This window comes from Bos grunniens, chromosome 3 (assembly GCF_055505025.1).
Source record: "Bos grunniens cultivar Pamir isolate PY7600 chromosome 3, Bosgru_T2T1.0, whole genome shotgun sequence".
Lineage (NCBI taxonomy): Eukaryota > Metazoa > Chordata > Mammalia > Artiodactyla > Bovidae > Bos > Bos grunniens.
This window is the reverse complement of record NC_141167.1, coordinates 29182668-29297604: the sequence shown is the minus strand read 5'-3', so window position 1 is coordinate 29297604 and position 114937 is coordinate 29182668. Positions and strand designations below refer to the sequence as shown.

The 114937-nt window shown below is 42.8% G+C and overlaps 3 protein-coding genes, 1 long non-coding RNA gene and 1 other non-coding gene across 22 annotated transcripts; 3 read left to right on the top strand and 2 right to left on the bottom strand.

The window, feature by feature from the left end:
- The first annotated feature begins 15907 nt into the window (after positions 1-15907).
- On the top strand, positions 15908-18062 carry LOC147375383 (uncharacterized). Its single transcript, XR_015161388.1, has 3 exons — positions 15908-16346; positions 16603-16793; positions 17852-18062. It is a non-coding gene; the product is annotated as an uncharacterized LOC147375383 (long non-coding RNA).
- Positions 18063-25856: 7794 nt separating this feature from the next.
- Positions 25857-71325, bottom strand: TCEANC2 (transcription elongation factor A N-terminal and central domain containing 2). 5 transcript variants are annotated; one of them, XM_086389682.1, is made up of 6 exons: positions 70979-71325; positions 69949-70161; positions 68718-68861; positions 52032-52173; positions 34245-34438; positions 25857-26893 (listed from the first exon to the last, which is right to left on the bottom strand). In XM_086389682.1, the coding sequence occupies exons 3-6, from the start codon at positions 68817-68819 to the stop codon at positions 26705-26707; spliced, it is 627 nt and encodes a 208-aa protein (XP_086245808.1). In that variant the 5' UTR covers positions 68820-68861; positions 69949-70161; positions 70979-71325; the 3' UTR covers positions 25857-26704. The 5 variants fall into 5 exon arrangements, with proteins under 5 accessions (XP_086245808.1, XP_086245801.1, XP_086245822.1 ...); XM_086389675.1 differs by lacking the exon at positions 70979-71325 and having other exon boundaries at positions 69648-69956; XM_086389696.1 differs by lacking the exon at positions 70979-71325 and having other exon boundaries at positions 69694-69952.
- On the bottom strand, positions 50000-50129 carry LOC147375382 (small nucleolar RNA SNORA42/SNORA80 family). Its single transcript, XR_015161738.1, has one exon. It is a non-coding gene; the product is annotated as a small nucleolar RNA SNORA42/SNORA80 family (small nucleolar RNA).
- On the top strand, positions 70192-95854 carry TMEM59 (transmembrane protein 59). 4 transcript variants are annotated; one of them, XM_086389642.1, is made up of 9 exons: positions 70192-70401; positions 74278-74310; positions 75323-75428; positions 77221-77315; positions 80317-80469; positions 82531-82612; positions 84271-84352; positions 86658-86766; positions 95212-95854. In XM_086389642.1, the coding sequence occupies exons 1-9, from the start codon at positions 70213-70215 to the stop codon at positions 95365-95367; spliced, it is 1005 nt and encodes a 334-aa protein (XP_086245768.1). In that variant the 5' UTR covers positions 70192-70212; the 3' UTR covers positions 95368-95854. The 4 variants fall into 4 exon arrangements, with proteins under 4 accessions (XP_086245768.1, XP_086245762.1, XP_086245788.1 ...); XM_086389636.1 differs by having other exon boundaries at positions 84268-84352; XM_086389662.1 differs by lacking the exon at positions 74278-74310.
- A 6794-nt stretch (positions 95855-102648) lies between these two features.
- Positions 102649-114582, top strand: LDLRAD1 (low density lipoprotein receptor class A domain containing 1). 11 transcript variants are annotated; one of them, XM_086389579.1, is made up of 8 exons: positions 102656-102784; positions 103775-104054; positions 104571-104625; positions 107229-107357; positions 109433-109570; positions 111308-111355; positions 111722-111850; positions 113266-114582. In XM_086389579.1, the coding sequence occupies exons 2-8, from the start codon at positions 104034-104036 to the stop codon at positions 113412-113414; spliced, it is 669 nt and encodes a 222-aa protein (XP_086245705.1). In that variant the 5' UTR covers positions 102656-102784; positions 103775-104033; the 3' UTR covers positions 113415-114582. The 11 variants fall into 11 exon arrangements, with proteins under 11 accessions (XP_086245714.1, XP_086245705.1, XP_086245734.1 ...); XM_086389608.1 differs by lacking the exon at positions 111308-111355; XM_086389531.1 differs by lacking the exon at positions 104571-104625 and having other exon boundaries at positions 102657-102784.
- The last annotated feature ends 355 nt before the right edge of the window (positions 114583-114937 follow it).

The following is a 114937-nucleotide window of genomic DNA, read 5'->3' as shown; positions in this document are numbered from 1 at the left end:
GTTGAGGTGATGGTGTGTGTGGTGGTGGGGGTGATACGTATGGTGGTGAGGATGGTGTGTGTGGTGGTTGAGGTAATGGTGTGTGTGGTGGTGGAGGTGATGGTGTGTGTAGTGGTGGGGGTGATGTGTATGGTGGTGAGGATGGTGTGTGTGGTGGTTGAGGTAATGGTGTGTATGGTGGTGGGGATGGTGTGTGGGCTGGTTGAGGTAATGGTGTGTGTGGTGGTGGGGTGATGTGTGTGGTGGTGGTTGAGGTGATGGTGTGTGTGGTGGTGGAGGTGATGGTGTGTGTAGTGGTGGGGGTGATGTGTATGGTGGTGAGGATGGTGTGTGTGGTGGTTGAGGTAATGGTGTGTGTGGTGGTGAGGATGGTGTGTGTGGTGATTGAGGTAATGGTGTGTGTGCTAGTGAGGGTGGTGTGTGTAATGGTTGAGGTAATATGGTGTATTGGTGATGGGGGTGATGTGTGTGGTGGCTGAGAAGATGATGTGCTGTGGTTGGGACACAATTGGGCTTTCAGACCACTCAAGTCTACTTCAACCAGACCATATCTACTTGTATGTTTTGTGAGTAGGGTCCTCACAAAACTTCATTTGTAAGGCTTCTGCGGCTCTGAAAGTTTTATGAGGAATCACTGCTCTAATATGACTGGCTGTTCTCCGTTCCTTGTCCATGCCAAGCAGGTTCCCATCTCCATGCTTTTATCCATGCTCCTTGGAGGCCTCCATCTCTGTAGAAATTCTGCCTTCTCAAATGCCCATGCCTCCAAGAAGCTTCCAGGACTCAGTGTCAGGGCAGGACCACTCCCTCCTCTGTATACACTGCCCTGCATCTCTACTTCCTGTGTTTTTGTCTGACTCACATACCTAGGCTGAGAGCTCACCACCTCAGTCATCCCCACGCTAATATTCTCCTTTCTTCTCTGCTGACTCATACACAGAGCTACATAGAACCTCGTAAAGATTTGCCTGCAGCACAAAGTCTGGGAGGCAGGGGAAGACAGACACATAAATGGATGATACTGTGACATGAGTATCATATGATGGAGGGGAGCCCAGAGGCCCTGGACCAGGGACGGGGGAGGGGGAAAAAAGGCTTCTTAGAGAAAAGACTCCTCAACATGGTTTAAAGGATGAAGTGTGAGCCTAGAGAAGTGGGAGAAAGTGTCCAGGCAGAAGGAACAGTGTATGCAGGGGGCCTAGAGCATTAGAGACAATGGTTAGCTGGTGTGGCAAACTGTAACTAGTGTGTGGAATAAAGAGTGTACGTGGGGAGCAGCAGGACACGAGGCCTGGGAAGCAGGTGGGGAGCCGGATCACAGACGGCCTTGGGTACCAGGCTGTGGAGCTGGAACTTAATCCTAAGAACAATGGGGCCTTTACAGGGAATTGAAAAGATACTGACAAGGTCAGATTTACTTAAAAAAATTTTTTTATTGTGGTAAAATACACATAATGGCAACCCACTCCAGTACTCTTGCCTGGAAAATCCCATGGACGGAGGAGCCTGGTGGGCTGCAGTCCATGGGGTCGCTAAGAGTCGGGCACGACTGAGTGACTTTACTTTCACTTTTCACTTTCATGCATTGGAGAAGGAAATGGCAACCCACTCCAGTGTTCTTGCCTGGAGAATCCCAGGGACAGGGGAGCCTGGTCGGCTGCCATCTATGGGGTCGCACAGAGTCGGACACGACTGAAGTGACTTAGCAGCACACATAACATAAAACTTACCATCTTAGTCATTTTTAAGTGTGCAGGTCAGTGGTATTAAATACATTCACATTGTTGTGGACTTTCTGTGGTGGTCCAGTGGCTGAGACTCCGTGCTCCCAGTGCAGGGTCCTGGGGTTCGATTCCTGGTCAGGGAACTAGATCCCACATGCCACAACTAAGAGTTTGCGTACCGCAACTAAGACCTTGTGCAGCCAAATAAATAATTTTAAAAGCCTATAATATAAAGCATTTTTAGAAATATCCACAGGGAGCTCAGCTCTGTGCTCACTGATGACCTAGAGGCCTGGAATGGAGGGTTAGGGCAGGAAGGAGGTTCAAGATGGAGGGGATATACATACACATAGCTGATTCACATTGTTATATAGCAGAAACTAACACAACATTGTAAAGCAACTATACTCGGATTAAAAAATAAATGAATGAATACATTCACACTGTTGTGGAGCCAACACCACCATCCATTGCCCTCTCTCCTTTCATCTTTTAAATCTGAAACTCCACCCATTCACCAAGACCTCCCCATTCTCCCCTCCCCACCAGCTCCTGGCAACCACCATTCTGCTTCTTGACTGTATGGTTTTGACCACTCTAAGTACCTCATACACGTGGAATCATACAGTATTTGCTTATTTCAATCAATGTCCTCAAGGCTCACCCATGTAGCATATGTAGAATTTCCATCTTTCTTTGCTACTGCTGCTGCTGCTAAGTCGCTTCAGTTGTGTCCGACTCTATGCGACCCCATAGACAGCAGCCCACCAGGCTCCCCCGTCCCTGGGATTCTCCAGGCAAGAACACTGGAGTGGGTTGCCATTTCCTTCTCCAATGCATGAAAGTGAAAAGTGAAAGTGAAGTCATTCAGTCGTGCCCGACTCTTAGCGACCCCATGGACTGCAGCCCACCAGGCTCCTCTGTCCATGGGATTTTCCAGGCAAGAGTACTGGAGTGGGATGCCATTGCCATCTTTCTTTAAGGTTGAATAGTATTCTATTATTCAGTATCTGCCACACTTTATTTATTCACCCTCTATGAACATGTGGGTTGCTCCTACCTTTTGGCTATTGTGAATCATGCTGCTTTGAATGTGGGTGTGAAAATCTCTCTTGGAGACCCTACTTCTGATTGTTTTGGCTGTATGCCCAGATGTAAACTTGCTAGGTTATAAGGTGATGCAAGTTTTAATTTTTTGAGAGACCACCATACTGTTTTCCACAGCAGCTGTGCTGCCTTACACCCCCACTGACAATGCACAAGTTTCCAATTTATCTATATTCTTGCCAACACTTGTTATTTTGCTTTTTTGATATTAGCCACCCTAATGGGTGTAAGAAAGTATTTTAAAAAATAATTTACTGAGGTGAAATTCACATAACATAAAATTAACCATTTTAAAGCAAACAATTCTGTGGCATTAAGTACATTCACAATGTTGTTCAGCCAACAACCAATTCTAAAACATTTTCATGACTCCAAAGTAAAATCCCTTACCTGTTAAGCAGTTTCTTCCCATTCTTCCTCCTCTCAGCCTCTGGCAACAATCAATCTGCTTTCTGTCTTTACGGACTTTTCTATCTGGACATTTGATTTATAGAATCATACAATATGAAACCTTCTATGTCTGGTTTCTTTCCCCTTACTTAATATTTTTGAGGTTCATCTGTGTTGTACCATCTATCAGTACTTAATTCCTTTACATGCTGTGCTATGCTAAATCACTCAGTAATGTCCAATTCTTTGTGACCCCATGGACAGCAGCCTGCCGGGCTCCTCTGTCCGTGTGGATTCTCCAGGCAAGAATACTGGAGTGGGTAGCCATTTCCTTCTCCAGGAGATCTTTCCAACCAAGGGATCAAACCCGGGTCTCTCGCATTGCTGGCAGATTTTTTTTACTGCCTGAGCCACCAGGGAAGCCCTCATTCCTTTATATGGATGAATAAATCCCACTGTATGTACAGTTGTCCTTTGGTATCTGTGGGGACTGTTCCAGGACCCCTGTGGATATCAAAATGCACAGATGCTCAAGTCCCTTACATGGTATAGAATGGCACATTTTCCAGTATACTTTAAATCATTTCTAGATTACTTATAATATCTAATACAAAGTACATAGTTGTTAATACAATGTGAGTACCGTGTAAATTCTTGCCAGCCCTTGCCAAATTAAAGTTTTGTTTTTTGGAACTTTCTGCAATATTTTCCTGAATATTCTGGATCCACAGTTGGTTCAATCCATAGATGTAGGACCTGTGGATATAGAGAGCCAACTGTACATACTACAAATTGTTTATCTGTTGATGAACCTTTGGGCTGTTTGGGTTTACTTTTGATCCCTCTAGCTAAGTCCATACAGTTGTTTGGAGGGGACAAGTCTGGATGAGGAAGATGGATGCAAGCATAGGTCACTGACATGGGAAGACAGAAGGGCTGCATTGATTTAGAAGGCAGGTGGTTGTAAGTGCTAGAGGGAGGAGTGAAAAATGTCTCCCCAGTTCATTGCTCTTGAGACAAGCTATAGGGGAAGAGAAGTTTCGGGAGAAGACCATGAGCTTGGTTTGGACCTTGCAAATTTGAGTTGCTTGTGGATCATCAGATGCAAATGCCCTCCAAGGCGTTAGAGATGTGGATCTATGTGCATCTGGAACTCAAGAAAAAGTCTGGGCAGAAGAGGGGTTTGACAGTCATCAGTTTGTAGCTGAGATTATCAGGAGGGAGTAGGGAGGTGGCAGGAGGGAGGAGGCTCAGAACAGGACCCCGAGGGTTCTGGAAGGCAGTTCCTGCTCATCCTGACCATCTTGCTCACCACTGAGTAAGCAGGCCCAGGTGCAATGACGGACACAAACAAGTAGTGACATAAATCCTAGTTGAATGAATGAAACAATCCACAGAGGCCTGAGAGACCTAAGAGGAGAAACCAGAAGACTGTGATGTTGGAAAACTTGAGAGGAATTCAAGGATGAAATGGTCCGCAGTGCCGATGTTGCAGCCGTTATTCTGGGTAAGAACCAGTGACCTTGACTTCTATCTGGGAAAGAGGAAAGCACTGATGACCCAGGCAAGTGACACAGATTTGCAGTGGTGCAGAGTCGGGACAATCCCGAGAGGCCTTGCAGGAGCGGAGCTCGGAGCAGAGAGGGTGAGCTGCAAGGTCCCGTCTGGTCAGCCTAGGCTCTGGTCAGGAAGCCAGGATCTGACTGAGTGACTTGGCTGAGTCCCTTCCCTCTCAGGCATTTGAATGGCCGCTCCTGGAGAATCTGCAATGACTGCTATTCATCCTCACTAGCTGTAACCCCACCTCCCAGAGCCTCCCCAGAACCTCCTCACTTCACAGGTCCCTTGGCTCTGCATAGGGAAGGGCTTATCTCAGGGAACACTAATGAGTCCCTCGTTTTTTTAAATATTTGGCTGCACTGGGTCTTAGTTGTGGCATGGGGAATCTCTGTTGCTGGGCAAGGACTCTCTAGTTGTGGCGGTGAGGGTTTAGTTGCTTTGCAGCATGTGGTATCTTAGTTGCCTGACCAGGGAGCAAACCCACATCCCCTGCGTTGCAAGATGAACTCTTAACCACTGGCCTGCCGGGGAAGTCCCTGGGGTCCCCTGTCTATAACTGGCCCTCAGAAGTATGTAGGTGGAGAAGGGAGAACCAGAAGCTTCTGGCTGCTCGACCAGCATTTCCAGGGTTCCATCACAGTTTTCTTCTCCTTTTTCCGAAGTTGAGGTTTTTCATAAGCCCCAGGCACATCAGATGGGAAGAGGAAAGGTATCTGGGAGAGGCTGAGAGACCCCAGGAACACTGGAAGTTAGAGGGAGGGCTGACCTTGCATCCAGATGGCTCACAGAACACCCCCCACCTCCCCCCCTCCGCCCCCCCCACACACAACTCCCTGCTAGCTCAGAGGAGATGCCCACATAGGTGGTGGGAGATCTAGACACCCGGGGCTTTGGATCTGGCTTCTCTCTGCTTCACTGAGTGACCCTGGGCTAGGGCTTCTCTTCTCCAGGGCTGCTTCTTGGATTCACTTGACTGCCTCATGCCCTGACATTCTAGAGCTTCAAACTGCCATACTGAGACCAATGTGGACACAGTACAGCACAGCAGATCCCAGCCAATGAGGGGCTGATAGACTCTCCAGCTCCCTCACGCCTTGACTGGGACAACTTTGAGGCACATTCTATGTCATAATCCAGAATTCCTTGGTGGAATCCTTGGTTATCAGAAACTTATTTGAGGGCCTCCCTGGGTGGCTCAGTGGTAAAGAATCCACCTACCAATGCAAGAGACATGGGTTCAATCCCTGATCCAGGAAGATCCCACATGCTGCAGGGCAATTAAGCCCAAGTGCCACAGCTGTTGCGTCTGCACTCTAGAGTCCAGGAGTTGCAGCTACTGAGCCGGGGCACCACAGCTACTGAAACCCGAGAGCCCTAGAGCCCGTGCTCCGCAACAAGAGAAGCCACCAGTGGGAAGCCTGCTTACCACAACTAGACAGTAGCCTCCACTCGCCACAACTAGAGAAAAGCCTTCACAGCAACGAAGACCCACACAACCAAAAATAAATAAATCAGAACAAAAAAAATTTTTGTAAAGAAACATTTGATAACATCCTCCTTTCCTTGTCTCATCTTCCAACATGCCTGCAGGTGCTCTCTCTTGTCTCAAATCCTTATTTTAGGGACTGTTCCTGGGGAAACCCAGCCACAGACAGTGCAATAATAGTAATGGTGAAAGTGAAAGTTGCTCAGTTGTGTCTGACTCTTTGCACCCAGTCCTATCAAGTGCAAGGAGTGGACCCCCTTGTGGACTGAAAGCTTGCTTGGGAGTCCTGGGTCAGGCCACCTCCGCTCTGAACCTGAGGCATTTCAACAGAGACATAGAGGTGGGGGTGCAGCTAGTGAGGGTGTATAGTTGTCATTGCAGATTCTCCAGGAGTGGCCACTCAAAGTCCTGAGAGGGAAGGGACTCAGCCAAATCAGTCAGTCAGATCCTGGCTTCCTGACCGGAGCCTAGGCTGACCAGACAGGACCTTGCATCTCACCCTCTCTGCTCCGAGCTCCTCTCCTGCAAAGGCCTCTTTGTGACCCCATGGACTCTGAAGTCCATGGAATTCTCCAGGTCAGAATACTGGAGTGGGTAGCCTTTCCCTTCTCCAGGGGATCTTCCCAACCCAGGGATCACACCCAGGTCTCCTGCATTACAGGTAGATTCTATACCAGCTGAGCCTCAAGGGAAGCCCAGGAATACTGTAGTGAGTAGCCTATCCCTTCTCCAGTGGATCTTCCCGACCCAGGAATTGAACCAGGCTCTCCTCCATTCAGGTATATTCTTTACCAACTGAGCTATCAGGGAAGCAATAACAACAGGAACTGCCGTTTACTGAATGCCTGATATGTGCCAGCCTTCATATTATATAGACCTCATGTGATCCTCCCAACGAGCCTTCCAAGTGGACGTTATCACCTCTATGTCTCTGTTGGGATGCCTCAGGTTCAGAGGGGAGGTGGCCTGACCCAGGACTCCTAGTTGACAAGCTTTCAGTCCACAAGGGGGTCCACTCTTTGCGCTTGATAGGACTGGGTGTCGAGGAACCTGAACCCAGGGGCCTGGCCCTAGTGGTTATCATACCCAGAGCAAAGGCAGTGTGGGGCACTTTCAGGCACTGACACTGTCCCCACGACAGCACCATGAACAGTGGCGGCAGTGGACTCCTTCCAAGGTGTCACTAGCCAAGGATACTGATGAAGATGGAGTCCGAAGCTGGAGAGGAAGAACAGGCAAATATGGTGACTGCCATCGACAGGCTGGCTTGTGGCTACTCTTGGGGATTCCTAGCAACACCTGGGGGACTCTTTGAGAGAGATAAACTCCCATGTATGCAGAGTGAGGCTCAGGATCATCGTCCTTTGGACGAAAATCGGACTCCATTTTGTAATCACAGGTCATTACACTTGAGCAGTGTTTAGGCTGCATCCAATACATTCTTAATGTGTTTGTGTAGACAGACTATGCCTTTGTTTATGGAAGCACAGAGATATTTTGCTTTAGGTTTAAGTTTCAAAGCATGGCTCCATAGTAAATATTTTAATTATATAAAAAGAAAACTAGGGATTTCCCTGGTGGTCCAGGGCTTAAGAATCCACCTTCCAATACAGGGGATGTGAGTTCGATCCCTGGTCAGGGAATTAAGATCCCACATATCACCTTGCAACTAAGCCTGAGCGCTGCAACTAATGGGCCCTCGTGCTCTGGTGCCCGCATACCACAACAAGAGAGAAGCCCGAACGCTGCAACTAAGACTTAATGCAGTCAAATAAGGAAAAAGAAGAAATAAAAATTAAACTGCTGTTATTAAAAAAAAAAGCTATTTGAGTAATAATGAAGTAATACACTCATGTACACTAAAATAAGCTCCCTTGATGGTATTCAGGAGGCTACACTCCACTTCACACTGGGTCTATTTTCCCAAGTGCAGCTCAGAGTAACCCCCCATTTCTGGCCTCAGTTTCTTCACGGGTGGTAAGTGGAGCACCTGGATAAGCCCCAAGCTCTCTGAGGTCCCAGACTTGACAGGGCCGGTGGCTCTCCCTTGGGGCCATTCAGCAAATCTAGGCAGGTTCCTGCCCCCACTGTCTAGCCTAGAAGCAGATCTGTAATTGAGCCTGCAGGGTCACAGTGACAAGCACAGCCGTAAATCTCAGCTGAGGAAGCAGCCCCCAGGAGATAAATTGTACTGCGGCTGGCTCTTCCTGTCTCTGGGGTTAACATGGAGAGAAAGGGAGCCGACAAAACCGCTCCCTGTGGATTAGACAGTCCACAGGCTGTGGGCACCAGGACCCAGGCCACCCATGGCCAGGAGGGAGTGGCTACAGAATGCTGTTTGCTCCTCGGAGCCCTTGAACATGGGCATAGGGTGGTTTAAGCCAAACAGTGACTCGGTCAGAATGAATGCTTTGTCATGGAGTGTCTACATGTCTCTTTCCTCCCCTGGATTCTGCAGCCAGATACTGTGTCTCAGTCAGCTTGGTGTGTCAGCACAGGGGCTGTATGTATTACTGAATACCCACAAAAGATGACAACAATGAGAACTAATATTGAGTGTGAATTCTGTGTCAGCCCTGTGCTTACTGTTCTACACGTATTATTTACTCCTCACAACAGTGCCAAAAGGTACCCTCAGGAGACAGTTGAGAAGACATAGCACAGAGATGTTAAGTAACTCATCTAGCATCACTCAGCTAGTTGGTGGCTGAGCCAGGATTTAAACCCAGGTAGTTTGGCTCCAGAGACGGGGCCCTGGATCACACTGCGAGGTGGTCACAGAGCAGTCATGACAACAACAGTGAAAACGGACAGTCAGGCACAGGAGCCCACCAGGTAGTCTGGCAGTGGGAGCACCGGATTAAAGACAAGGGGCTGAGAATGGCCACTGCCGTTTGAGGAACGACGATACGCTTGGTAGATAATAGGATGTGCTGAGAGATGAACACAGGAAGCTGGGGCCTGATCCCAGTGAGCTCGGGGGCCAAGCTAAGGAACGTGGGCTCTCTCCTGTGGGAGAGGGCAGAGCAGTGACACAGCCAGGCATGAGGACCCCCTCTCACTAGCTCTGTGACCTCGGGCAAGGCACTGCCCCTCTTGGAACCTCGGTTTTCCAAAACTAAGATCAGGGCATTCGGTCCCAATCACTTCACGGTAAATAAAAGGGGGAAAAGTGAAAGCAGTAACATATTTTCTTTTCTTGGGCTCCAAAATCACTGCAGATGGTGACTGCAGCCATGAAATTAAAAGACGCTTGCTCCTTGAAAAGGAAAGCTATGACAAACCCAGACCGCATATTAAAAAGCAGAGACATCATTTTGCCAACAAAGGTCCATCTAGTCGAAGCTATGTTTTTTTCCAGTAGTCATGTACTGATGTGAGAGTTGGAGCATAAAGAAGGCTGAACGTTGAAGAATTGATGCTTTTGAACTGTGGTTCTGGAGAAGACTCTCGAGAGTCCCTTGGATAGCAAGGAGATCAAACTAGTCAATCCTAAAAGAAATCAACCCTGAATATTCATTGGAAGGAGTCATGCTGAAACTGAAACTCCAGTACTTTGGCCACCTGATGTGAAGAGCTGATTCTTTGCAAAATACCCTGATGCTGAGAAAGGTTGAAGGCAAAATAAGGGGGTGACAGAGGATGAGATACTTAGATAGCATCACCGACTCAATGGACATGAATTTGAGCAAACTCTGGGACAGTGGAAGACAGAGGAACCTGGAATGCTGCGGTCCATGGTGTCACGAAGAGTCAGACACAACTTAGCGACTGAACAGCAATAACATTCATTCATTCCTGCTGCTTTCTGCCTCTCAGGGCCTGGGCAAGGACTAATAAGACAAGAGACAAAAACGATTATATAAATTGTAGCAGATCTGACAGATGCAGGTTGGTGGGAGGCATGGAAAGAAGTGAACAGACAGCAGTTGTGAGAGTAGCCAGCTGTTTTCATCTAGAGGCTACCAGATTGCCTCCAACTTTTATTGTTATTAAAAGGAATAGCATTTGCATGAGGCCTTGCTACTGCCATGTGGCTTTTATCACCTCAGTTGAGGGCCCTCAAACCTTTTAAGTTAGATGTAATTATTTATCTTGGGCTTCCCTGGTGGCTCAGACAGTAAAGAGTCTGCCTGCAGTGCGGGAGACCCGGGTTTAATCCTTGGGTTGGGAAGATGCCCTGGAGAAGGAAGTGGCATACCACTCCAGTATTCTTGCCTGGAAAACCCCATGGATGGAGGAGGCTGGTGGGCTACAGTCTATGGGGTAGCAAAGAGTTGGATACGACTGAGCAACTTCACTTTTATTCAGCTTACAAGTGAAGACACCAAGGTGCAGAAAGGTGAGGTGGTCCCCGTACCCGCCAAGCCCTACAGGCCAGGGGCAGAGCTGAGCACAGGTTTGGGGTTCCAGGTGCACAGCCGTGTTCTTTCAGTCTCTCATGTGACCTTCTTTATACTGTCAGCTTGTCAGAGCCAGAGGGCAAACCAAGGGCACGAAGGTACAAGGAGACAGGAAACAGCAAGAACTGAAGACTAGAGGTATTTGAGGTCTCGAGCACTGGTCAATAACCTCGAAGGTCTAACAGGTTATAACTTGTCATTTTACTGAAGTCCAAATCTGAATTCTTTGCTGCAAGACCGATAAGTGGGGCAAAAGCCTGTCAGAGAGGCCATCCGGCTGACTGCCCAGTGGGCGGTTCTCAGCTCAGCTGCCCGGTTTTCTTCCTGGGGGAGGCGGAGAGGCCTGGGGTTGAAGTTGCACAGGGTTAGAAGCAGTCCATCTGGGGAGAAATCCCAGCTCTGCCACTTGAAGCTGTGTGATATTAAGTGACTTCCTGTCTCTGAACTTGTTTCCTGATATGGGATATAAGAATAATAACATCTACTTCCAAGGATGTTGAGAGGATTAAATGAGATAGTCATTCATAGGCTCTCAGGACAGCCAAGGAACTGGGTGGTACAGGGCAGCCTCTGGGAGGGGAAGTGGGAGGCAGGGATGCAGAAGAGGGAGGAAGGCTTACTGCTCACCGTATACCTTTTTGTAATCTCTTGTTTTGTTTTAATCATGTGTAGAGGGTCCCTTTTCAGATATATTAATAGAATTTCAAAAAGCGAGATAATGCATATAAAATACTTGGCACAGTCTTGATGTATATCACCCCATAACTCTTAGCCTTATAGTTATTATATATATTAGTATAAAGTAGTTATTATGAACTCTTTCTTTGTGGACAATGACTCCCTCCTGCAAAGATGAAACCCTTGATGGAGCTGAAAAGGAGGATGCTAAAACAAGGGCTGTTTCTTACCTAGAGTTTCACGGAGTTTCAGGGGGCAAATACTTGCCTTTGACCGGACTTCTTGCTAAGAAAGGTTAGGCTGACACCTGGGCACCTGGAGGTTCATGGCAGCCTCGTTGGAGTAGGAGGCTGGCCTTGAACGTGTGTCAAACCATTGGTCCACAGGTCTGGGCTTGGCACCTGTCTCTGTCATTCACTGGCAGAATAACCTTGAGCAAGTCGCAGAACCTCTCTGAGCCATCAGATTTTCAATTGACAAATGAGGACGGTAAGAGTGGTCTGCCTTGCAGGGCCATTGGGAGGATTTTGAGAGAATTATGTGGTACCTCTCATCATCACGTCTTCATCTTCATCACTGTAAGGCGTCTGTCCTTCATCTGGACACAGCGGGAGCCAGTAAAAGGTTTTCTGCCAGGCGCAGTAGGGTTGGATTTTAGGCATGAGAGGTCACTCTGGAGGTCAGTGTGGACAGGGGACTGAGCAAGGAGGGGACTGAGAAGGATTCTGTGTGGACCCCCAAGCCCACCCCACCTGACCTCTCTGAGCAACACCTTTGGCCATGAATTGTACTCACCCTGGAAAAGGACTGTTCTGGATGTGGCAGGGAAACAAAATCTGATGTAACTAACAGAGCTTTGCCTTATCCACTTGCCTGGGATGGTATTTATGTTAATCCTATTCCCAGCTAAAGCAACTCACTAATAAAAGTGGCGCCTCTGCTCTGGGCTCCACACCATCTGTCAGTTCCGCTCGGGAGGCGCTCTTCCCAGGGAGCAAGGAGCCCATGGCTGGGCTTCATGGGCTCTCGTGGGCCAGCCTAGAGGTCCTGTTTACCTTGCACAAACATATGAAGTCCTGCTGGGGGCCAAGCCCTGGGCCAAGCACTGGGGACCCGGAGGACAGAAAACAGACAAAGTTGCAGGTGCTCCATGAAGCATGCACTCTGTTGCTGCTGCTGCTGCTGCTAAGTCACTTAAGTTGTGTCCAACTCTGTGCGACCCCAGAGACGGCAGACCACCAGGCTCCCCCGTCCCTGGGATTCTCCAGGCAAGAACACTGGAGTGGGGTGCCATTTCCTTCTCCAGTGCGTGAAAGCGAAAAGTCAAAGTGAAGTCGCTCAGTCGTGTCCGACTCTTCGCGACCCCATGGACTGCAGCCTACCGGGCTCCTCCGCCCATGGGATTTTCCAGGCAAGAGTACGGGAGTGGGTGCCATTGCCTTCTCCATGCACTCTGTTAGGAGAGGCAAAAACAAAAACACAAGTAAATAGATAAGTGACTAAGTTCAGATGGGGTTAAATCCAATGCAGAAAAAAAGCCCTCACGTGTCAGAAAGTGGCCTAATGAGAGGGTGAGGGGAGACCTTGTTGAGAAGGTGAATCACCCTGGCCCATCAGAGTGTGCCAGGCAGAGGGAACAGAAGCAGATCCCCCAAGGAAGGGCCACTGTCAGCGAGTTTGAGGACAGAAACCAGAGCACTGGAGCCGGGGTAGGAGATGAGACGGAGCCCGCCAGTGGCAGAGGTCAGGACATGGGGGACCCTGGAGGCTGTGGAAGGACTGTGTGAGGGGAACCACAGGAGGGTTTTGAGTGGCATGACCTGCAGTAGTTTTAGACGTCACACTGGCTGCTGGGTGGAGAGTCCATTGCAGGAGGGACAAGACTGCTCCCAGGAGACAGATAAGAGGTTCTGGCAACTGGAGATGGGAGAGAAGTAAGGCTCGGGGTTCCCTTTGAGGGTAACAATGTGAATAAGATCCAGAGTGTAGTTTACCTAGCACAGCATCTAACACACCTCGGGAGCTCCCTCCATGATGGCTAGGGGTTTGATTATTAATATTTTGATTCTCCTCTGCCGCACAGCTTCTCCAAAATATTACCCTTTAAAAATCCTGATATTTGATCACCTCAGGTACAATGCTATGGGCACTTTCCCTGGCGGGCTGGCCTCCAATCATGTCCCCAGTGGCCACATACGCTGCTGACCTCTGAAGTGACCCTCCCAGGGGCCATGCATTCATTTCCTGGCTCTGAAGCAATCCAACGTTTAGTGCCTCCTCAGGGAGCCTTGCTCTCTGCTTCAGGCAGGAGAGGGTGGGACTCTTGCATACAGAGATTTCGAACCTGACACAATCCCTGCCCTGGAGTGCATATTAAGGTGGAGCGGGAAACAGTGTCTGATGCACTACTCCGTATTTGATGATTCACAGCTACCCACGTCGTAAGCCCCTCCTACTGTACCTATAACTTTACTTGGGTGTCTCCTCATCTCAAAACCTTTAAACTTCTCCAGGTAGAAACTCCCAGCCCAGAATTCAGGCCCTTCACAGACTGGCCCCTGCCTCTTCTCCAGTCTCACTTCAGGCATTCTGCCTCTTCATGCACTTTGCCTCCTGCCACAAGACACTTGGGCTTCCCTGGTGGCTCAGTGGTAAAGAATCTGCCTGCCAATGCAGAAGATTTGAGTTTGATCCCTGGGTCAGGAAGATCCCCTGCAGAAGGGAGTGGCAATCCACCCCAGTATTTTTGCCTGAGAAATTCCATGGATAGAGGGCTACAGTCCATGGAGTCACAAAAGAGTCAGATATGACAGCGGCAGTCCATGGGGTCGCTAGGAGTCTGACACGACTGAGCAACTTCACTTTCACTTTTTACTTTCCTGCATTGGAAAAGGAAATGACAACCCACTCCAGTGTTCTTGCCTGGAGAATCCCAGGGACGGGGGAGCCTGGTGTGCTGCCGTCTATGGGGTCGCACAGAGTCGGATACGACTGAAGCGACTTAGCAGCAGCAGTAGCAAACAACAATAACACACGACACTTCTTATCGTTCCCTGTTCTCTGACATGTCTCTGACTTGCACTACCTTTCCTTGTACCAAGAATATCACTTCTCCCATTCACTACCTGGTAAACTCCTATACATCCATCAAAGCCCAGCTCCAGGGAATTCCCCAGCAGTCCAACAGTTAGAACTCTGCACTTTCACTGCTGAGGGTGTGGGTTTAATCCCTAATCAGAGAACTAAGATTCTGAAAGCTGTGTGGCAAGGGCAAAAAAAAAAGGTTCAGCTCCAACATTAGCATCTTTGCAAAGCCTTTCTGATTGTCTCCAGACTGAGAAACTCAATAGGCAGAGTTGGCCCCCACTCCACGATACTCCCACAGTCTTCCACCCATTACTCTGGCATGCCAGACTGCTATGGATCAGTGATTCAGTCCTTCCATTGGACTGTGAGCCCCTAACGGGTTCATCTCGGTGACCCACAACAGGGCCTAGCTAGAGAAGGGAAGTGGTCAGGAAATAATTTTGTTGGGTGACAAGGATATCGGTGTGGCCACAGTTACAGGTAGATGAGAGGCACAGGCATGAGGCCAAAGTGGCCAGGAGACACCTGGAGGGCAGGGCCTTGGGTGCCAGGGCTTGGGTGGATTTCAGCCACTGGAGAGAAAGATGAGGAAGAAGAGGAAAACCAAATCCCACTTAAAAGACCTGGGAAGGAGAACTATATGGCATTATGATAGGGGATATAAATATTAATTATGTTTACACAATGTTCTCAAAGGCTATTAGCTCTGGGTTCATTGTCCAACATAAATAAGAGAAGATAACCCTTGCCATTAAGAACTTCAAGTCTACTAATAGGTAAAAAAATACCTGTGCACCTATAAACATATAAAATTGTCTCTTTCTTGACCTCTGACTCCATCTCATCAAACATTCCCTTATGCAGATGTAGAAATCGAGTCATGGAGAGTTGAACTAGCTTGTCTAAAACTTGTTAACTGAAGCAACAAGCTAATGACTATTCAATTCAAAGGCAGTCATGAAGTGCTTTGGAGGAAGAAATCTCACCAGTCACAGAACTTGTTTTTCATCCAGTATGGTTGCTTGTGTTTTCTGCCTTATACATGGGTTGATACTCACTGTGAAAAAAACCCAGATTGGATTACAACCCAAAGTATAAAATAAATATGAGTCCATACTTACATAAAATAAATAATAACTAGGGGGGAATGGGCAAGTCTTCCTTAGGAAGAATTCCGAATACTGTATGTAGATACTGCACCCTCCTCCAGGAGGTGGAGTTTGATTCCCATCACCTTTGAGTATGGTCTGGGGAGGAGAGTCTGAGATGGAGATGACCACACAGGAAGTTTATTAGGGGCTGCTCCCGGGTGGAGGGAGGGAAATGGGTAAGATTAGGCAGAGATCAGTTGGGGGATGCAGTAGTAAGACCTCAGCTGGTGCCACAGAGCTGTGAAGCTCCCAGTCCTTCAGAGTCGTGCTGAATTGGGACAGTGGAAATAGGCCTTTATAACCTTGAATCAACCTGCCCTGGGGGAGGGGTCTGACCTGGGGGGAGGTAACTCTCCTCAGCTGAGGGAATTCCCAGCAAGGGGTTGCTGGCTGAGGGGGAATGAGGGTGTCAGTCACAGGGATAAGGTCTGGGCCCACAGGACAGCACCCTCTAGAGCCCACACTTTGTGCCATCCAGCCCCACTTCTTGAGTTCTGGGAGCATCTCTTCTGGGATTCCAGTGGGCCTCTTTTCCTGGGGGAAACTTACAGAGCAAAGTTAGTGAGACAAACTGCCACCCTCAGCACTGTGACTGGTCTGCAGCTGATACTCATCTTCCTCTTCTGTTACCTGTTCTAGATTCCCCTTACCCTTAGCTAGCACCTCTTCTGGGCTCAGTGACCTACGTGGTGGCGTGATCCTGAGAGCCTGTGGTCACCTGATCCTTCTCAGGCCACGGCTCCCACACTGTCTATCTACGGTAAGTATTGGGAAAGGATCCCCTGGAGAAGGAAATGACTACTCACTCCAGTATTTTTGCCTGGGAAATCCCATGGACAGAGAAGCCTGGTGGGCTACAGTCCATGGGGTCACAAAAAGAGTCGGACACAACTGAGCGACTAAACAATCTGCCAAGGGAATGCCAGGGGATTTCCAAATGGATTAGCTGGGTATGAAAGATATACCTCTCTGCTCTCCAGTGCTTAACAGCAGCCTTACCACTTCCCAATGATCAGGGTTAATTATGCTGAACGAATGGTGACTCTGCTTCTTGCCTGCTGGTTCCTGGAAACCAGGATCTCAAAGTACCTGGGTGTCAGACATGGTGAAAAGTTCAATAGTCGTCTTGAGGTTTCTCCAGCTGAAGTGTTGCCTCTTGGGAACCAGACCTCCAACCCTGCAGATGCCAGAGTTGTGGGGAGTGATGGTAAGTGTGAGACCACTCCTGCTTTCATCCTTGGTTTCTGGACCCATGTATTTATTCTCCCTGTTGGAGACAAAGTGCTGTGTAATGGTCTTTGATATACTGCTTCTAGGAGGATGGCATCCTGCCCTCACAGAGTGTTGTTTCTGAGCTGGTGGCTCAGCCGTGCCTTTACAGACAGTTCCAAACTGGCAGCTTAAGGACAGTGCAGTATGTGGAGGGATGAGTTGCCTCCATGGCCATGTGCCTACTGACGTAGAGTCATGCTGGATCCCACACCAGTAGCTTAAACACCCTGTGATCCTTGCAGAATTGTGCAGGATGAAGCCCTACAAAGAAATACCTAGGATATATGTCTATTTCAGGAAGGATGAATCGCAGCTCTTTCCAGGGTAGAAGGGGTTTAACATAATCAAGTTGTCAAGTGGCTATTTTTCTCAAGGAAGGAGATATATCTAAGATTGAAAGTCAGGTTTTGTTACTGGTAGCTTAAACACTTAGCATCAGCCATAGCTAGATGAGTCTTGGTGAGTGGGAACCCATGCTAACGGGCGCATACATTCTCTCTCTCCATGCCATCATGGTTAGTGTTTATTGACACCCCTATTGCCAACACTGGGATGGTCTTATAATGCATATACATGGTTGTTTAATGCTCCCCCTCCCCCCACCCCCGGTCTGGTTGGTGTTAACACAGAATTCAATGACCTTCACACTCGGAGCCCATTTCCATAGGTCCATCCATACGCCTCTAGCCCAGGTCTCCTTGTCCCTGGTTTTCTAATCTTATCCTTCCAGGCCCCCAACCAAGCAGCCAAACCATGCACTGCTGCCCATGAGATCCAGTAATACTCCATCCTTGGGCCCCTTTTCATTCCACAGAGTGGATGACTATGTGTGCTATTCAAAGCCCTGCCCACTGGAATTATTTTCTCCTCCACTGTCTTTCAAGGACACCCCTATGTGAGGCCTGCAATGCAGCAACAGTCTATTTTTGGCTTGCTCACACGTACTGAGCCTACCCACTCATAAACAAATTTTGGCTTTTTTTCCTCCTTCAGCTGGATATAAGGAGCTCTCCAGGCAGCCGTAGGTGAGCAGAGGAAGAGACACTGGTGCAAAGGTGGGGGGTGACAAGGTGTCTGGGCCACCTGTTCATGCAGCTGCCTTCTGCCCTGTGGTCCTGTGACCAATCCCAGCGGTACCACATCTGTCTCATGATGAACTACTGCAGGCCTTGTCTGACCTTCCGACTTGGTGGATCTGATAGAATCCAGCTCACAACGAGCAGCTCTGGCTGTGTGGTCAACTTGATGATGCAGAGTCAGACGATCTAACCTGGTAGCAAATCAGGAGCTGTATTTTGAAGTGTGTCATTCCTGGCTAGAGATGACATGGCCCTGCTCCAGAACCCCAGGGGTCGGGATGGTGATTCTCCTACTAGGCCTTGTCATAAACTCCACAGGCATCTTTTCCCACTACAGCTGCCTCAGATCTGGGTTCTGCCAGATCATATGGTCCACACAGCAAAGCTACTTGTCTTACAGCCTGGACCTGCTGCTGAGTCCCGATCTAAACTCTGGGTCCCGATCTAAACAGGCAGCCCTGGAGGCTTCCCTGGCTCAGATGAAGAATCTGCCTATCAGTGCAGGAGACTTGGGTTGGATCCCTGGTCTGGGAGGATCCCACATGCCATGCAGCAACTAAACCTGTGAGCTGCAACTATTAAGCCTGTGCTCTAGAGCCCAGGGGCCACAACTACTGAGTCCATGTGCCCTAGAACCCTGGAACAAAAGAAGTCACTTTAATGAGAAGTTCATGCACCACAGCTAGAGAGTAGCTCCCACTCCCTGCAACTAGAGAAAAGCCAGCAGTGAAGACCCAACACAGCCAAAAAAACAAATAAATAAAATTACATATATTAAAAAAAACACAAACCCAAACAGGCAGCCTCTGTGTTATCTGATATATGGGAGGATATATATGGGAGGATATATATGGGAGGAAACAGTACGTATTCCTAGTTATGGAATAGGCTGCCTCCAAAACCCAAAGAAACATTGTGCTTCCTTCATAATGGAGGAGTAGATGCAACACTTTTGTCTTTTACTTTGGAGGGAATGTGTCTGGCAAATCCCCGATGACTGGCCCCTAGAAATTTCACTGATATGTCAGATATGCAGATGATACCACTTTAATGGCAGAAAGTGAAGAGGAACTGAAGAGTCTCTTGATGTGGGTGAAAGAGGACAGTGAAACAGCTGGCTTAAAACTCAACATTCAAAGAACTAAGATCATAGCATCCGGTCCTATCACTTCATGGCAAATAGAAGGGGAAAAAGTGGAAACAGTGGCAGATTTTACTTTCTTGGGCTCCAAAGTCACTGTGGATGGTGACTGAAGCCATGATATTAAAAGATGCTTGCTCCTTGGAAGAAAAGTTATGACAAATCTAGACAACATACTAAAAAGCAGAGATATCATTTGGCCAACAAAGGTCCATCTAGTCAAAGCTATGATTTTTCCAGTAGTCATGTATGGATGTGAGAGTTGGACCATTGAGCATTGAAGAACTGATGCTTTCAAACTGTGGTTCTGGAGAAGACTCTTGAGAGTCCCTTGGACAGCAAGGAGATCAAACCAGTCAATCCTAAAGGAAATCAACCCTGAATATTCATTGGAAGGACTCATGCTGAAACTGAAGCTCCAATACTTTGGCCACCTGACGTGAAGAGCTGACTCACTGGAAAAGATCCCGATCCTGGGAAAGACTGAGGGCAAAAAGAGAGGAGGGCGGCAGAAGATGAGATGGTTAGATGGGACCACCAACTCAGTATACATGAATGTGAGCAAGCACCAGGAGATGTTGAAGGACAGAGAAGCCCGGTGTACTGCAGACCATGGATGTCGCAGAGTCAGACACAACTTAGCAACAACATCAGGCTCCTGAATCTTGGTAGTGTTTTCTCCCATTCTCTGCAATGTGTGTGTCTCACTAAGGTTACTTGTATACTTGCTATTTCTTGCTCATCTGTTTCAATTAGCTGATGGGTTTAGTACAATAGATATGTTTGATATTCTGCAAGATACCTAGTTGGTACAGATCTTTCAAGACTAGATTGTACGACAACATGAGAGTTAACAGCCCTGGAGCAAGACTGTAAATATATACTTTTGTCTGTTCCAAGTGAATATGGAGTCTGAGCTTTCTTTCTGATATGGAAAGAAAAGAAAAATATTCACTACATCAGTGGCTACATACTATGTACTGGAGAACATATTAATGTACTCCAGGAAAGACACCACATCTGCCATTAAAACTACCACTTGGCTGATCTTGCTCTGGTTCCCTGTCACCTTCCAAGGTACATCTGATTTTTGTAGGGGACAGACCAGTGAATTAAATAGAGAGATAAAGGGAACACTATTCCTGCAACATTTAGGTCTTTAAGGATGGCATTAATCTTTGCCATTCCCTGATTACCAGTGAGGTTGAGCATTTTCTAATATGTTTATTGGCTTATTTCCTCTTCTTTGAATTCCTGTAATTTGTAATTGTTTACTTTTTAAAAAATGGTTGCTCTATCTTAGTCATCCCTGTGATCCTCAGACTTGGCACATGAGAACTCAACAAATATGCACTGAATCAAAGGTTTTTCTCTCTTTTTCGGCCGTGCTGCCCGACTTGTAGGATCTTAGTTCCCCAACCAGGGATCGAACCTGAGCCTTCAGCAGTGGAAGTGTTGAGTCCTAATGGGAAATTCCCTAAATCAAAGATTTTAACAAGATGAAAAAGTAGCATTTGATTGGACATCCTGGTCATCTGGGATCTTGAAACCAACCTCTTTAACTTATGGGTAAGCCTATTCCTGACAGCAATTGTATCATTTTGGTTGATTTAAAAAGAAAATACAAAGTCATCCAATCAAATCATCTCTCTTCTGAAACCGAGGCCGCGTCACCAAACTAATCGAAGCTCCAAAGCCTTGTTTTCTGGATGGACTCCCTTTGATAGCAATAATGGGCAGTAACAAACTGAGCCCTCAGCCCATCTGGCTGTGATAAACACATCCAAAACACATTACAAATCTCAGAGTGAGGCTCTGAGGCCTGAGGCTGCAGCAAAAGAAAACCAAGGCTGACAGGCACAAGTTTAAAACCCTGATATTTTATAAATGAAAAAAGGCCAGCTGCCTGTTCCTTCACCACTGAACACGGTAAATGAATTATCTGAGCTTCCTGCCATTTTTCAAACCTGGGACTCTCAGATATCATTAGAGTGTATCATCAACTCTAAACTTCATTTGTCCAAAAAAAAAAAAATCTCTAATTTACTGAATCTCTAGTGTTTCTTTCCTTTGCCTTAAATTGTTGTTGTTTTTAAATCATTAAGTTTTTTTCTTATGTATCTGTTTATACAGGAACGTCTTTATCTTTTTAAAACACACATCTTATTAGGTCTCTCACTTCCTCAGAAACTTCTCATGCCTTCCCATGATCTGAAGGCCAAAGTCCAAACTCCTTCACAAGGCCTCCAGGGCCCTATCTACTTTTTTTTGCCCAATTTCTCTCCATTCCTAAGACCCTTAAGCTTCTACCACCCATTTTATTGCCTTTACTGAAAGAAGCCATGCACTTTATACCTCTGTGCTTTTGCACACATACTGACCCCTCTGCTAAGAACTCTGTGTGAAGACTTCCTTTCCCTTCAGTTCAGTTCGGTTCAGTTCAGTCGCTCAGTCATGTCTGACTCTGCGTTAGAATGGTGTTAATCACCACTTTCTCCACTTCCTCAACATTGTACATAAATATCTACAGTAAGCACTTAATATGCTATACTGTAATTATTTTCCTATGTGTTTGTCTCTCCACCAGACTAAGAATTCCTGAAAAGTAGAAACTGTATCTTCATTACTGCAGTTTCCCCAGTGCCAGTCTAGTCCCTGGAACAGAGGAGGTGGGCAACATTTGTTTATTGAGTGAATGAACAGACAAGCTCCCTACTCCAAAGACCAGGACCTCCAATTTAACAACCACAAGAAAAGGATCAATAAGCTGCTGGAGCAGATTCTAAGAGTATTTACTCACCCGAATTTTCTCCAGCAACTGAACACACTCAGAAGACATATTCATGCCTAGACTTACAGGCAACTCAGAGGTCCCAAGAACTTCTCCCACCCCATTTCACAACCTGACCCTTTCATTTTTAAGAGGCTGGAGCTCAGAGGTGCTTCTTAGTGGGTGGGCAAGCTTGGATGGATGTCGGCAGGCTTCCCTTCGGCAAGCACTCAGAATAGGTGCTTCTTAGTGGGTGGGCAAGCCTGGATGGATGTCGGCAGGCTTCCCTTTGGCAAGCACTCAGAATAGGTGCTTCTTAGTGGGTGGGCAAGCTTGGATGGATGTCGGCAGGCTTCCCTTCGGCAAGCACTCAGAATAGGTGCTTCTTAGTGGGTGGGCAAGCCTGGATGGATGTCGGCAGGCTTCCCTTCGGCAAGCACTCAGAATAGGTGCTTCTTAGTGGGTGGGCAAGCTTGGATGGATGTCGGCAGGCTTCCCCTCGGCAAGCACTCAGAATAGGTGCTTCTTAGTGGGTGGGCAAGCCTGGATGGATGTCGGCAGGCTTCCCCTCGGCAAGCACTCAGGATAGGTGCTTCTTAGTGGGTGGGCAAGCCTGGATGGATGTCGGCAGGCTTCCCCTCGGCAAGCACTCAGGATAGGTGCTTCTTAGTGGGTGGGCAAGCCTGGATGGATGTCGGCAGGCTTCCCCTCGGCAAGCACTCAGGATAGGTGCTTCTTAGTGGGTGGGCAAGCCTGGACGGATGTCGGCAGGCTTCCCCTCGGCAAGCACTCAGGATAGGTGCTTCTTAGTGGGTGGGCAAGCCTGGACGGATGTCGGCAGGCTTCCCCTCGGCAAGCACTCAGGATAGGTGCTTCTTAGTGGGTGGGCAAGCCTGGACGGATGTCGGCAGGCTTCCCCTCGGCAAGCACTCAGGATAGGTGCTTCTTAGTGGGTGGGCAAGCCTGGACGGATGTCGGCAGGCTTCCCCTCGGCAAGCACTCAGGATAGGTGCTTCTTAGTGGGTGGGCAAGCCTGGACGGATGTCGGCAGGCTTCCCCTCGGCAAGCACTCAGAATAGGTGCTTCTTAGTGGGTGGGCAAGCCTGGACGGATGTCGGCAGGCTTCCCCTCGGCAAGCACTCAGGATAGGTGCTTCTTAGTGGGTGGGCAAGCCTGGACGGATGTCGGCAGGCTTCCCCTCGGCAAGCACTCAGGATAGGTGCTTCTTAGTGGGTGGGCAAGCTTGGATGGATGTCGGCAGGCTTCCCCTCGGCAAGCACTCAGGATAGGTGCTTCTTAGTGGGTGGGCAAGCCTGGACGGATGTCGGCAGGCTTCCCCTCGGCAAGCACTCAGGATAGGTGCTTCTTAGTGGGTGGGCAAGCCTGGACGGATGTCGGCAGGCTTCCCCTCGGCAAGCACTCAGGATAGGTGCTTCTTAGTGGGTGGGCAAGCCTGGACGGATGTCGGCAGGCTTCCCCTCGGCAAGCACTCAGGATAGGTGCTTCTTAGTGGGTGGGCAAGCCTGGACGGATGTCGGCAGGCTTCCCCTCGGCAAGCACTCAGGATAGGTGCTTCTTAGTGGGTGGGCAAGCCTGGACGGATGTCGGCAGGCTTCCCCTCGGCAAGCACTCAGGATAGGTGCTTCTTAGTGGGTGGGCAAGCCTGGACGGATGTCGGCAGGCTTCCCCTCGGCAAGCACTCAGGATAGGTGCTTCTTAGTGGGTGGGCAAGCCTGGACGGATGTCGGCAGGCTTCCCCTCGGCAAGCACTCAGGATAGGTGCTTCTTAGTGGGTGGGCAAGCCTGGACGGATGTCGGCAGGCTTCCCCTCGGCAAGCACTCAGGATAGGTCCATTAGTGTTCATGGAAATTCTGCACGTGCATCAAGGAGAAAACAGCCACAAATAACACAGCCTGCTTTCCAAATCTCCAAAGCACATCTCTGCAATCATTTTACTTTCCAACTATCACCACCAAAGCCTTTCAGCCATAGAGCGATTTGTCTTCAACTTACTCTGGGCTCCTAAGTTAGCAGAACCCTTTGGCTGTTTATAAATGAAGCTTCCTACTTCCGGCCTCTCTCCCTGCTCCAGCTTCTCTTCTACACAGCCACTTATCCAAAATACTAACCAGTTCCTGCATGGCATCAGTCCAAGTACCTTCACCTGATGCTCAAAAGACCCTTCAAACTTGATCCTGGAAATCTAGGGGTTGACACTTGGGAGACAGGGATGGGCTGAAGATACAAACTGGATTGCCATCAGCATGTAAAAGACGCTTGAAACCATAAGCGTGGATGAAATCAACCAGGGAAGCTATATATAGGCAAATCACCTGAGTTTTGAGGCTTAGATCTGCTATTCACTATCCGTGTGACCTTAAGTAAGTTATGAAACTACTGTGAGCCTTACTTTTCTCATCTTTAATTGGGTATTTTTAAAAATGTCCAGCACAGTGCTGAGCAATTATTATTCAATTTCCCAGAGTTACTAGCAGTGGGAAACTGAACAAGATACTTCTTCTTGGTGAGCCTCAGGGTCTCATCTGTAGCTCCCGCTAGGTATCCACAAGGCACCATGGAATGGGTGCTCAGCAAATGACTGCCGAATAAAAGAAGAAATCTAAAAAAACTGAAACAAAACTTAGTAATAAAATAGATGAGATGATTCAACAGGCTTTTTTAAACTGTATAAAGATCAATGTAAATGCTAATAAATTATCTTAGGAAAAGGATCTAGCACTTAGAAGGTAGACAATGTTAGGCCCTTTCTTTCTGTCCTTGCTTTAAAAAACAAACAAACAAAAAAGTTTCTAAAATAAACAAATCTCTGATAAGCTTAATCCACTATAACAGCAAAAATATAAACACAAGTACATATAAAATCATACAAATACATTCAACATTATTACATTGGCATATTTCATTTTGCTAGACTTTTTTCTTCCCCATCTCCTATTTCCTTTCATGCCATCTTCTGGCTCCCCTCTCTTCCCTAAGGCAGCCAGTGGAAATAGTCTGATACATACCCTTTCATACACTGCTCATATAATCCTGTACAAAGACATATATTCATATATAGGATTCTTTTGCTTCCTTTTTATAAAACTGAATTCTTATTAAAGACATTTCTCTGTAAATTCTCACCCCCACCCCCCTGCCCCCGCACTTAATACATCTTGGTCAATCCTTCAGGTCAATGGATGCAGAAGTCATACTTTCTTTTCAATGACTGACTACTCACTGTCAGTCTTCCTCCTCCCACAATAAAGCTGCACACAATGTCCTTACAAGGATTATGTTCTTTAGGAAACTTCTCTGCTGGGTCAGTGTACAGACGTTGTCTTAAATATGAGTAAATATTGGCAGATTATTTTCCAAGAGGGATGTGGTCATTCATATTCCCACCATCAGTGTAAAAAGGGACCATTTCACCACATCTTCAACAGAAGTTGGCATTTTCATTTTAAATGTTTTCCAGTTTTATTGGTGAAAATGGCATTGTATTGTTGCTTTATTCTTCACTTTCTTGAATATTTTTGAGGTTCCGCATAGCTTATTGTTTATTGTCATTTGTGATAAAGATCTTCGATGTACACAACTTACTATCAAGAATATCAGAAAAAAAACTGTGTATGAGAGAGAAAATGAGAGCGAGACGGTGTCCTTGCTTTTTTAATCTATCTCTTCCTTTTCTGGATTTTAAATTTCTCTTTTTGGCCCAAGCCCCAAGGCTAACAGGACCTTATAGTTCCCTGACCAGGGAATCTGGAACCCCTGCAATGGAAGCAGAGAGTCCTAACCACTGGACCAAACAGGAATTCCCCAAACTTCTTCCTTTCTACTGGCTCCTTCTTTTCAGATTACAAACATGCTCCAGTCTCCCCTGACCTAAAAAGTCTTTTTGGGGTCTCATTCTATCTCCCTAAATTCCTGCCTAATCATTCTTTATTTTCACCAACTATACTCTTTTCTCACCTCAAAACACTTTTCAATGAAAAAGCCATACCTTTGGTTTTAGGGGAAAAAAGCCCCAGTTTATTATTTTTTTAAAAAAAGCAAGTATCAGTTCCATAATTGTTTAAGCAAGCCTATATACAGGTATTTTGTTTTAAAAAAATATGTATATAATTTTTCTCTTACAGTAATTCATTTCAAGAGCAATTCCATTAGGTATCTTCTACAGAGCCCTAAACCGAGGCAGCCAGCATATTCAAATAAACTCCAAGGAGTGGGCACGCTTCAGGCCAGCTCCTCATTAGAAACCCCAGCATGGGGGCTCTGGAGACCAGTGTGCGGAAGGTCTTCCAGGGAGAGCTGAAACGTTCAGATAAGTCAGTTCTGCAAAGAAGGGGTAGCTGGCGGGCTCCAGCAGGCTCACCCCTGGGGTAGCGCAAAGAGAACAGACGGGGGAGTTCTGAGAGGCACTGGCGCTATCTAAACTCGGGGGGATGGAACCGAGTGAGCAGCAGCGGTAATTGAGTTTCAGTTACCTGCAGGGTGGTGAAATAAAGCAGTAACTTCATCCGCCTGACGCGGGGGAAGTTTAGAGGTGTCCTTGGCATACTCACAGTGAAATCCGTCACCCTTTCACTGTGTTGGGCGATGGCAACCGTACTGCGCTTCCTAGTGACAGCGAGCACTCGTCCTGTTAGGCAGCCCCAGCGCACTCCAGCTAATGAAGCATTTCCTGAAGGCCTGTCTCCAGGGCTCTGCATCCTCTGTCTGAAGGAATGGCACCATGGGAAAATTTAGCACAGCCAGCATCAACCATCGCCCAAACTCAAAAGAATCTTTGAATGGCAGAGAGAGGCCCATTTTCCTTTCTGCCCAGCCCAGTGCTGGAACCACCCTCAGGTCACTTTTTGTGGGTCTGTACAAACGTGCCGACTGGCAGCATGCCGCTCTTCACCTGCTCCCGGATTTCAGCTCGATGCTTTAATGTGAAGACCAGGGCTCTCACCGTCCGCCGGTATGGCCCATTAATGAGGCGGGAGCAGAGATGAAACGTTTCCCGTTCAATATTTTCAACCAGTAGGTGATCCATCTAAAAAAACAGAAAAATTATCAAATTAGGGCCTTGCATTGCATAAAGATTAAAAGCAAGAGAGGCTGGAGCACTTTGCTCAGAGGCCTCCATTAATCAACTGAAATTCAAGGACATCTACTTCCTGTCACAAGAGAAACAGGAAGAGCAAATTAATTCCACCCTGGCAATTAAGGAACAAGGCCATGTGCTTTGTGACAGGGACCTCATTCACAACCCCTGCCGGGTGGTAATATTTGCCATTATAACAGGAAACTGGCTTGAACCAAGCAATGGGTTCTGGGCTCTGGGCCCTGTACTTTACCAACCAGGAAACGAAGACCAAGGATAATAAATCAGTGTAAGAGTTTATACTTTTTGTTTGTTTGTTTGAAAGTGCTTTTTAACCCCTTATAGCATTTTTAAACACTGGGTCTGGATCCTAAATGTGTGTTAAGCAGTTTATAAATCACTTTTCACATTTAACACTTAACAACTCCTATTATCTCATTTTACAGATGAGGAAACAGGTTCAAAGGTAAAGAAATGCTCCAGATTTTACAACTATTAAGAGAAGTTGGGACTCTGACTCGAACACTCATGTTTCTTCCCTTTTACCATACTCACTGCCCCCATAGCCTCCTGAGGGACCATGTGAGTTTGGAGAGACCCCGACAGGGTCAGCTAAGCAGAAAAGGGCCGAGAGGATAGGATCTGTGGCTATGCTGGGGTGTGCGCCTCAGGTCCAAGCCCTCCTGAAGCCACAGGCCTGATCAAAGAAGGATAGGTCTGGGACTCTGTCCACATGCTCCAGATGTAGGCCAGACTGGGCTGCTGGTTGGGGACCCCCTCACTCCTTCCTCTCCAGGCGCATCGCTCACTCTTTGCCTCCCTGGTCCTGACTCCAGCCTAGCCTAAGCATGCTCAGTTGCTTTCACACACCTCTACACCTCTGCACAGGTACTTGCTCTCTCAGCAAGACACAATGTCCCAGGAAACACATTCCTATTTGTACGTGTAGCTAAAATACAAAAAGCAAAAAAGCTAATCCTAGTTTAAAGGACTACAAGTTCTTCTCAGGGCTGCCATAATGTCCTGAGCTCCCCGTAGTCATTTTCACAGCAGAATGGTGTTGTCTTCCCTGAGAATGAATTCCTTGAAAACAGGAAACAGATTTCTCTCTCGTTAGCTTTTTTTTCCTTCACTCTTTCCCTCCTACCCAACCATATATTCAGATACTTACTCAGCACTTACTATGTGCTTGGGCTGAGAAAAGAGCAGTGAACAATGTCAATACAGCTCTTGACTTCACAGAGAGCATGGGCCAGCTGGAGACAGACAGGAGCAGACCCTGGCAGTGTAGCGAGGGCTGGGAGAGGAAACAGAAGCAAGTTCTGGGGCACTGAGATACAGCAAAGGGACCCAGCCCAGGAAAGAGTGAGTGCTTGACGTGAGACCTGGAGAAAGAGTAGGATCAGGCCAAGTGACGTGGCCATTTGCTTGGTGATAAATTCAGTGAGCTGTACATATATGTACTGTACTTATACTTTAAAAAGGACAAGTTTAAGAAAAAAATGCACCAAAAATTAAAAAAGGATTATCTGACATTTGATAAAAAGCATCCTAACAAAAAAGAGAGACCAACAGACCAAAATGAATGAAGAATCCTGGAAGAAATGAGACCCAAGCAGGGGAGCAGAATAGGACTGAGAGACAGAGAGAGAGAAGATGAATATCCAGGCCCAGACGTCTGCTTAGATGTAACAGACGAAAGACGTTCAGGGAGGTTTGTGGTCCTGATGACTGACTGATCATCTCCAAGGAGGGTGCTGGAGTGAGTTGGCTTGGCGCCACAGCTCTCTAAAACCCAGATTCCTCGAGCGTTCATGGCCTCCTGGGTGGGCAATGAACTAGCCCCCAGCCTGAGGCAGCCTCCGAACCAGACTACTTTACAAGGTGGTAAGGGTGGCCGGCCGTCTGCCCAGCGTTTGTCCGGCAACATTTGCAAGAGAGGCTCCTCACCCCAATGTGGGGTTCCTCATCCCAGTGTGAGGGTGCTTACTTACTGACTGTTTAGAGATTCACTTGATATAACGGGCAAGAAAAAAGTCTGGTTTTTTTCCTTCGTTTTGAGGGGAGTGGTTGTTCGGGGAAGAAGGGTACGTGCTCCTTTGCAAAAATAAATCATGGCCATTCCATTAAATTATAGTGTGTATATATATATATAAAGAACCTGAGAGTACCTTGAAATTCACAGAACTGAATACTTATTCATACTTCATTCAACAAATAGCTATTGAGTTACCACTGAGTGTGGTCTGATTTAGATATTTGAGACACCCAAGCAGAAAAGACCTGACACCCTACCCTTAAGTCACACCCTAGAAAGGAGAGGTGCGTACACAGAAAACCATGGGGCAGGAGGACCGGAGCTATCCCAGCGATGTGATGGGAAGGAGAAGCAAGCAACTAACGATTCTCATGGATGCCTCTTGTTAAATGAAGGCCAGTCAGAATGAAGACATGAAGAAAAACATTCGTAATACTAAAATGTAAACCATAAAGGAAAGTGATTCATCATGTATCCTTGTGTATAGTGTGTTCACTGCACAAAGTGAAAAACGCCTCTTATAACGCCTTTGGATATTCCAAACCTACCCAAGCTAAGAGTCTTTCCCAGTGGGTCCTAACCTGGTAATTTAGGTAAGCCCCTTTGGGTGAAGCATTGAAGCTGAAGCTCCAATACTTAGGTCACCTGATGCAAAGAGCTGACTCACTGGAAAAGACCCTGATGCTGGGAAAGACTGAAGGCAAGGAGAAGGGGACGACAGAGGATGAGATGGTTGGATGGCATCACTGACTTGATGGACATGAATTTGAGCAAACTCAGGGAGACAGTGAAGGACAGAGAAGCCTGGCATGCTGTAGTTCATGGGACTGCAAAGAGTCAAACACGACTTAGCGACTGAACAACAAGAACAACAACTTCAGGTGAAAGGACCAGAGTCTTACTAAGACCTTGAGAAAAAGGGACTTTGCTATGGGACACACGTATGAATGGGAACAAGAATGCTGTAAGGAACCTAGGGAGATTTATTTATGGGCCAAATCCTTTCTCTGTGTCTCTCGTGATCTGCCTGATCTCTTTTTCACATATTTTTGCTCCTTTTCATTTACCTTACTATCAGTTCTAACTGCCTTATTCTCTCCTCCTGCCATACATCTCTATCCATAGCTTCTGCTTCCTTGAAACTCCTCCAAGATTCCTTCTGTTTCAAAACTTCCGTTGTTGTTTCTTGGTATTTCCTAGGTCAGCTTCCTAGAGACAGAAAATCTGATTTGCCTTCCTTATATATTTGTACCTATGGGTTGAAAATGTGTTATTGAGTTGTCCAATCATGGACAAACTGGGAGAAGATATAAAACACATCCACCCCGAGCTGTCTTATGTCAAGGATTTTGGATTCAGAAGAAATGGGGCCATCATCAATTAGTGATGTCTGCCATGACTGTAAGCTTTTTAACAGCAAGGGAAGAAACTCTTCTTAGTGTGTTTATCTGAAGTGCAGAACTTCCCACACTGTATTATAACTTCTATTTGCCTATTTCCCTCAGAAGATTCTGAGTGCCTCCAGGGCTGATACCATGCTAGATCCATTTCTAAATTCCCCATGCCTAGCATAGGTACTGGCACATATTAAGTGCTCAGTAAATATTTGTTAAATGAATTTCCTCTTTCCCCATGTATACCTCCCTCCTTTTCTGCTCTTTCAGTAAAATCCTATATATAGCAGATGAAATATGTTTCTATTTTATATGTATTTTCTAGTGAGCAAATTCCAACCATTCTAAGGCTAGTTCAACTGCTGTCTTTTCCATGGACTTTTCCCAGATTTCCCCATCAGATTTCACTGTTCTGTCTTTTGTGTGTTTACACCTCTTCCTAGTACCACTATTTCAGACAGATTTCATCTTGCCTCATATTATTTGCAGGCTCTTAGTCAGGAGACAGTAAACTTTCTTAGGATAAGGACTGCAGCTCATCTATGTTCGCATTCTCCGCTGGCACCAGTAGTAGCAGAACTAAACACTTGGGGAATTGAACATCCACTAAAGGAAACTTTGTATGAGTTTTCCAATAGCATGATTGAACTTGTACATATATACCCACACTCCTTTTTGACCATTTGAATACATTTATTAAAGAGCTGGTCAAAACCAGAGGTGCAGTCTGAGGCCATTAAGCAAAGAAAAAACTAACAGTCCCATATGGGGATGTACGCCTGACCTGGGTCTCATTAGCACCATCTGACAGCCAACTGGGCCAACCAGCCAGTGCTTCATAACTCTTAACGATAACAGGCTCACTTTGAGAATCAGATTTATTTTTTTTAATGGCATAATAGGAAAATGATCACAGGCCGTGAGGTAGGAAGGGGAGTGGATAATGAGGAAGGGGAAGTAAGAGAATGACACCACAGGGGACGTTCATATGAGGAAAGATCTAAAATGCAGGGAAGAACAAAGAAGATCTAGAAGGGAGAAAGTAAAGGGGAATGGAGCATGGGTCTCAACAATGAGTTTTTATTCATCTACTCCATTATTCCAAGAACAAGGAAACAATCCACGAATCTGGAAACCAAGATCTGTAGAGTAATAGAGAGATGCACATTGGGGCTGTGTGTATATATTCTTCATCTGTGGCTGTCACTACTTAGACCAAAACAAATATCATGGAAACATTACTTTCTATAAAAACGTAATAAGTAGATTTGAAAAAAAAAACACATGCTAAAATCAAATTGCAAAAGCTTTTAAGTCACTGGGCCAATAACTTACCCAATGGTTTACTTCTGCCTGATAAAATACATTTATGGAGATCTGATGTCTGATATGAATGCACTCAGCATTATTTATTGTCAAAGACCAGATACTGGATTAGATGGTTCATTGATTTACCCTAACATGAAAATGTTTCAGATGATGATGGGTGTTAAGAGTTAACTTTAAAAAGTGTTTGTATTTATCTTTTCTGATGTATCAAACTATATATAAAAATACTATAAAGTGCTGTTTATGCAAGGAAAAGAGATTGACTTTCTTTGGCCAAGAAAGACAGTAAGATGCACGCTTCTAGTTTTTAAAATTTACTCTTTGTGAGCAAAACCATTCAACTATGCTTAATCTGATATTTTTTTCTAATTATATTGGAAAGCACTAACAAATGTATCACTTTTTTAACTTTGCTTTGTAACACTTGAGTGCTTACCACTTGATGTGCCATTTAAAGGATAATTAATGGATAAACTAAAAGGATAATTATTATGGAGTTTAATATAGCAGGCAAACTGCTCATTAATCCTTACAAGCATAGCTTCGTTATTATCATTTACTTAAAAAGATACCATAGGGAACTGGTATTTACCACCACATTAACTACATATTATATATCCACACTCTATGTTTCTGCAATAATTTTGGTTTATTTGAAAAATAAACTTCTCTTAAAATATCAAATATCAAGTCTTGTTGGCTAATCAATGACTCTGGAAAATTAGACTTACGATCTTCATATTTTTTTCTCTCTTCCAAGGGCTTAATGTTCATATTAATGCTTCTTTAGGAAAAGTTAAACAAACTTACAGTATATTAATTCACTGAACCATCAAATAGACAGTAAAAGTTAAAAACACAAAAAGTAGAGATAGATAAAAATAATAGAAAACTATGTACAAGATGATACTGATACTGATCAAGATTAAATATAACATAAAAATAAATAATTGTCAATTTTGTGCAATGTCATTTAAATAATCAATAAAAATACTTTACGGAACAGCTAGCACATAACATAACAGACTCATAATAAACCTGGGATAATCATAACTTGACCACAATTCTTTGAAAAAGCTATAATAATTTACCAACAGGAAATGCACCAAAATGTTAACAAGATTATGTCTGGATAGTAGGTTCAATGGTGACTTTATTTTTCCTTTCTATATTTTTCCATTTTCTATCATGTTTGTATTAAAAACTCAAAATTTTATTTTTAAATAAAGTAAACAATATACACAAATCCATTTGCCTTTCTTTTGTGGATGCATAATTGAGACAGAAAGGTTAAAATATTTTTTTAGAGAATATAGTGACAGATCTAGTCGAGTATTTAAATCAAACTTCTGAATTGCTTCTTTTTTGTTAATATTATTAAATCATTCTTTAAGGATACTTTATTAGGGGTACCTTGAGAGGAGGAAAAAATACCAATGTTATATGTCTGATTTTCCCAGAATACTAACTGAATATAAGATTCATTTGATGATGATGATTGATATTATTGCTAATGAACAAAAATTTCTCTTCCAGCATTTGTACCTCAAACCACTAACACCATCTAACTGCTGGTCCCAAAGATGATAGAGATTATGTCTAGTCAACTGATTATAAGCATTAGAACTTAAGGTAGAATGCGGACAAAAAATGTAGTAGTCTTTTCAAAAAACAGTTATTTATTGTGCCATTGATATTGCATAAGAGTCCATCTCAGAACTTTTGCTTCAGTGGGAAAGAATTTTACTTATTCATTTATTTTTGTTGAAGTATAGTTGATATATAGTGCTGTGCCAGTTTCTGGAATATAGCAAAGTGATTCAATTATATGTATGTATATGTGCGTGTGTGTGTGTATATATTCTTTTCTGTTACTGTTTATTATAGGATATGGAATACAGTTGTCTGTGGTATACAGTAGGTCCTTGTTGTTTATCTATTTTGTATACAGTGGTTTGTTATCTGCTAATCCCAAACTCTAATTCATCCATCTCCTAATCTCTTTCCCCTTTGGTAATCATAAGTCTGTTTTCTATTTCTGCGGGTGTTTCTGTTTTATAAATAAGTTCATGTGTGTCATATTTTAGGTTCCATATATGAATGGTATCATATGGTATTTGTTACGGAAAGGATTTCAAAAATCGGAAAGAACCAACATTCATGAAGTGACTTCTAACCAATAGGCACTATACTATTCTTTTGTACATATAGTTCATTTAATCTTTCCAAAAATTTTAGGTAGTAGGAATTATAATCTTCATTTTACAGATTGAAAAATAAAGTCTTTGAAATGTTAAGAGACTTGCCTAAGGTGTCACAACCAGTACATACGTAAGCCAGTGTTTTAATCCATGTCTTGCTAGTTCCAATGCCTGCACTCCTTACATAACACTGTCTCCCAGAATGTTTACAAATCCAGAATCTTTAAAAAATAAAATCAGAATAGTTATGGTCCTAAAGAGAATGAAAGTTCATTGTGAAAATGTGAAGGTCATTTAACCAAGAATATCTAATAATCACATTCCAACCAAGACATTACCTCTAATTCCAAGGCTTCTGAGAGTAATTTCTGGGCATTTTTCCTAAATGTCTCAGTTTTGGCATCACTTCGGACTTCTATGGAAGGTCTATTGACATGTTTTTCTATGAAAGTTCTCCACTCAGTGTAAACTTCTCTGGCAAGACAAGCCACTTCTGAATCTGAGTGTTGACGCATCTTGTTCACAGTATGACCTGGAACAAGAGAACAGAAACCAAAGGAAACATTGTTCTGTCTTCTGAGAAGTGTAGGACTGGAAGGACTGATGTGTGGCCCTTAGCAAGTCATTCACATACCTAAGGATGTAGAGGCTCTTGTGCAAATGAAGACCTCTGTCTCAAAGGCTGAGCTAATGAGATAATCACTAGGGAAGAACCACTGGGTCAGCTAATGCAATAAGTCATAAAACAGAAGCATGATCAATAGATACTTAAAACGGAACAGTGAAGGTACCAACTCCTTAATCCAAAACTTGCAATGAAAGAAAATGAATTAAGCATTTATCTTGTCTTTTCAGTACATGTTATATTTTAGGACAACCAAACAGTCCCAGTTATTGATAAAATGTTCTTTATTCAGCTAATGAATATGGTAAAATTGACAGTATTTAAAGAAATTTTTGTGGCCCACAATGAAATAATTTATTTAGGTGACAATCAATAGTGGGTGAACACAGTCAATGAAAAATTGATGGGGAAATCTACAGTGGAAGGATGGGCTGTCATCACCTCCACTGATCAATCTCAGCGTCCTGAGTGGGATTATCAGACGGAGGCAGCACTTCACAGACCTACCTACAAAGTAGTCTTGCACTCTCTTTCTGAGGAAAAAATGAACCACAACCCAACTAACTCATCATTCAAAGCTAACCTCCAGTTAAAACAAAATACGTGAGCCAGAGGAGTAAGTTAAATTATAGCACAAGAGACAAATCCAGAATGTGAGGCATTCTGCAGGACAACAGACTGGTTTCTTCAACTGTCAATGACATTTTTTTATAAAAGGCAGTAAGGTTATAGATTGATAAAGATTAAAAGAGTTTTTGAGTTCAAACTATCAAATGTGATGTGCAATCCAAATCCTGAATGGAATAAGCCAATCAAAATACACTTGGAGATAAACAAGGAATATGCATATACACTGGTTATTAAATTATGCCAAGGACTACTGTTGATTTTGTTAAGTATGATAATAGCATTGTGGCTATGTAAGAAAACGTATTTTTTTAGAGATGCATACTGAATGAAGTATGAACTAAAATGACCAAAGGTCTGAGATTTTGCTTTAGAATACTTCAGTAACAGCACAAAAACACAGGAAGGGGAAAGATAAAGTGAATAGGACCAAATTTTAATAGTAGGTGTTCTTTGGAAGGAATGATGCTAAAGCTGAAACTCCAGTACTTTGGCCACCTCATGCGAAGAGTTGACTCATTGGAAAAGACTCTGATGCTGGGAGGGATTGGGGGCAGGAGGAGAAGGGGACGACAGAGGATGAGATGGCTGGATGGCATCACCAACTCGATGGACGTGAGTTTGAGTGAACTCCGGGAGTTGGTGATGGACAGGCAGGCCTGGCGTGCTGCAATTCATGGGGTGGCAAAGAGTCGGACACGACTGAGCGACTGAACTGAACTGGACTGGATGAATCAAATATAGGTGAAAGGCCTATGTGAGTCTGTATTCTTGTCTTTATTTTTGTGACTGTCTGAGATTTTCATAATAAAAATGGAAAAAGAGGGAAAAGGTCGAAAACTACCATAGCAAAAATACTTAGATAGAACTAAACACATAGAAAAGCCAAAAAAAAAATCAAGTAAGTACTTAGAATTAAAAAGTGTAAGAATATCAAGGTAGGTGTATTTTTTAAAAAATCAATAGCTTTTTTATGTTAGCCATAAACAGAATATAATAGGGGGAAAGTCATGCTTAAACTAGTGAAAACCATAAACCACTTAGCAGCACATTAACAAGAGGGGGCCGCATGTGCCCGTGCTTGCTGTTTGTGTATGTGCCTGTCTCCTTCGTAGCTCTGGAACCACTCCTAAGCGCCACCTCCATCACCACGGCCGTTACCGCAGGGCATGTCGCCTCCAGATGACTCCAGCAGCCTGCTGGCCTGTCAGCTGAAGTTTGGAACCCTGAATGCCATCTTCCACACTGCAGCCAGAGTGACCTTTATTTAACTTTATTATTTTCTCTTTCAGGGATATTTTTTCTAAAACATTAATCTGACCATTACACTCCCCCACTTAAATCTTTCAATCCCATACCCAAATTCTTCTCTCTTGTCACACAAGGACCTTCACAATCCGCCACCCTCCCGTCTCCCTCCCAGTTTTGTTTCCAGCTGTCAGCCTGCTGTCGTGTGATATTCTAGCTACTGCAGTTCCTACTGCTACTGCTGCTAAGTCACTTCAGTTGTGTCCGACTCTGTGTGACCCCATAGACAGCTGCCCACCAGGCTCCCCCATCCCTGGGATTTTCCAGGCAGAGTACTGGAGTGGGGTGCCATTGCCTTCTCCGCTGCAGTTCCTAAGACACTTCAATAATTTTCTCACCTCTTTACTTTTGAACATATACTCCAAAGAGCATTTTGTCTGCCTAGAGTATGTTTTCTTCTTTCTTCATCTGGTTAACTTCTATTCTGCTCTAGTTCAGGAGTCCTCTCATCCTCGAAGTCTTAATAACCCCCAATCTTGGTTGGTAACTCTCCTCTGTGATTCCTTAGCATCTTACGCTTCTGTTCATCACAATAACTATTATAATTAGTTATAATTATCTGATCAGTTATCTCTCTTGCCACCAAAGTGAGCTCCTTGAGGGCATGAGCTGTGACACATTCATCTTTGTATCTCCAGCAGAAAACACAGTGGCAGGAAGTAGGGGTCAGGAGAATGGGTGTATGGTAAATGTTGAGGAATGAGAAACCCGTATGAAGAAATACATATGCCTTTACTAAAATATGCAACAGAAAATCTTAATGAAAGAGGAACATATATCATATTATATGATGGAAAGACTAGTACAGAGATGTCAATATAAAAATTAATTTGTAGTTTTAATGTAACTATGATAAAAAACGTCAGTAGGCCACTTTTATTAGAATACATCCAAACAGCTTTACACTCATTTTATTAATTTTTTATTTTATATCTGAGTAGTAGGCCTCTTGAGAAACCTGTATGCAGGTCAGGAAGCAACAGTTAGAACTGGACAAGGAACAACAGACTGGTTCCAAATAGAAAAGGAGTACGTCAAGGCTGTATATTGTCACCCTGCTTATTTAACTTATATACAGAGTATATCACGAGAAATGCTGGGCTGGAGGAAGCACAAGCTGGAATCAAGACTGCTGGGAGAAATATCAATAACCTCAGATATGCAGATGACACCACCCTTATGACAGAAAGTGAAGAACTAAAGAGCCTCTTGATGGAGGTGAAAGAGGAGAGTGAAAAAGTTGGCTTAAAGCTCAAAATTCAGAAAACTAAGATCATGGCATCTGGTCCCATCACTTCATGGCAAATAGATGGGGAAACAGTGGAAACAGTGGCTGACTTTATTTTTGGGGGCTCAAAATCACTGCAGATGGTGACTGCAGCCATGAAATCAAAAGATGCTTACTCCTTGGAAGGAAAGTTATGACCAACCTAGACAGCATATTGAAAAGCAGAGACATTACTTTGCCAACAAAGTCCAAAAGGTCCGTCTAGTCAAGGCTATAGTTGTTCCAGTAGTCATGTATGGATGTGAGAGTTGGACTATAAAGAAAGCTGAACGCAGAAGAATTGATGCTTTTGAACTGTGGTGTTGGAGAAGACTCTTGAGAGTCCCTTGGACTGCAAGGAGATCCAACCAGTCTATCCTAAAGGAGATCAGTCCTGAGTATTCATTGGAAGGACTGATGTTGAAGCTGAAACTCCAATACTTTGGCCACCTGATGCAAAGAGCTGACTCATTTAAAAAGACCCTGATGCTGGGAAAGATTGAGGGCAGGAGGAGAAGGGGATGACAGAGGATGAGATGGTTGGATGGCATCACCGACTCAATGGACATGGGTTTGGGTAGACTCTGGGAGTTGGTGATGGACAGGGAGGCCTGGCGTGCTGTGGTTCATGGGGTCACAAAGAGTCGGACACGACTGAGTGACTGAACTGAACTGATAGCTGATTAACAATGCTGTAATAGTTTCAGAATTTTAGACTTATTTTAGAAAAACAAGAGTATAAAATACTATTTTGAAAAAGAGGAATTCTGAGGTATAATTAGACTTATAAGATACTAGAACATATTATAAAGCCACTAAAATTATATGGACTGGCACCAAAAAAACAGATCGATAGATCTACGAATTAAAAAAACGAAGCTCGGGAGCAAATCCTAGTGTACACAAAATTTAATATATAATAAAAGAGGAATCAATGAACAGAAGAAAATGGAGAATTCAAATTTGAGAAGATGGTCAAAACATTTAGAAAATTTCTCGGATCACGCCAACTGCACAGTTCAACACTCGCTGGATTTATTTACTTCCCACACGTCGACTGAAGGCCTACTCTTCGTATGAGGAACTACACTAGTCGTGTGGGGCTGAATGAGAAACCGTCCCTGCTTTAAAGGTTCTATGAGTAGCATCCTGGAGGTGAGAACAAAATGTAACTTTTAAGGGAAGACAAGAGTCTTTAACTTGTGTCTACCCAATTATCTGTCAAGAATTTTTACCAAGTCTTTCTACTGCCCAGGGAAAGAAGTATATCAACACTCAGTACACAGAGGAAGGGGAAGGGGAGGAATGCGGAGCCCTCGTTAGAAATGGCTCAAGGTGCTTCCTAGCTGGCGATGCTTAGTGAAGTGCTTCTGAAACACATGGCATTTAAAAGTTGAAGTCAGTACTCAACACTTCTTTTCTGGGCAGAGTTCTCCATATTCTTGAGATTATTCATTCGGAAAACAATTTTTTTGTGCTGTTGGTCACTGTTGTGGATGCCAAAAATACCAAGATAAATGAGACACTGCAGGACCTCAAAGACCTAAATTCAGAGCATTTTATAATTTTATTTATTTTTGGCTGTGCTGGGTCTTCGTTGCTGTGTGGGCTTTTCTCTGGTTGCGGCAAGCAGGGGCTACTCTCTAGCTGTGGTGCACAGACTTCAGTAATTGCAGGAAGTGGGCTCAGTAGTTGCGGCTCCCAGGCTCTAGAGCACAGCTTCAATAGTTGTGGCACATGGGCTCAGTTGTTCCACATTATGTGGAATCTTCCCAAATCGGGGACTGAACAGGGGGAATGATCCTGCATTGGCAGGCAGATTCTTTATTACTGAGCTTTCAGGGAAGCCCCAGGGCATTTTAATACTTATATTGAGCACCCACTAACTGCCTGGTGCTGTAGATACACATGAGTGAGACACAGACTCTGGAATTTAACCTACACACAGCCCTGCCAATGTGTGCAAATTAGATTCATGTATAAACATATTCATTACAGTACTGTGTACAGCAGCAACACGCTAAAAACAACCTACAAGCTCACCATTAAGGGTCCAATTTGTTAAATGAAAGGAGTACATCAAGGCTATATATTGTCAGCCTGCTGATTTAACTTACATGCAGAGTTATATCATGAGAAATTCCAGGCTGCATAAAGCACAAGCTGGAATCAAGATTGCCAGGAGAAATATCAATAACCTAAGATATGCATACAGCACTATCCTTATGTCAGAAAGTGAACAGCCTCTTGATGAAGGTGAAAGAGAAGAGTTAAAAAGCTGGCTTAAAACTCAACATTCAAAAAAGCTAAGATCATGGCATCCAGTCCCATCACTTCATGGCAAATAGATGGGGAAACAATGGAAACAGTGAGACTTGATTTTCTTGGGTTCCAAAATCACTGTAGATGGTAACTGCAGCCATGAAATTAAAAGACCCTTGATGCTTGGAGGAAAAGCTATGGCAAACCTTGACAGCATATTAAAAAGCAGAGACATTACTTTGCCAACAAAGGACTGCATAGTCAAAGCTATGGTTTTTCCAGTAGTCATGTATGGATGTGAGAGTTAGACCATAAAGAAGGCTAAGTGCTGAAGAATTGATGCTTTTGAACTGTTGTGTTGGAGAAGACTTTTGAGTCTCTCGGACTGCAAAGAGATCACATCAGTCAATCCTAAAGGAAATCAATCCTGAATACTCTTTGGAAGGACTGATGCTGATGCTCCAATACTTTGGCCACCTGATGGGAAGAGCTGACTTAGTAAAAAAGACGCTGATGCTGGGAAAGACTGAAGGCAGGAGGAGAAGGGGACGACAGAGAACAAGATGGTTAGATGGCATCATCGACTCAATGGACATGCATTTGAGCAAGCTCCAGGAGATGGTAATGGACAGGGAGGCCTGGTGTGCTGCAGTCCATGGGGTCACCAAGAGTCAGACATGACTGAGCGATTGAACAATGAATACTTTGCAGCCACTAAAGACTGCAATAGCTCTATATGTAGTAACGTGGAAAGATGATTACTTTATTCAGGTTCTCAGAAGAGCCTGCATAGTATAAGTCAATATTTATTTTTAAAATTACATTTGTATACACACACACACATACACATATAAATACATATATTTGCTCACATGCAGAGAAAGAGTCTAAAAAACGTTGTAAAGAAATTATTTACGAGGGTCTCTTCTAAGTAGTGGGACTGTGTGTATCTATGCAGTTCAACTCAAAATCTCATGGGTTGGCTCAACCTGTAAGGAATCCTAAAAAAGCTGGTAAATGGTATACTATAGGTGCATTTGAGTGTCTTTGGAATAGAGATCTTTCCCTTCATGTGTTCCCCACCTTATCCTTTTCTCTTCCCAAGAAAGGCACTGTTGATGCAGCTTTCTCCTTGAGAAATGAAGATGCAGAAGTCCCTCAAAAAGAGAGTGCTTCTACTTGTCCACTGGACCTTTTTATCGTGATGTTACTTTATCACTCTGTGGCATCTGGCACTGCTGCCTTCTTCCTTCTGAAATATTCTCTTCCACCTCTTTTTGAGGTACCACCTGTTAATGGTTCTCCTCTTCCTTCTCCATCTCTTCTGCTGGTTACGTGCCTTGCCAAACCTTTAATTACCAGTGCAGCCTAGCTGGGGCATTGTCCTTGGCCTCTTCTCTTCTTTCTTCAACTGTTTTTCCTGAGTAATCTTACCCGCTTCTGGGGCCCAACTACCATCTGCAAGCAGATGACTTCCAAAGGCTCTCACTGAGCTCAAGACCCACGTATCCAGCCCCTGCTGGACAGCTCTACTTGCTTATTTTGCAAGCCACCTCTAGCTCAGCATTTCTAAAATGGAAAGTGGAACTCATCACTTCCCCCTCAGTCCCTCCTCCTGTATTTCATGGCAGTGCTACTCACTCATCGTTTTTATCTCCTTAACATTTCTTATAACTTTTCCTTTTTCTCACTTCCCGCTTTAGTCTCACTGCTGCCCTGATTCAGGTCCTCATCACGTCTTCACCGGTCTACTGCAATGACTTACTAACCAATCTTTGTCCCCAGACTGGCTTTCTCCGATTCATCCTCCATATTAAAGTTAATTAACCTTTTAAAAACACAATTTGATCACATCATTCCCTTACTGGAAGCCCTTCAGTGGCTTTCTCCTCTGTCTTCAAATTAATTTCTCAGTATAGATTCAAGCCCTCAATGCCCTGGAACCTCTTTGGCCATATCTCTTACCATGTCTCTCTCTTTCTTCAGTCTCAACCTTCCTACATCTTGCCTCCCAGGGACAAAGTTCTAGTCATAGAGAACAGTTTGCATGCCCTTGTTTGGGGTCAGGCTGTCTGGCCTTCTTAAATTTCTGTACCTTAGCTCACAGTTTCCTCTGCCTAGAAAGGTTAAATGCTCATTTTTTCCTCTAAGCTTGATGTAAACATCTTGGGGGCAGAACTCCACACCTTACTCCTTACTCCAAGATACATTCCCAGCTCCCAGCACAGTGCCTACCACAAATCATTCAAGAAATGTTTGCTGAACTGAATCAGTTATATTAAAAAAAAAAAAAAAAGTTTACATTTGGCTTTCAAATTGGCTTTGTAGTAACATCTGAATATGGATGCAGCTGATTGGGAAAATCACACAATTGCAAACAAAATAATGGAACTATACTCTAAAGTACTGAATGAAAAGGTTCTAATTCTTACCCACTGCTAAGAATGCTTCTTGTTTACTACTCCAAATTTTATAGGAATTATCTCATTTTTTAATAACTAAAAAATGAATTAAATACTATTGTTATATCTCTTTTTACAAGTGAGAAACTGAAGCTCAGCAAAGCAATCTGCCCTGGCCTCACAGCTAGTAAGCGTGGAAGCCAGAATCTGAGCACAGCTGCCTGACCCTAGAGTCTGCACACTTAACCCAACACCCTGTCCTCCTCAGTCATTAGGGACTGGCATATAGGGAGTGTTCAATAAAGCTCTGTTGAGATAATGTTGTTCACCTTCTTGATATTCCCAAATCAGAAGAGCACAGGTCCTGAGAGGTGGCCAGATGGCAGAAAACGTGGGCTCTCAGGCCAGGACAAGTGATCACTGCTCCTGGCCCGCAGGGGGCAGTATACTCCACAGTGTCCCCCACTGCAGCCCCACCCAGCCTGGTCAGAAGGCTCTCCCAACACCAGGCAAACACTCCAAGCAGGGCAGGTCTAAGGAGAATGGGGGGTGCAAGATTTGCCAGTAACAGGGTGACAAAGGGAGGAGTGTCAGCAGGGAAGGCATTCAGTCTGGGGCAGGAAAAGAGAAGAGAGGAGGCCTAAGGAACCGCCTTCTATAAAACACAAGGCACAGTGAAACTTTAGATCAGAAAATGAATTTCGCGATAAGAATAATGACAGTTAGCCACTGCACTGAACACTCTACACTTAAGTCAATGAACTCTCAGAACAACCCTATGAGGTAGGTGCTATGATACGCTGTTTGACAGGTAAAGAACCTGAGGAACTAAGAGTTTAAGGAACTTGCACAGGACACAGCAAATAAGCAGCAAGGCCAAGTTTCAAATGTAGGCAGTCTGGCTCCAGAGCGCAAGTATTAAACCTATACTGTTGCCTCCAGTGATCATATAGTCCTACCTCCTCCTGATTCAGATGAAAAAATGAGGCTCCATGACCTTTCCCCAAGGTCACAAGTTGGTCAGTAGCTACATCAAGGAAGTTAATGATCTGCAAAAAGTCATTATTTGCTCCATGAAGTTTATGTTTTAAAGCAAGCAGTGCCACTGGCTGGTCTTATGATCTAGGTCAAGTCCCCTGGGTTGAAGAGTATGGGGTTTCTGCATCCCAGCACACTGTTAAGAAAAACTCCCTGTAGGAAGTGGTCTTTTGCTCATTTAACAAACATTATCAAATACTTAGTTAAGTACCAGACCCTGTGCTAGAACTTGGGATAGAATGTTGAACAAGACATAGCCCTTTATTCAAGGAGCTCCACAGAGGTCTAAGCACAGGAGAAGACATCTAAACAAAAACAAATGCAGCCAAGTGTCACAGGTTCTCAGTGTTGAAACGGGAACCCAAAGGAGAGTCAAAAGGACAGAGAAGTCAATCTGGCTGGCAAATGTGCCAGGGAATACCATGCAAGAGGCAATTCTTGTCCTAAGTTTTGACAAGCAGTGGAGTGAACAAGAGCAGAGAAGCTGAAAGAGCAGTGTAATTGGAGCGCTGTGATAGGCAAAATGATGTTCCCAAAGATATCCATGCCCTAAACCTCAGAACCTGTGAATATGTTGCCTTACAAGGAAAAAGGCGTGATTAAAGTCAAGGACCCCAAAATGAGGAGATGAGTCTGGATTACCTAGGTGGGGCCAATCTAATCACATAAGTTCTTAGAGGCAGAAGAGTGGGTCAGAGACATGAGGTGTGAGAAAAATCCAACCCACCATTACCAGCTTTGGAGATGGAGGAAGGGAATCACAAGCCACAGAAAGCAGGTGGCTTCTAGAAACTGGAAAAGGCAATGAAACCGATTCTCCCCTAGAGTCTCCAGGAGGATTGCAGCCCTACTGACACCGTGATTTTAGCTGAGACCTGTACTAAAGGTCTAACATACAGAAATGTAAGATAATAAATCTAATGTTTAAACCATTAATTTTCTGGCTTTTGAATAGTGGTGCTGGGAAAGACTCTTTAGAGTCCCTTGGACAGCAAGGAGATCAAACTAGTCAATCCTAAAGGAAATCAACCCTGAATATTCATTGGAAGGACTGATACTGAAGCTGAAGCTCTGATACTTTGGCCACCTGATGCTAACAGCTGACTCACTGGGAAAGACCCTGATGCTGAGAAAGATTGAGGGCAGGAGGAGAAAGGGGGTGACAGAGGATGCGATGGTTGGATGGATCATCGACACAATGGACTTGAATTTGAGCAGACTCCGGGAGATAGTGAAGGACAGGGAAGCCTGGAGTGCTACAGTTCATGGTTCACAGAGTTGGACACGACTTGGCAACTGAACAACAATAGCAACAACAATTTTGCGGCAGTTTGTATGGCACTATTCCTAGATAATGAATACAGGAGCGTCTCAGTAGTTCAGGATTGCTAAAACAGTGTGAATCTATAGAACAACCTGAGAAAGGAAGGCCGCTGGAAAGTACCTTGCCACTAAGTTACCCTGTGAACCCGGGCAAGTCAAATCACATACCCAGTCATTCATTCACTCACTAACTCATTCACTCACTCAACAAACACTTTTGCTTCACAAAGAAGATTATGTTTCCTCTGGGCCTTAAAGGTCCAAGGTACCCAGCTCAAACACCTTGAGCCTGCCAAGGTGCATCTTTGGGTTTCAGGAGGTGGCAAGACATGGCCTAAGTCCCTCTTAGCTTTGTAGTTTATTTTGTTTCCTGAACTGGGGCAAGTTACATTAAACTCTCTAAACCTCAGTGTTCTCATTTGTAAAATGAGAAAATAATAATATTTACTTTATAGAATTGTTATATAGATCAAATGACGTCATAGTGTGTTAGTCACTCAGTCGTGTCCAACTCTTTGCGACCCCATGGACTGTAGCCTGCCAGGCTCCTCTGTCCATGGGATTCTCCAGGCAAGAATACTGGAGTGGGATGCCATTTCCTCCTCCAGGGAAGTCATAGTGGGGAAAGCATTTTGTAAGTATAGGGTTTTTTGTTGTTAATCAATTATAAATGAAAATCAGATCAATATGATTGACTTAAAACCTTTCCCAGATTATTTATATCTGCAGTATTGCAGAAGTAGAGCATGCTCTCCTTGTAGGCTGGGTGCAAGGCCTAACTACACTGCCTTACCAGCCATTTACTGACACCCCCTGCCCACTGGTTTCCTTTATAATAAAGGTATTCAAGCCACAGAGGCCCGATTAAGAGGCAGATCCAAAGGCTTTAGCCCAGCTAGCCCTCAACTTCCCAGACCACTTGAGAACCGTGAGGCCACTCACTTTCCCTGTCTCTTAAAACACTCTCCTCCTTAGTCCACAGGTCACTGCATGGCCCTGGTTCTCTTCCTCTAATTACACTCCATCCACTTCTTCAGCAGCTCCACTTCCTCTTCCCACTTTCCTTCCACGGATATTCTCCTCATTTCAATCCTTCAGCCCTTTAATCTTTTCTTTTACTCAAAGAATTCATCCACTTAAATGATTTTAAGCAAACGCCTCCAGGCAAATGTGTTCCAAATACAGATTTTTAGTCTAAATATCTCTCATCTGAGTTTCAGTTCTCCATCTCTAACTGCCTATTGGACATTTGGTCCTAGAGAGTTTATGTCAGAGCAAACACTGACTAAAATGAAAATACTAGGAGAAAACTCCCATATGACGTACACGAGAAAAGGCACTAAATTCTGATTTAAAAGAGGTGAGCTTGAGCAGATGGCAGAACCCATAGAGATAGTCCAATAAAATAAAGGCACATATGGCTGGGATTCAGGGCACAATGGCAGTCTGCTAACCAAGAAAGAACACTGCCCCAAGAGACCTGGGTTCTCATTACATCTCCGGTGCTAACCCACTATGTGGCCCTGGATAAGTCACTTCATCTGTCTGAGTCTGAATTTCCTTGTTTATAAATTGAGGTAGCTAAATGGATTTATAAGTTTATGACATTGACATTTATAAAGTTCAAATACAGATAACAAAAATTATAAGATCTCAATAGACAACACAAAAATTCACACAAAGAGGGCAGAATGCCAATAAGCCAATAGAAAACAATCCATTCTATACAGCAAATGAAAACAAGATGTTATTGGAAATGGTACTAATGTAAATTAGAACAGTAATTCTAAAAATCTAAGATTCAGAAATGGATCAGGACAGGAGACGCATATCCAGGAGTTGTCTGAATTAAGGCCTCAGTTAAGTGAAGAAGTGAACAGCCTCTCTGGCTAAGTGCTCTAAAGCAGAGCCAAAGACTGAGGTCTCTGAGCTTTATGGAACAGTCCCCTCTGAGAGGACAGGGGACAAAGATGGAAGAAACAGAGAGAGGCAAGAAATAGGAATACAGAAAGCTAGAAATACCATGGAGAAAACCTTGTTTGATTTTGTCATTTTCATTCATTTGATGAATATATCCTGAGCATAGGCCACATTAATGCTTAAAACACACTGGTGAATAAAATACACAGCATGGTCCTGCTGGCATAGAGTCACTGTAAATAAAAACAACAAAGTAAATAACCAAATAAGTAATTACAAACTCAGACAAGGACTTGAAGGAAATAAACATTGATAAAATAGACAAAGAGTTACCAACAAGTTCAGTGTCATTTATGTTAACAGAAAAGAGAGTAATCAATGGTCTCAAATTCATGGTTCTGGGAAGATGAGAACTGAGACAAGACTATTGGATTTGGATAGGATGAAATCACTTGTGTCCCGAGAGAAGAACAGTGGTTGTGGGTGAAGCCAGCATGGAACGAGAGAGTGGAAGAGCCAGAAACGGGAGTTGCAATTATTAATCACATTGAAAGGAGTCTGACTATATAAAGAGGAAGAGAAACAAGGTATCCGGAAAAGATGACAGACAATTAAAGGAAAAGATTTAAGTGTATGTGAAGGCAGAAAGCAAGCACATGAGGCTATGAGAGGCATCCTGGCATTCTCATTTCCACAGCCAATTCCTGCAAAGTCCGGTCCATTCTCCCTGATTAAGGCCTCCCTACGAACCTGTTGCTCAACAGGTTGGCTTCTCTATTTTTAAAATTAGAATGTTTTTCAATCCCATATTCCTTTCTGATATTGCCACCTCTCTCTTTCAATACCAAACTTCTTGAAAGAGTTGTCTATTTTCACAGTTCATTTCCTTACCTCCTCTTCACTCAAGCTTCTGCCCTTAACCATGCCTTTGAAACTGTCCTTAGCAAAATCATGAATGACCTTACTTTGCAAAATCCAACATGCACTTTAAAATTCGTTTCTTTGGCCTTTGACAACGATGGACAGTGCTGACGAATCCCCTCTCAGAACCACTCTTTCTCTTTCCACAGCAACATTCTCTCCTGTTTCCCCGGTCACACCTTTCCCATCTCTCACAAACCTCTTGCCTGTTGGTGTGCTTCAGGATGTGGGATTTGGCTCTTTGCTTTTCCTACATACTCTTCCCGGGCAATTGCCTTGCTTTCTCACTACATGCTGATGGTGACTCTCAAGTATATATTTATAGTCCCTCCTTAGCTCTAGCCTTATATATCCAACATTCTGTTGGATATTTCCTCTTGGATGTCCCACAATATGTCAAACACAGTGAGTCCAAAATTGAACTTACCATTCCCCCCACCTCCAAACATGCTGTTTCCCATCCTAATGAGTAGTGCTGCCATACACCTATTTGTCCGTATCAGAAATCTGGGCCTCAGCCTTCACTCTTTTCATTCCCCAACATCCAATCAACTTCTAGGTTCACTGGATTTTAATGCATTTATGTCTCTTGATTCCAACCACATTTCTCCATCCTCATGATTACAACTCCTTCCAGGCCACCCTAATTTCTCATCTAGATGTTTTAGTAGCTTCCTAACTGGGCTTTCTGCCTCCAGGTTTGCTTTCCTCAAACACTCTTCCCCTATGGCAGAGACAGGTATTTCTAAACGGCAAATAAGAATTCAAAAATCCTTTGATAACAACCACTTATGATCTTTAGGATCTGAGGTTTTATAGTGGACTAAAGCTACACTTTCACTGCAATACAATTTGATTCTGGATAAAAGTCATCTCAAAAAAAATAAGCGGAGGCTAAAGGCACAGGGTTATCCTAAGGGCCGACTAATAGCAGCACTACTGAAATACTCTGCTTTGGGTCAGTGGTGAAATGAGAGAGCTAATGCGGGGACTCTGATTCTGAGCTAGGATCCTTGAGTGGGGCACTAAAGCATTTCAGATCAGAAGTGGTTCTTGACTACTGGCACAAACAAAAAAAGAAGCTAACCCCCTCTACAGAGAAATGTTTCCAGTTTAGCCTCACAGAATTCCACATATTGAAAGAAAATAATGAGCTCACAATTAAAAATCAACAAACAAGGAATTCTCTGGCAGTTCAATGGTTAGGCCTCTGTGCTTCTGTTGCTGAGGGCCTATGCTCAATCCCTGGCTTGGGGAACTAAGATCCTACAAGCCTCATAGCACAGCCAAAAAAAAAAAAAAAAAAGAAAAATCAACAAGCACAGGGAAAGGCAAACACCAGGAGAGTCAACAGAAACAATAAACACTAGAGTTAAACCCTAAGGACAACAAATATTAGAATAGTCAGATGACTACAGAAGAACTATACACTATATGTTTGCAGAAATAAAAAGGCACAATCACAAGTGTGTACAAATAACATTTAAAAGAGACAGATTTTGGGAAGAAAGAAAGCTTGCAAAAATTTTAAAAAATGGTTTCAGGAAGAAAGAACTCAATGAATGGGTGAGATAGCAAATTAGAGTCAACTGAAAAGAGAATTGGTGACTTGGAAGATATATCTCTGAAGAAATTGCCCACAATTTTATGAGAGACAAGGAGACATATGAGCTAAAGAAAATGGAAAATTAAAGCTCTAACCTATTTCTAATTGTAGAATCCCAAGACAATGAAAAGGAGGTGCTTTGAAGAGATAACCACTGTAAAACTTCTACAAATGAACATAAATCCACAGGTCCAGGAAGAAGAATATATCTAGGTTAAATTTAAAGAAACACATGCTGTGATAGCCAGTCTACAAGACAGCCCCAGTGATCCTCACCTCTTGGTGTTCATAACCCACGTGTAGTTGTCTCCCAAGCTGTACCCAGGTTGGTCTGTGTGATCAACAGAATATAACGGAAGCAATGGTATGTCACTTCCAAGATAAGATGATAAAAGATACTGTGGTTTCCATCTTGGTTATTCTCTCTTGGATCACTTACTCTGGAGAAAGTCAACCATGATGCCATGAGCAGCCCTATAAAGATATAAGCCCAGGCATAGGGCTGATAAGAAACTGAGGCCTTCTATAAGCAATCCTGTAAGTGACCCATTAGGAGCAGATCTTCAAGCCCTGCTCAAGCTTTCAGATGACTACAGCCCCAGTCAACAGCTTGATTGTAACCTCTTAACAGACCATGAGTCAGAAGTACTCAGATAAACAGCTCCCAGATTCTTGACCCTCAGAAAACCTGTGTGAGACAACAAATACTTTAGCTGCTAAACATGGGGGTAATTTTTACACAGAGACAGGTAACTAATACACATGCTAAGACTAAACATTTTCAGTTTTTTTCCCACTGTGCAACCCACTTCAGTGCCTGCAGCCTACAGACAGAGGCCAGGCAATGGTTTGGGGCCAGTTTGCTCTGTCATGGGATGCTATGAGAGGCCTGGGGGACAGCCTGCCATAAACCCAAACTCATGCCTAAGACCAAACAGTTTCAAATGACTTACAAAGAGTCTTTTCCATCTGATCCAGACTCTCTAACTGATTACATTTCAAATATACCAGACTGCTTTTAGTCTCTGCAATGCACCATGCTCTCTCTGTGCAGCTCACATGACATAGTCCTGCATGACACATTCTTTAACATCTTCTGTACTCTCAACACACGTACTCCTTGATCTAACTTCTCCTCATCATCAGAGCACTCACAGAAATCTCATGGGACAGGGACAGGAAGGACTCTAAAGGTGGGAGAATGTAAACATTCTCAGGCAATGATACAAATGAATCTTCAGGCTAGCACCTAACATAACTACAAAGGAACTGAGGAACCCTTATATTCCACACAACCTTAGGCAAGGCCTGGGATAAGGTCAAGACTCAAATGTTGGATGGTTTCCAGGTCCTCCTAAGTCATACCCCCTTGCTGTGGTTTCATTATGATCCTTGAATTGAAATTGCTGAACATCAGACACGCCCATTCTTGAAAGCATACTCGTAATTGTACTTAGCATACTTGCAACTGTACTCAAAGGACAACCAGAAATGATTTTTAAAACTGTCATCTGTTCTGTAGTGTAGGATAATTCCAGTCTATTATGTCGATATTTAAGATCTGATTGTAAGTGTATTTGTGGTGTGCCTAAATATGAACATATATATATACACATATGTACATGTACACATCATAAAATATTAACCACTAGTACCCTCTACTGGTGGAAATACCTTATCTGCTCATATGAATGGTCTTATTGCCCTCTAGTGACCACAACCTATAAAGAGAAAATCCAGCAGCAGATGGGAGAATCTCCTTGGCTATAATGATAGGGTTTTATGTTCTTTAAGCATCTAATTTTCTCAGATTCTGGTTTATATTACAGGGGTGCAACTCTCAAGACTCTTGGGGGAACCTCTGGGGGATTTCACACAGCTCTTGCCAGCTGTTAGCGCCAGTCTGAAGCTACTCTCTCTCCTGCTTCTCATGAACAAGAGGTCAAGGGGATGCAGAGAAGGCAATGGCTGCACGGGTGAGGGCAAGCACAGCAGCTGTGAATGACTACCCTGGACTCCCTGGGGACCTGGGAGCAGCTTGAGGAACACATGTTGGCCCTCCCTCGCATATTATTCACAGTTGTGTACTGTACTAGAACGGTAATTCGATGTAGTTCCTGACTTACCTCTTAAGATAACTCCAATGCTGTAATAAGTGATGTCAGATGCTATCATTTTGCTTTTACAAACCATGCTTTGGAAGTTACTTCTACTTAAGACAGAAAAGCCAAGATTTAAGTGACCTGTTGCCTCTTCTACGGAGTTTTTTCTGAATTCCCCAGATGTAAGACTTCTCTGTTCTCTGTGCCAGCATACACCTTGCACAGATCAGAATGGTACCACAGACATTATTCATGTATTTTAATTTTTAATCTAAACTATTTTACTACTTACACTTGTCTACTTGCTGGTTTCTCCACCAAACCCTAAATTCCTTGACGTCACAATCATGTCTTCTTCATTTTTGCACACCCAGCATCAAGCACACTCAAAACATTACCCACAGATCATGCAATAAGTACAGAAACTGAAGTAAGCATTTAGAAACTTTTATAGTAGTCTGACAAAGTACTTCCACATCTGTTGAATCTAATTTTTTTTAGAAATAGGGCTTGCACTTTGCATATTTTAATTTCATTTAATTGTTAATTTTATTATACTATAAAAGTATTAGTCTACAATCAATGGAGAATTTTTTAAACAATGGTCTCTCACCACAGACAGTTTGAGAAGTACTGATATGATAGATAACTATGTTTGCGAGAGGGAGGAAGGAGGAAGGAGATAAAACAGAAGTACTTCTCATAAAATTCAGAAGGAACATACCTATCTTTGTTGACTTTAACACTTCTCTGGAAGGTATTTTCTTCTTTAATTCTCGTAAGGCTTTGACTAGATTCTCTTTGCTTTGATCAGGAAGCTCCAACATAGTTTTCCATCTTTTTATGTCTTCTATAACCACAACTCTCTGGGAAAAAGAAAAGTCATTTGGAAAATGGAACATTTTCATTAGAAAGACATCTGCCTTCACCTGAGCTAATGGGGCTCCTACTGACATATGAATTATTGATTATGACCTGAACCAAAGCACAGTATATTGATGGCCCCAAATGATGGGTAATTGCTTAAAAGCAGCCCCTGCTTACTGCAAATCAGGAACAGAGTTACATCTATTAGGAAAAGTGCAAGTTTTAATCTTACCATGTCGGACACCACGGGGCACTTAGCACTGAGAGGCAAAAAGGAAGAGAAGAAAAGAAAAACGATGCTGAGGTGAACCAACCCTATAGCTCACTTAAGTGTCTTAATCCATAGGGGAGGACAGAGAGCAGAGAAGTCATAAAGACATAGTTATTTCAACAATAAAAAGCACACTTCAACAGCTTCCTACTTCCCAGACGGTAAAACTCAAACCTCTTGTATGAAGAATTTTTAAAACTTCAAACACAAAAAGTTAGAGTAACTCGACCACTTATAATGAAAGAGTTACATTTTGCCATTTCACATAAAACAATAAAACACTGTATAGTTCAAGTCTCCTTACACCCTTTACCCTTTAATCCCTTCCTTCCATATCTAGAAAAAACTACCATCTTAAAGTTGACATGAATCTTTCCATTAACTGTAAAATATTAACAAGCAATCCAGGTTAAAGGGATGAGGAATGTCTTTGTACTATGTTGCACTTAAAATTATTTTCACTAATAATTTTTTAAAATAAACTGGGAGACAAAAAATAAAGTTGCTTTTATAATAACAAAAAAGTTTTGTTTCTTGTTTTGTATCATTATACCTTGGGGTGGTGGGCCGGTTAGGGTCTGGGAAGGGGCACAGGGGCTTCTGGTTCATGTCCTGTTTCTTGATCTGGATACTGGTGACACAAATGTGTTCTGTGAAAATCTTTAAGATGTACACTCATGATTTGCCTACTTTTCTACATGCCTGTGATAGTTCAATAAAAAGAAACCCCAAAAAGTCTTCATTTACTGCCCTGGGCAGGGTCTAGCCTAGCTGCCTGTGCTGGGAGAAGGGGATGTCTGGGGACTTCTCTATTTCCCCGTCTTTGCTTCTCCTCCTTCCCCAGCTGCTTGTTTGCTTTAGTCTCTGATCCTTCCAGGTTTGAAACTGGGAAAAGGAGGAACAGTAACAGACACAAAAGCCTTACTTTTGGTTGCGATGCTGTGCTCACCAGGTTTCAGTACTCTCTAGACTTGGCAGACAGTCAAAAGCTGACTCTCTCTCGTGAGCTGTTTCTGTGGTCCCATGGCGGCTCCCAGGGTTGAGCTCTCACCTGTGGTATTCCCACAGCACTGGCAAGGTCTCTTCCAGCCAGCCACATACAGGTCTACCCTCAGTCTCCAGCTTCTGGCAAGCAGCTTCATACATTCTCTGAAGGGGTCCCATTACCCTTCCAAGGATCCTTGTGAATCAAGCCCCTTTAATTCAACTCCAGGTTAACCAGTATTATCTCTGCTATGCCTGCATCTTTGCCCTGAAAAACTCTGAGCATAACAGCCTTCCAAATGCAACCACTTCCCTTTCAGTGGCATCAGTAAAAACCTTCTGGTTTTAGACTTTCCCAGGCACAGGTCTGGTCTCTGTCTACCAACGCCAGAAACTGAGGTCAAGTTCTCCAAAAGAAAATACCACAGCCATCCCATTTTATCCAAAGGAATTTTCATTCCTTTCTTTCTTTACCTTCAACTTTCCTTATTACCTAAGATAGGTGATAGGTTCAGGATTCCAAAACCGGTCTTCACATCCTGCCTTCACAAGTTCTGCACAGATGGTTTAGAATAACTTTTGGGAACACCACTTTATACCTAATGCTTTGTTCTCAAGGCTTCCCAGGTGACGCTAGTAGTAAAGAACCCATCTGCTAGTGCAGGAGACCTAAGAGACATGGGTTCGATCCCTGGGTGGGGAAGATCCCCTGGAGGAGGGCATGGCAATCCACTCCAGTATTCTTGCCTGGAGAATCCCGTGGACATAGGAGCTCGGCAGACTACATTCCATGGGGTCGCAGAGTCAGACACGACTGAAGCAACTTGGCATGCACACACACACACTTTGTTTTCAGTCCTTAGGAACCCTAACCAAAACTGAGACAGAGGACTTTTCTATGACCTGTTACAATATAAAATAACATTGGTGTTAAATGGCATGAAAGACAAATGAATGAAGCTAGGTAAGGGATATTTTCGGAGAAGGCAAAATACTGAAGACCCACTCCAGTACTCTTGCCTGGAGAATGCCATGGACAGAGGAGCCTGGTAGGAGTCCATGGGGTCGCTAAAGAGTCAGACATGACTAAGCGACTTCACTTTCACTTTTCACTTTCATTCATTGCAGAAAGAAATGGCAACCCACTCCAGTGTTCTTGCCTGGAGAATCCCATGGATGGTGGAGCCTGGTGGGCTGCTGTCTATGGGGTCGCACAGAGTCGGACACAACTGAAGCGACTTAGCAGCAGCAAGGGATATTTTCAGTAGGAAGTAGATATAAATATATTATGCAACTTGCACTTCTCACTCAATATAGTTTGACTCACCCATACTGATGTGTATAAACCCAGTTGATCCATTTTGATAGTATTGAATATTATTCCATTATTTTTATATACAATGTCTCAGCGTATTAAAATCTATTCCCCTAATGCATATTTAGCATTTTCTCCCCCTCATATTTTTCCTATTATAAACACTGCTTTAGTGAACTCCTGCCTATTATATATTCGTATGTCTTCTATCCTTCACTTTCAACTTTTCTGGGTCATGCTTTAGTAACTTATGGCTGCTTTATTTTGCTCCTCCTTCCCCATCCAATCTGAAAATTTCTATTTTTTAATAGGCATGTTTAATCCATTTGCATTTATCATCATTCCTGATATACTGGACATATTTTCTCTTTGCCTTTTTTCTTCCTTTCTTATCTTTTATTTAACAGCCCAAGTTTTCCTTAATCTTATTTTTCCTCTCATGTCTTGGAAGTTATACATTCTATTTCTATCATTTTAGTGTTTGTCTCTACAATTTTTAAGATACTCAATGAAATCTATACCAAGTCTCTACATTATGGAAAACTCCTGTTAGAAATATATGTGGTCTCTTTGCCTGTCCTTCAAGTCTCTTAACTTTTCTGCCATATTTCTATTTCTGTGGGATGCATTCTAGTGATTTCCTCAGGTCTAGCTTTCAATTTGGGCTTCCTTGGTAGCTTAAATGGTAAAGAATCTACCTGCAATGCAGGAGACCCAGGTTCAATCCCTGGGTTGAGAAGATCCCCTGGAAAAGAGAATGGCTACTCCAGTATTCTTGCCTGGAGAATTTCATGGACAGGGGAGTTTGGCGGGCTACAGTCCATGGGGTCGCAGAGTCAGACATGACTGAGTGATTAATACTTTTTTTTTCAGCTTTCAATTCAGTATTTCTCTCCATAGCTATGACTTTACTTTTAACCTGTCCAATGTACTTGTCAACAAATATGCTTTTTCATTGGACAAATTCTGTTTTTTTTCTCTCTAAATCTGCCCATTTTTTTCATACTATCCTATCCTTACCATTTCTATTCCTTCCTTTATCTCTGTGAATATTTTTAACACATTTAAGATCTCTTTTAGACTGCTACCTATGTTTCCTGGAGTAGAAATTCTATTACTTAAATCTACCTGCTCATTCTCCCTCCTGGTGATTTATTTTACTGTAAGTTTTGTAAGTTTTGACCATGAGTACACTTTTAATGTTTTCCATGGGAATCCTATGTACTCTAGGCTTAGAAGTATCTTAACATGGAAATCTCACCTTTGCCTTTGTCAAGGCCCTTGGATTTCCCTGGTTCTGGACCAGTTTTTATGTTAATTTTTCAGCTTTGTAGACAGTATGAAGTTAAATACACACACACACACAGTAATAATCGTGAGGTTCTAGTTTATTATGGGGTCAACTTTTTTTGAACCCAAACCCTGACATGATACAATCTTCATGCTGATTCCTTAGACTGGTGGATGGAATTTTTCTAGTTCATTTTTCAAAAATATGGTAGCCCTATGTTGACTTCCAGGTCCTTATCTGCTATCCTCATACTGGCCCTAAAATCCCAGCCCCCAAACTCTGTACCTGGTTTCCATAAAACTATATAGAAGCGTACCTTGTATTACTGCACTTCACTTTACTGCACTTTGCAGATATTGCTTTTTTTTTTTTTTTTAACAAATTGAAGGTTTGTGGCAACCCTGCATTGAGCAAGCCTACAGATGCTATTTTTTCCAACAAATGCTTACTTCGTGTCTGTCATATTTTGATAATTCCTGCAACGTTTCAAACTTTCTCCATTATTATTATATTTATTATGACCTGTGATCAATGATCTTTGATGTTACTATTTTAATTGTTTTGGGGGGTGCCATAAACCATGCCCATGTAAGACAGCAAACTTAGCTGATAAATATTTTGAGTGCTCCACCAACGAGTCATTTCCCCATTTCTGTCTGCTCCTTGGGCTTCCTGATTCCCTGAGACCCAGAAACACTGAAATTAGATTAATTAACAGCACTAAAATGGCCTCTAAGTGTTAAAGTGAAAGGAAGAGTAGCTTGACTCTCACTTAAAGTCAAAAGCTAGAAATGATTAAGCTTAGTGAGGAAAATATGTTGAAAACCAAGACAGGCCAAAAGCTAGGTGTTCTGCATCAAATAGTTAACCAAGTCATAAATGCAAAGGAAAAGTTCCTGATGGAAATTAAAAGTGCTACTCCAGTGAACACACAAATGATAAGAAAGCAGAACAGACTTAATGCTGATATGATAACATTTTAGTGGTCTGCATAGATCAAACTAACTACAACATTCCTATAAGCCAAAGCCTAATCTGGAGCAAGGCCCTAATGCTCTTCAAGTCTATGAAGGTGAGGCAACTGCAGAAGAAAAGTTTGAAGCTAGCAGAGGTTGGTTGATGAGGTTTAGGGGAAGAAGTTGTTTCCATAACATACAAGTGCAAAGTAAAGCAGCAAGTGCTAAGGCAGAAACTGTAGCAAGCTATCCAGAGGATCTAAGACAATTAATGAACACTACACAACAGATTTTCAATGTAGATAGAACAGTCTCATACTGGAAGAAGATGACATCTGGAACTTGCATAGCTAGAGAGGAGAAGTCAATGCCTAACTTCAAAGATTCAAAGGACTGGCTGACTCTCTTGTTAGGACTAATGTAGCTGGCGACTTAAAGTAGAAGCCAATGCTCGCTTGTCATTTTGAAAATCCTTGGGCCCTTAATTATGCAAATTACTCTTCCTGGGCTCTATAAATGTAACAAAGCCTAGATGACAGCACACTTGTTTACAACATGATTTACTCAATAGTTTAGGCCCACTGTCAAGACCTATTACTCAGAAAAAAAGATTCCTTTCAAAATATCACTACTCATTGACTAATGAACCTGTTCACTCAAGAGCTCTTACAGAGATGTACAATGAAACTAATGTTGTTTTCATGCCTACGAACACAACATCCATTCTGTTGCAAGGAGTAATTTTGACTTTCAAGTCCTAGAAATATATTTCTAGGATACACACGTGGAGAAATACATTAGAGATACATTTCATAAGGCTATAGCTACCATACATAGTGATTTTTCTGGTGCAAAGTAAATTGAAAATCTTCTGGAAAGAGTTCACCATTCCAGATGCAGTTAAGAATATTCATGATTCACGAGATTAAGTCAAAATATCAACATTAACTGGAGTTTGGAAAAAGTTGATTCCAAACTTCATGAATGACTTTGAGGTGTTCTAAACTTCAGTGAAAGAAGTAACTGCCAATGTGGTGGAAAGTGCAAGAGAACTAGAATTATGAGTGGAGTTGAGGATATGACTGAATTGCTGCAATCCCATGATTAAACTTCAATAGATAAGGAGTTACTTCTTATGGATAAGCAAAGGTTTCTTGAGATGGAATCTACTCCTGGTGAAGATGCTGTGAAGTCTGTTGAAACGACAAGGAAGGATGTAGAATATCACATAAACTTAGCTGATAAAGCAGCAGCAGAGTCTGGTAGGATTGACTTCAATTCTGAAAGTTCTACTGTGAGTAAAATGCTATCAAACAGCATTGCACACTATAGAGAATCATTCATGAAAGGAAGGGTCAATTGATATGGCAAACTTCAGTGTTTTAAGAAACTGCCGCAGGCGCCCTAACCTTTAGCAACCACCACCCTCATCAGTTAGCAGCCATCAATATCTAGGCAAGACCCTCCAAAAGGCAAGACCCAGCAAAAAGATTCCAACTCACTGAAGGCTCAGATGATGGTTAGCATTTTTTAAGCAATAAAATATTTTTAAATTAAGGTATGTTCATGTTTTTAAACATAACGCCATTGTACACTTAACAGATTATACAGTATAGTTCAAACATAACTTTTATATTAACTGGGAAACCAAAAAAATCCGCTTTGTTGCAGTGGTCTGGAACCAAACCTGAAATATCTCTAAGGTTTGCCTTCAGCTCCCACTTATAGCTCTGTATTTGGATTTCCTCTCTCTTCCTGGCACCTGAGGGTTTCTCTTTTTTCTTTTCAATCTCAGGTCCGTTCTGGAGACTTTTTGCTGGTGGTTTTTTTTTTGGTCGCACAATGTGGCATGCGTGATCTTAGTTCCTAACCAGGGATCAAACCCGGGCCCCTGCAATAGAGTCTTAATTGCTGTACGGCATGCCAGGGTAATTCCTGTATTGGATATTTTTTATTGAGCATTTCTACATGGCTGGAATGAGGTTGGGGGTTCCACATCAGATTATTTCAACATATGGAACTAGAGACGTTTAAGCTCTTTAGCATGGCATAAAAAGCCTTACATGACCTGGCTCTTGACACCCTTTTCAGCCTCACCATTGGCTCAACATACATCAAACAATTTGAAACTGCCTAAACAAATCACAGTATTTGACATCCTCTGCCTGGGATGCTCTTTCTTTGCCTGAATCACATGATAAACATCTGTTTATTCTTAAAGACATTAAAGAATCAACTACTATACAAAGACTTTCTTGCCTCTCTCCAACCACATTTAACCAAACTCCCATGGAATCTGCAAAGACATCAATTACTGCATACGTGCTTTCTGCAAATAGTTATCTACAAGGCTGTCTTCTCCACTAGACTATGAACAAGTTGAGGGCCAGAACAATTTCTTATTTCTCTATCCCCAATGCACAGTAGATATAAGAAGAAGAAGTGAAGTTGCTTAGTCGTGTCTAACTCTTTGTGACCCCATGGACTGTAGCCCACCAGGCTCCTCCATCCGTGGAATTTTCTAGGCAAGAGTACTGGAGTGGGTTGCCATTTCCTTTTCCAGGGGATCAGCAGATGTAACTGAACAGTTATTTCTACCCTCAAGGACTAAGTATAGTGGTCTTCAGATCTGAAATATTAGACCAAAAATAGAGAAATATAGCAATTAGTTTCAGAGAAGAATTCCACATACTTACAAAGAATGTTTCTCTATTTCTGTCCAAATATGAGCCCCAAAATAGATACTGCAAGTTCTTATCTGAAATATTTAGAGGAAAAAAAGGGAAGTGGACATGAAATATCAATGGGAAAGCTACTATGAGTAGTGGAACGGTTACTGCCAGAAAGAAAAGGTGCTTCCAAAATCCCATTTGGTCCTACATTTGGTCCTATAGTTGTGGATGGCTGAAATACAAGGTTTGATAAAACCAATGAGGGAAAATGCTTCGCTTATGAGCAATAACATGGGCATCATTCCACTGGTGGGGGCAGGGACAATATTGGCTAGTCAATCCTATAACAGGAGTGAAGGCTTACAGAGCATTCTTAAGTGCAGAACCTAAAATAACAGGCATATTTCAGACTCTTTCAATTTAAAAAATCTCCTATTGCAACCAACAGAAGAAATCACTTTCCCTTAGGGAGTAAGAAGAGATTAACCAAATTAACCTTTACTATTCAAATGTACACCACATGAGCTCTATTGAGTAGCACTTTCATTGACTGTGATAAGGCTATGGCAAAATTACTTCTAATATGCTGATAACAGAAGTACAATGGTCCTAATATCCCAAGATTTTTATACCTCCTTTGCTGGCATTCAGAAACCTCCAATTTTTTTTAGTTCTCCCTATAGGAGGCAGACTGTGGAACCAGATTGTCTAGTTCAAATCCCAGCTCTACCACTGAGAGCTTCATGACTTTGGACAAGCTACTTTATCTCTCTGTGCCTTAGATTTTTTTCATCTGTAAAATATAAATGATAAAAGCATCCATTTCACAGTGCTATTATTAGAATTTAGAGTTATTATGTGTAAAGCACTTAGCACAATGCCTGGCCCATAGGAATAGGCTCAATAAATGTAAGCCGTAATCATTACTATTATCAGCACCATCACCACCATCATTCTCAGCTCTAGGCTTACTACACAAGCCTCTTTTTTTTCCATATAAGAAAAGAGAGAACTACTTATTAGTTTTTATTTTGTGCCAGGCACAATGCTTAGCCCTTTCAACATGCATTTATTTATTTAGCCCTCATAACAACCCTGAAGGTGAGATACTATTTCTGATGTTACTGATAAGGAAATTGAGGCTTGAACATTCAGCAAATTCTTAGCATTAAAACATAATGGTGGTGTGTGGGAAGTCACTTGGAAAAACGTGGATCTAGCTAACTCTCTAGAATTCAAATTTAACTTGTTTTTAATTTGTACTGTGCACACAGGAAAGTAACCATGCGCGCATGCCTAAAGGAAAGGGAATAGGAGGTACAACTTATTGAACGGCTAGATGTCACTAACTTCCCTCTACCTAGCCAAATCTTTCCATCTATTTAAGGTACTCTAACCCCTAAAACAGACACTGAGCTCTCTCCTCTCTTAACTCTTGATCCTTATTGTCTAAACAACAATTTTGTAATGGATCATATACGATTTTGTATCATTACTTATTAATTTCTTATGCTGTCCTAAGAAGAAGTCCCATCAAGGCTTATACTTTTATCTTAAATTTTTCTTATGTTCTTTAGAGTACCTAGCATAGAACTGAGTATAAAGCTGTTTCACAGTAGCATTTGTGGAGGAGCCTACTGTCCAGACCCAGCAAGAACATCCCCAAATAATAATGATTATTGTTTACTCAATAAATCTTTACATACAATGTGGCCGACCCTGTGTTAGGCCTTAGAGCAGAATCAGAACACAGTATGATACTGCAGTCCCAGTCCTAATAGTTCATGATAGACTGGGGAAACTACAGGTAATCAGGCAATTGCAATCCATAAGGTAAGTGCTAAAACAGATATTTGAACCAAGTGCTAAGAGAACATCAAAGAGGGAAAGATTAACTCCCCAGAAAGCATTTCAGCATTCACTTTTTTAACAAGTATTTACTAACCACTTAATATGTGCCGAACACTGTCTTAGGTCCAAGGGTAGAGAGGTAAATAAAACATCCAAGGTCCTTGTATTTATGAAGTTTATAATCTAAGATTCACTTGAGTGGGTTGACAAATGAGTAGCAATTCACTCTGCAAAAGATGCAGGAAAGGGGATCAGCATCAAGTCAAAGCCCTGGAGACATGAAAGAGAGGAACTTAGAAAAAGAAGAGCAAGAAGTGAGGCGTGGCTGGAATGCATTCCTGTTAAAGGGGAGCTATAAGAGATAAGGTGAGATGGCACCTCAGACAGAACAGAAGAGAAAGGGTTTCATATGCCAAGTCCAGGCGTTTAAAGTTTTAGCTCATTTGGTCATTCAGAAAAATGCACTATGGCCTTCTATATGCCAAGTCCCATGACAGTTTCTGGGGCCACAAAAACATTAAGACAGTCTTTCCAGATGCAGACAGTATACCAGGACACACGCATGGAAAGGAACACGTTTCCATCACAATACTGTAAAGTAATTATCCTCCAATTAAAAAAGAAAAACACCTTTTACATAGCACAAGTACAACAAGTGCACTAATGGGGCATGTTAAGAAAAGGGATAGCTTAGAGAAGGGAGTTGTTATATTGGCTCTGTATTTGAGGGACAGAGGGTTGGGGGACAGAGGGTGGCGAGGAAAGACCTTATAACAGAGGAGACTCTTTACTAGGTCACGGGAACAAAAGATTTCATAAAGTAGCTGGTAACAACAAACCCTTACATAGTACTTAGTACTAACCAGGTACTGCTCCAAGCACTTTACATATATTGACTCATTCAAACTTTGCAATGAGCTTATTAAGTAGATGAGGCTTCCCTGATAGCTCAGTTGGTAAAGAATCCACCTGCAATGCAGGAGACCGGGGTTGATTCCTGGGTCAGGAAACTCCGCTGGAAATGGGATAGGCTACCCACTCCAATATCCTTGGGCTTCTCTTGTGGTTCAGCTGGTAAAGAATCTGTCTGCAACGCAGGAGACCTGGGTTTGATTCCTGGGTTGGAAAGATTCCTTGGAGAAGGGAAAGGCTATGGACTCTGGTATTCTGACCTGGAGAATTCCAAGGACTGGATATTCCAAGGACTGCCATGAGGTCGCAAAGAGTCGGACACAAATGAGCAACTTTCACTTCAGTTCAGTCGCATCGACTCTTTGTGACCCCATGGACTGCAGCACGCCAGGCTTCCCTGTCCACCACCAACTGCCGGAGCTTACTCAAACTCATGTCCATCGAGCCAGTGATGCCATCCAGCCATCTCATCTTCTCTCATCCCCTTCTCCTCCTGCCTTCAATCTTTCCCAGCATCAGGGTCTTTTCAGATGAGTCAGCTCTTCGCATCAGGTGGCCAAAGTACTGGAGTTTCAGCTTCAGCATCAGTCCTTCCAATGAATATTCAGGACTGATTTCCTCTAGGATGGACTGGTTGGATCTCTTTGCAGTCCAAGGGACTCTCAAGAGTCTTCTCCAACACCACAGTTCAAAAGCATCAATTCTTCTGCACTCAACTTTCACAGTCCAACTCTCACATCCATACATGACCACTGGAAAAACCATAGCCTTGACTAGATGGACCTTTGTGGACAAAGTAATGTCTCTGCTTTTGAATATGCTATATTTTGAATGTGAATTCCTCAGACAACCATTTTGCCTTTTTGCATTTCTTTTTCTTAGGGATGGTCTCTATCCCTGCCTCTAGTACAATGTCACGAACCTCCGTCCACAGTTCTTCAGGCAATCTATCAGAATCTAATCCCTTGAATCTATTTGTCACCTCCACTGTATAATCCTAGGGGATTTGATTTAGGTCATACCTGAATGATCTAGTGGTTTTCCCTATTTTCTTGGTGATAACTTTTGTTCCAAGGAGTAAGCGTCTTTTAATTTCATGGCTGCAATCACCATCTGCAGTGATTTTGAAGCCCAGAAAAATAAAGTCTGACACTGTTTCCACTGTTTACCCATCTATTTCCCGTGAAGTAATGGGACCGGATGCCATGATCTTCATTTTCTGAATGTTGAGCTTGAAGCCAACTTTTTCACTCTCCTCTTTCACCTTCATCAAGAGGCTTTTAGTTCCTCTTCACTTTCTGCCATAAAGGTGGTGTCATCTGCATATCAGAGGTTATTGATATTTCTCCCAGCAATCGTGATTCCAGCTTGTGCTTCTTCCAGCTCAGCGTTTCTCATGATATACTCTGCATATAAGTCAAATAAGCAGGGTGACAATATACAGCCTTGACGTACTCCTTTTCCTATTTGGAACCAGTCTGTTGTTCCATGTCCAGTTCTAACTGTTGCTTCCTGACCTGCATATAGGTTTCTCAAGAGCCAGGTCAGGTGGTCTGGTATTCCCATCTCTTTCAGAATTTTCCAGTTTATTGTGATCCACACAAAGGCTTTGGCATAGTCAATAAAGCAGAAACAGATGTTGTTCTGGAATTCTCTTGCTTTTTCCATGATCCAGCGGATGTTGGCAATTTGATCTGTGGTTCCTCTGCCTTTTCTAAAACCAACTTGAACATCTGGGAGTTCACGGTTCACGTATTGCTGAAGATCTCTAGTCTTTCCCATTCTACTGTTTTCCTCTATTTCTTTGCATTGATCACTGAGGAAGGCTTTTTGTCTCTCCTTGCTATTCTTTGGGACTCTGCGTTCAAATGGGTGTATCTTTCCTTTTCTCCTTTGCCTTTCACTTCTCTTCTTTTCTCAGCTATTTGTAAGGCTTCCTCAGACAACCATTTTGCCTTTTTGCACTTCTTTTTCTTGGGAATGGTCTTGATCCCTGCCTCCTGTACAATGTCACAAACCTCCGTCCATAGTTCTTCAGGCACTCTATCAAAATCTAATCCCTTGAATCTACTTGTCACTTCCACTGTATAATCCTAAGGGATTTGATTTAGGTCATACCCGAATTATCTAGTGGTTTTCCCTATTTTCTTCAATTTAAGTCTGAATTTGGCAATAAGGAGTTCATGATCTGAGCCACAGTCAGCTCCAGGTCTTGTTTTTGCTGACTGTATAGAGCTTCTCCATCTTTGGCTGCAAAGAATATAATCAGTCTGATTTTGGTATTGACCATCTGGTGATGTCCATGTGTAGAGTCCTCTCTTGTGTTGTTGGAAGAGGGTGTTTGCTATGACCAGTGCATTCTCTTGGCAAAACTCTGTTAGCCTTTGCCCTGCTTCGTTTTGTACTCCAAGGCCAAATTTGCCTGTTACTCCAGGTATCTCCTGACTTACTACTTGTGCATTCCATTCCCCTATGATGAAAAGGACATCTTTTGGGGGTGTTAGTTCTAGAAGGTCTTGTAGGTCTTCACAGAACTGTTCAACTTCAGCTTGTTAGGCATTACTGGTTGGGGCACAGACTTGGATTACTGTGATATTGAATGGTTTGCCTTGGAAACAAACAGAGATCATTCTGTCATTTTTGAGTTTGCATCCGAGTACTGCATTTCAGACTGTTTTGTTGACTATTATGGCTACTCCACTTCTTCTAAGGGATTCTTGCCCACAGTAGTAGATATAATGGTCATCTGAGTTAAATTCACCCATCCCAGTCTTTTAGTTCACTGATGCCTAAAATGTTGATGTTCACTCTTGCCATCTCCTATTTGACCCACTTGCAATTTGCCTTGATTCATGGACCTAACATTCCAGATTCCTAGGCAATATTGCTCTTTACAGCATCGGACTTTACTTGCATCACCAGTCACATTCACAACTGGGTGTTGTTTTTGGTTTGCTCCATCTCTCTATTCCTTCTGGAGTTATTTCTCCACTGATCTCCAGTAGCATATTGGGCACCTACTGGTCTCGGGAGTTCATCTCTCAGTGTCCTATCTTTCTGCCTTTTCATACTGTTCATGGGGTTCTCAAGGCAAGAATACTGAAGTGGTTTGCCATTGCCTCCTCTAGTGGACCACATTTTGTCAGAACTCTCCACCACGAGCTGTCCATCTTGGGTAGCCCTACACGGCATGACTCATAGTTTCATTGAGTTAGACAAGGCTGTGGTCCATGTGATCCGATTGGTTAGTCTTCTGTAAAATTGATTTTCATTCTGTCTGCCCTCTGATGGAGAAGGATAAGAGGCTTATTTTAGGTTATTATAAAATAATGGCTAGAATTCCCTGTGCTATACAGTATATCCTAGTTGCTTATCTATTTATTTGGGCTTCCCTGGTGGCTCAGCTGGTAAAGAATCCGCCTGAAATGCGGGTAACCTGGGTTTGATCTCTGGGTTGGGAAGATGCCCTGGAAAAGGGAATGGCTACTCACTCCAGTATTCTGGCCTGGAGAATTCCATATAGATTATTATAAAATAAAATAATGACTTTCACTTCACACTTCATTTATTAAATAGATATTATTATTAATCCCATTTTACAGATAAGGAAAGACACAAAGAGATTAATTTGCCCAAGGTCACACAGGTAGTTTAAGTGGCAGAGCTGGAATTTTAACACGGGCAGTTTGGCTCCAGAGTCTGTGTTAATTACCACACCATACTGCCTCTAAGACAAGAGAAAAAAGCCATTCAAGGAAAACAGAACAGCATATGCAAAGGTGTAGAGGTATGAAAGAACATATCTTTGAGAAATTGTGAGTGGCTGACACTGGATGGAAGGTACATAAGAAGAGCAGCAGGGCAGGCAGGTACCAGGTCACAGACAGCCTTTGGTGTCATGTAAAGAAACGTCTTTATCGAAAGGTAGTTTAAAAGCACTGAGGGAAGGGTTTCCTTTGGCAAGGAGGTGACCTGGGTAGATTTTTTTTTTTAAGCTTTATTTCTCTGACTTAAGTGTGGAGGTTGGAATGACAGTGGATGCCAAAGTCAGGGAGACAAAGTTAACAGACCACAGAACTGCTCTAAATTCAAAAAGATTTTGAAATGTAAAGAGAGAGATGTAAGGGCAGAAAGGATTCTTAGGAGACAAAATCGAAAATCGGATATAAAGAAAAAGAATTAAGGGTGGTTTCTAAATTTCTAGTCCCAGTTATTTGGCATATGGATAAAGTTAATATGGGAGGTTTGGAAGAAAAGCCATTGCACTGAAGGAGAAGGTTACTTTACATGCTTGTTGTTTATTCTGACTCCACAATCTTCACATGACATACTCTCATCATCACACACAGTGATTCTCAACTGGGGCCCACCTGGGGACACCAAGGGCAGAAGGGACAGGTGAAGGTATATTAGAATCTGGGTGTTTGTATGTTGAGTGTACATGTAGGTCAATTACTACTATCCCTTTTTTTCTTCCAGACAGTCTGATACCACAGTCCTGCCCACCACTGTCTCTGAGAATTATATACAGTAGTGACTGTATACAATATACAGTCTACAATTATTTGTGGATAGTCTGACAAAACAGTTTAAACACTTGAATGTGTTCTGCTGCTGCTGCTGCTAAGTCGCTTCAGTCGTGTCTGACTCTGTGCGACCCCATAGACAGCAGCCCACCAGGCTCCCCCGTCCCCGGGATTCTCCAGGCAAGAACACTGGAGTGGGTTGCCATTTCCTTCTCCAATGCAGGAAAGTGAAAAGTGAAAGTGAAGTCGCTCAGTCGTGTCTGACCCTCAGCGACCCCATGGACTGCAGCCTTCCAGGCTCCTCCGTCCATGGGATTTTCCAGGCAAGAGTACTGGAGTGGGGTGCCATTGCCTTCTCCGAAATGTGTTCTAGGAATTCACAAAACCTCAAAACTAGGGGAGATTTTAAAGATCATCTTGAGCTTAGTAGGTCTCAACTAAGGGCTACTTGTAAATGCATGAGGGCATTTTTGGTCATCACAGTTGGAGGCGCTACTGGCATTTAGTGTCTGAGGGCTTGAGATGCTCAACTTTGTAAAACTCACAGGACGGTTTCAAATGATGAAGAACTGTCTTGCCCAAAAGGACAACAGTATTTGTTTGAAGAAACTCTGACATAGGTCAACCACATTTCCTAGATAAGGACAAAGTGAGATCCCAGTTTAGAAAATGACTTGCTAAAGATCACCCAGCTGCACAGGAGGGCCTAGAACCCAGGGTTTTTGTTTACACTTCCCTATATTGCTTTCTAATCTGGGTCTGGTAAACCTGTGGTATATCTAAAAGTCCAATGGAGTACTTAAGTCAAGTACTCAGAAGGCCCCCCACACCATCACAGTCTTCGTAAATTTTTCTCTAGCCCCCGATCCCACGCTCTTCAGAAACCTAGGCCAGAGGTGCAAGTTTGGCAGTCATCAGCATGGCAAGCCTTAAGATGAATAAGATTACCCTAGCCAAATACATAAAATGTGACAAAGCTCTGTAGAGCACAAACATTAGCAGTCTAATGGAGAAAAGAGGAAGCAAAAAAGGAAATCAGAAAGAAAAAGTCCGTAATGTAGAAGGAGAGGTTCAAGATGACAAAGGGAACTAATTGCAAGCACTTTTCTGCTTGTTTTTAGTGAAGTAACTTGTTGTTCAGTCGCTAAGCCATGTCCGACTCTTTGCAACCGCATGAACTGCAGCACTCCAGGCTCCCCTGTCCTTCACTATTAAGTGAAGCAATAATTACCATTAATTGGGTTCTTACATTCATTGATTCACTGTTGGTTGTCTATACTGTATTCATGATGCCTTGCCTCTTCCTTGCCAACATAAGTCAGACAGTTTGAGGCTGCAAAGAGTCCAGTTTAACAGTCTCTTTTTCAGTCTCAGCTGTGGCTATGAAGGCCACGTGATACAGTTCCGGTCAATATGATATGAGGGGTGGTATCATCATCCAATCTTACTGAGTTTGTACGGGGTACACAAATCATATTGAACATTCCATTTAATACACAAGAACATCTTGCAAAAGAAGAATAATTTAAGATAATATATAATAATAAGATAATAATATATCTTACCAGTTAGTGAAACATACCACAAAGCTAAAGTAATTAGAAGGGTGTAACAAAGGTCCAGAAATTGATAAATAGTGCATGGTGGAAACAAATTTGGAGCAGTCAGGAACACGGTGGGGAGGAAGCACATAGGTCTTCCATAGTAGAACTCCTCCAGACCTCCTTGCCATCCCAGTCATCTCCACTCCCGGATCCCCTCTCACCTTCAGAGATTCAATGGTGGCCTGCTTGTAAATCTTTCCTCCAGGATCTTTCTTCTGAGGACTACTCTGGATTCTGGGTGTTCGAATGACGAATTTATCCATTCTTAGGGGACTCCAACTACCTTCACGTACTTGTACCGTGTTCTGCTCAACAAAGAGGGCAGGTTCTAAAAGGTCATCAGAACTTCAGTGATGTGTGCTCCCTAAAGTGACATAATTGGGTTCTACATACTCTGGAAGCATTCTTGAATTATTAGGACTCGGGTGGAATTTAAAATAAGATTTCCTCTTAAAAATGAAACATCTTCCTAAAACTGAAAATTGTATACAATGATCGGTCTACTTCCTGAATTAAGAGGTACCTAGTGCACACTCGGTAAAGAATCTGCCTGCAGTGCAGGAGACCTGGGTTCGATCCCTGGGTTGGGAAAATCCCCTGGAGAAGGAAATGACAACCCACTCCAGTATCATTGCCTGAAAAATCTCATGGACAAAGGAGCCTGGTGAGCTGCTGTCCATGGGGTTGCAAAGAGTCGGGCACAACTGAGCGACTAACACTTAACTTAGTGCACACTGTAAAGGGGCTACCAGTAGAGGGCCAGGCGTTGAACCTGGTGACTTCTAAAGCCTCTTCCATTTTAGGTTGCGTTGTGGTAGGGTTAGCTTTCCTCCAGGTTCAGTGAAGCTCTCAACTACCCTACTATAGCCACAACCCCAAGGGTTCCCCTTGTAACCAAGAGTCAACAACCTCCTCCAGATCTCAGCAGGGTCCTCACAACAACCAATCATCTCCAGGAAATGCTCCACGGTCAAAGGACCCTAAAGACTGTCCTGCTCTAATCCCATAGCAACGGGAAACACCACCTTCCTCTGCCTTCAGCACTCAGGAGCCCAGGAAGGGGAAGGCTAACGATGGCACGTGAGACCCACCAAGAAAAGCAGCCCTGCCAAGCAGCTGGGCCTCTCCGGCACGCACCCTCTGAGGGCCCAAGCCTGGGCCTTAGGGGGTCGTAACACCTTTCAGGGTTGGCAGTTTCTCGGTAAAAGCTCCGCCAGGCAGCTGAAGTCCAAGGCCAACCAGCGGAGGTTGGGGCGGGCGGGGTGAACCAAACCACATTCCCCAGAATACACCGCGAATGGGCAGGCTCGGGACCGCCTAGGGCAGCTGGTAGTTCCCCGAGACCAAGTTCCCCAACCACCGTGCGCCTCCCGCTTGAAGAGAACTACATACCCCAGCATGCCTCGCAGAGGGAGGAGTCGTTTAGCTCTAGTACTCGCGATGTTTGGATCCACTTCCTCTCGCCAACCTAGAAGTTCGTAGACCTAGAGGTGGGGCGGGAGGCGGCAGTTTCGGACGGGTCAGGGCGGAGCTGAGACGACTACAGAGGCGGAAGCAGCGGCCCGCGGGGCGGGAAAGGGGCTGGTCCCGGAAGGAGGAGGAAACCTTGAAAAGAAAACAGCAACAAGCTGTGCTGCTGTGACAGAGGCAAACAAAATGGCGGTGCCGAAGGGGAGCCTATGGCTCAGGGCCCAACTGGGGATCCCGCCGCTGCTGCTGCTGGCCATGGCCCTGGCCGGAGGCTCAGGAACCGCTTCGGCTGAAGCGTTTGACTCGGTCTTGGGTGATACGGCGTCTTGTCACCGGGCCTGTCAGTTGACGTATCCCTTGCACACCTACCCCAAGGTAGGGCCCGTCCGAACCGGGCTACAACCCTTCCCTGGCCGCCCATCTTTCCGCTCTCCCGCACCTCTGTCGTTTCTGGGAGCCTGACTGTTGAACCCACCCTTCAACCTTTGTCTCCCATCTCTGTGGCCCGTTTTCTTTCCTAATCCTACCCGCATCCCACTCCTCCTGTAATTACCGGAAGTTTGTGCCGCACCTACCCTGTAATAGGTCGGGGACAGAAAAATAAGCAAGACAGGACCCCTTTTTTTTTTCTGGGGCTTTACGGGAAAGGAGGGGGGCGGAGGAGGATCCAGATGATTAACGCAGGGTCCTCACTTTCCAGGGATGGCGGGGCGGAGGGGAGGCAGTTTCAGATACGCCAGTCCTCTAAAAGATTAGTTCTTAACCCCCTCTTCCCTTAGCGCCTCTCTGGGCTGGAAGCCAGCAGTCTGTATAGTATGAAATGTATTAAGGAGTTGGGAGACATCAGGAAGGGCTTTCCGCCTATGTTGAGTAACTGTGTGCTAGGTGCTGACACTGGGATTGCGATGGCTTAGAGAAAAAGCAGTTAGGTTTGTGCATTCAGAGAACTTACCTTTCGGTGCAGCAGAAGACAGGGGATTAGTAGAATGGGAAAGAAACGAGACTGGCGCTCGCCACGGATCACATATTACGAAGAGAGTGGACCCTTCTTCCCCTCCTTGTCCACCCCTAGGTGCAGCCTTTCCTTTAATTCCATTCCACTTCTCAAGTTGTTTTTGCAGCTTTAGAACTGTTGACTGAGCATCCTAAACTGCGTGGTTTGTCCCCCACCCTTCCAAATATGTGATTTCGGTGTAAGCCCCGCCCCGCACACCACTGCCTTTCTTTATAACAGCTTGTGCTGGTCTTTCTACCCTTGTTTTTACTTTGTCTTCCCTATGCTATATACTTAACCATGTGGCTAGGCCTCTTTGCTCTCTCAAACTACAAAGAGACTAGGAGGAGTTTAGGATGTTCCTTATTGGCAAGTGCTTTCAGGCTTTTGAAATGAAAAGTTCTAAATGCTGTTTCTGCCCGTATGTCTGTTTACTGCTGGGTTTTACATTGCTTGAGGATTATCAATCTTAAAGAAAAAGTGTGGGAGAGGGGATTATCAAATTATCAGAGACAAATATATCATTAGCAATCAAGAGAGAGAAAAATGAGGAATTCTGACTTCTAGACTTTTAAATCAATGTGTACTGCTCCTGAATACATTATTTTCTTCTCTTTTTATAAACCGCTCATAAGTAAGAGGATTGTATGAGGAAATTAATAATGATTTGGCCTGGAATTGGGCAGAGATTTATTTTGTATCTTTTTAGTGTTTGGATGTACTGGCCTTCCCTCCCACCCACCCCTGCCCTTTTTTTGAAATTTTCCTAGCATATTTGTAGTTACTTGAGTACATACGTTGGAGAATAAGCAATTTAAAAGATTAGACATTTCGGGAACCTCTGAGTACTTTTATAATATCCACTACTTTCTAACAATTGATGTGATATCTATAAATCTTTCTTTCTTTTTCAGTAAAGCTATTCTCCCTAGGAACTCTAAATCACCTGGTTTCCTGTCCTGGACTTAAAGTTTATAAACTGCCTGCTGTCTTATTAGCCAGTATGATGGGAGATTTACCTCCGTTATCCCTAATTCTCACCCTGCCAAGTTGGGCTTGTCAGCTGAGGAAATCAAGGCTCTGACAGGTTCAGTGCCTAAGTCACATAGCCAAGAAGTAGTGGAGTAGCAGGAATTCAGTCCTAAAACTGGCTACACTGTACGGCTTTCTACTAATAAAGTTGTAGATTAAAAATATTTAATTATTTCATTGATGTCCTTTGGTCCTCCGTCAAATTATTGTGCTTTATGATTTGGAAAAAAGCAGTGGGTGTTACATTATTTAAATTTACAAGCTCCTAAAGCCTCTCTTCGGAGAAGGCAATGGCACCCCACTCCAGTACTCTTGCCTGGAAAATCCCATGGATGGAGGAGCCTGGTAAGCTGTAGTCCATGGGGTCGCTAAGAGTCGGACACAACTGAGCGACTTCCCTTTCACTTTTCACTTTCATGCATTGGAGAAGGAAATGGCAACCCACTCCAGTGTTCTTGCCTGGAGAATCCCAGGGACGGGGGAGCCTGGTGGGCTTCCGTCTATGGGGTCACAGAGTCGGACACGACTGAAGCGACTTAGCAGCAGCAGCAGCAGCAGCAAAGCCTCTCTTGGTCTGATATTTGTGACCAGTAAATAGAAATCTCATTTTAATGACTCTTTTTCAAAATTATTTGTTGCAAGAAAGCATGGTACTTTACTTGTTTGTAGTAGGTACTTAAAAATTATCATATTTCACCCTTTAACTTTCCTCAGAAGTAGAATTGTGTAATTTGTCTGGGTCCAAATATGGGAGACATAAGTCCTGTTAATAATAAAGGTAATTAGAGTCAGCCTGGTCATTTTTAAGAGTGTGGGCTCTGGAACCTTACAAACCTGGTTTCATTCCCAGCCTTACAGTTACATATCTGTGTGTCCTTGATAATCACTTCTCATGACTTCATTTTGTCAACTGTAAAAAAAAATATCTTTTGGAGTAAGTGTGAGGATTAAAGATAATATACATGGGACTCTTAGCACAGTACCTAACACATATCAACAGATAGTTGTTTCCTTTGTCAGATGTCATAAGGCCAGTTTGGTATGTGCAGCATATTAGTAGTGCTGAATAAGAGAGAATAGTTAGCTTGACTTAGCTTAGGATAAGAAAATGTGTGTAAAATCTATAGATAGTAGGGTTCCTTTAAGGAGGATTTGGTCTAAATTAGAGAAGGTATATTTTATACAAGCTTGCCAGTAACTTTGGATGCATAGGGCATGAAACATTGTCTAAAACATGAAACACTGATTTAGAACAAGGATATGACTTAATAGCTACCAGTTGAGTGCCTGCTGTGTGCCAGGTGTCCTATGATATATTGTTAACTCCGTACCTGGTACATTGTGGGTGCTCACAAAATATATGATTAATGTCATATCTGTTTATTAGTATAGCATAATTTTAATGATCCTATGGATATAAAATAATATGTAAATAAAATAATAAAATATAAAATCCTCATCATATTTCAGGATTGACATATAAGTATTGTCACTGTTCTACAACTAAGGAAATTGAGGCTGAGCGAGATTAAGGCCCTTGCCTGAGGTTGTGCAGAATAAGTGATGAGGCTGAGCGACTAACCAGGGCTAATTCCTGAGCCTAGACTCTTTCAGCATGCTACACTCTCTTCTGAAAATCGTACTGGAGGGCTTACTGGATTGGTTTAATAAAATAAAACATATCTGAAAGCGAAATGGCTTGCAGTATAGCTCATACTAATGAGGTCATACTTCTCCATGCCATAGTAGGAAGTATGTGATGCTCCAAAGACATGAGAGAATTCTACTGTCTTACAAAACCTACTCAGGTATAAAATTTACTTTAATGGTTAAAACTCTTTCAATTTCACTGTAACAATAAATGCGTCTAGAACCGACATCCAGAAATGCACTACCTTCAAAGTTGTATAATAAAGATTGTTCAATATTAGACAATTAGGATGAAATGGTTGGATGGCATCACTGATTCAATGGACATGAACTTGGGCAAACTCCAGGAGATGGTGAGGGACAGGGAAGCCTGGTGTGCTATAGTCCATGGGGTCGTGAAGAGTCTGACATGACGTGGAGACCGAACAATAATAAATACTAGACTGCAGCCATCTCCTCTTAACGGATTGTTGCTGCTGCACAAATTTTACTAATCCTGCTGGAAAGAAATGCATAACTTTGTATTCCATTGGTTGCTAACTGGTATATGCACATGCTGTTTCCTTCCTTATTAGGTGCCTGCCAGTTTGTACACAGTGGATCACACAGTAAGTTGAGGGGACTTCCCCACATATACTGGTTTGTTTCAAATACTATACATTTCACCAAAGAAAAGCCTGTTGAAGACATTGTCATTAGTCTTACTGAGCAGTTCACATTTTCTAGCAATGAAGAATCTTTCTTAATCTTGAGCTCTCACACAAATACAATGATGCCTACAACTGTTGTTTTCTCTTTTTAAAATATATTATTATGATTAACACTACTACCATTTATTGAGCACCTTTAATGTTCCGGGCACTGCACTAGGAATAGCTGTCTTCCAGCATTATTGAGGGGTTTAGAGATAATTCATAGCTTTTATTTCCTTTTTGACGTTTGTCAGTAGATAGGTAAAGTAATGTGCATGCTGACCTGAAAGGTTTTAATCCAAGTCTGGCTGATTCCAGTGGCCTTTTCCATGTGTCACATGTTGCCCTTGTTTGTGTTTTCAGTTCAGGTAAACTGAGTTTAAAAAAATCCTTTCATTTAAGCATTTTTCTAAATGTGTACCTCACTTTGTGGGGGCCTTTATAGCACTATCTGCTTTGTAAAACTAGTCATGATATTTTTCCTGATAGGCCTGATGATTTGTATAAATATTTATGTGGCAGAAGTACACCATTGGTCCTAAAGTACTTGTTTTCTCATTTTTGCGTCTATTAAAGTTCTGATTATGTCACTGTTATTTTTATTTTCAACTTTTCCCCCCAAAATATGACTGTGGAATGTAGGAAAAGGGTGATGTTTTTATGCGCTCGGTTTCTTGGTATCACTTATTATTTATTTGTTTTGGATATCACTGTTAAAATAAGAAATTAAAACTTCTTTATATGGCAGACTATATAGTCTTAAGTATTACCTGACTTCTATTATTTTTTCTTTCTTTCAGTTATAAAACTTTTATTGGACAATTTATTATAAACCCTACTAACTTTGCTTTCTTTTGACTTTTTTCCCCCCCCATAAGGGAGAAACGCTATTTTTTTGGTTAATCCTCCCTGTTCTTGACCTCCCTAGGAAGAGGAGTTGTACGCGTGTCAGAGAGGTTGCAGGCTGTTTTCAATTTGTCAGTTTGTGGATGATGGAATTGATTTAAATCGGACCAAATTGGAATGTGAATCTGGTAAGATGCTATGCTAATGACATCAGCAGTATATAACATTGGTGTTTTCTTTGAGTTGTGTTACGCTTTTTATGTATTTTCCTCGGAAAATGACAAGCATACTATTTCAACTAGGCATCAAGCATATTTTAATAATTATAAAGTTGAACTTCTAGTAGCTGCTGCTAGAAATTTCATGGGCTTCAAATTTCATCTATTTGTTGAGACAGTGTTTATTTTGTACTATAGATAGGAACACCTTTGTTTAACCAAGTATTTGGTTTAGACAAATGTAATAGTGATTACCCTTTTCATAATTCATCACCATCCTTTCAGTGGATAGCATAATTTTCCTAAGCCTTTCAATCATAGGCTAGTTGACTTAGCTCCCAAGTTGTTTTTTTTTTACTGAATCAGGCCTTTGACTCAGTATTTAATAGTGTATTCTTTGTGAGTCATGCCAATAAAAGAAGTAACTAGAGTCTTTGTCATCTCTTAAGCCACTATTCTTACCTTTTGCCCAAAGCGATGTGTTTAATAAAAGAAACCTGTAATCAGGACAAAATTGATATTTAGCTTTTTAAAAACCATAATGGACTTTTCTTCATTCATTACCTTACACTGTTTATTCAGTGCAGTAGGAGGTAGCTTTCTCCCTATCACTATGCTACTATTTCCATCTACCTGTGTAGTATCATAACCTCTTTTTTTATGGCTCAGTCTCCTAACTGGCCAACTTTATATGTGCATAATACTGTTCAGTTTATTATCTAGTACCTTCGAGAAGTGTACTACAAATGCATGACTGGGTGGAAAGAAAAATAAAATTGCGGTCTAAAGTGTTATATCACAGGAAAGAAAATGCTCTAGTGAACTAAATGAAGAGTGTACATGTGGTAGAGACTCATTCCAAGTTTGGAATCCTGCTGTAGAACATTTTCAAAGTTCAATTTTCTCAGAATTTAGGATGTTAGACTGTTTTATTTTTCCTTGCCTTGTGAATACCCTTGCTGCTGAACTCAGTGATCCAGTTCTTAACAGTAATATCATATATTTGTATAAATACTAAAGTATATCATTTTGTTCAACCCCATAAAGTAGGTGGTATTAATTCTGTTTTAGATATAATAAAGATCAATAGTCAGAGAGGTTAAATAGCTCTACCTAGGTCATATACACCGGAGAAGGCAATGGCACCCCACTCCAGTGCTCTTGCCTGGAAAATCCCATGGACGGAGGAGCCTGGTGGGCTGCAGTCCATGGGGTCGCTAAGAGTCGGACACGACTGAGCAACTTCACTTTCACTTTTCACTTTCATGCATTGGAGAAGGAAATGGCAACCCATTCCAGTGTTCTTGCCTGGAGAATCCCAGGGACGGTGGAGCCTGGTGGGCTGCCATCTCTGGGGTCGCATAGAGTCGGACACGACTGAAGCGACTTAGCAGCAGCAGGTCATATACACAGCCAACAGATGATGGAGCCAGAATTTCAGGATGCCAATTCATTGTTTTTTCTTTTCTGCAAACCTTAGCTATGAGGTTCACCTCATATGAATGTCATCATAGCCAGAGCCTGAGTGTGTAATTAATAGGTTTATTCCTGAAACATTTGACCTGTGGGAGGCAGAAGATATGGTATTTTAGTAAAATAAAACATTTGCTGTTATTGCCAAATATGAAAATTCATATTAATGAAATACTTTTTAAGTATAATAAATTGCTTTATAAAGTGCTAAATTCCTTCCTTTCTATTCTATCCCTTTTCTTTCTCTCCTTCTCTTTTTTTCTTGTAATTTACTGTTTTTTTCTTCCAGCATGTACAGAAGCATATTCCCAATCTGATGAGCAATATGCTTGCCATCTTGGTTGCCAGAATCAGCTGCCATACGCAGAATTGAGACAAGAGCAAGTACGAAACAATACTGCCCTTCAGAAATGCCTGCTTAGATCGCACTTTGTATTGAAATGTATATTGTTCACATGATCCTATTGCAGTATTATATTTTGTAATTAGTCTTCAGCAAACAAATTATTTTTGCAAATAGAAAGTCAGTTATTTTTGTATAAGGCTTTAATGTTAAGCGGTATGTTCACACCCATAATCTCATTTTGTTTTTTTTCTTAGTCCAGTGACAATATTATCCCCATTTTGCATATGAAAAAACTGAGGCTCAGAGAAATGGAAAGTTCCTTTTACCCTATCTGCCGTTACCTTAGATCAGCATCATTTCTCATCTGTATTACTAAATTAGCTTCCAGTCTGTTTTCCCACTTCAGCCTCTTCTAGTCTATTGTTTAGTCTGTGTCTGGATATTTATTTTCTAAATGGAAATCTCATGCCATGATTCTTCTATCTTATATTCTTTAGTAGCTTCCCATTATATACAGGTTTAAGTCCAAACCATTTATCACAGCCTGGCTTCTGATTGCCTCTTCTATATCATCGCTTAGAATTTCTACCCCTCATACTCTATCCAAGTATTCGGGGAAAAGTTGTTGAATTTTATTAACTTTGGCATAGGAGATACAACCACATGGTACAGAACTCAAAGGGTGAAAAAGAAAAAAATATGTATATATATACACACATACAGTTGACCCTTGAAAAACAGGGATTTTAACTGCGAGACCATTTACACTTGAATTTTTTTTTCTTAATAGTATACTGCACTACATGATCTATAGTTGGTTGAATTCTCAGATGCAGAATCACAAATATGGGAGACCAACTATAATCTGTGTATATTCACAGATTTCAGCACACCTAACCCCTGCCATTGTTCAAAGATCGTTGTATAGTGAAAAGTTTCCTACCCCTGTATCTCTTAGCCACTCCATTTTCCTCCATTAATGTAGCCAAGGTTACCAATGCAGAGGTATTTTATACATATACAAGGATACATGTATTCTTTTCTAAAATATAGTTAAAGACTGTCTACTCATTTTTTTCCAGTACATATATATTTCATTATATGGATGTATGATTTATTTAAGTAGTCCCTTAGACATGTAGGGTTGTTTCTGATGGAGAAGGCAATGGCACCCCACTCCAGTCCTCTTGCCTGGAAGATCCCATGAATGGAGGAGCCTGGTGGGCTGCACTCCATGGGGTCTCGAAGAGTCGGGCACGACTGAGCAACTTCACTTTCCCTTTTCACTTTCATGCATTGGAGAAGGAAGTGGCAACCTACTCCAGTGTTCTTGCCTGGAGAATCCCAGGGACGGGAGAGCCTGGTGGGCTGCCATCTAAGGGGTCACACAGAGTCGGACACGACTGAAGTGACCTAGCAGCAGCAGCAGCAGCAGCAAGGTTGTTTCTGGGTTTGGTGGGCTGCTGTCTATGGGGTCGCACAGAGTCGGACACAACTGAAGTGACTTAGCAGCAGCAGCAGCAGCAGGGTGGTTTCTAATTTTTTAGATGTATGTATAATGTTGCATATTTTTCACATTTATATTTCTAGAATAAAATCATAGGAATACAATTGCTGAGTTAAGTATATGCATTTTTAATTTTGAGAAATAGAGCAAAATTGCCTTGTATGGAATTTCTATCAAGTTTTAAAATTGAGATATAATTCATACTATAAAAATCATTCTTCTGAAGTACACAGTGCAGTAGTTTTTAGTCTATTCCAGACTGTGCAACCGTCATTACTATGTACTTCCACAACGTTTTTATTATCAAAAAAAGAACTCTCTTACTCATTAGCAGTCACTGTCCTTTCCTCCTCCTCCCAGTCCTTGGCAATGTAGTACTTTTATTACAGTTTTAATTTGTGTTTCTCTTACGAGTAACTTTAAACATATTTTCTAATTTTTAAGACCCATTTTTATTTCCCTTTCTCTTAATTATGTACGTACTGAGAAGTTCTTAATGTTTGTAATATATTAATCGTGACATTATTTCTTGTTTCTTCTATTCTGTATCTGCCTAGTGAATCCTTTTGACTCGGGGCAAGTATCATGTCCTCTGTGAAGCCTCCTTCACCACCTCTCACCCCAGTTTGGGTCAGATGCCTCTCCCCCGACACGTGTATCACCCTGTGTTTCACCCCTGTCCTACGTAGATTAAACACAGACACGTGGATAAATAAAACACATGGTTTCTGACTCTTAAAATTTATAATCTCAATGAATGCTTACTTAGTGAACTAAGCAATGAATGATTTCACAGCTTTTAAGTGGGGAAATTAGATCACGAATACAGATCTCTTCTGATTCTAAAAGCTCTTCTCTCTTAATAACCCCATACTGTCTTTCTTTTGAAATATAGCTAGAACCAAAGCTGTCCCTAGAGTTCAGCGAATGGTATCTCATGCTTATTCTCTAGAGGGGCCCACTGCTGTAGAATTAGTCAATGGTCAGAATTAAAGGGGAGGCGATACCAATTAATGTAAAAATCTCATCAGTAGCTTACTGTAGGTAGTCAGCCCATAAATATTCCCCTCACTCTGCCCTGCTACCAGATATCTCACATTTTATGCATACATTGCTTGGATTGATTTTTTCCCTTTTTTCATTGGTGTGTGTTACAGGATGGTTCGTTTTACATGAAAGTATTAAAGATTTGTCCCTTACCCTTCTACCTCTTGAGGCCTTGCTAATCCTTATTTAATCAAAAGAGAAGAATTAAGATTCTCTACATTTTTGGACCTAATTCAAAAGCCTGTTAATTTGATAGAGGTGACAGGTAGCTTATATTGTATTAGGTGATACATTAAAAGATCCTAGGAATTTAAACTCTTATGGTTAATTGCATAGATAATGAAGAGTTTACTCTGATGCTAATGATGATAATAGGATCACTTGTTTTATACTCTGTCCATATAAGGATTTGATTATATTGTTCTTTTGTATATGTGTATATAAAAAATAATATATTTCACCTTGATTTAATTTTTTTTTTTAAGCTCATGTCCCTGATGCCAAAAATGCATCTACTCTTCCCTCTAACTCTGGTAAGATCATTCTGGAGTGATATGGTGGACTCTGCACAGAGCTTCATAACCTCTTCGTGGACTTTTTATCTTCAAGCTGATGATGGAAAAATAGTTATATTCCAGGTGATAACTGTGCTCCATAGATTCATTTAAATACTAGCAGTAGTAATGTATATATTTTAAATGAATGTCTTAGCATAGAATCACATACTTAGTCCCTTACAAATATTTATTGTCAAATAATAATTACTTTTTAGCCTGCATTAAAACCTACATTGGGCATCAGGACTCAATGTGATTAACTCCTCCCTCTGCCCATTGGAAATCTATTTAAAGCCCATTGATGTGTATCTAACAAGATCTCTGAGTCTTCTAAATTTTAGAGTGGTTAATTGATAAAATGAAACCTATAGATATAATAGTGGAGAAGCCAATGGCACTCCACTCCAGTACTCTTGCCTGGAAAAAAGGAGCCTGGTAGGCTGCAGTCTATGGGGTTGTGAAGAGTTGGACACGACTAAGCAACTTCACTTTCACTTTTCACTTTCATGCATTGGAGAAGGAAATGGCAACCAACTCCAGTGTTCTTGCCTGGAGAATGCCAGGGACGGGGGAGCCTGGTGGGCTGCCATTATGGTGTCGCACAGAGTCGGACATGACAAGCGACTTAGCAGCAGATAAGAGAGAGAAGAAAAATTAATGTAGTTTGAATATAAATAATGGTGTGTGTTTATACCACATATGGATATTAGAGAAAAGCAATGGGACATAATTTTTAGTCGTTAATAGTGCTTTTCCTCTTAACTCTGATAAGAGAGCTTGTTGAAGAAACGTCTTGCCTTCTAGAGAGAGAACTTTTCTCCCAGTTCATTGTTTATCATGGGATATGATAATTATAGCTGCTGTCTAGTGAAGGTTCATGTGTACTAGACATTTATGTATATTGTCTCAGCTCTCCAAACAACTTCATGAAGTTGCATTACAGCTGTTTTATTGATGAGGAAACTGTGAAGTTAACTTGTTTAATTAAGGTAACACTGCCAGAAGTAACAGAATTAGGCATCAAACCTGGGTTACTTTAGCTCCAAGGCTCATATACCACCCTACCATGCTGTCTTCTTTTTAATTTGGTTCTTAAGTTTTCGAATTTACCAGCCAACGAATTATGTTATGATGCTTTCTCAGGAAATAATGAAAGTAAACCTTTTAATTATTATTGCCAAGTGAGTGGCTTACTGTAAGCCTAGTATGTGATTTTTAGCATCATCCTGAGTCTTGGGTACCCTGTAATTTGGTAATGTGTGAAACACAGAAGGAATTTTCTCTTAAGTTCATGAATAAGTTCTATTTGCTAAAGCTACTTAAGTTGACTCTTGAAAGTAGAGTCCTTCATTCCTGATTAGATGTACGGTTAACTGTTTTTCTTTTTGTGTCAACTTAAGAATGATTATGATGGAGAAACCCCCTACTCCAGAGCATCAGAGCTACGTGAAGATGTAAAGTATAGAGTTGTTTGCTGTGTTTTTAGTCGCTTAGTTGTATCCGACTCTTTGCGATGCCATGGACCGTAGCCAGCCATGTTCCTCTGCCCATGGGATTTCCCAGGCAAGAATACTGGAGTGGGTTGCCTTCTCCAGAGGATCTTCCCAACCAACCCAGGGATCGAACCCACATCCCCTACATTGGCGGGCGGATTCTTTACTGCTGAGCCACCAGGGAAGCCCTAAAGTATGGAGTATTGAGCTATAATTTATGAGTTACTCATAGGTAGAAAAGAATAGAATGTTTCAGATGAGAAAAAATAGAGATGTCTAACCAGAAATTTTGGCAGTCTGCCACATTATTCCTGATCAGCTAGAGTTAGAACTCATTTTTTACAGGATATGATACTTAATGCACTATGTTGTAATCTATTTTTTTATTTTATTTTATTTTTTTATGTTGTCAGGAAATTAAACTGACTATTCTTGACAATGATAGAAGTCTGTTTCTTTGCAAGACACTGGATCTAGTGTTTAGCACAAGCAGTTAAAATATACTGTAGTTACTGTGTTTTATTTTTTATACCATACTTCTATTACTTTTTCTCAATTTGAATGTCTATAGAGATGATATGTTATAGAACTTGGTACTAAGAAAGGCTTAAGAAGTACAAACGACTTAATTGCTTTCTTATCATTTTAGTCTAAGCCAGAAATCCAGTATGCACCACAGTTGGAGCAGGAGCCTACAAATTTGAAAGACTCATCACTAAGCAAAATGTCCTGTAAGTTTTATTTTCAGTAGCCTAGGATTAAACACATTAGCAGTCAAATCTGATGCTTGTAGAATTGGTTGTATGATTGTTGAAAGGTGAATAAATGACTTAAAACCGTGGTCCTCTGGAGAAGGAAATGGCAACCCACTCCAGTATTCTTGCTTGGAAAATCTCATGGACAGAGGAGCCGGGCAGGCCATAGTCCATGGGATCGCAAAGAGTTGGACATGACTTAGTGACTGAACAACATATCCTATATAGATATACCTAGGGCCTGTATTTAATATCCTCTTATTGTGCAAGTATTTTTAAAAAATATTTATTTATTTGGTTGCTTCAGATCTTAGTTGCAGCACATGGGATCTCTCGTTCTGGCTTCTCTCTAGTTGTGGCTTGCAGGCTTAGTTGCCCTGCAGCATGTGGGATCTTAGATCCCCCACCAGCATTGAACTGTGTTCCTTGCATTGGAACGCAGATTCTTAACCACTGGACCACCAGGGAAGCCCTTGCACAAGCATTTTTATAAAATGTGAATTGTTCTTGTGTGTGTGCTTAACTTACAGAGTAGTGTCAACAACAACAACAAAAAACTGTGGTCCTCAAACTTTACTGTGCATTATGATCTGATGAGCTTATTAAAAGCATTTCTGAGCCCCCCCTCCAAAGTTTCCAATGGACTCAATCTGGGATAAGACATGAGAATTTGCATTTCTAACAGATTGCTGGGTTCTGTTGGTGGTCTGGGGATCACACTTTGAGAATCACTATTCTAAAAACATGTAGTTTTCCTTTAAGGATGTTATGAGTATGAACTAAGGAGATGTTCTGGATTCTTCCAATAAACTAACCAAATAGTGAAACTACCTGAAAATACATTTTTATTCTCTTTTTATTTCTATGCTAGAAGTGAATTTAAACTCATAGAAATATAAAACATCAAGCTAAAACTATGCTTACCTTTTTAAAGCTATTAGCTCATTCCTTATCTTAAATACTGATTTTATTAACTCTTTAATTATTTTGGTAGGTGAATGATGGCAGCACACAGCACAAGGCCATCTTTAACTGTATCTTTTTATTTTTTTAAGATTTATGTATTTATTTTTTAGCTGTGCTGGGTCTTCATTGCCTCTTGTGGGCTTTCTCTAGTTGCAGAGAACAGGGGCTACTCTTCATTGCAGTGTGCGTGTTTCTCTTGTTGCAGAGCATGGGCTCCAGTAGTTGTGGTGTGTGGACTCAATAGTTACGCCCCCAGGCTCTAACGACTGACTCAGTAGTTGTGGTGCATGGGCTTCGTTGCCACGCCACATATAGGATCCTCCTGAAGCAGGGATCGAACGCTGGTGCCCTGCCTTGGCAGGCGGGTGCTTAACTATTGGACCACCAGGGAAGTCCCATCATTAATTTTAGATTTGAACAAACCATTCTATTATTACATTCAGACATAGAAAGCATCAATGTCAATAAAAATTTGAAAATAAAATAGGAAATTCATAATGTTGTATAGTATCCAGTTGGTTTTTAATGTGCCAAAGGAACTTGCATTCGTTATACCAGATTACATTTACGGAAATAACTGGGTACAGTGTGTATATCTAGAAGCAGTCATTTGAGACCCCCTTTTGGAATATAGGATATCGTTAACTTGTACCTTATTATTTCAGCAGATCTGCAAATGAGAAGTTCACAAGCACATAGGAACTATCTTGAAGATGGAGAAAGTGATGGCTTTTTAAGATGCCTGTCTCTGTATGTATTCATCTTCACTTATGTGTACAGAAGATAAAATCTGGCTTATATCAGAGAGATGCAGTCCTTTTTATTATTTTAAAGTTATATTAACTGCTCAAAAGTAAAAAAAAAAATTTTTTTCCATCTTTTCCCTACCAAAACTGTACTTTTGGATATTTTGGTTTGTTTAAAAGGTGATACTCACTCTACTTTAATAAAACACAAGGTTTTTTTCCTGAAGTACAGAAGCACTCTTGTTCTCGATGGGAGTCTTTGATTTATGTTACAATATGCACTTCTTCAGACATCTCAGTTAAGCTTTAATTAATTTAGTTGGAGGGCCAACTGTATATTTATTGAAAAAAATTCACATGAATTTTTTTCAATTAAAAAAACAAAATTTTTAAAAATAAAAATAAATAAATTCTCCCACATAGTTCAAACTTAAGTTGTTCAAGGATCAACTGTATTTACATAGCATTTATGTTTTATTAGGTATTATAAGAATCTAGAGATGATTTAAAGTGTATGGGAAGATGTGTATAGGTTATGTGGAAATACTATGCCACTTATAAAAGGGAATTGATCACCCTCAGATTTTGGTATAGGAGAGGGTAGCAGTCCTAGAACCATTGCCCTGGGAGTACCCAGGGTTGGATTTTCATTTTTATCTCCATGGCCAGACAGGAGGCTAGGGGAGGTGGATAAGGGCTATAGATTAAGGAGGGCTTTGTGTTCTATACTGAGTGTCATCTCCATGCCAAAGATTCTTAAAGGTGGCAAGGGAAGGTGGACTGGCGAGGGTAATGGGTACCTTGTGCCCTCTTGGGAAGAAATATCAAGCTTTCTAGAGTGAGGAGGGTTTTATCAAAGTATGCAACCTTTTACTCCTCCAAGGAGTTCTGATATGAGCCTTCCCCCGACAACCACCTGCAGCCCCTCGCCAAACAAAGGGACAGTAGCACTTGGTGATAGTGGTCTACCGTGCCAGACAGCAGGTCAAGCACTTGAGTAGAGGTGAACAAGTGGACTCTAGTGTCTCCAGTGTAACACTTCAGTAGTCCAAACTGCATGCTTCCTGTAATTTCTTAGAGCAGAAATAGTTTCTTGACAGGTTTTAATCAGATATCAGATACTTTTTATTTTAAAGGCTAGGTAAGAAAATAAGAATTGAACTTCAAAATTTCCCCTTCCTTTAACTTCTAAACCTGCTTTTGATTTTGTACCAAAAAAGGGGAGTTTTTCTCTCATTCAGTGTTTTGGATTTTGTTGCAGTTTGATAAGTTTTATGAAACCTAAGTTATTGCCTAATCTTAAGTTACCATTTATTCTTTTTTTCCTTTTTGGTCACATCACTCAGCTTATAGGATCTTAGTTCCCCAACCAGGGATCGAATCCAAGGCCCCAGCAGTAAGAGCAATGAGTCCTAACTCATTGGAATTCCATCAAAGAATTCCCTACAGTTTATCCTTAATGCTACACTACCTAGCATCTTACTGGTGCCTTACTATCCTAATAACATTTTGTCATTATATGTTATTCTTTTAAATCTAACATTTTAAAAATAGCTTTTTCTTTGAATCTTAATCTATTGTTTGGGAAACAATAGGTCAATTATGGAAAAAACTCCAGTTACTAATTCTTGTAACTAGCCTTCTACACTGAGATATTTTAATCATAAGAAAAATATAACTATCTTTTTTTAGGATATGCTGTGATGAATACAGAATGCCTCATAATAGATATACTCTTGTAAATTGAAATTCAAGTAAATTGTGGAGAGTTAAATATTTGAAATATAGTAGAGAACTTCTGGAAGCCTGTTGTGAATCCTTTTATAAAACAAGTTATTGTTTCATAATTTACCTATTCTGTACCTTAATTCTTTGGGCTATTGGGTTTTCGTAAAGAAAATGTTATCTTAATACCTTGCAAATATATATTTGTATAGGAGTATACAGTTTATAAAACACTTTGATTTGCTTCATCTCATTTAGTAATTTTAAAAAATCCTTAACAGTAATTTGCTTTACTTTTATATATTTAGCAGAAAGCCAATATTTTTTTTTAATTTATAAAAGTTATATGGCCATGTTATAGAAGCTTGAGAAATGGAGGAAAGGACATTATATCACCCTAATATAATAGCTATTATAATGTTTTCTTCTGTATGTTTTTTTAAAATAGTTTTAAGGGTAGTACACATGAAATTTTGTATTATTAAACTAAGTATACAAAATTGATTGCCTTTAATTGTAAAGAACCTTCTGTTCTTAATATTATGCAATTTTAACAAAACTGTTGAATTTTTTTTTTTTTCCAGTAACTCTGGGTGGATTTTAACCATGACTCTTGTCCTCTCTGTGATGGTGTTGCTCTGGATTTGCTGTGCAACTGTTGCTACAGCTGTGGAGCAGTATGTTCCCTCTGAGGTAAATTTAATTCTAACCCTTAGGCCATTTGAAGACATAGCCATATCATTTCCTTTTTTAAATGTTTTGTTTGTTTAACTAGAAAAGCAAAACCTTTCTACTAATAGAATGAGAGAAAATTTGGCGGTTTTAATCACACACATGGGGGTTGGCACACACGAGAATTACAGGTTTGCAGCATAAGCATCACTTCCCAATTTTTTGTCGTGCTAACTACTATAGTGACCAGTGTACACTGGCAGACTTGAGTTCAGTGTCTCTCTTCTCCCTAGGTCTTTTTTTATTTATTTATTTATTTTTTTATTTTTGGCTGTGCCACATGGCTCGAGGGATCCTACTTCCCCAACCAAGGATCAAAGTTTTGCCCCCTGCAGCAGAAGCACAGAGTCCCAACTACTGGACTGCCAGGGAATCCCCTCCATAGGCCTTGGAGACTGAAAAAAACCCATTGACATGTTTCTAAGGTGATATATAAGAAAGAAGGCTTGTGGAACTACTTCACATTTTAAATTTAACATTGCCACAAATGTTAAGGAATAATTGTTGCTTTAGTAGCATCAAGGCTGAAACGTTTGATTTTGAGTAATGTGTTTTGCTGTACTCTGAGAGAGATGGAACACTGTCTTGACTTTCTTGTTAATTAAAATTTAACTGGCCCAGGAATCATAAGGTAAAGGACTTTTGTTTCAGAAGAAGCCTCTAATTTGATGATTCAACTTAGCTTTAAAGGAAGAAAAATTATTTATGTAACTAAACATGAGATAATAAATTTTATTGACATCACATCCAACTGAAATAAACTTTAGTTCTCGTGTGCCTCCAAAATCCAGTAGAAAAAGAGTGAAAAGAAGGAAGGAGGGACATTTAAATAGAATCTGATAATAAGTAGTTAGCATGTCCCTAACATGATGCTTGAACAGTACTCTTATGTTCACAGACTATAAAGATATGCTGTAAGATTTACCCATGAATAATGATTCAGATAATATTTTTCATGTTTTTATTAAAACCATATGGGATATAGGCAGGCAGAAACTGGGACAGGATAATGTTGATAACTAATATTTATACAGTTGTTCAAAATTTACAAAGTGTTTTCATGAATCTTACATGTCCAGCACACCTCTACAGCAGGTTTTATTATTCATTTTATAGATGAGTAAATAGCTTATGAAGTTCAGATAACTTTCCTGGGGTTGCACAGCTATCAAAGTTTTGAGCCTGGAATTAAGCTCCTGTCTTTTGACTCTGCAACTCCTATGTCTTTTCCTATATACCATCTTTCCTCCAGCTGATCAACTATTTAAGTGGCACAAATAATAAATATATGAAGTGTTAAGGAAAGCAGAGAGTATGTGTTGGATTGTTAGGATAGGTCATGAGGGTCTTGACCTGAACTTTGAAGAATGGTATGGATTAGCAGAGAGAGAAAAGTGGACGATTTTTAAACAAATGGATAAAGTTAGATAGGATTGCCTTGAATTGTGGAAATATTAGAGAATGGGTAAATTTCTAAAGAACTCATCTGTTTATGATACCATCTGAACATCCTCTTGCTTATTACCTACTTGTGTTCTTGTTTAGTTCTGATGTCCTTATTTTAATCGTTTTTTTGTTATTGATAAAGTAGAAGTTAGACATCTTACATAGGATTGCCTTTGCCTGTTAACTTACTTTTGAACTGCCCCATGCACTCTAAATCTTCATGGCAGCAAAGCTACAAACCTATAGTAATAAATATTTGTTTTACCCTCCATCACTAGGGAAATTGATAATGTGACTCATATAGGAGCTCATCGTCTGTGTAACCTCTTTGACACTAGGAATTTGAATACTACCAGCAACACATGGTTCATGTTTTTGAGCCAGGATGCTCAAACTCTTACTGAAACAGTTCCTAGATGGACATTTCATAGTTCTTCCTCTCTTAATCTCCTTACTTGACTTACAGAATTGACATCTTCTGGTGTTGTTTGGACATAGCAATGCCTCTCATTGGTGTTTGATTGCATCTTACAGACCTGGGAATCCGTCCCTCCTTTTTAGATGACTTTTGAGCTTTCTCTTTCTTTTAGATGTTGTCTCTGCTGTGATAAATTTTGTCTTGATTGTATAGTTTTAATTCTGTGAGAAGTTCTCTCCCCTTATTTCCAGGTTGCTTGTAGAGCATCTCACTGTTCCTGCATATGCCCCCCACACCCCTGGATCATGAAGCCTAAAGCATTAGAACCACATGTGGAGTCCTATTAGCAGTTACTACATTCCCTCCTGATACCTGCATACGGGTGTCACTTTGCCCCTTTACTCTTGCCTGGAAAATCCCATGGATGGAGGAGCCTGGTAGGCTGCAGTCCATGGGGTTGCTAAGAGTCGGACACGACTGAGTGACTTCAGTTTCACTTTTCCCTTTCATGCATTGGAGAAGGAAATGGCAACCCACTCCAGTAGTCTTGCCTGGAGAATCCCAGGGACAGGGGAGCCTGGTAGGCTGCAGTTCATGGGGTTGATAAGAGTCGGACACGACTTCACTTTCACTTTCATGCATTGGAGAAGGAAATGGCAACATTCTCCAGTGTTCTTGCCTGGAGAATCCCAGGGATGGAGCCCATCTGTGCGGTCGCACAGAGTCAGACACGACTGAAGCGACTTAGCAGCAGCAGAACTCTTCTTCCTGTCCTTAACAATCAAGAATATGGTGACACCCTCAAAGAATATATACTTTTCTAAAATAAATTTTCGAGAAAAATGTATCAAAGACAGCTATTTGTATTCACTGCTTTTAGACTTTACTTTTATTTGAAACCACAGTAGCTAAGTACTAATGTTTTTTCATCTCTATTTTTAATTATGAAAGGTCTATATATTTGACATAGAATTTATAAAGTTATATATAAAGAAGCAGGAAAAAAAATCACTCATCTAGAACTATTTTGTATTGCCATTTTAGTGGATTTCTTTTCAGTAAACTATATCAGTACATATTAATGTTTTTAAAATATTGCAGTATAGATACTCCTTTTGTGATATTTTCTCCTTAATTTACTGTAAAAATAGCTGAGAATTTAAGTCACCTACTTTAAAACTTTACTTTCATAAAACCTTTTCATTGATTTTATTTTTTGAACATAAATTACTTCTGACCCCTCTCCATAGTAACATGAGAGTGCATTTTAACTTATATAAGCAATGAGCAATGCTGTTTATATTTTGTTAATATAGTTTGCATATATAATCCTGTGTGTTTATAGGAAATCAGAAACCTGCTGAAAGAATATGTTTGTCTTCAGTATGGACCTGGTATCTTGAGCTCAAACATGAAATATTAAAAGCTTCCTTTTCAGTCACTACAAATAAAGCTTAAAATGTTTGTAATAAAGGCCAGAAATGTAGTCTTGGAAACTTATGAACAGCTTTGCTCTTCTTATTTAGGAAAGTTGTGAAATAACTTATCTTTAGCCTCTTTTGCACATAGTAAATATTCATCTCATATTATTTAAGAGTAGTGCCAGAAAGAGTAGGCACTGGTTGATCTTAAAGCAGTATCATTTTGAGTAACTTGACTTATAAAGATTTTGATCCTTATTTCTCCGCTTTCCCCCCTGTTCTTTCACATGTATGATGTCATTTTTTGGGAAACATCATGAAATAATGCTTTTCTGTTGTTGAACTATCTATTTAAGATAGTAAAGAATTGTCATTCATAGTGATCCTTGTCAGGCAGGTCAAACCTGACTTATAAAAACAGGGTTCAAGTATTGGATATTCCTTTCTAGAGATCAAGCAGCCTCAGAAAAGTCCCGAAACAACAAATAATCATAGAAATGCTGCCTCTGTTATCTTATTATCTGTTTGCTTCCTTTTTTATTTGTGAAACCCATGATCATCAGATTTCACATGGTCAGTTTAAAAAAGTTTTAAAACACTCCAAATAATATTCATGTTAGTAAATCACATATACTTACTGGTAACATACAGTGTGCCAGGCCTTGTTCAAGAGATTAGAGAGATAATGAAGAATAAGATCACAATGAACAAAGTTAAATGTTAAAGATTTCAAACACTCGTGTAGAATGAAACATGTTTTAAACTATAATAAACATTATTTTCTTTGTCTTAAAAAAAAAGACCAAGAATCTTGCTGTTTCGAATCTAAGTCTCAAGAGAGACAATCAAAATATTTTATAAATGCCAGAGCTACCATAGCTTTTTAATCTAAATTCTGTTAAGAAATTTAGCTTTGCTGTTTTTTGCTGTTTTTTGCTGTTCTTTCTCAAGCCTTTATCGAATGTAGTGTTTTTGTATACATATATATAAAAATAGTATGTATAATATATATATTTTAGAAAACCTATGGATTTTTGCCTAGTTAAAAAATGTATGACATTTTGATTCCACTTGTCTAAGTACGACTACAACTTCTATTCTAAATTTCTAACTTATATTCACTCAAAACTTTGATATAGTTCCATTTTTTCTGGCATCTAATATTATTGCTTGAAGACTAGAAAGCTTATTAGTGTTTTTTTTTTTAAATTGAGGCTTCAAATTTCTAATCCAATTTGAGAATATAAAGAAATACTTGTAACAAAGTAACAAATACTTTTGTTGTAAAACAAGACAAAGCAAAATAGGAAATTAACATGTGATATAGTATTATTAACTAAAGTGTGGATTTTGTTCAGATTTCACAAAATTTTATGCTAGAGTCCCTTACTTGTTTCTTACCTTATTCAGGATTCCATCTTGTATTTAGTTGCATTGAGCAGCTTTAGCTGCATGTAACAAACTCTGATAAATTCAGAATTTTCATTTTTATTCTGTTACAAATATTTCCTAATTGTCCTTGTTATGGCTTCTTAGATACATCCATCATTTAAAAGGGACATTTAATTTCCAAATACATGGTGTTTTTAAAGTATCTTTTAATATTAATTTCTCATTTTGATATTTATTTCTCATTTAAATGCTTGCTTCTCTGCAGTTTTTTCAGTCTTTTAACTTTATTGAGGCTTTTGATGGCTAAGTCAAAGATCTCTCTTGGTAAATATCACTTTGCACTTGAAAATATGTGAGTTATTTTCAGATATCTTTTGATACTGATTTCTAACATAATTCCACTGTGATAAGAGAACAGACTTTGTAAGATTTCGGTACCTTTAGACCATGAAATTTTTGACCTTTGTTTTGTGCCTCTGCATATGTTCCAGGGTCTCCTGGTTTATATCTATGAGAACTTGAATTTGTGTCCTACTGTGTGAAAATTGTATAAACCTTAATTATGTTGACTTAGCTCATAGTTGCTTTTCAGGTCTACTATATCCTTCTACTTCTCTATTCTATTAATTTTTGAGAGTTTGATATTGATACACCAGATAAAAATCTTAATCTGTCTACTTAAAAAATAATTGTAATATATAGTGGAACTATATGTAACTTTGTATTTTCCAAGTCTTCATAAATGTATTATCTTACTTTCATAATTTAAGAAAGAAAAAAAATTGAGTCTAGAAAAAGATCTATGTATGATAACTTGCCTAAGATTGCCAAACTGGTTAGTGAAAAGCCAGGCCTAAAACCCAAATACATATTTAGTAATTAAATTTAAGTTTTAGAAGTAATACATGTGACATAAGGGGCTTCCCTGGTGGCTCAGATGGTAAATAATCCTCCTGCAATGCAGGAGACCTGGGTTTGATTCCTGGATTGGGAAGATCCCCTGGAGAAGGGAATGGCTACCCGCTTCAGTATACTTACCTGGAGAATCCCATGGACAGAGGAGCCTCACGGGCTACAGTCCAGGGGGTCACAGAGAGTCACACGACTGAGTGACCAACAGTGAGCGACTAATAAAATTGATTTCCTCTTCCTCCGTTGTCAGTAAACCAGTCAGTAGTATTAAAACATTTTCCCATGCAGTTGCGTTTTTAAAATTTTCTATTTTTAGCTTTTAATAATTTTAGACTTTTATCTGATGTCCTTCTACTATAGATGAGGAGTTTAGCTCCCTTACACTGCCTCTCACTTCCATCTCTTCACTTGTTAGTTTTTATAATGTGTATTATTTTTTCGCATACTTGTAGTGAATGCTTTATAAATTTCTATTGACTCCTTATTACTGCTTTTCTCTTTCTTCCTGTACTCTTAACTCTCAATTTTCATTAGATCCTTGAGAAATAAAATAAATTCATTCTTCTTATATATACTTTCAGACTCTGCTATTAGTTGATCTGAAAACTTAAAATCCACTAGATAGCATTTACAACATTATAACTATGTAGATATTCAAAATAGAACCAAGTACAGTGGTGGTTAGAGTCACATGAAAGCAAGTTATAAACCTGAATTACTTAAAAGTGTTCCCAGGAGAATCTTCCAAATCTCTCTGCTTAACGGAACGTTTTTGTTTTTGTTTTTGTTCTGGCTTTCTTCCCATAAAAGTCATCTCATTTGCCACTGTTTCTTGTATGTTGCTTTCTTCCTTAGATTCCTCTTTACTTTTGCTGGAATACCTTAAGTAATTTTTTTCATAAAGGATACTTGGACAGTAAACTTTCCAACTTAACACATTTGAAAATACCTTTGTTGTACCCTTGTATTTGATTGATAATTTGGAGAAGGAAATGGCAACCCACTCCAGTATTCTTGCCTGGAAAATTCCATGGATGGAGGAGTTTGGTGGGCTACAGTCCATGGGGTCGCAAAGTCAGACACAACTGAGCGACCACTTTGATTTTCACTTGAGAATACAAAGTAGCCACAAAATCACTAAATGTACTGGTTAGAGGTTATCCATATGCTCCCATCCATTTCTCTGCACAGATTTTACTCTTTCTCCTTATTCTTTTAGATAGCTTCTTCCATACAGATGTTTGAAATCATTTAAAATTTCTGTCACTGTTTCAAGGCTTTTAAATGTTAAGTAGAATTGTGAAAGTTTTTCTTTTATTGTGCCTTAGAGCAAATTATCACCCAAATAAAACCCAAATTATTAATTTGGATTTTAAGGAGCCCTCACTGGATCAAATCCATGTCCAATCCATCAACCATTGAATTTGTCTTGAAAATTTTCTCTTACCTGGAAAAGTATCAAGTACTGGGCCACCTCCTTGTTGAAGGATTATTGTTACCTTGAAGCAGTAGACAGCAGACCACATCAGAAATGTGTTCAAGTAGGCAGCCATCATGAGAATCACTTCTAGAACATTTTCATCACTCCAGAAAGGAAACGTATGCTAGTAGTCACTGCCCATTTCCTCCAAGCGTCTTTACCAGCCATAGACAATCCATATGTCTTTCTGGCCTTTTTCACTGAGCGTTACACTCCGTATTGTTGCACATATTGGTATTGTAGATACTTAAACTTTGAAGGTGCTCTTTATTCAACACCGACTAAAAGCATCTTTCCAACACTAATACTTCTATGTGGTTCTCTGTTTCTTTAAATACATATTTATTTTTTACTTATTTATTTATCTGGCTGCACTGGGTCTTAGTTGTGACATGTGGGATCTTCTGGTTGTGGCTTGTGAACTGTTGGTTACAGCATGTAGGATCTAGTTCCCTGACCAGGGATCAAACCTGGGCTCCCTGCTTTGGGAGTGCAGAGTTGTAGCCACTAGACCAGCATGGAAGTCCCTGTCTTTTTAATATAGTTAGTTGCCCTGTCAACGTCAGCGCTTCAGGTTTTAGCTCACAGAATCAGATTTATTGCCACATGCGTTAACAACAAAATCTACCCCACCTCTTAGTAAAAACTTTTCTTTTTTTACCTTTAGGAGATAGACCTGTACCTAAATAGAGGTACTTCCATTATACTTCAGTGAGTTTTATGACATTTGCCCTGATACTGTTTATGCTTTCCTTCTCTCATTTTAGTATCTTTTTGAGTATGTTAGTAACAATTTGAACTTTTATACATTTATGAAGACCTTTCTGTCAATGTTAGATTATTTCGTGTATATTTTTTGTTCTACTCACAGACTTAAAATCGTACGTACCATTTTCCATATATGTTAATTTAGAACGTTTAGTAGCAGAGGAACTTACTCCAAATCATTTGACCACTTGGTTGGAGAGAGAAGGTCTTAAAGGAACTGATCACTCAAGGCATCAAGCATCTGTAATCCATGCTCCAGAATCAATACCAGGTGTGGTATGACCACACTTAATCCTTTTAAACCTGAGCAGTTTTTCCTGATACTCAGTTGTTAATTTGTAAGTATTTTAATTCAGGACATGTGGAAAATTTTTATTTGACCAGCCCCTGGGAATTGAATCACATATCTATAACACTTTGAGTAAAAGGATTCTTGAGGATGTTTATAGAAATTTTTTTTTTCTTCAACTAAATCTTAACATAATAAATTGCTATTTGAAGCCTTACTTGGAGAAGTTCCTAATTATGCAAATTGCTAATATTCATTGATGTTTTTTTTTGTTTTGCAGAAGCTGAGTATCTATGGTGACTTGGAATTTATGAATGAACAAAAGCTAAACAGATATCCAGCTTCTTCTCTTGTGGTTGTTAGATCTAAAGCTGAAGATCATGAAGAAGCAGGGCCTCTACCTGCAAAAGTGAATCTTGCTCATTCAGAAATTTAAGCTTCTTTTTTTTTTTTTAAAGAAAAGTGGAATAGACATCTAAATTTCCATTCCTCATAAAGCTTTTTAAAATGGTTTCATTGGATATAGGGCTTAAAAAATCACTATTAAATGCAAATAAAGTTACCCAAATCTGTGAAGACTGTATTTGCTGTAGCTTTACCTTCAATTTTTTTCTAGTAATTTAAGAGATGGCTCTTCGGGATTGTATTTTTATTTTACTAATATCTGTAGCTATTTTAATTATTATTTGCATTGTTTTTGTTTGTTTCCTTGCTTAGCCACATTCTGTGAGCTGATCATTGTTCTTCCCTACCGCCTGCCCTGTCAGTCACCTTAGTTAATAAGCTGAATACTCAGTAGGATGTGATGCTGTTGCTCAGAAATGGCCGACAACTTGTAATTTGAAATTTAGTAGAAAATACCCTTTAATACACTACATTTTCAGTTGTATTGAACTGAAATCATTAAAATTTTCTTTGAATAATTATGTGCTGAAATTTGAGTTAATATGCAGCTGATTTTCCAGATTTTCCCTTTCGCCACTGCCCAACCCAGAAAATAAACAGGAAATGTTCTGTGTGTTTATTGCTATATGATCAGGAAGCAAATGAAAGCAAAAATGATCTTCTCACAAGTGTTCTTTATGTTATTTTTCACAGGCTATAGATTTTTCTGTTGGATGGATCTTTCCAAAGAACTGTTTTTCTCTGTTATAAAGCATGTCAAGTATAAGTTATTTCCAAGAACTTCATTTTGACAGTAAGAATTTGACTCTAGTGATGCAGGACTAAGTTTAAATTTCACTTTGCAGAAAATGGTTGTTATTATCATTCCTTTATTATCAATAATACAGATACAGAAATAAGAATGACATCAGGTAACATAATACACTTCAGTCTTACAGTGATTCAGTGTCATTATACCATGAAATCGTAAATGACTTTGCAAACCAATATTTTTTCACTCACATGGGCATTACTGGCAACTGCAGTAGGGCCAGTTGACTAAAGAGTGAGTCACTAACTTCCCTTCAGTCTAGTCGTTAGCTTTCTCTGAGTCAAAAGAAAAAACAATTAACCAAGTAAGGCTTTGGTCACAAGATCATAGGTTTTGGTTTTCTAAATAGTAGGTTGTCTAGATTTGGTAGATAGAGGGTTAGAAAGTATGTGAACACATTCAAATGGGGAAAAGAGAAATTACTAAGTGTTGCCAAGCAGTCATTGTCTCTTTCTTATTTTGTGTCAAAATACAGTTATATAAACAAGAAATGGACTGGATTTACCTTAGGAAAAAAAAAAGAAGCCCAGTTGTCTTATTTACCACTTACGGCACACACTTAACGTTCGTTAATCAGACACAGGTTTAATTGTGGTGCCAAGTGAAGGAAACAGGGATATGTCCATAATGCTGCAGATTTGTAGGAGTCAGCCTACAGTTAGGAAAGCCCTCCCTTATAAAAACAACAATACAAGAGATAACAAGAGCAACTATATGACTGTCCTATATTCTTCAACCTTCCCTTGGTTTTGTTTCTCTCTGCTTCCTGAATGAAGTATGCCAAGACATCCTCATTCCTCTTGAAAGTATTGATCCAAGTTTAGACAAAATTTTCCCCTCTTGTTATGAGACAGCTCCTTATATGTAAAAGTACCCAGTCATTCCTCTATTTGGTAGGCACTCAGATATTTGCGTCCTGTCTTTTTATTTTAGTATGATTAACCAGACATTTTCAAAAACAATTTTACTTTAACAAAAAGAAAAATTACTACCCCCTCCCCCAAATGTATACAGCATTAAACTATTTGACTTGAAAACTCCAACAGAAGCAATAAAACTGGCCCTTTTTCCTAAAGTAACAGTTTGGCCCTTTCGGTGGACCCAACTGTGCTTAGTTTCCCTTAGGTATCACCTTTCCTACCACACAGCATCTTAAGAAGCTTACCTTTGCTCATATGCAAATTATCAAAAACTCTTGAGTCGGTTCAATCCTGCCAGAAGGACTTCCTAAGGTCCTCCTTGTTTCAGGTCCCTGGTCTCAGAGATAGGCTGATTCAGATGATTACAAAGGTGGTAGTAATCCTAAGAATGATCTAGGCCAAAGATTCCCAATCTTTACACAAAACTTCATGGATACCTTCTCAGTACAGTATATTTTTTATCAATCAGGAATGATCAGATTATCTGGTCTATTGATCTTAGAAATCCTTTTGTGTTATCTGCCAATCTGAGCTACGTATTAGCATGTTGAAACCTGGTACTTTGACTCAGCCAAAAGCAAACAACTTTATCCCTTATTATCAGTCTGTGTGGCTTTATTTTAGGTAAATGTGACATTTCCACTGTGATTTTTTTAAATACATAAAATAATTCCCATTATAATTTTTGTGGGCTCTTATGTATTTTAGGATCACATGAGGGGAATCATTAATACAGAAATTTGTAGACCTTTTTTAATAAAGCTAGTCAGCCCACCCACCAACCTTTGGAACAATCTATACAATTCTCAGCTATGTCCCCACTGTCCCCACACCATGGCAGTGATTTTGCCAAGATATCCTATTAGAGATCCACATTTTAACCATTCAACAACCACTTAAGAGCCTGAGTGTCAGGCCCTATGCTGGATTATGGGGCTGCAACAGCAAAGACCCAGTACCCAACTCTGGTTGCTCAGGTTTTAAAGGAGACAAACTTATTAATGTGATATGACCAGATAAGCATGAAGTACTCTGGGAGGACCCCTAACTTCAGTGATACCCAAGCTTAAACCTAGAGGGAAAAGGAAAGCCAGACAAAATACAGGGAGCAGTGTACCAGTGAGGATAGCATGCTCACATCTAGAGGCATCAGGTGGGGAACTGCAAATGGTTTAGAAGCCTGAGATAGCACATGTAAAAATAGCAATAGATGGTGCTGGACAGACCACAAAATAAAGGACCTTAGTAAACCTGGACCTGGTCCTGAGCAAGATGGCAAGCACAGAAAGGTTTTAAGCACGAGAGCTGCAGCGCTGTGGAACAATGCCCTGGACAACGGTGCTCCTGGTAGACTAGAGGGGCATTTGGGAGGACAGCAACATCTTAGCTCTGTAGTTACCTCCAGGATCTGTTAAATTTTGTGTTTATCCAGCCACAGAGAAATGGGAAATCCCATTTGCTTCCCAGGGTTGTTTTTTTGTTTTTGTTTTTTAATGCCCAATAATCCTATTTCATTTTGTTTCACATACATTAATATTTTTGAGCTCTTAAGTATGAGGGTCTCTGTTGTTCCACATTATTGTTTGGATGGTAAGCCTACTCATTGGGTCATAGGCACAATCTGAGTATTGCCAAGCAAACTGGAAGGCTGTCCCATGGACTCCTAAGCTTCTTACCAGACTTCACGTTGGGCTAAATTTTTAAACCACAGTGCTTGGTCTACTTATTATTGTCCTCAAATTCTAGGTGTGCCAGCCCAGCTTCTACTAACCCAGGGTATTCCTGACCCCTTGCCTCCACATTACCAGTTGCAGAGCAGGTTATGTTTGCATTTGAGTATCATAAGTAGAAGCTACCTTTTTTATCTTTCTTTCTACTTCTAGACTAGAGTCTAGGGGTGGTGGTATGTGAAAGAAAGTTACATGGCTCAAAATAGCCTGGAGTTAAAACTCCACTCCAGGTCCTCCCCACCATTCTATGCACAACAAAAAACTCTCTCACCTGAAGAAAAAAAAATGGACATTAAGGTTGATTAGCCCAGCTCCCAGCCGGTCCAGCCTCCAGCCAAACTCCAGAATTCCTTGCCCCAGCCATTTAGAGAGAACTACTCCAAACAACCTTGGAGAAGAACAGGCCCCCTTAAGACAGTAGATTTCCACATATATGCCTATATATACTTACTATTTTCTTAGGTTAGTGCAGCAGCTCACTAATCTGACTCCTGCCCCTTCTCGCCTCACTAAAGGTGATCTGTTCCTGTAAAGTGCCGGTCTCGTTCGCTTTTTCCAAACCTCGCCTTCTCTAACTCCCTTACCCTACAGTATTACAGTGACAGAGACAAAAGATTGAGATAGTGGGAAACGCAGCTTTCTGTGAGAAGCTAGACTGCACAGTTAGTGTAGATTTTCTGACTCTTTGCAATAATTAAGTTCTGAAGTGCTGTTTGTATACCTTCTCTGAAATGTATAATTGTTGAAGTCAGCTTTACTATTTCACTATTAAGTATTCTCTTCCTGTGATGTTAATGAATTATCTGTTTAGAGCAGGCGTTCTTGACCTTTGTCACGCCATGGACCTTTTTGATAATCTGGTGAAGCCTATGGACTGACTCTTCCTCAGAATAATGTTTTCACATGCATAAAACCAAGCATAAAGGATTGCAAAGAAAACTAATCATATTAAAATACAATTGTTATTTTCAAAATTTTCCAATTATGTATATATGTGCTTCTTTATTAACACATAACATAAGGCCTAGTGGTGGTTCTCAGAGAAGGCGATGGCACCCCACTCCAGTACTCTTGCCTGGAAAATCCCATGGACGGAGGAGCCTGGTGGGCTGCAGTCCATGGGGTCACTAAGAGTCCGACAGGGCTGAGCGACTTCACTTTCACTTTTCACTTTCCTGCATTGGAGAAGGGAATTGCCACCCACTCCAGTGTTCTTGCCTGAGAATCCCAGGGATGGGGGAGCCTGGTGGGCTGCCGTCTATGGGGCCGCACAGAGTCGGACACGACTGAAGCGACGTAGCAGCAGCAGTGGTGGTTCTGAAACTACTGGAATTTCAAAGTAATTTCAAATTTTATTTTGAAATCTCGGCAACAACTGGAATATGTAAATATCTGATTTCTATTGGTGATAAAGTCACAGGAACTGCTCACAGTACTATCAATCGTTGACTGTGTTCATAATTAAAGGACATGCTATATTTCAGTTAGAAGTTAGTGAAAATATTTAACTTTTTTCTCTTCCAAGTTACTGAAACTCTGGTTTAGGGGTTGTCTAATTTTACTTTACTTGTTATTTTGAGAGTATAATATTTTTATTTGTTTGTTCACTTCTAAATGATTTGGGCTTATTTTACTATTATATGTTTTATATACTTGAATTGTTTGGCAACATTGCAGCAATAATTGAAGGCTTGGGTGGAAAGAAATCAGCAACTGATTAGAAATGAAAGGTTTCAACAAAAACTCTTGAAAATGTTACCTCAAGAGATACCATCATGCAGTCATTATTGGAGCCCCACATCTGAAAATTTCATAATGCTTAAGTATGTATGTGTCAAATAAAATTTGGTTCATCTGCACTGAGAAATATTATAATGCTATCTTGTAAAAGTGTCTACTTATATATTTCATGGGAGAAGGCAATGGCACCCCACTCCAGTACTCTTGCCTGGAGAATCCCATGGATGGAGGAGCCTGATGGGCTACAGTCCATGGGGTCGCTAAGAGTCGGACACGACTGAGCGACTTCACTTCCACTTTTCACTTTCCACTTTTATGCATTGGAGAAGGAAATGGCAACCCACTCCAGTGTTCTTGCCTGGAGAATCCCAGGGATGGGGGAGCCTGGTGGGCTGCCGTCTATGGGGTGGCACAGAGTTGGACACGGCTGAAGCGACTTAGCAGCAGCAGCAGCAGCAGCAATTTCATGATGAAGTTTGTATATTGATTCCCCATGACTTTTGCAAAGCCCTTTAGAGTACTTTCACTGTCACCTTTAAATGTGTCTTTACAGCATCCTTCTGGGAAAGCAGGATGGGGTTTAACATCTCCATGTTAGAATTGAGGAAACAGAGTCTCAGCGAGGCAAGGCATCCAGCCAGGACTCCCAGAGTTATGGAAGGTACAGTGATAGATGCTGAAGCAGGGACTGAACCTCACCTCTAGGCAGGTCTGGAAGTCGATGTGACAGGTGCCTGGGTCAATCTAGTTGTGGTGCCCACTTACTATTGACCAACCCTGAGCTGCGCCCTGGACTACAAAGTAGTCCCCACCTCAAGCAGATCTCTTTGTAATTATAAACAAACCAAGCCATTCAGAAACAATATTGTATTCTCCCAGGGTGCAGAACACCTTCACTTACGTGCACTTACTTCGTTCTAACCACAAAATTCTGAGGTAAGTATTCTTATCTCCATTTTCAGATAAGGAAACAGAGAGGCTGTGACTTGCGGCCTTAAATTAGATAGGTATTAATTTGGCAGAATCAGAATAAAAACCCAGGTTTCTCTGACAAGCTGAGATTTGCTGATCTTATGGGCAGAGGATCGCCGCTAGCTATAGCCAGGGTCAGATGGAGCCCTAGACCATAAGGATTACGCTGCTGCTGCTGCTAAGTCTCTTCAGTCGTGTCTGATTCTGTGCGACCCCATAGACGGCAGCCCACCAGGCCCCGCAGTCCCTGGGATTCTCCAGGCAAGAACACTGGAGTGGGTTGCCATTTCCTCCTCCAATACATGAAAGTGAAAAGTGAAAGTGAAGTCGCTCAGTCGTGTCTGACCCTCAGTGACCCCATGGACTGCAGCCTACCAGGCTCCTCTGTATAGGGAAAGACAAATCCGAGGAGGTGGGGAGAGTTGGAGAAGGCTTCATGGAATGAGATTATTGCCTGGTTCTGGACAAGAAAGATGGATTTAGAAAGGTGGATGGAGCCAGCAGAAATCACTCTAAGCAAGTGACAAGCTACATACTGGGAGAGAAGTGTTTGATCCATGCCACAAAGGATTCAGATTCAGCATAAAGAAACCCGTAAGTCAATAAGAAAAAGATAAGTCACCTATAGAAAAATGGACAACAGATAGGAAAAAGCCTTTCACCAGGGAAGAAATCCACATGACCAATATATTTTAAAAGGGCAACATTACAGCATGGGCTGGGGCAGGGCTTTTCAAACTGAATATGCATTTGAACCTCCTTGTTAAAATGCAGGTTCTGGCTTGGGTCTGGATGAGATTCCATCTCTCATACATGATGAGGTCCTGCTGGTCTGAGGACCATACATTTAAGAAACGAGGAGATAGGTAGAGGTAATGTGTGAACTTTTCAGTCACCCACGTCTATAATGCAGCTGTGCCTCCTTTCAATTGTGAACCTTGGGCAAGTAACAATGTTTCTGTGCCTCAATTTCCTCAACTGTGAAATGGAGATAACAATAGTCTCCCTCACTTGTGGTCGGGAGGACTAAGTGGGTTAACATATGTAACACGTGTAGTGCAGCATGTGACAAAACAAGTGTTCAATACATGTTAGCAACTGGTGGTGGCCTAGGAGTTACTAGAGAAACGCAAACTAAACCGTAGTGAGATACCATTTCTCACCCACCAGAGGCGGATGTCAGAAAGTCTGACACTTTCAAGACTGAGGAGACAGAAACTCTTGTCACTGCTGATGGGGGTGCAAACCAGTACAGCCTCCAGGAAGAGTGGTCGGGTAATATCCGGTGAAGTTGGGGGGCCCTGCAGGGTGATTCTAGATGTATGTGTATGTGTATTTCTAGAGAGTATGTAAAACCTAGCCACTGGAAGCATACGCGGCATGTTGGAGAAACTGGTTGGCTCTGGGGAGGGAGGGAAGGAATAATACAACTGGGGAAAAAAAGAGGACTACAGTTTTGCTATACTTGATGGAAAGATGACTAAATTTTAACATTATTATCTCTGGATGGTGGGCTTCCCTGGTGGCTCAGATGGTCAAGAATCTGCCCGCAATACGAGAGACCCGGGTTTAATCCCTGGGCCAGGAAGATCCTCTGGAGGAGGGCATGGCAACCCACTCCAGTATTCTTGCCTGGAGAATTCGATGGACAGAGGAGGCTGGCGGGCTTGAGGCCATGTGGTGGCAAAGAGTTAAACAGGACTGAGCAACTCAGCACAGAAACATACACATCTCTGGATGATGGATACATGATTATTCGTTATATTAGTCTTCCAAATTTTTTGTATTTTCTTACGTTTTTAAATTTTGTTTTTCAGGGAAAGAGAGGGGGAAGAAGGGAGACATTAGAGCAAGTGGACTGAGTGGGTCTGGTATAGTGTTGGGCGTTGAGTGGGGAGGACAAACAGATCCATCTACGGGGGCACCACTTTTCTTCAGGAATGAGGGGAAAAGAAGTTTAGAGAGACAGATGAGAAAGCTGAAACTCGGGTTAAGTGACATATCATTTTAGTGGAAAATACATATTCTTTCCACATAGGTTATGTATTTCATTGAACAAACATCAGTGAAAACATGATCCCTGCTTTTTAGCCACTGGAACCTTAATTCTGGGTATTTCTGCCTGGATTTTCATGCAGATGGGGGGACCTCCATCTCATCATCGATGTGGGGAAAAATCACACACTGAAAAATTCCTGAGTTCAGCTTCCCTCTCAACCCCGCACTGTGTGATTCAAGGGCAATTTCTCACTCTCTGAACCTCAGGCTCTTCTGTCACATAGAGAATTCTGGTGTTGGAGCGTGGCTGTCAGCCTGCAGAGGGGGAAGAGGCCAGGCCGGAGCAGGGCCCTCCTGCCCTTTCCTCTTCTTGGGAGGCAGTCTGGGAGGAGCCTGCCCACAGGGAGGGTGCAGCTGGGAGAGGCCTCCTGTCCTTCCTCCTCCTGGCTACCCCTGGTGACAGGCCGGGAACCTGCCGAGTTTTCTGCATTGCCAGGGCTGGAGACAGGAGCTGGGAGCCAGAGACATGAACAAGATCTTCCCCCAGGTAAGAGCTGCCCTGAGACGGTTCCTGACCTGGGGCAGGGGGGCGGGGTGCAAACACCAGGCTAAGGGTGGGCAGTAAAGAGGGGAGACACTGAGATGACTCGGGTCCCCCACCGCCCCGGAGGCTCTCTACCAGGTTGTAGGGAGACGCAACAGGTGAACCAGGTACATGGTTCAGGTGGTGAGAGCTGGGAGGGGACAGGAGGCCAGGGGAGGGAATGATTGACATTAAGGGGGCCGCCTGGCGAGCTTCTCCAAGGGGGTACCCCCTGAGCTGGTTTGAAGGATGAACGTTTGCCAAATGGGCAGTGGAGGAAAAGGCTTTCCAGGAGAAGAGCACAGTACAGGCCAAGGCGTGGGAACATAAAGTAGACACGAGTGTGGAGCAGCCGAGTGGGAGGGCCAGTGTTCCCACCCAAGGCTCTTGGTGACGCTTCTGGGAAACTTTTCAGTCCAGCTCCCTGAGGCTGGACCTCCCCTCCCCTCAGCCCACCCCACATTCTGTTCTCTTGGGCAGGGGGATGCCAATGGCAGTGCTGCTGCTGGAAGCAAAGCCCTCCCTGGAGGGGAAGGTAAAGGCCGGGGGGCCTGGGGCCAGCCCCTCCCCCGCATGGGACTCCCTTGATGCTGGGCTGTTGCTATGGAGACACAGAAGCGGCTCCCTAAGGCTCCCTCTGTCTCTCAGGCCTCGGCCCGTTGTTCATGTCATCCATTCCCAGTGTCCCGGCCATCTGTACCAACAGCCATTTGCTAAATGCATAAGCACATGTGAGCACATACTGTGCGCTGCCCACCCCGCAGACATACAGTGCCCCCCAAACCCATAGAGGAGAGAGCTCTAGAGTCCAGTCCCTGACTCAGGGTGACTCAGGTGGGTCTCCACCTCTGAGGGATAAGGTGGGAGGGATCTCACGTTTATTGAGCACCTACTCTGTGTCCAATCTTGACTCTCACTTGACCACTGAGGGGAGAGACCCAGAGAGGAGCTACTACTAATAACTATCAAGGATCAAGGCCCTACTGTGTGCCCAGCAACATGGGGCCTCTTCTATACCCAATGGTCAGCTCTGAGGAGGTCTCCTGTTAGGTGCAATAGCAGATGAGGCAGCTGAGGTGACGTGAGGTCGGGTGGTTCAGCTGAACTGGGATCCCGCACGGATGGGAGGCGTGAGGCAGGGTTCAAGTTCGAATTAGGGTCCCTTGGCTTGCAGAGCCCCAGTAACTTTTTGCTCCACACTGGCGCTCGTTTATTTCAAGCCTGCTTCATGAAGGGCCTGGTGTGGAATAATGGGCTCCTTTTCCCGTCTGTCCCCAGGGGAATCAGCACTTAAGGGCTTTCAGGCTTTGAAGTGCGACCTTCACCTGGCCATGGCCCCCGAGACGCTTCTGTGACCCCTCCTGCCCAACCTGTGCTGTGCAAATATTTGAGAAGCAGCTGCTTGGCTGACCGACCAGGACGCTTCTCCTTGCCAGCCTTCTCGCTGTCTCCCTGGTTACCCGAGTTTACAAGGGAGCCACCGACCGAGGCTGCAGGGAATGTGGGTTTTAGATTTATGCTGCGTCTCCTCCTCTGTCTCCCTTCCCAAGGTACACCCACCCCAGGCTTCAGCCACACTTGCTGTCCCCCATATGCCATCAGGACCTCTACCCTCCTGCGCCCTCTACCTGGACTGCGCTCTCCTTGCACCTTCCCCTCGCCTGCCCATGGAAATCCCGTCCTCCTTCAAGCACCCAGGACACCTCATTCACCACACTGGTCACCTGGCTGTGCGAGCAGCTGGGGAACAGGTACTGGTCTGACTGATAGACCAGCACAGAGCAGACTGCTCTGAAAATGTGAGTGGACTGTATGGAGTGACCCGATCTGACCTGAAGTGGGTTCTTCCCTGGATCTCTAGGTCAGAACATTCCCAAAGCACCTATTGTGTGCCTGCTGCTGGGCTGACCTCTGAGGACACATGCTCCTGCCCCTTCCCTCAGATAATAGTCCCCGGGGGACAGAGGAGTGCTCACACTCTGCTTTTTATGTGTCCAGACCTTGACTTCTAAGTGCAGCTGCAAGCTTTTGGAGGGCAAGGATCAGAGTTGTGACTGCTTTTATGTCCTCTACAGAGCAGGGCACCTAGTCACTCAGTCATGTTCAACTCTTTGCAACCCCATGAACGGTAGCCTGCCAGGATCCTCCAGGCAGGAATACTGGAGTGGGTTGCCATTTCCTTCTCCAGGGGATCTTCCCAACCCAGGGATTGAACCTGGGTCTCCCATGTTGCAGGCAGATTCTTTACCATCTGAGCCACCAGGGAACTTAGTAGGTCCCCAATAAGATTTTCTTTCATTATTTCACAAGCCAGAAAAAATTCAGGAGCAAAGTCACTTAAAGGTGTCACTATCCTTTCCAGATTGGCACATAGTAGATGCTCAATAAAGACAAATAGTGGCTAGAACCTTCATAGCACTTACTATGTTCCAAGCCCTGTTCTGATCCAGTACCAGCTCAATCCTCTCAACAACTCTAGTGTAGGCATTAGAGCCCCATTTCCCACGTGAGGAAAACAGGCACAGAGAATAAAGTGGCTTCTCAGTGTGGCCCAGCTGAAAAGTGGTGGAGCTGGGATTCCAACCAGCATCCTGGCAGGTTCCAGAATGAACAACTAGTTGACACCGTGGAAAGAGCACCAATTTTGGCAGCAAATAGATGTGGACTGACATAACAGCTCCACACAAGGGGACCTGGACTTTTCCTTCTCTGAGCTTCAGTTTCCTCATCTGTAAAATAAAAGTTGTCTTGAGTAATTAAAATAATGGCTATGAAGGGCCTGCTTTGGTTTCTGCCCTATGACAGGAACTCAGGAAGCAGGTGTCCGTGTCTCCTTCCCTATCTCCTGAGGAGACAGACTCATGGAAGGACATGGGGGTTATGGGTGGAGCAGAGACCTGGGGCCCTCGTCCCGACTGCCACTTACCAGCTGCTGGATGTGGGCCAGGGCCAGGCGTTTGGTGGGGTGGGTCCACAGGCAGAGCTGAGAACATCTCAGTGGGCTTGGGAGCGCCCTTCTCCAGGGAAGCCTGTCCTGCCCCAGCACCCCAGTGAAGAGGGACCACTTGTAGGGGTCAGGGCAAGGGTCCTTGGGCCCCCGCACTGGCTGCTCCATCACTGGTTTCCCACCCCACACAGCGAACTGCAGCCCTTGCTGCTGCTCACGCCGAGGGGCCTGCCTCTCAGCCTTCCTGATGCTCCTGCTGACAGCTCTTGCAGCTCTGATCGCCCTGGTCGCCATCCTTGGACCCCCGCCTCGCACGCCAGGTCAGGGCGGGGAAGAGAGAGTGGGTCAGACTTAATGGGAGGGTAGAGGGAACACAGAGCGATGGGGGAAACTGATCCTGCCTGGCTTCTCCACAAAGTGACGTTTGAACAGTTCCTTGGGGTGCATGTACAGATACACACCGACACTGACACGCACACATCTCTGAGCTTCCATGTGCGCACCTGTAGCTTGAGCTACTGAAGGACCCAGCTATGACGCCACCTCCTCCAGGAAGCCTTCCCCGCCTGCCTTGTTTAGGAGCCTTGTTTCAGCTCCCAGTGCTCTCACACTTCCTCTCCCCCAAGCCCAATCACCCCGAGTGGTGTTGTCTCTCTGCTTGTCTGTCTCCACCACAAACGACGGGGACCTGTCCAGTACATCCCTGAGGCCAGGCAGGCTTCAGCATGAGCCCCAACACCAAATGTGACCTCGTGGAGCTAACAGTTTGCAGAGTGACACGGAGGTTAACCCAATAAGCACTTTAAGGCAGGCTTAGTGGGAGCTCTGAACGTCTGGGGCGGGACTCTGGCCAGTCCAGGGGTCAGGATGGGCACCTTGAGAAGTGAATGGCACTGAAGCATGAAGGGAAAGCGGGATTGGTTGGTGGAGGGGGTGGTGGGAAAAGCATCCAGGTACAGGGAACAGCATGTGTGGGGTGGGAGGAAATATGAGAAGGTCAGTGGACTCGATGGACAGGGCAGCGGGTAGGGCCGGGGGCCCAGGGCCCAGTGCCTTGAAGGCTGCATTGGGGAAGGAGGTCACCATCTAGAGAGCCATGGGAAGGAATTAGCTGGGAGTGGGATGTCACCAGACCTACCTTTCTGAGAGATATCTCTGTTGCCTAACAGAACGTGCTAAGGGGACTCAGTGAGGATAGGGGTAGAATCCACCCTCGTGCCTGTGCATGGACACTGGGGGTAGATGTGAACACATGAAGAGCTGCCTCCATGCATGCACCCATGTGTCTGTGTGTACATGTGTGCAAGCATCCATGTGTATGCATATGTTTGTATGTGCAGGTACATATCTGTGTGTGTTTGCCCTTGTGTGTGCATGTCTGTGTTTGTGCAAGTGTGTCCAAGCGTGTATGTCTGTGAGCAGTTGTGTGTGTGTGACAATGTGTCTCTGAGAGCCAACACCTCACACTAGCTGAGGCAGTTCCTGGAGATGAGCTGTGATTCACATGCGCACAGACCCACATAAACTCGCCCCCACCTCCAACCCCACAAACGTGTGTCTGAGTGCACAACCCACAGAGCTGGACCTCCAGGCTCCTCTGTCAGTTTCTCTCCCCTAATTCTTTGGAGCAGCCCCAGGGCTGGGTGCTCCATGCAGTGGGACAGAGGGAAGGCTCTCAGAGGGACAGACACTCAGACGGTCCCCACCACTCCTGGGCACTGCAGAGGCAGCCCGACCTCAGGAAAGAGACAGGCAGCAGCCTGGTTATTAGCTGTGTGGCCAGGCCTCTCGAACCTCACCAAGTCTTACTTTTCTCATCTATAAAATGGGGCTAGTGATGGCATGTCACAGGAGGGTTCAGGGAAACAATAGAATAAAAATATGAAGGTGTTTGCAGCCTGTACAGCTGTCCCAGATATAAGGACTGTGGCATAATGGTCACTAGCTAGCCCCAGGATGTTGCCTGTGACACCCTCACCTGCACCAGGAGCCCTGCCATGAAAACCGCATCACTAACTCGAGGCCTGTCCTGAGGAGCTTCCCGTGAGATGGTTGTTCAATAGCCATGGGAACCATGACTTTCTCTGCACTCTCTCTAGAGTTATCCACACAAAGACTTTTATATAATCTCCCCAGCAGTCCCACGGGGTTTGTGCTACGCTCCCCACTTTGCAGACAAGGAACCTGAGGCACAGAGAGGTCAGGTCACCTGCCCACGGTCACACAGCCGGCAAGTGGTTGAACTGGGGCTTGCACGCCATCTTCGACGTTGAGCTCAGGGTCTTCCCTGTGGCCCCAGCTCCTCGCTCCAGCTCAGGTGGGGCCCAGGGGGGAGAACTTGGTGATGCCCTTGTGAACACCACCCTTGACCCTTCTGGGGCTCGCCCTGCCCAAGGGGCCCAGGCCTGTGTGACACAGACGAACAGGACGGGCTTCCTGTGCGATGACCGGAGCAGCTGCATCCCGGCCAGCAGCGTCTGTGACGGCGTCCGCGCCTGTGCCCACGGCGAGGACGAGGAGGAGGCCTTGTGCCGTGAGTACCTATGCCAGGGCCCCTTGGGAGTTGCCCCCAACTCCAGCTCTCCCTGCAGCCAGACTGAAGCTCGACCACCCTGAACGTACCAGGCACCCTTGTGTGCTTCTGTGCCTTTGGTTGTATACTGCCAGGAACATTTTCTCCCACCCTGTCCCAGTCACACGCACACACATATGCTCACACGAGGGAATGCCTCCATTCTGGGTCTGGAGAAACTTTATGCAACCTTCATGGCAGAGTTCAAGTGTTAACTCCTCCAAGAAGCCTTCTCTGACTCCCAAACTAGATGAAGTTCCCTTTACTGGACTCTCAGCCCCTGTGCTTACCTGTGTCCCAGCCCCAGTCACATTGATTGTCAATCTCATTTGGCACGTTTGCCACCCCCGTCAGACTGTGAACTCCTCGGAGGCAAACCTAGTCTGCTTGATCTTGGGGCCCAGGGCTGGAACAGGGCTCTGCACAGAGAAATATCCGGAATGATTTGTTGAATAAGTGATGAAATTAGTGAATCAACCAATGAATGAATGGAAAGGTCTAATCCCAGACCTTAGACTTGGAAGTTCTCAAGAGAGAGGAGTGTGGCAGTTGCCACAGAGGAGGGAAAGAGATTGGTGAGTTAGAGTGGGTGGGGTGGGTTAGCTTATGAGAGGAGGGTCATTGTGTCGTGAGCCCTCAAGACCAGAAGAGATCTTAAATTCATCTAGCCTATGTTCCAGCTCATGCCCCAATTCCCTCTGCCACCCAGCCTCTGCTTGCTCACTCCCAGGATAGAAGCTCACTACAACTTGAGGCAGCCGCTCCTATCACTCTGGTTTTCCAATGGGGACGTCTCCCTTGTACTGAGTTTAGGGCTACCTCCCAATAGCACCCTTGACTGGTTCCAACTGTAACCTCGCATCAACCCCTGCCCTCCAAGAACCACACTTCAATCTGTTTCCCATGACGGTGGCACTGCGTGGATTGGAGATTACTTTGTTGTCCCGCATGAGTTTCCTCGTCCCTGAACTACCCTCTGAACTCCCAGTCACCCCATTGTGATTGGTTTTCCCCACCCCACCAGCATCCACAGAACACAAACCAACTGCCCGTGTCCCTCTCCCTGGACTAGCTCCAGAAGCATCTGTGACACTTCCGGCTGGCTCTGGCCAGTCCAAGGAACAAAGACTTTTCCCCTCCTAAGTCTAGGTTATATCTCTAGTGATGTGGCCTGAGTTTGTGTTAATTTTTGGTAGCCCTGTCACACTGCTGTCTAACACAGAACCCACTTTCAAGAAGGGTGCTCTGATTCCCTCTCACAAAACATGTGAACCCACATGCCCTGAGTTCTGGGATCCAAGTGCAAGACTTCACATTTATTCTTTTAAAAAATTATTTATTGTATTCATTTATGGCTGTGTTGGGTCTTCACTGCTGGTCTGGCTTTGCTCTAGTTGCAAAGAGCAGAAGCTACTCTCTAGTTGCAGTGCTCGGGCTTTTCATTGCGGTGGTTTCTCTCACTGTGGAGCATGGATTCTAAGTGCAGGGGCTTTAGCAGTTGCAGTGCATGGGCTCAGTAGCTGAGGCTCTCGGACTCTACAGCACCGGCTCAATAGTTGTGGCTCACAGGCATAGTTGCTCCATCGGATGTAAAATCTTCCCAGATCGGGGATTGAATCGTGTCTCCTGCATTGGCAGGTGATTTCTTTACCGGTTAGCCACCAGGGAAACTCCACATTTATTCTTGTTGTGTTCCAGTTGGAGGAAACTTCCTGGAGGTGAAGGAACTTGAACCTGGACTTGCAGGTGGGATGGTTTTGGACAGGTGTCAAGAAGGACATTTCTGGAGGGAGGAGCAGAGTAAGACATGGTGTGGATGGGAAGGAGCAAGAGCTGAGTAGGACTGAGGAAGGGAGGAGCAGCTCTGGGCATCCTGTTGGATAAACAGGGAAAGAACCCTCCTCTCCCCTTGATTGACCTCCTCCCCAGGAAACCTTCTCCTTGTGCCCTTCCTGGATGCTCAATGACCTTGGGTTTGTCAGCTGCCAGGCTGGTCAGGACAATCTACCTCCTTTTAGCTGTGAGACACCCGCAGCCTGAATGTACCGGCCTGCCCGTACCTGAACTGCAGCCAGATGTGGACTTGCTCCTGCTTCATCTCTCCCTCTGTAGGAGCTGTGCCCCAGAGCCTCCCCGGCTTTCTTGTGGCTCACTGTGGAGACCCTGCTTCCTGGATCTACTCAGACCAAATGTGTGATGGGATCAACAACTGTGGGGACTGCTCAGATGAACTGAGCCCAGGTGGGGGTCTGGGCACAGGCTGGGCTGGGCAACTGGCCAGGCAGCGGCCAGAGGGCAGAAGTTAACCAGAGAATCTCTGAGGTTTCCCCTGCGTCCCCTGTTTTCATTCTAGGAAGATGTTTCCCACTTCTGCTTGAATGCCTCAAGTGGCAGGGTGCTCATTACCACTACAAGTGGTTCCTTCCAGAGAGTTATTCTTCTGTGGTGGGGAGCTTAGTTTCAAGGTCTCAAATGAGGAAGCCAGGGAGCCCAGAGGGCAGTCACAAGAAGAGTACCTACGTGGCCCAACTGGGATTTGAACCTGGGCTTCCCTCATCTCCTCTGCACCACCCAACAATCCTGTGAAGAAAGCAGGGCAGGAATCACTGGCCCCACTTTATATGTAGGTAAACTGAGGCCAGAGGGGAGAAGCGACTTAGTAAAATGAGTGATAAAGAGGGAGCTTGTGTATAAACCCAAGTCTCCCAACTCTAAGATTTGAGTTCTTTCACTGCCCCAGAGTTTGCTTCCAATCTCTTCCCTAGCATTCAACCCACAAATATGTTCTGAGCACTGTTGGGGCTGGCCTGGTGCCAGGTCCTGCTGGGGGACAGCCAGGGGTCAAACATATGTCCTATCCCCAGGACTTACATCATGCTAGTGACTAAAGGTAGTGCCAGGGGTCCTGGAGAGGTTTTTGTTGGAGTGGGGGAAGGGAGAAGAAATCATCAAGGGAGACTTCTCAGAAGAGGCTGTGTTCAAGCTGGCCTTAAAAAATGGACAGGGTTTCACCAGGCAGAGACTGGGTGTGCAGCGGTGAATGCTGGAGGCCCAGGGTCCAGGTTAAAGAAGGGAGGCCTGCAAGGTTCCCTCAGGGAGTTGTAAGTGGGCTGGTGGGACCAAATTAGGGTGAGAGAGGAGGATGGAAGATGACGGGCATTAATATTTGAACACTGACCATGGGCCTGGCACTTGGCCTATCTTTCTTAGTAACAACCTTGAGCAGATGAGGAAACTGAGGCTCAGAAAGGGTGAGAGACTTGCTTGAGGTCACACGCAAAGTCACATAGAAGTTTAGCCCTTCTGGATGGCACACATATGATACATATACACTTCCTGCTGCTTTGGTACCTAAGGCAGATATTACTAGGCTTGGATACAGCCTCAGTGCTTTTCTCAGCTCAATAATCCTAGTGGGGCCCACTGATGGATCACATAAGATGTACATGAGACAGGGTACTTGTCACCCTGCCACAAGGATGCCACCCCAGGAGGCTCTGAGCTGAGTTGGGGAGTCTAGATTCTCTCTTCTGCAGGAAATAAGGAATACAGTCAACCTGTGTCAGATAGGGTAGGGCTGGGGGGCTATGGCCAGCTGCAGGGCTTAGGAGTGCCCCAGTGCATGGGGCATTCCAGCTGTTCTTCTGTCTTCCCAGTGACTACCTGCCCACCCTGCGGCCCTGGGTGGTGGCGCTGCCCCTCGACTGTCTTCAGATATTGCAGCTGTATCCCCAGGAGCCTCTGCCGGGATCATGTGCAGCATTGCTTCGACTGGTCTGACGAATACTCCTGTCCTGGCCCTTGACTGAGTCACCCAGGCCAGAGTGGGCTGCTGGCTGGAATGGGGTTGATAACCCTTCACATGTGCTATGAATCCAAGAACAGAAAGGAGTGTTTGAGATCACGTAGAGGAATCTACACACCATCGTCTCTGAATAGGAATTGCCTCTCCTGCTTTCAAGTTTTTCAACCTCTGCTTGAATTCTTCCAGGATGGGGGGCTCATTACCATGTTAGGCAGCTCCTAACAAAGATGAGGGAAATCTGCTTCCATGATTTGCGGCCTGCCTCTGACGACACACAGAGGAAATCTTCTCCTTTGCTCCAAGACAGGCTTATAGATACTGACCTTGCCACTCCTTGGAGAAAAAATAAGTTTTGAGCTTGAACACCAAGCTGAGAAGTTAGACCTTCTGGATGGCACATATACGATATTTAATGCCACTTCCTGCTGCTTTGGTACCTAAGGCAGATATTGCTAGGTTTGGATACAGCTCAGTGTTTTTCCCAGCTCAATAGTCCCAGTGGGGCGCACTAATGGACCACATGAGATGTACATGAGACAGGGCACTTGTCACCCTGCCACAAGGAAGCCACCCCAGGAGGCTCTGAGCTGTAGGAAGAACAGCTTGAGGAGTCCCTCCTCAAGCCCTTCCATCCCCTCTCCTCTGGACCACTTCCACCCTCACCCCAAGACCACCCGCCCAACCAAACAGCCCAGGTTCCTTCAAGTAGGGATTGTATTTCAGTCCCGAAGCCTGAGTGAACCAGCTATTTCTTGGCATACATTCCAGTTTTACAGCACCCAGGCAGGCAAGGATGGATATATCCATTAAACAGATGAGGAAACTGTGGCCACCAGGATCGTACAGCAAAGTCAGGCTAAGAACTGGGACTCAAACACGGTCCATGGTGTCCCGACCCCAAAGTCGTTTCTGCTACCAATGTGACCCTATCTTGGCCGGGGTGGAGGCCAAGAGTCTCTGGGTTTAAAAATGTAGCTTGAGCCCCAAGCATCCAGTATCGTGCCTCGAACCTGGACTGGCAACTCGGGAGGGTATGGGGAGGGAGGAGGGAGGAGGGTTCAGGATGGGGAACACAGGTATACCTGTGGGCGGATTCATTTTGATATTTGGCAAAACTAATACAATATTGTAAAGTTTAAAAATAAAATAAAATTAAAGAAAAAATGTAGCTTGAGGGTCAGAAAGTGTCCCACCTTCATTCTGAAAGATGGACTTGGAATCTGGCTAATAAGAGGGTTCCTGTTGATGGAGACAGACATATCCCTGTTGGAAATTAATATAATCAATTCTATGTATCAGTCTTCTGTGAGTTTTGAACTAAAAATGGACATCTGAGAGACAGGTGAGCTCCAGTTCATTCATTCATTGCCACTGAGTCAATTCATTTGCTCACTGAACAGTCTCTGTGTGCCTGTTCTGTGCCAAGCCCAGTGCCAGGCACCCTGAAGTGAACACACCTGGACCCCAGCGCCCGAGGAGAAGAAGGTGTCACGGAGGAGGCACCTCACACTGGAAGGACGGGT

Coding starts and splice junctions, on each gene's coding strand:
- TCEANC2 (XM_086389682.1), bottom strand. CDS start 68,819: ATGGATAAATTCGTCATTCGAACACCCAGAATCCAGAGTAGTCCTCAG. Junction 34,439..52,031: donor GTTAAAGTCAACAAAGATAG/GTATGTTCCTTC, acceptor CTCTTGTTCCAG/GTCATACTGTGAACAAGATG. Junction 26,894..34,244: donor CAGAAGCCTTGGAATTAGAG/GTAATGTCTTGG, acceptor CTGTTTTTTTAG/ATGGATCACCTACTGGTTGA.
- TMEM59 (XM_086389636.1), top strand. CDS start 70,213: ATGGCGGTGCCGAAGGGGAGCCTATGGCTCAGGGCCCAACTGGGGATC. Junction 75,429..77,220: donor CAAATTGGAATGTGAATCTG/GTAAGATGCTAT, acceptor TTTTTCTTCCAG/CATGTACAGAAGCATATTCC. Junction 84,353..86,657: donor TTTTTAAGATGCCTGTCTCT/GTATGTATTCAT, acceptor TTTTTTTTCCAG/TAACTCTGGGTGGATTTTAA.
- LDLRAD1 (XM_086389531.1), top strand. CDS start 102,686: ATGTCAGAAAGTCTGACACTTTCAAGACTGAGGAGACAGAAACTCTTG. Junction 102,785..103,774: donor CCTCCAGGAAGAGTGGTCGG/GTAATATCCGGT, acceptor TCTGAACCTCAG/GCTCTTCTGTCACATAGAGA. Junction 111,851..113,265: donor CTCAGATGAACTGAGCCCAG/GTGGGGGTCTGG, acceptor CTGTCTTCCCAG/TGACTACCTGCCCACCCTGC.